Genomic DNA, 143,796 nt, shown 5'->3' on the forward strand with positions numbered 1-143,796 from the left:
TTCTCCTCCTCCTCTTTCTCCTCCTCCTCTTCCTCTTTCTCCTCCTCCTCACAATAGGAAGAGGAAGAAGAAGGAAAACGAGAGAAAGGAAGAAAAGAAAATTGGATGATTCATTTTAAAATTGATTATTATTTATTTTACATATATGAATACACTGTCACTGTCTTCAGACACACCAGAAGAGGGCATCAGATCTTATTAGAGATGGTTGAAAGCCACCATGTGGTTGCTGAGAATTGAACTCGGGGCCTCTGGAAGAACAGCCTGTGCTCTTAACCATCTCTCCATCTCTCCAGCCCCAGTGATTCATTCTTAGAAATATAAAAAGCTCGAGAGATGACTCAGTGGTTAAGAGCACTGATTGCTCTTCCAGAGGTCCTGAGTTCAAGTCTCAGCTCACATATTGGCTTGCAGCCATCCGTAACTCCAATTCCATAGGATTTGATGCCCTCTTTTGGCCTCTGAGGGCACTACACCACACGGTGTATAGCCCATTCAAACAAAACACTGACATATAAAATAAATAAATCTAAAATATTTTAAAATTATTTTATTTCTATGTGCTTTCTGAACATCTACATATATGCCATATGCACAATAACAGTATATTAAACAGTATATTTAAATTAATGCATACATATTTAATGTTTGAATAATATATTCTATATAATATATATGTAGGCATAAAAGGGATGGGTAAACATTAGTCTATCTAGACTAAAATCGCCTTCAGAGATAGGGTATCTGAATATTCTTCTTTGACTGCTGATTCAAACAAAGCCGCAAAATGGGAATTTTGAGACAATTGCAATCGTTTAACTATAACTTGGTTGGTAGGTCATAAGAGGAATTTTATTAACATTGATTAACAAAAGAAAACAACCCCCCCCCAACATTTCGTACCTTGCAGGGGTAGCCCCTGAAGCCGGCATGGACAAAGTAAATATGATATCTGGGGTGGCTTTAAGAATACCCAGACGCAAGTTAGAGAAAGGGGCATACTAAGAAGCATGAAGAGGGTGTGGGGGGTGGAGGTGGGGTTAGAATTTTAGCATAGGCTTCTTGCTACTTTTGTGAATAATGTTTTTATAATAAAATCCTTACTGGTATTAACTTCGTTAACGACATTGTAAATAGGATGATCTGAAACGTACCCTGTAACTGCATGTTAACAATGGGAGTCAGTCCAGCTTGGCTGCCGAAATATTAGCACTGCACTGCCCTCTAGTGTTGGGCAGAGTTTACAGCAGCACTCCTTCATTAAAATAAGTCTTCCTCCCACCCAGTCTTCCTCCCACCCAGTCTTCCTCCCACCCAGTCCGACGCCTGCTTCAACGGTCCAGCAAGCTGGCTAGTTTTAAATTTAAATGGAGAGTTCTAAAAGGCTATTGACAGACAGATAAGAGTGCTTCCGTCCTTGCGTCCTTGCGGGAATCCCGCTTGGTCGCTTCCTCCTTTGCAGTCCGAGATCTCTCTCTCCTTACTTGCTCTCTTCAATAGTAATCTGCATAAAAGTGATAATAATAATAAAAAAAAAAAGACCCCAAAGTAGTGGCAGATTTCTAAGAGCTCAAATGTTTGAAGGGAAAACAGTATCAAGTGTAGGAACTGCCTGTGTTTTGGTAATACACTTTTGTAATTAGTCAGTTAGAGTCACTACTCAATGTTAGCTGGATCTAGGGAGAAGAATTGTGTCCGCTCAAAAGCGCGGCCTCCAGTGATTCAGAGCAGAGGTATCCTTGAACGGCAATATCAGAACCACAGAAAATTTTTATTTATTTATATTTATCATTTGTTTGTTTTTGCGATTCTGGGCATGGAACACAGGGCCTCACGTGTGCTAAGCTGGTATTTTACCTCAGAGCTACATACAGTCTCAGCCCTGACTCCTTAGAGTGAAGAGGGCAAAAGGATATAAAAAGACCCTTCCTCCAAAGTCAGTCAAGGGGATTTATGTAAAACAATGGCAGAGGAACTTAAGCTTTCTTTCCAGACTTCTAGTTGGCCAACTAGCTCTAAATTCAATTTCCCGTCAACCAATCTCAATTTCCCTCAACCAAATTGCTTTTGTTTTCTGGAGACTAACTCTCGAACTTGCTGTATTATATAACCAAGGACGACCTTGACTTCTTCTGATCTTTCAGCTTCCAGAAGTGTTGTTTTGCCTGCAAGGACATTGCATTCTCTACGCTGCAAAGAATACTCTGATATATTTACTGAGCATCTACTAAGTGCCAGGTACCAGTGTGGTTGGTGGCCACACAGTAGTGGCCTGATCCAGCCCTATCTTCTTGGAGTTTCGTGAGAGGCACTCCCCACCACACAAGCTTCTGCTCACGGTGAGCTGTGGACACCCAGCCTCTCGCTCTTTTCCACCTTCTCTTCTACAAGGAAAACAATCTCACCTCAGAGTTAACAGGGATTCTTAACCTCAAGGCCATTCATTCCACAGCCCTTCCTCTTGCTTGTCTACCTCACAATCCCCAGATACTTCTCAATGGGAAGAACGAGCCAAACTACATGGGGGGATTGGATAGGTGTTTCCATCTCTATTGGAGATAAGCTGTGAAGTTGTCCCTGCTGCCTGCTGGCATAGACTTGACAGTTTATCATTGGTTTGATTTGATGAGAAACATGATTGTACAATGTGGAACCAGCTTTTCTCCGGGTTATAGTTTGCTCCAGTGAACGTTAGTTAGATTCTGAAATATCCCTCACAGCCTCATGCCTCTGGAACCGTTTTGGGAAGCTGTGGGACTTTCAGGAGGTGTGACCCATCCCGCTGGATGAGATCACTAGGGACTGGCCTTTGAACGTTGTAGCCCAGACTGGTTCTGGCCTTAGTCGCCGCATCCTGGTCTGCTGTGATGTGATCAGCCATTGCTGCACACTTCAGTCACCACGGTCTGAGCCACACTTTTGTACCGTCCCGGGATGGCAGACTGGAAACCCTTAGCGCCAGGAGCAGGTGGCTTCTGTCAGGAATTATGGTGAACATGATGCAAGCAGCTAAGTCAGAGGTGAGCACTGGCGTGAGTACTGCAGGGAGCTTTGTGTATGTTACCTCGGCTAATTCCTGCCGCAGCTTTGAGGATTCATTCACTTTATAGGCTTAGAAGTTAAAAACAAAAAACAAAAAACAAAAAACAAAAAAAAAACCAAAAAACAAAAAACACTTCACTATGCTCCTGTGCCTAAAAGCTTGGAATAACCAAGATGTCATTCACAGACCACATGAAGCTCAAGAAGAAGGAAGACCAAAATGTGGATGCTTCAGACCTTTTTAGAAGGGGGAACAAAATACTCACGGGAGGAAATACAGGGAAAAGGGGTGGAACAGGGACTGAAGGAAAGGCTATCTAGAGGCTGCCCCACCTGGGGATCCATCCCATATGCAGCCACCAAACCCAGTCACTATTGCTGATACCAAGAAGTGCTTGCTGACAGGAGCCTAATATGGTTGTCTCCTGAGAGGCTTTGCCAGAGCCTTATTGATACAGATGAGGATGCTTGCAGTTAACCATTGGACTGAGCACAGGAATCCCAATGGCAGGGAAAGGACTGAAGGGGCTGCAGGGGTTTGCAACCCCATAGGAAGAACAACAATATCGACCAACCAGACTCCCTAGAGCTCCCAGGGACTAAACCACCAGCCTAAGAGTACACATGGGGGGATCCATGGCTCCAGCTCTCTATATAGCAGAGGATGGCATTGTCTGTCATCAATAGGAGAGGCCCTTGGTCCTGTAAAGGCTCGTTTCCCCAGTGTAAGGGAATGACAGGGTGTTGAGGTGGGAGTGGGTGGGTAGGAGGGGGAGCAACATCATAGAGGCAGATGGAGGGGGAATGGGAGAGGGGGGAACTGGAAAAGGGGATAACATTTGAAATGTAAATACATAAAATATCCAATTAAAAAAGAAAATTTATTTTTTTACATTAAAAAAAACAAATTTCATTGTGCTAACACAGCCAGCAGGTGGCAGAATTCCATCTCCTTGTCTGTAAGCTGCGTGGGTCAGATCGGCATGACTCCCCTTCCGCTCTGTAGTGAGTCTTTCCAGCTGGGTTTCTGAGCCTAGGAGGTATTGAAGAATAGTGGAGCCTGGGACTCTTAACTAGGACATAATTTCAAGCACTCTCTGTGGATTATTCATTCAATCTTCACAGCCCCTGGGCAGGAAGAACTATTCACAGATGAGGAACCCAGGACATATGGGTGGTGACAGAAACTAGCACAAGTGAAACTGGGGCCCAGCTGTCTCCCTCCAAAGCCTCTGTGCCGACTGTCACCTGTGCTCAGGGTCTGGCCTGGGTGTTGGCATGTTCTTGGCTTCTTATCCAAAGAACTGAAAGGAAGGGCTCAGAGAGACTTGCAAAAGCAGCAAGATATTTTTATCTTGGGTAAAGATCAGAAACTGTCAAAATTGATAGAGCACCAAGTGTGTGAATATATTCAGGGCCCCAACCATTGTTTTTATTGTTTTGCTTCACGGGGGTGGGGGTGGTTGATGCTGGTCCCTAAGGTTTGTGGTTTGGGTGGCTCTCTATTTGATGGTAAATAGAGATTCTCCCAGAAAAAAGTGACTAAAGGGCACACTTGCCTTATTGTGTATGCATCCAAAGCTAGTTTAGGCCTGATTGAACCTTCTATTCTTCATGGAATGAACTGGGAATATATGTGAACAGAAACTGCTTAAACCTTGTTCCTAGAGGTGAATAAATGTTTGTGTTGTTCATAGATGAGAAAAGGCTCCCCCTCACCCCCAATCTCCTATTTGTAGGTGAGGGCTTGAGGGAGTCCTGTGGTTGCTAGGCGACTTGTTTGGATGGGATGTATACATAGAGTCTATGGGTCGGGGTATAACCTACCAATGCATTATTAGAAGAAGGGGATGGGCTGCGTAACCTGAACCTAATAGAGTCCCAGCCTACACCTCCTCCTGTGCTTGCCTGTCTCAACCATCACACACTTCCCCTAAGGAGTCTAATACGTGAGGGTGTAAGAATTTCAAATAAAAAATTAGCAAAGTAGCATAAAGTTTTAAATATCTGTTACAAGCGGGTTCAACAGAAAATGTGTTTCCACCTGTCTTTCTATCCTTTGGTATTTAACAGTACCACCAGGCACGCAGAGAAAGCTGCTGAGTGAATGTACGCATGCGTCAGAGGGCCATCCCTTTGCTTTCTGAATCCTCCCACATTGTTTATTTACTTACGAACTACCCTGCTCAGACTGAAAGTATTAGACACTAAACTCGCACGCATAATTGTTCCATAGGTTAACAACCCAGAGAACCACAAGCTTCCTTATAAATAGAGATTGGAAGGCATTTTGGACCACCTGGGTATCTGAGTGAGCGAGCATTTTAGCCTTTCTCTGGCGCCCTCTGCTGCTTGATATCTGCAATTACTCCAGAGCAGCTGAGGCTGGACTGAATGTGTTTGCTGGGTACCCGCAGGTGCATGGGAGCTTAAACAGAGCACGCCCTGGAGACCTGGCTTTCCTGCCTGAATTCCAGCTACTCAGTGTCATGTCAGAACTGTGATGGCTTCCGTAGCCGTTTTCCCTGATCTTTCCCTCATTTGTCTCAATTTCCTTCTGTTCCTTCCTGTACAACCTGTAAAATGAATTTTGTCTACTGTGTGTTTCTAAAAAGACTCTTCTCTCTTCCTCTCCCTCTCCTCCTTCCCCTCTCCCTCTCCCTCTCTTTCCTTCCCCCCCCTCGGTTCCTTTCTCCCTCTTCTAAATCGTCTTCAAATGCTACAAGTGTTAAATCAGCAATATATAAAGTTCTAAGTTCTAAACAGTACTGTGTACTATGCATTCTTTTTACATTTTTTTTTAAGTGGAAGACCTGAAGCCCAGTTTTCTTCCAGTCACCATGCACCCTCCTTAAGCAGAAGACTGTTTCTTTCAGGCTACTACAGGAACTAGATCCCTAAGACTTCCCCTCCCATGGTGAAATTCTTTCGAAACTGAGTAGCAAACTCCTTTCAGCAGCTTTAAATGCAGCTGCTCCTGGGCTGGAGAGATGACTCAGTGGTAAAGAATACACGAAACTCTCCAAGCAGCAGAGCATATCAGACAGCTCACAACCGCCTGTAACCAGCTCTGTGGAATCTGATGCCCTCTTTTGTCTTCTTCCAGGCATCCAAAAACACAGAGCCTACACAGAAAGAGACACAAACACTTTGGAAACAGGAGACAAATAAGAACAAATGCTTACCGATCCTGAGCTAGTCAGTCATGGGCAAGCCCAGGCAGCTTTATTTTCTAAAGAGATGCCCTGAAGTACGCAGAGCAGAAACCCCTACTGTGTGCTCCAGCTTCCAAGTGCAATAAGATCATTACTAATGGCCGTTCTCTGCTGCTGATGAACAGCAGAGTGGGTGCTTTATGGACCCCTCTCACGATGATCCAGTGGAAGCTCCGAGGCTCTGAGATCACCGTCCTCATTCAACTCCACTGATGGGAAAAAACCAACATTGGAAAGGCTATGGATCGTCTCCTGGGTGAGATCTTAGTCACACGGTCAGCTTGAAAGTGACCCTGGGAAAGGCAGACTCAAAATGGGCATCTGCCTGTGCCACACTGGAGAGCTCTGGCTGAAAGGACGATGGGCAGTCGTTTGGCCTCTAACCACTAAGGATGATACCAAGTAGGTGACGTCTGAAGCGGTGCACCCGCCCTGGGAGAGCGATGAGGACACATCCACCGCGAGACTAATGTGAAATGTTCAAATCCTTGTTTATGACAGAAAGAAATGGAAGCAGACCTAATCTGTTTACAAGCGGGATGTGGGCGAATCCAATCTTCTGGAAGAGTGGAACACAACCGCTGTATTCGTTTCTCCTCTCCGTTTACTCCCAAAGGGCATAAAAGATGGGCAGGTATGATTTTGCTAAAGTCCAACCTGGTGAGACTAAAGAGTTTATTGGGGCAAGGGGTGCAGAACTTGGGTGTAGAGTTACTTGCAGGAGTATGGGTGACTCCCAGTGGCAGCATCACCACAGAGATGCACCCTCTCATGGGAGGTGGCTTCATGAAGTTACATGGTGGAATCCCTCTTGAGACTAACCTTTTACTCTGCATGTAGTCTAGAATCTAAAGATCCCTTGTAGCTGTGGTCAGGGAAGGGAAGGGAGGTCACATGACTTTTAAAACATCTATTGGGGATTGTTCATTTCCTCGTTAATCTTATCTTTACCCTAAACCTGGCTACCACTGTGTAGCTGTGTTCTAGTTGCCATGGCTACCAGGGAAAAGTCCAGGATGTCGGGAGGAGACTGCACCATAGAACAACTACTCAGAAAGAAACATTCAAAGTTGATTGACCCACATGTCACAGGACACAGCTCCAGGGCCACAAAAATGAACTCAAGTTGGAAAAACATGAGTCTAAGGCACACCTTTAAATATATATATATATTATTTTTATGACATTTATTTATTTATTGGAAGGAGTAGGCATGTAGTGGCAAGATATGAAGGTCAGAGGACAAGTTGTTCTCTCCTTCAGCCATGAGGGGCTTCCGCTTTTGCATGTGGAACCCTCTCGCCCTACATGGTTTTTTTCTGCTGTTGTGTTTTGACACCAGGTTTCTCTATGGAAGTCTGGCTGTCCTGGAGCTTACTCTAAAGACCAGGCTGGCCTCAAACTCACAGAAATCTCCTGCCTCTGTCTTCTGTGTGCTGGGACTAAAAGCCTGTGCCACCATTCTAGTCTATATGTTTTTCTTTAAAGACGCATTTATTTATTTTCTGTATTGCTGTCTTCAGACACACCAGAAGAGGTCATCAGATCCCATTACAGATGGTTGTGAGCCACCATGTGGTTGCTGGGACTTGAACTCAGGACCTCTGGAAGAGCAGCCTATGCTCTTAACCATCTCTCCATCTCTCCAGCCCCCTGTGTGTATGTTTTTAATGAAGGGAATGTCCCTGTGAAATGAATAAGGCTCGTGGAATTTATTATACAGCCCTATAAACAGCGATGGATATTAAACACACAAACTAGGTGTCTTAGTCAGGGTTTCTATTCCTGCATAAACATCATGACCAAGAAGCAAGTTGGAAAGGAAAGGGTTTATTCATCTTACATTTCCATGTTGCTGTTCATCACCAAAGGAAGTCAGGACTCGAACTGAAGCAGGTCAGGAAGCAGAAGCTGATGCATAGGTCATAGAGGAATGTTACTTATTGGCTTGCTTCCCCTGGCTTGTTCAGCTTGCTCTCTTATAGAACCCAAGACCACCAGCCCAGGGACCACACCACCCACAATGGGTTGGGTCCTCACCCCTTGATCACTAGTTGAGAAAATGCCTTACAGCTGGGTCTCATGGAGGTATTTCCTCAACTGAGGCTCCTTTCGCTGTGATAACTCCAACTTGTGTCAAGTTGACACACAAAACCGGCTAGTACACTATGTAAAACAAACAAAGCAAAACCTCCAAACCCTAAGACACAGGAGTAGGTGCCCTGTGATTCTTGAGCAAGCAAAACTATCAGACTGGAAAGTTCTGGCCTCCCGGTAGAAGAACAAACACATATTCTAGAGCTTGAACTGGGCCGTGTTCCTAGCCTTGCTATACAATGTTCTAGAACCATGATTTGAACTCTTAACTACCTAAGCATTTTGTTTTAAGTATATTGTATCACAGTTCTGAAAAGGGAAGGCCTTGCTACGGTCAGTAATCTCTAGAAGAGATTGAATACATGGGTCCCCCACGTGAGCTGACAAGATCTCAGGGTAGCTTTTCATATGACAGTCTCTGAGAAGGTGCAAGGCAGAGAGCCTCTGCATTCTGACAGCCTGGCACTATGACAGCCTAGTGGGGAAGGACAACAGTGTTCTTGGTTGCCTCCTTTTTAAACTGCAAGCTGCAGCGTCCATCTGACTGGAGTGAGTCAGAAAAGGACTTCATAGGCACAATAAACAGGAAGCCCTCAGTACAGCCTCTGCAAACAGGCAGCAGTCAAGGCAGGCAAACCTGGGCAGGGGCTCACAGGATGTGATCCGTCATCCTGAGCTCCTCGTCCTTGCCTAACTGAGTTCCCCCCCCTAGTCTTCAATGCATCTTTGTATTGCTCCCCAAAATGGAAAGACCTGTGAGGAAGTATTTGAATGCCATACTTAGGCCAGATTTTCATATATCAGCACCCAAACAGGAAAAAGGAGCAACATACGTTTCATTTGACTTCTAGATTGAGCGACCGAGCATCATGCTGGCATGCTCGCAGCCCAATACATCTTTGCTCAGGATCACCAGGCTCTTGAGGCTGGGAGAGGCTGAGTTAGACCATGCAAACCCACTCATAGGAGAGAGCTGAATCCTGCAAGGTGCCCTCTGACCTCCATATACCCATCATGACGCCTGTACACACACACACACACACACACACACACACACACACACACACACACACAAACAAATTAATTAATTAATCAATGCAGTTTTAAAAATACCTCAGAATATATATGAGAGATGGCTCAGCAGTTAAGAGCACGGACTACTCTTCCAGAGGTCCTGAGTTCAATTCCTAGCAACCACATGGTGGCTCACAACCATCTGTAATGGGATCTGATGCCCTCTTCTGGTGCGGCTGAAGACAGTGACAGTGTACTCATATAAGTAAAATAAATAAATCTTTTTTTTTTTTAAAACCATGTCAGAGTCATATCATTCGTTCTAATCTCTTTGCATCCAAAATCCAGGGCAGGCCCAGTGTGGATTGCTGTGTCCTAACCGTTGATCCTGTTGTGTATTGAACATCAAATCACAGGATCAGGTTTGGAAACTCTTCCTGTCCCAACCAACCAGAAGGGGTCCAGGATCTGGGCAGGGAGATCAACCTGAAAACTAGTGGCTTGAGAGAATAGGATATGTGTCCTTAAAAGAGGCAAGAAATAGTTTAGTTCTTCATAGTGTTTAAATGGAGCGAGGATTTTAAAAAATGTTTACTGACAATTTCATATGTTTATTTATATATATTTATATATTGATCTTCCTCACCCGGGCACCACCCTTTCCCACGTCTGTTTAGAGAGTTTCCAAGGAGGATGATCCTCCTACCTCTACCTGACGGTATTGCATGCTTGTGTCACCACATCCAACTTCACCCACGACTGGGTGTGAAACCTAGGTTCCCTGTATGCCAGGCAAGCACTTGATTAACTGAGCTACAGGCTGTGTCCCCAGCCTGAGAAGGAGTTCATTTTTAACGTGGGGGTGAGATGATGCCTTCCAGTATGTGACGGAAATTACACTTCGGGGACTGAGGGTCAAGTCTGGGTTGCCTTTTAGCTAAAACTTGAAGGCTCTGGCCCCCAGAGAGGAAGAGCGCAGTTGCAAGGCAGGCTATGAGAAGAAAGGTCTCCACGCCCTGGCCCCCGCTGCAGCTCAGCCCCAGGGAGTGGTTCGAGCCTTGGATGCAGCCCCCGCGCAGGGGCGGGGCCCGCGCTCCGTTCCAGCCCTCAGTGGGGCGGGGCCGCGAGCACACTGTCACCCGGAAGACGCCGGCGGGTAGGCTCCGGCTGGACCTCGTGGGGTCTCCTTGGCAGGAGGGGAGAGGACAGGGGTTGCAGGTGGAGCAATGCTCAGTTCCACCGTGCTGGGCGCTGTGGTAGCCGCGCTGGTGGCTTCAATGCTACTGTTGCAGCGTGGGGACGAGGGGTCCGGGGCTGCCCCCAGGTAACCCCGGGTAGGGAATGGAGCCGGGACCTGCAGCCCTGCCCAAGCGGGCTGGGTTACCAGGGTCAGCGAGGCTGGGTGGTGTAGACACCTGGGCGCATCCAGCCGGGTACCTGTGAGGTGCCCGGATTGGCCACCGTCACTGGCTGTGTGACTCAGCACTTCCCCAGGGTTGGTACTGTGTAGAGTAAGTCTCTTCTGCCCAACAGTTAACAACCCTTGTCCCCCAGGGTAAAGAGTGTCCCCTAGCACTCTGAGAGAGGTACCGGTGGGTGTTGTTTCCCCAGCATGGCGGACAAGGAAACACTGCTGAAGCTTCGGGAAGACTTCAAGATGCAGAATAAATCCGTCTTTATTTTGGGCGCCAGCGGTGAAACCGGAAAAGTACTTTTAAAAGAAATCCTGGGACAGAACCTATTTTCCAAAGTAACGCTCATTGGTCGGAGGAAGCTCACATTTGAGGAGGAAGCTTATAACAATGTGGTGGGTATTTGAGCTGGGGCTAAAAGGGAATGTAGCCGCAATCATTTTGCTGAGGGGAAGGTGTCCATATCCAAAGGCTGACAGTTGCCATGTGGTGGTGGAGATGGAAAATGATCAAAATTGGGCACGATTGATCTAGAAGAGCCCTTCCATCAAGCCCTGGGTTGTGCCTGGCTTGCAGGCCTGCCTTTTATAGGATAGCATCCTGCAATGCTGTCTGGTGTTCAGAACTTAGACTGGAATGGGGGTATGGTAGTCAGGGAAAGGTGCTGTTTAGTTACTAGAGCGCAGCGCTTGAACATTTTGCCTACCTGTGTGCTTCACGTTGTCAGAGTGGGAAAGTGTGACAAGGACTTTTCTCCCAAATTTCTCCCAAGCAGGAATCCTCCTCGCTTGACACCCAAGGCTTGTGTGTTTGTAAACACATAGTGCCTTATTTGTAAGTCAACAGCAAATGGTAATGTCAGACTTCCATCTGGTAATAATGCCCAAGTATCTTAAGTTGGAGAGTTGTGGACATTCTGTTCTCAGTAAACAAGAGTTACCTATCAACCGCAGCAAATTAAAGAGTGTAGTGTGCTGTTGGGACCTCAAGGCAGTCAGTCTCCCATGGGCCCTACATGTTTTTGCCTGGTGTGCACACTTGCAAATGCAGGTGGTTGATTTCCTGGTTGTTTTGTTTTACAAATGCCTGGTGCATCAGAACTGGCTGATTAAAATAGACATCTCTGCTTGGGCAAAGGTGGGTGCCGGGCGAACTCCATGGTCTAGTTTCCTGAACCCTGGGGAGATTCCTGGCAAGTGGAGTCTAAGATTGCAATTTTCTCTGAGAGCAGGTGGTACACCTCTTAACCAGGCCATACTTAATTCAATTTAATTTTTCTTTAGTATCATATATACCATGCCAGGAAAATCCTTCAGAAGGAACTGAAGGTAGTGACAATCCAAGATTTCATGTGAACTCCAGTGTGACATAATAGTGTGCCTTTGATGGCACTCCTAGACTCTTAGATATAGGTGGCTTAGGTTCGAGACAGTGTTTCTTTAACCAGGGAAGGCTGGCCTTAAACTCAGGTCCCCCGCCTCTGTTTCTGCAATTGGCTCCTTTCTTAGCTTGCCAATTTCAGTGGAGATTAGAAATGCCACAGAGAGGGGTTGGGGATTTAGCTCAGTGGTAGAGCACTTGCCTAGCAAGCGCAAGGTCCTGGGTTCAGTCCCCAGCTCCGAAAAAACAAAACAAAAGAAAAAAAAAAAAAAAGAAATGCCACAGAGGAGAACGAAAGGCGCTAGGGATGCAGCTCGGTTGATAGAGTGCACGCCTAGCACGGTTAAGGCCCCTGGTTCAGTCCCTCGAACTCTGCGATTGGATATGGTGGAGCACACCTGCAATTTTAGCACTTGGGAGGTAGAGGCAGGAGGATGAAACTCAAGGTCAGCCTTAGGTACGTGGGAAGATTGAGGCCAGTTTGGCCTTGAGAGAGAGAGAGGAAGAAAAGGAGGGAGGGAGCAGGAGAGGGAGGAGAGGGAAGAGAGGGAGAGATACCGAGGACGGAGCTGTACAGCTGCAGAGGCTGACTCACAGGTATTGGCAAGAGTCCTAAGAAAATGCCTTTGTCTCAGGTTCCTTCTGGATCATTCTAATGAAGGTAGTCCATGAACTGAATTGAAGAGTAGCCCCTAGACATTACAACTGAACAAAACCAAGACATACACATGATCAGCGATTAGCCACAGGTTGGAAGAGATGGCTCCCGGAGTTAAGAGCACAGGCCGCTTTTACCCACATAGTGGCTCACAGCCATCTGTTAGTTCCAGTTCCAGAGAATCTAACGCCCTCCTCCGGGCCCCTCTGACAGTGTATACATGTGGTACACAAACGTGGATGGAGGCAGACAAAGTGCCCATACACACAAACTTTAAAAAAAAGAAAACAAGGGGCTGGGGATTTAGCTCAGTGGTAGAGCGCTTACCTAGGAAGCGCAAGGCCCTGGGTTCGGTCCCCAGCTCCAAAGGAAAAAAAAAAAAAAAAAAAAAAAAAAAAAACAATAAACGCTCTGCCACAGTTGTACATCTGTGGGCACCAGGCCTAAGATCCGAAGCTGGATCTTCTTTGAGATTCTAATTACCGTTTTGTTTCCACATCCTACCCAAATAGTTTCCTTCCTGGTAAAGCACAGAATGGTATACTTTGTTTTCCCAAAGGTAAGGTACACATGACCTTGGTATTTGAAATTCGACTTGCCCTACTGCAGTTACGTGTTCTGTGGACGTACATGCGAATCATTGATTATCAGTTCTGATGGAGTTATTTTCATTGCCTGGTAACCAACCCAGGGCCTCACGCGTGTCTTGGAAGCACTTGGCCTGAGTGGCCATCCACACTCAACTCCACATTACTGTGTTTTGTAGGAAAAGGGGAATTTGGAAAATCTGATATCACGAGCTTAGAGGTTCCGGCAATCATTTGCCATCTCTTCTTTACATCTCAAAGGGTTTTGCCTCTTTTTGGAAGTGTATGAAGTTACATGCCATTGTGCCCTTCCTTGTCTAGAATCAAGAGGTGGTGGATTTCGAAAAGCTGGATGAGTACGCCCCTGCCTTTCAAGGTCACGATGTTGGATTCTGCTGCCTGGGCACCACCAGGAGAAAAGCTGGAGCGGTGAGCAGGAAATTAACCCTATTCTTTACTGGCCAGGACTCGAGGATATCTCCCTTCCTTCCTTTCAAAGACTGGCTTTATTTCTTTTATGTGAGTGTGTATAGGGGATGGGGGCTGTGCCCACAGACTTCAGAAGAGTTACAGGTGTTGGTGAGCTACCCGGCAGGGGGACTGGGACTGTGGGTCCTCTGCGGAAGCACTCTAAGATCCCAACTGCCGCGCCATCTTGACAGCCTCAAGGATCCTTTTCTTGCTTACTCTTTTTTTTTCTTGGGGGCACGCTGCAGTGCTTAAATGTAAAGATGTGCTTAAGAGTCCATCTGCTGTCCCGTCTGTATTATACATGGGGTATTTCCGATAGGGTCATCATCTCTACGTAATAGCCTCTGAGTTAAGGCTGAATGCCAGATGCATGACAGATACTTAGGTGATGAGCCGATGGCAGACGTTATAATCATCACAACGTCCCCTGACTAAGGGAGGCAGCCAATAGTCTCTGGGCAAACGCAGTTGGCTCAGGCTGTGGGCGGCGAGCTTTATATTTCTCTCCACGATAAATGTTTTAGGTTTGAAGCATTTTCTCTCTTATTTGCTCCAATCTGCTTTCCAGCTATCCTTTAAACTTGGAAGCTAGATCGTCAGAACCCAGAGGCACGATTCAGTCAGCCCCCGTGATGACTTAGCCACCAGCAGTGATTCAGCCCAGGCATGACTCAGCCCTCGCTGACGCAAAACTGCTTTAATACACATTTTTATTTTCTCTTTAATGGTGTACGAAATTGAGTCAGCCCCTATCCAGAAGCTGTAGTTTACTGCATAGTTAAAAGTCATTGTTTATAGTATAGATCCTGGGCAAATGTTTTATACATCCTTTTTCAGTTTAGATCTTGAATATGGTTTGTTCATCCAGCAGGATTTGCTTGCTTGAGTCCGTATATCTATTAAATATGTGGGACATTGATTTCGCTGTAATGATTGTATTAGCTGCTTTTTTTCATCACCGTGACAAAGTACCTGGCAAAGCAACTTAAGGAAGGTGAGGCTCACAGTCCGAGGGCTCACCAGCATGGTGGGCAAGACCTGGTGGTGGGAACATGATGGTCATCATAGCTTTAGTCTGGGAACAGAAAGATGATGCCAGGGCCCAGTTCACTTTCTTCCTTCTGTTCTCACGGAACAGTTCGTGGAATAGTGCCATCTGCATTGAGGGTGGGATTCCCACCTCAAATTAACCCAATCTAGAAATGCCCTACAGACGTGCCCAGATCGAGTTGACAGCATTAACCTCTACAGTGACTCAGTGACTTATACCAGTTGTTGTTGTTGTTGTTTTCGAGATTCCATTTTTATCTTTCAAAGTGTGTGTGTGTGTGGTGTGTGTAGTGTGTGTGTGTGTGTGTGTGTGGTGTGTGTAGTGTGTACGTGTGTGTTTTACAGGTGCTTATGGAGGCCAGAGGTATGGAGCTTCCTGGAACTGGAGTTAGAGGCAGTTGTGAGCCTCCTGGTGTGGGTGTTGGGAATTGAACTCAGGCCCTCTGAAAACCCAGACTGAGAACCTGCCCTTAGTTGCTGAGCCATTTCTCCAAGCCCCACTTACAGTAGCTGTTATGAACCAGTAGACGCTGTGGCTGTGAACTGTGGGTTTCGACCAGCAGAATATCAGCTCGGTTGTGTCTCTCTAGGCCTCTTGGTGATACAGAAAGCAATTCTACAAATGTCTCTAGCAAAGGTGGACATTTGTGTCCTGGGCAGTTTTACACATCCAACCTGGAAGCTCAGGGGTAGGAACTAGATAGATTACAGGGAAGTTTGCTTCCTGAATGCATTTCTTCCTCTAGAAGGGATCATATTCCTGCTCAGCTGGTGTGGTCCTTTCTATCCTGTCAGTCATAATAAGCGCCTCCTCCTAAAGCAGCCTTCAGCCTTAGGCTCAAGCCTGGGTTTGGCGATGACTCAGCAAAGTGAACTGCTGCACTGAGCAGAGGGCGAGGCAAACATCCTACACTATTGGGGGAAAAGTTAAATGTCGCGCTAAAGCTGTAGCTCTAATCAGAGGAAGATAGTTTAATCAAGGTGGCTCCCACAGGCCACTCAGTCCTTAAAATCAGCTTGAAAAGATAAAGATAATTAATGAGTACAAAAGGGCAAAGAGCAGCCAGGTGACTAGTCTCAGAAATGAGTTAGTAGGTAAAGGATCAAAAGGATGCTGGCAGGGTAGTAAGTTGTTTCTACCTCTAGAAAGGTGTGTGTTCGTGTGTGTGTGTGTGTGCAAGCACGCATGCTCAGATTCATGTGTTAGGGTGCACATGTGGAGGTCAAGGGACAACTTTTAGGAATCTCTCCCACCTTGTCTACCACACTTCAAGCTAGCTGGCCTCCAAGTTTCCAGGATATTCTCCTGTTTCTGCATACTATCTTACCTTAGTAATACACGGCATAGAACTTCATCTGTTTTGTTTCATTTTTCCTGTAGGTTCCAGGTGTCAGACTCAGATTACCAGGTCTTTTAAGGCCTGGTGTGGTGGTATGTACCTGTATTCCCAGCACCTGAAGGACTGAAGAGTCCAAGGCTACGTAGTAAGCGTGAGACCAGCCTGGAGTTTGTGAGACCCTGTCTCCAAAGCAAAGGACAGAGACCTTTAAGAAAAAAAAAAAGCTAATTTAGACTCAGAGTTATAACACTGTTTGGAGGTTGCAGTAACTTAAATGGCTAGGAATCATGGTTCAGAGGGGCTTGTGGCTTTCTGAGCGCTGCTGGGATTCTGGGTCACTGGACCTCTTTGGAGAAGGACTAGCCAAGTGGCTAATCAGATGGACACTGCGAGGCCGCTGGCAGGCCTCATCTCTTTCAGGAGCTGTTTGTTACAGGGATACTTTTTGCCTCAACAATTTTGGTCAGAGTGTTGGTCAGAGAAGTGTTGTTCAGATCCTATGAGAAGATGGCTAAGTCCTTCTGTGAGCCTTTGTGGAATAGTCTCCCAAGATGCTCCTAGCGAACTCGCATTGGGTAAACAACAGCCTGTGTGGCCTCTCAGCTTTGCAGATTAGAAGTCTAAGGCCAGGGTGTCATTGGGTGGCTCCTCGATGGAAGTGTTCTCTTCTGGGCTCTCCCCCTGTCTTCTGATAGTTGTCTTTATAAGACCTTTGTGCGTGTGTCTGTGTCCATGTTGTCCTGTGTGATGAGGACAGGAGTTGTTGACATCATATGAGGGGGAATTGACTCAGCCCAGCCTCGTCATTACAAATTGACTCTGCAATGAGTCTTTCTCCAAGTGAGACTGCGTGCTCAGGTATCAGGGTTAGGATCTAGAATATTCTTAAACCTATGGATTTCCACTAGCACCGACGCTAGGCAGACGTCTTAGCTTTCTGCAGCTGTTTGGAAACCAGTTTCTTCATCAATGGCTGCTTAGATGCTGCCCTCCTTCCACACTCACAGGGCACAGCTGTGTAGCCGGAGCAGTGGCTTTCTGACTTGGCTCTAAATCCAGACGTGCTAGATGAGCGTCTCTGGGGTTAGAAGCGTGTTGCCTGTTTTGCAGGTTCCTTGGGAGATCTGGTACAGCTGGTCTTGCTCCCCTGTTGGACTTGCTACTGGGGGCCATGGAGCTATATTCTTCTGCTTTTCTAAGAGCTGTAGTTCTAATAATCTTGCTTGGTCAAGTGAAGGCTGGGGTACCCTTGGGAAGCAAACGTACCTTTAAGAGCAAAAGTCAAAGACGCTGCTGGGAATAATGCAGGTCCCTCGTGTACAGTATGAGAAGGATTTGGGTATCAGGTTTGGGCAGTTTCATCCCTACCACCACCACCCATGTGTCTCCCCTATTAGCAGTAGACTCTAGCAGTCCAGATTGTCATATTCTTGATCCTGTTAAAGTGATTGATGCAGCCATTGCAACATTTACTAGGCATCTGTAGACGCTCATGGCTTCTGATCCTGATAATATACTCTGATAATCCAGCTTGGGCGTTGAGTGCCACCTACCATCAATTTTTGTATGGCCTGTGGATGACAGATGGGTCTTAAGTGGCTGACTTAAATGTTATGCTGCATGAAAATGCAGTAAGTTCTAATTTTAGTTTCCAAGGATAAAGCCCGTTTAGAACACAGTCAGGTTCATTGAATCTCATGTCATCCATAGCATTCTGTGCAGTAATGGCAGATGGGAGTTAGCAGAGCCCTCACAGCCAGCGTATTTGTTCCTGTTCCTTTCCAGAATAAGATGCCCAGACCTGTTGGGAGCACCACTGCTATATTTGATGTTCAGGCGGAGGCTTGTGAAATGGTGAAGTCCTTGATGGTGCCAAGGACTCAGATCACAGGTCCTCTGGGCAAACAGGTAGCTGTGTAGCCTAGAGTATGCAGGTTAGTGTCAGCTGAGCACCCCTCCTGTCTAGCACACAACTCCCTTCCGCCTGCAGTGACTGAAATGAGTGATGGGCTCAGGAATTCCCAGTGGCTGTTTGGCTCGAGTTTCTGTGCTTTTCCTCTAAGAAAGAGCTGTCTCTCGTTTCTGTACATCAGATAGGGAGAGGCCATCCAGGGCATGCGCACGGGGTTTTGGATGATACAGTTCTCCATTGGCATCTGTTTTTCACTCCGATTTAGGGTGGAACTGAGAAGAGGTGAAGGAGCAAAAACCCTAAACAGAATCACAGCTGAGACCGTTTACACAGTGATAGGCCTTCCTCCTCAGGAAGGGCCTGGAGACTGTACTAGAATGTTCTCTGACACTATCCGTTCTTAGATATCTTGTATCAGTTACCTTTCTATTGTTTCAGTAAAACATTGTGGCTGAGACAATTCATGGAAGGGACTATTTGGGCTTATGGTTGTAAAGGGTTAGAGTCCATGATGGCACAGCAGAGGCAGCAGGTGGCAGGCTTGGAGGCTGGAGCAGCAAGCTGAGGACTCAGGTTTGGAACCACAAGCAGGAAACAGCCCACTGGAAACTGTGAAAGACTTTGAAACCTCAAACCCTGCTTCCGGTGACAGACTTTTTCCAAAAGGGTCACATCCCAAACAGGGCCACCAATTTGAGACCAAGTATTCAAATGCTTGAAACTGTGGGGGACGTTTCTCACTCAAACCACCCCACTTCTTGACATGAGTTGTTCTCGGCCTGGAATCCTCACATTTGGGTAGTAGAGGCAGGAAGATCAGTACCTCAACATCATTGTTGGCTACATAAGTGAGTGTGAGGCCAGCCTGAGCTACGTGAGATCCTATCTCAAAGCAAGAAGAAAATGACAAAGATGGGTTGTTCTAGAGTCACAGAATTGTAGTGTTGTTAATTAGTTTTTCAGATATTGGTAAAAAAAGACTAGAAGATGCATTTTTGTTTGTTTGTTTGTTTGCTTGCTTGTTTTTGTTTTTCTGAGACAAGGTTTCTCTATGTAGCCCTGGCTGTCCTGGAACTCTCTGTAGACCAGGCTGGCCTCGATCTCACAGAGATTCACCTCTTCTGCTTCCCAAGTGCCAGGATTAAAGGGGTGCATTAGCATGGCCAGTGAAGATGCATTTTTTTTTTATTTTGTATTTTACTAAGACTCAAGAGTATCTGGGCAGTTTGTCTATGCTCATGGCGTGGTCCTTGAGCCCATCTCTGCCTATGTGTATGCATTTTTGTTTGTTTGTTTTGAGTAGATCCTGGGAAAGAAATTTACGGTGGAAACTTAATTCCTTATTCTGGAAAGTATCTCCATCTTGGAGTAGGACCATTGGCTGTGGGATTTGAAGACTCACTAGCATAATGGAATTAATATTCTCTGAGGAGAGGCCTGAATTCTCTCTGTGTGTGGTTAGACAGTGAGGTAGTTTTTCCGCAAAACTGTCTTTAGGGTACAGAGTACCTTCTGAAGTTTGTTTTTTTTTTTTTTCTACTGCTTTTAATTTGAGCAGTAGAGAGTAATATTAAATAAAGCTATGTATAATATTAAAGCCATGTATAATCAACCCTTCTGCATACAGCTAGAATCTTCCTTATGCCACCCTCCCCCACCCTAGCACACATCGGTGTCCCCAAGCATTCCGAGAGACTTCATGTCAGCTTGTTTTCTGAGTCCCTGGAAGCTGTTGACCCTTTCGCTTTAGCATCTCATTCAGCAGCTAAAAGGCCATGCTGTCAGTGTGAAGGAAGTGAAATTTAAAATTTAGTGTGCTTGGAAAAGTGCGTTTTTATAATGAGCTTGAGGGCTCAGAGGATTTGTGAGGTCGGTTGGGATTAACAGCCATTGATTGCTAATAAAACAATATTTAGCTTTGTCTGGAGAACAGCCCTGGAGAAAGGTGTGGGCACCTTGTCACCAGAGCCCATTGAGTCGGGATGATGGGCTGGGGGCCGGGGTCCACACGTTGGCGTGGGTGCTGGTCCTTCAAGGAGCTGTTGTCAGTTGCTAGCTGGGCTGGTGAAAGGAAGGACGCCAGAGCCTGCTGGCTGGGGTGGTATTGATATGCCTTCGCCCACTAATCAGCTTGAAAGAGTCCCATGGTATTTATGTCACTTTAATTCCCATCAAACAATTGGGGGCGACAGCACTCTATTAAGGGGAGGTTGATCCAGAACTAAAGCCAAATAAATTAGGGTCTCAGTTTAATCAAATTATCCCTCTCCTGGCCCTGGATTAAGCGAGAGAGATAGCGTCGGTCTGGAGGCTTGTGATTGGCTGAGCCTCTCTTATTTTTAAAGAAACTGCTGGAAAAAGAAAAAGGCATTGGAACACAGACAGCTAAAATAATCCAAGCATTGTGCTAAGGCAAGACAAAATTTATGTTACTAGCCAAATATGCATTGTGAATAATAAAGCAGTTATTAAAGTTGGTTTTAATTAGAGTAAGGGAAAGAAATAAATATGAGACCCAGGGAGGCTCTCTCTCAGTTTGGCATTTTTCCTGTCTACTCTCAGCATATCTAAAATGTCCATTTTGAGAAATCAAGAAATCAACTTTCTCACTCTTTTTTCCCCTATGTGTTAAAATTTAGTTTGCTTCACTTTTTTTTTTTTTTTTTTTTTTTTTAGTTTGTTTATTGTGTTTGGAGACATGGTCCCTGCTCTTAGCCCTGGCTGGTCTGGAACCTGCTATGAAAACCAAGCTGGCCTGAAACTTGCCATGATCTTGCCTCTGCTGTGACTACAGGCGTGCACCACCTCACCTGAGGACCTGGGTTCAGTTCACTCTGGGGTGGGAAAGAATATCTTTCAGTGAGCCTCTGGGGCAACCCTGTCCTTCCCCATGACCCTGTGGGTCTGTTTTTGGTTCTGTTGGTCCGTTTTAATCCTAACTGGATTTACCTCTTTATTCAGTTGTTTTTGGATGAATATATCTTACATTCTGAATTCATATCACTGACTCTGTGATGTGACTTAAGAATGAAGATTCAGCACTGTCCTTACTGAACCTGGATGGGGCAGTGTGGGGAGAGGGCGTTTCCAACCTTGTCCTTGTAACTCAGGCTGTCTTCAGACCCACAGCAGCCCTCTTTAAACATTTAAAGTGTGTGTGTGTGTGTGTGTGTGTGTGTGTGTGTGTATGTGTGTGTGTGTGTGTGTGTGTTAGTGAGCACCCCAAGCACATGTAATGGAGGCCTGAGGACAGATCTGCAAAGGTGGCTCTCTCCTCCCACCTTCACACAGGTTTGAAGTTCGACAGGTTCAAGGTGGCAAGCATCCTCCCCCACTAAGTCATTTTGATAGGTCCCTTTCTAACGTTTTTTTTTTTTTGATTATATGCTTGCCAGCTTTTAAAAAAATTGAAAGTGCATTGCCATCTAAAATCCGAAGTATTTTGTAAAGGCTCCACATAAGCTGGATATCAAATTTCCCATTCTCATCCTGCTGGGTGTTCCTGTGTGGTACTTTGGAGAACCCAGCGTGGTGGATGCAGGGGGGAAAAAGAAAAAAGAAAAAGCAAAGTTGTAAAATTGTTAAAAGAAATGGGCTGGGGTTGGGGCTCCACGCGAAGGGTTTGCTTGTGGTGGATGAGGCCCCGAATTCAGTGATGAGCAGCAGCACAGTCGGCCAACTAATCAATCAGTAGATAAATAATAAATGCATAATAACGAAAGAAGAGGAGCACGTGTGACCCAGAGCAGGCCTGCCACCGAGCCAGTGCTGTTTCCTCGGCTCATGGTGGCTTTGCTTGGTGTCTGGGTTTCACTGCCATCCGTGTGGTGTCGCACGTGTGGTGTCGCATGTGTGGTGTCACTCGTGTGGTGTCACTCGTGTGGTGTCACTTGTGTGGTGTCACTCGTGTGGTGTCACTCGTGTGGTGTCACTTGTGTGATGTTGTGCCGTCCATCTTTGCTGTTGAAGCCCTTGGGTCCATCTGGAGAATCGCAGTTTGAGCCTTTCCCAGAGTATAAGCCTGGCTTTCGACTATGGCTTAAATGCACTTTATTTACAGCTCCATTTCCCCTAGGCCTCCCAGCCTGTAGCATTAGGAAATAACTCAGGTCCTTTTGCCCCCAGGATGGATTTGTCCGTGTCGACCGAGATTATGTGCTGAAGTCTGCAGAGCTGGCGAAAGCAGGAGGGTGCAAACATTTCAACTTGCTGTCCTCCAGGGGGGCTGATAAGTCCAGCAGTTTCTTATACTTACAAGTAAAGGTTTGTGAGTGTTCTGTTTTCCATCCATGGCCATGGGGAAATTGACAATGCTTGTAACTAGTATAATTTTTTAAAAAGCATTAAACACATTGTATTGTATATTTTTCAAAGCGGTGAGAACTGTTTTGGGAGAAACATTCTTAGAAGACAATTATGCTTTAAGAGACCACTTCTGGTGTCTTCGCCATGGATTATTCAGTAAAGTGGGTGGAGCAGAGGGAACCCTGGCGTCTCAGCTACGGAGACTTCCCCTCCATTTTTCTTGTGGCCAAGAGGGCAGAATATCTGTGCCTTTTGCCAGTACAATGCCTGATTATTTCTGACTTTAACTAGAAGTTTTCATTTGCTAATGTTGAAGTGGAGTTGCTGCTGCAGGAGGGCAGACCTGGTTTTGGGCTCCGTGTCTCAGGACACGGTCATCTGTCTTCAAGACGAGAGCAGTGCTTAGAGGTTACTGAGCCACAGACTTTTCAGTGTGGAATCCTTTCACAGAAGCACGCTTGCCTTTCCCCTAAATACCTCCAGCAGAAGGGGCTTTCATCCGGCCACCCAGGTTAAAGGCACTTGTTTAAAGTCCTCCCCTGGACTGGAGTGGACGCTTTGTAAACGCCCCTCGGCAGTTCCACACCATTCAGGGATCCTCATTGCCTTAACTACACTTTTTCCAGGCATGACATCCTGAATTCTTGGCCCCATATTTTATTGGTTCCTATGTCTACTGCCTTCATTGCCTTGGTCTCTCTACTGAGTGGACCTTGATAACTCCCCTGGCCTCTCTTGAATACATCCCTGGTGTGAAAATTCATGGCTTTCTGATTTAAAGCCTATTCTATTTATAATTTCACTTTCTGAGATCTGGGTGGAGGTTGCAAATGCTCAGAAGTGCTTGACACAGAGGGTCATCTATGATCCACTGGGTGGTGGCTCACCTCCTGACTGCTATGTTTTTCTGACCCATTGCACCTGCCTGTACACTCAAAAGGTCGCTGTAGGCCTGGAGCTCTGAGGAGGAACTGAAAAGGGTTGAACTGGTGCTTCATTTACCCTCTCTGGATCTCTTTTGACACTGATAAGTGAGGGGAGTACCCCGGAGTGTGGCCGACCTACCAGGGGCCATACCCTTAAAGAGGACTCATTGTCCCTTCCCGAGAAGTCATGGGCTGTATGTAGCCAACTCCAGGCTGGAATGTTGCCTGGCTTGGTCTTGTGCAGGCAGCTACAGCTGCTGAGTGCTGTCATGTCCGAAAGACACTGTTGCTCACTGAACCTCTGTCTCTCACAGTCTTCCTGCCTCCCTTCCCCTGCTGTGATCACTGAGCCTTGGAGGTTTGGGGGTGATGCTGATGTCCTGTTTGTGGCTGAGCATTCCATTGGCAGCTATGCTCTACACTTGGACCAATAGCAGCTCACCGTCATTGCTCCAGGATCAGATGGTCTCTTTGGTCAGGTCCGAACTTAAGGTTCAGGCTGCTGTCGGTTGGGTCTGACATGAGACTCGAAAGCTGCAGAGGCAGATTATCTTCAAGCCCAGTGATTCCCTGTCAGGGTTTATCTGAGTGCATTGGTCTCAGTCAGACACCGGTTTTATTTTATTTTAATTTTTTAAAAAAATTCTTTTTTTGAATCTTATCAGGGAGAAGTGGAAGCCAAGGTTGAAGAATTAAAGTTTGATCGATTGTCAGTGTTCCGGCCAGGGTAAGTTTTATGCTGCCAGGAGTAAGCAGGGAGGCTGACAGCTGAGAACATCTTGTTCGTCCACTTGTGAACAAGGTCAGCTAGTGGTGAATGGCTTCTCTGAAGGACCCAGCCACCAGCTTTGAAAAAAAGAATAGCGGGGTTGGGGATTTAGCTCAGTGGTAGAGCGCTTGAGGCCCTGGGTTCAGTTCCCAGCTCCGGGGGGGGGGGGGTGGGGGAGAAAGAAAGAGTAGCTTGGGGCTGCTTTAGAATCACCTGGAACTTCCTGGAAGTAGTTTCTACACGCATTTTTCCCCCTTACATGTTAAATTTTATTCACTTCACGGGTTTTGTCTCTTTGCACCAAATCAAACTTTCCAACCACCGCATGAGCCAAGTGTTTTTCTTGAAGTCTGGAGGTTGGAAGTCTGAGATAGCGGTGTCACTGGGGTTGGTGTCTGCCGAGGTGCCCCTCCTCACTAGACTGCCACCTTCTCCACATGGCCTCACATGGCCTCGCTTGTGCATGAACAGAAAGATATCTGATGTCCTTTCTCCTTGGAAGGACAGCAGCCCTATTCCATCCTCAACATCAATTAACTCTAATTACCGCCATAAGGGCCATCCCCAAATACAGGTACCTTGGGGGTTGGGCTTCAGTTGACAGATTTCGGGAACAGGCCTCAGTCTGAAGTATCCAATATGGTCCAAATATACATGCCCTCTCTTCCTCTACCTTTCTGTCTCCTAGAGTCCTGCTGTGTGACAGGCAAGAGTCTCGTCCAGGCGAATGGCTAGCTAGGAAATTCTTCGGCTCTTTGCCAGACTCTTGGGCCAGCGGGTACGCTGTGCCTGTGGTGACGGTGGTTAGAGCGATGCTGAACAACCTGGTGAGTCCCGGCAGTGGACAAATGGAACTTCTGGAAAATAAGGCCATCCTCCACCTGGGGAAAGACAGCGACGGACCCAAACTGTGACCATGCCGGAGGACGTTCGTGAAAACCTCAGTGCCTGTCACCAAATCAGTCATTTGGGGCTCTATAAAAAGTCTCTTTGTGGTCCTTGGTGGTATCCCTCTCCTCAGACATGCAGCTCCATCAGGAAATGGCAGTGCTCCACATCAGTTGTTGAGAGTCCCGTTGTTCATGTAAGTCACCCAGGAAGCTTCTGGGGAACAGGTTTATATCACATGCCTATACTTTGTAGATTGCAAACAGGGATCTCCGGAGGTGCGGTGCCTCTGGTTGTAAGACCAGCTTTGAAGCACTCCTACAGAGCCATCTGAGCAGAGGGGCCCTGGCACTCCAGGCAGGCGAGCGATGCTCAAGCTTGTTACCAGTCTGGTCTCCTAGTGGCACAGTGCTGATGGTGCATGTAGCTGAGTGAACACTGTGCCTTGACTCTGTGTCAACACAGAGGCTGTAAAACAAGCTTCTGTAATTCTCTGAGGAATAAAAATAAATGGAGAAACCCTGCGTGCTGTTTCAGTTGCCAAAAACTGTGGGGGTATTAGTGGGGACGGTACAGCGAAGGCCCCTGGGGATGGCATCACAGTCCCTAACAGTGCAGGTGTCTGTACAATTTTAGGTTGTATGTTCTCTAATAATTCCGCAGCAATCCTCTAAAGCCATACTGTTACCCTCATATCTTTATTTCTCATTTAAACTTCTATTAAATTTCTATTCTTATCCTTATATTGCAGATGGGGAGTCTGAGGCACACTAGTGCTAACTGCCTTGCCCAAGGCTCTATAGCTTAAAAGCTCTAAAGCTAGGAAGTGGCAGGGTCGGCATAAACCCCACTCAGCCTGATCCCATTGCTTGTATTTAGTACGTGTGCGTGTGTGTGTGTGTGTGTGTGTGTGTGTGTGTGTGTGTGTGTACACGCCCATGCGCGCCAGAGAGGCCAGAATTGGGCATCCAGATCCCCCTGACCTGGAGTTACAGACCGCCTATGTGTGTGCTAGAAACACATTGTTCAGGTCTTCTGGAAGAGCAGCAAATGTTCTTAACCACTGAGCCATCTACCCAGCTCCCTGCAGCTGCTTCTTTAACCACTCTGTTAAAGTACCCCATGTCCGTCTATTTCTAGAGGTTTCCAGTTAACTTAGGATATTGTGTATGCATAAAACTGAAATTCTCGTGTTTCTCTTTTGGTCCCAGGCTCCTTGCAATTGCAAACAGTGGTTAATCTAAAGCTCTCAGACACTAAACTGGGAAAGACTCTAAAATGGAGGAACCCTGTGGTGCACTTTTCTATTCTTTTTCTTTGGGGGAGTGTCTTGTCTTGGGTAGTCCAGGCTGGCCTCAAATTCAACAAGCAGTCCAAGATGACCTTGAACTTATGACTCTTCTTCCTCTGCTTCCAAGTGTTGGGATTATAGATTTGCCCCATTATGCCTGGTTTCTGTAGCGCTGTGATTGAACCCATGGCTTTATGCAGGCTAGGTAAGAAGTCTACCAGTGGAGCTATGTTACCAGCCTGAGGTGATCCACGTTAAACAGGTAGGAAAGGAAAACCGGGAGGGGAGGGGTCAGTGCCCAGAGGAGCACATTGTGCCAGTTCCATCACGGGACAGGTGCAACCTCTGTGCTGGAGCAACCAAGTCACTTGACTTCAATGACTGTCTATTGTCCTGATCGCACCTCAACTTCTGGTGGGTGCTGTTGAGTGAATACCATTCCCTGTGGTGTGACTTTATATTCTTGGAAGACAATGGACATTGCCAGTGTTAAGTCTTCCCAAGCAGACTGGGATCTTGACATGTGAGCTTTAAGGAGGCAGAGCTGGATGCATGCCTGTGATCCTAGCACTAGGGAGGCTGAGGCAGGAGGATCAAGGTCTTCCTGGACTGCATAGTAAAACCCCATCTCAAAAATAGAAGTTTTCTTCCTGCTGGTGGGGCTCTCTTGTGGCTGGGCTTGGAGGAGCCTGGATGTGTTTCCACCATAACAGTCTTGGGCTTTGAGAAGCTTTGGGGATACCCGTGAGAATACACTGAACCTTGTGGGCTCTGAAGGCGGCTAGAGTCAGTGGCCAGTTTTAAATTTCTCTCTACTGTTTCTGCGCATCAAACATTCAGGAGAGAGCAAGTCCACAGTCAGATCTCAATAACAGAGTAGAGTGAAAGTAAAAGGATCTATCTTCATGTTTAGGAGAGAAAAATAGCCCACGCCTAAGCCCTACACTGTCGGGGGATGTCAGCCTCACAGAGGGTTCTGGCCCACTCGCCCTCCAGACTGGCATTACTGTCACCGTTAACATTTGGGCACCACTATGATTCAGCAGGCTCCTTCAGCAGAAGAATGCGGTTGCTAGGGAAAGAAGTTTATGCAAGGAGAGTTGGATGGACCCAGATAAGAAAGGCTGTATATTCATTACTTTGTTCAGAGGTGCTTATCAAGATGGCAATAGACCAGTGAGCAGTCTGCTAGCCAAGGAGGGCCAGCAGACTTCTGGCAATGTCCTGGGATGTCAGGGAGCTTCAGAAGGTGACATGTGATAGACTCTGTTCTCTTCTGTGAGCCGGACTGTGGAATGTGGTACTTGGGAAAGGAGAAAAAGAAGAGAGGAAGAGGAGGGAGAGGAGATGAAGAAGGTAATAAATGGTAGCAGTAAAGAAGAAAGGTGGGGTGGGTGGCTGGGTGGGGAAAGGGGATACCATTTGAAATGTAAATAAAAAAATATCCGATTTAAAAAAAAAAAAAAAGACATGGGGCTGTGCCTGGAGCAACACAACCTGTTTTTAGAAGTGGTGATGTGACAGGGAAGAGGGGTGTCTTAGTTGGGGTTTTATTGCTGTGAAGAGACACTATGACCAAGACAACTTTTATAAAGGAAAACATGTAATTGGGGCTGGCTTACAGTTCCAGAGACTGAGTCTGTTATCTTGGTGGGAAGCATGGTAGTGTGCAGGCAGACATTGTGCTGGAGGAGCCGAGAGTTCTACATCTTGATCCGAAGGCAGTAGAAGGGGATTGGACTCTACGCTTCGTGGAGCTTGAGCATAGGAGACCTCAAAGCCTGCGCCCACAATGACACACCTCCTCTCACAAGGCCACACCTACTCCAACCTGGCCACGCCCCCTAATAGTGCCACTCTTCATGGGTCAAGCATTCAAACACATGGTTCTGTGGGAGTCATACTTATTCAAACCATCACAAGGGGTAGGAGGACTGCACAAGATGGATGGAGAGGACTGGAAGGGAAACTGTCTTCTGGACATACCAGGACCTCTGCACTCATAAAGCTTACAGCTGTGGATGTGTACACAAGATAAGCCAGTCGACATTCTAACATGGAGTGGCTGGGCATTCTTAAGCACCCATTCCTAACTGAGGAGCCGTGGGCAGTGGATGTTTCTTAGAGAGGGAGTTTTCTTTAAGGCTGTAGCCTCTGGTAGGTTGGCCATACTCCAGTGGTTGTCCCCACACCCAGAATATGTGGACCCCAGAAACTGGAATCCATGTTACTTTTCTAAAAGGCTACAAAGGTGAGGGTTAAAACCATGGGGGCAGATGGATGGATCTGAGAGGAATTAAGGGGAAGGGTGGGGAGAATATGATCAAAATACACTGTATGGGATTCTCAATAAAAATACTTCTTTAAATGGTGATGTGAGCAAAATCCTGTGGTGGGAGGGGAGAGGAGGAACTGCCCACTGAAGAGCTTCAATGATCAGTAGTACAATGGCTTGAGGATGTGCATGGTGGGAAGTTGAGCTGAGCTGTCAGGTATTATGCAGACCTAACTGGACATGCAGAGTCCAGTTTCAGCTGCAGCTTGGAGGCATTACCTACCCAGAATTACTGCTGCCCATCTGCCTGAGGGAACTCCACGGTTAGATACTAGGCATATTAGAGAGGAATGAGCCTGAGAAGCAGGAACCCTGGTATGCTCCCTAACCCACAGGCAGGGCAGAGGGCATCCTTTGTTGGCACGCATCACACACAGTCCACCTGTTTCCATGATATGGGCTCAAGCAAATGCCAAACTTTTCACAGACAGGCTACTGCAGTCACGAGCCTGTTTTATCAGTCAGGAAGCTAAGGCCGAGAGAATGCTCATGTTAGAATTCGGGACTGGAGAGATGGCTCAGAGGTTAAGAGCACTGACTGCTCATCCAGAGGTCCTGAGTTCAATTTCCAGCAACCACATGGTGGCTCACAACCACCTATGATCAGGTCTGGTGCCCTCTTCTGGCCTGTAGTTGTATACATGCAGGCAGAAAGCTGTATGATGTATACATAATAAATAAATAAATTTTAAAAAAGAGTTATTTTAGAATTCTAGCTATTCAGAAATGCGGTTCAAACTCAGGGGTGTTTGTAAAGACAAAAGTAGTTCTCATCACTTTAGCACTCTTAGTAGCGGTTGGGGCTTGGCCTCACGTGACGTCCGCATACAGGTTAACGGAGCTTCCTTATCTTCCCTGAGCCTCCAAGCCTGGCCTGTATTGGCCACCAGAGGGCGCTGCGACAAGTAGCGTTCAACCTTGCAAGCGCTGGCTGCCTCAGTTGCGCAAGCGTCGATGCTGGGAAGCGGTGCCCCGCCCCCTAAGCCCACGTGACCCGGAAGCGCTTCCCAGCCGGTTCACGGTCCGCGTGTTGGTTGCTTTGGGGCTACCGCGCGCCCGCGCTCGTTCCCAGCTCCGGTCCCGCGCTGTGCGGTCGCGCGCTTGGTCGGCGGCCATGTGTTCGCTGGCGGCGGGGAACGGTGGGTCCCTCGCGTGGGCTGCGGGGCAAGAGTGGGTGGGCGCGGGTCCCGGTGCTGACAGTGTGTGCTCTGCAGGACAAGGCGCGGAGCTGGGGCCGGAGCCCTTGGAGCTGTCGGACAGCGGAGACGACGCGGGCTGGGAGGACGAGGACGCGGACGCTGAGCCCGCACAGGGCCGGCAGCACACACCCTGCCTGTTCTGTGACAGGTTCGTGCCCGTGTGGGAAGCGCGCCGCAGCGCGAGCGAGCACGTGGCGGGCCTGAGGTTCCGGCCCTCGGGTGACGACTGATTGACAAGGGGCTGTTCCTGTGGTCCGGGGGGCGGAGCCGCGAACCGCACTGGGTTTGCCTCTGCAGCCCAGTCAACCCCACCCCTCATCCCTTCTCCCTCCAGATACTAAGCCAGGCCTGGCAAACCATCTTTCTGGAGGCTGAGGCAGGAAAATGGTCACGAATCCCAGGCCAGCCTGAGTCACCTAGCTAGACTCTTTCGAAAACACCCCCCAAAAGTCTGAACTCCACACCTTAGTCCTAAATTAGGGATGCAGTCCTTTGATTCCATGAAGACACTGTCTAGGTGGTTTTTATTCTGTTCCTTGGGTACCAGACTTTGAAAGCGCATGGTCTGGAAGAGCGCTTCCATTTCTGCCATCCTATAATATGACCAGTAATGTTCTCATGTAACATTCAATTGAGCTATTTAAACAGTCCTAGATCATTTCCCTGATTTAGGGAGGAATTGATGCCCTTTTGCACTTAGGGGAGATGAGGCAGCAAGAGCCACCAATTTGTTCAAGGTCACGAAGCTGCAGTTTATAGTCTTAGGACACACCTCTTTTCACTTGAAACCCTACATTTTAGATTGAAGTGACTTTGTTGAAAAAGGGGTGATTGACATCGATCAGCGCTGAGTCCCCGCCCCTTGTGTCGGTTGTATGGTGCTGACTGGTAGCATATTAGCATTCCTACGTGGCACCTCGTTGGAGGAATGACTGCCCACTCATATTTATTGCGCATCCGTGGTGCAGTGCCCTGTGATAGGCTGTGAAGAGGATCCAAATGACCTATCTTGACAAATGTTTGTTGAGAGTTGCCTGTGTGCTAGGCATACAGAAGAGAAGTGCAGAGTCTCTGCAGTTTATTTGTTCGTGTTCTTCAGTGTTGGAGGTTACGTACAAAAGAAGTGTTATTCTTCAAGTTGTAATGCAGGTGCTGTGGGACAACCAAGGTCACTTGAAATCTGGCACTTTGGCAGTGTGCCAGCTGCATAATTGTGTGCTTTGTGTCTAAAAACACTATGCTGGGTTCAGAGGGAGAAGAAGGAGGCTCGCTCAAGTAGGGGACTTTTGTGACTTTAGAGAAACCAAATATATCAGAGAGAGCTTTGTTACCCAGAAGGCTCGGGATAAATTTGGGATGTTCAGTGTGGTTTTATAAACCAGCTGCAGCAGTGTAATACAGGAGGGAGGGAGTACCTCAGCGGGCCCATACTGAGGCATCCCCCTGAGAAATCAGCCATAGGACAGGCTTAGTATAAAAGGGAATTTATCTGAGACATGGGGAAGGGAGAAGAGGCAGAGAAAGGGGGACAGAGGACAGAAGAGGGGAAAAGGACAGCTGGGGACACATGGGAGATGAGAGAGAGAGAGAGAGAGAGAGAGAGAGAGAGAGAGAGAGAGAGAGAGAGAGAGAGAAGGTGGTGACAGGAGTTGAGAGAGGGAGAGGAAAAGGGGAGGCTGTTGCTAGGTAACTGTTGGGCGGGGCCTGGAGGAAGTGCTAACATCCAGTATTTTGACCTCCTCTGAGACTGTCCCATGAGGCTATTGCTTGTCTCTTCAGGCTCTTCAGGTCTGCTGAGGAAACGTTTTCACACTGTAAGTTGGAGCATCAATTTAATATTGATGGTATGGTCCACAAACATGGTGAGTATCTCTTAGAGTAAAAACAAGTTTTCTTGTGAAATATAGATTCAAATTTTTAATTTTCCAGACCCTTTATTTTCTTTGCGTGTGTTTCCCTGAAGTTGACGTCAGGTGTCTCCCTCAGTTGTACTCCACCTCATGTATTGAGGCAGGGCCTCTCACTTGAACCTGGAGCTCGCTGACTCAGCTGGTCTAGGTAGCCAGCTTTTGAGAAAGATCCCTGGCTTCTGCCTCCCAAGCCTTGGCATTACAAGAGGCTACCACCTAGGCCTGGTGTTTTATATGGTGCTGAGAATCGAAATCACATCCTCATGGCTGTTGTGTGAGCACTCGGCCACAGGTCTGACAACCTGAGTTTGCTACCCAGAGCTCACACAGAGGTGGAAGAAGACAGCCAATATACAAAGCTATTCTTTGACCTCCACTTGTGTACTGTAGCATACCCTATGTACACACATCACACTCTCACTCCCCTACATACATTTTAATAATAAAAAAAATTTTCTAATGAAATACAAAGAAGCACTTTAAAACTTGTTACCTTGTGGTCAGTTCTCAGATTAAGTATTTAAAAGTATCAAAGTTGCAGTTTCTAATCCTTAATGCAAAAGTCCAAATAATAAGTGATACTTTAGAGGTCAGAGACACCTCATTGGAAGAGGAGTTAAAGATCAGTTAAAACATTGTATTAAAATCAGTGAATTATCTTTTTTCCCACAGGACTGGAATTTTATGGATACATTAAACTAATAAATTTTATTAGACTTAAGGTAAGTTGGAAACCTAATAATTTTATTTAGAAATTTTTAGAGTTCATAGAGACTGACTGTGCTGATTATTTAACAAATTTGACACTTTTTTTTTAAAGATTTATTTATTACATAGAAGTACACTGTAGCTGTCTTCAGACACACCAGAAGAGGGATCAGATCTCATTACAGATGGTCGTGAGCCACCATGTGGTTGCTGGGAATTGAACTCAGGGCCTCTGGAAGAGCATTCAGTGCTCTTAACCACTGAGCCATCTCTCTCTAGCCCTAATTTGACATTTTTCATATTGTGGAAATTGTGGGCATGAAGAAAGAAAGAAGGGGCTGGGGATTTAGCTCAGTGGTAGAGCGCTTACCTAGGAAGCGCAAGGCCCTGGGTTCGAAGCTCCCGGTGGAGGTGTCCCCTGTCGTGTTTAACTAAGTGGATCAGTACTGTGCACAAAGCAGTGTCAGATAAAAGGAAAACTATCAGTAAAATCAAATAATTTCTAGTCTGACTCTAAGTACTTTGGATGTTGGGCTTTTTAAAAAAAAGTTTTCACAGTTTATTCTTTTTTTTTAAAGATTTTATTTATTCATTTTATATATGATGAGTACATTGTCACTGTCTCCAGGCACACCAGAAGAGGGAATCAGATCTCTTTACAGATGGTTGTGAGCCACCATGTGGTTGCTGGGAATTGAACTCAGGACCTCTGGAAGAGCAGTTGGGTGCTCTTAACCGCTGAGCCATCTCTCCAGCCCAGTTTATTCTTTTTTTAAACGTCTATTTTATTTTATGTATATGAATGTTTTGCCTGCATGCTTAGTGCCTACAGAAGCCAAAAGAGGATGTCTGGATCCTCTGGACCTTGGGTTATAGATGGTTGTGAGCCACCATGTGGGTGCAAGGAATTGAACGCAGCTGCTCTGTAAGGGTAGCCAATGCTCTTAACCTCTCAGCCATTTCTCCGTCCTGCATTGTTTAATTTTTTTCAAATGTTTTATTCTTTGTCTTATTGAAATGAATGTTTGAACTGATGTCACTCTCCCAGCATTAGACAATGTAAGAATGACCATAGCCATTTAAAATGCCGGGTAAACACAGGTGCACCAGTCTTGTGCAGACTTGAGTTCTCTTTTGCTTAAGTTCCCCACTCTTTCTTTGGGAGCTTTGTCATTGCATACAGTGAATACAATGTGCTTTATCTTCATGCCCAGAATCCTACTGTTGAGTACATGAATTCCATATACAACCCTGTGCCTTGGGATAAAGATGAGTACCTGAAGCCAGTGTTGGAAGATGATCTTTTGCTTCAGTTTGGTAAGATGAACCTTCTCTAACTGCTTTAACTAGCCTCAGGCTGTTCGTTACAGCAAATGAAGTGTGCTGTGAAAATGGACCTTAGTCATTCCCCTTCAAGCAGTGATTTTGCTTTCCATTTTTATGTGGTTGATAAAACAGTAGATGATTCTGAAAGTAGCCAGTTTGTAAATTTTAAGATGGCTGCTGTTCTGGGAGGCCTGATGAAGCATTGCATCAGTTTGTTTCTTCCTGGCGTGTGCTTCCTGTGTGTGCCCACTTTGTTGTTGCAGTTACAGGATTGACTATTCCAGTACCACATGCTCGTCTTCAAGGAGACTGTATTCATATCCTTTCTCCTATAGCATCTTGTTAATAGTAATTGTTAATCGTTAAGTCTTTTTCTGTATTCAACTTATTGATTACATTGTATGATGGATATTGATTAAAGTTTATGATGGAAAACATGGGTCATAGCCAGTTCAGTTTTAGGCATCCACTACAGATCCATCCTCTATGGATAAGGGCTTCATCTCTAAAGACCCCAGCAGGCTGTCAGTTCTCACACAGAGATGAATCACAGGTCTGGGCGTGTAGCTGAGCCGATGAGAGCTTGCCTGCCATGAACTAGTTGTAGGTTTGACCCCAAAGTACTCCCAGCCTCAGAAAGTTTGCATTCTCGATGCCCATGGTCAGGTTATAGACTGACCCTCCAATTCCAGACACATAGACGGAGTAATATATATAGCACTGTAGCTTATTTCAGAATGTGGAAAGGAGCTACATACTGTCTCATAAATGAGTGGCAGGGTAAATTGTGGGCATCCGCATTGGAGCAGTAGATCCCTCTGAAGGGAACAGGCATCCCTGTGGACTCTGAAAGGATTGTCAGAACTCAGTGCTTTGTGCAGTAAGACCACACCTTCCAGGGGCTGGGACTGCTCCTCTTTCCCTTTCAGTTTGTAAGATTAACATCACTGAATGGCGATGCATATTAATGTTAAATTATGACTGATTCTTATTGTAGCAGAAATAAAGCCGTTTGCCCAATAGCTTGAATTTGGAAACAAAGTACAAAGTAAGGATTTGCACTAGTTTTGTGGTTGCCGTGACCAGATACCCAGAAGATGCAAATGAAGGGAGGAAAGACTTACTCTGCTTCTACACTGGCAGGGAAGGCATTGCGTAGGCAGCTGCTTACACTGGGTCTACGCAGAAAGCCTAGAGTGGATAGCAGGCGGGCTTAGGTAGGGTTGGAGAGGTGGCACAGAGGTTAAGCACACACTGCCAGTTCTGTTCCCAGCTTCCAGATGCAGCCCACAACCAATTGTAACTCCTGTTCCAAGGGCTGTGATTCCCTTCTGGCCTTTGTGTGTGTGTGTGTGTGTGTGTGTGTGTGTGTGCATGCAAACTAGCTGACACATACACATAAATACAAATAAATAAAACTTAAACGCTATTTTCGTCTCCCAGTAGCCCACTTCCTGCGCTGGGTTCTACTTTTTTAAAGGTTCTACAGCTTTCTGAACAGTGCACCAGCTGGAGATTGAGTGTTCAAACGTGAGATAGCTCTGTTGTCCGGGTGTGAATGGAGGTCAGTGATTGCACTGTGTGTTTGGTGAGGCTTGGGCTCCAGCCTCCCAGAGGAGCAGTGTGAATGGGTTAGCTTAGCTGTGTGTCCCAACCTTGAAGTTTCCATAAAGATCACTACAGAGCCTGAATGAGGGTAGTCACTGTCCCAGTGATGCATAGAGGAGGAAACAGCGTCAGCACTGTTTGTTGCTTTAGGTAATCTTAATGAAATCTCCTGCTGATTCTGGGATTTCATAAGACTCACTGGTTCCATCTCTGTTTGCAGAGTTGTTTATACACTAGAAATTAATGATGAAATTTTGAAAATCGAGATTTTTTTTTAAACCTAAGATTTTGGCTGTGTCGTAGGATCAATAATAGAATATTTGTGTCTTGCCTGGGATGGGAAGGTGTTGGATATATAGGAGTCCTTATCTGTACTCTCTCTTTAAGGATAGGCTTCTCTTCCATATTTGATGAAGGTGTGATTGAATGTGACCTTCTGGTTCAGGGTTATGAGCCTGTGAACAAAGACATTGAGAAATGGCTGTTGCAGTCAAGCAAATTAGCATCCAGCAATTTAGCCACCACCATTTTTATTGTGCTAAGAGCACATCACTCTGCTCTGCTGCGTTGGCACATTTCACACACACCAAGGCATTACCTGTTATCACGTGGTTGGTGAGACGTTCTGAATGTACTGGTCTGAAGTGAAAGCTTACAGCCCTAGCCTGTGGCAGCACAATTCTCAATTCTCTCTCTCTGTCAGGTCTGTGTTTTGTTCTTGTTTGCTTGTTTTACCCCCCACAACATTTTCATTGATTCTCTGGGAGTTCCACATCATATATAACATCCCATCCCAGTCCTATGCTGGTCCCCCACTTGTACCCTCTGTACTCTGACCTTTAAATTGTACTGAGTCATTCCCTTCCCACCTCTGTCAGAAGCCTTCCGTTATAGGGAGCATCCCATCATCCTTTTTAAGAGTCTCTTTGGTGGCTTCTTTTTTTTTTTTTTTCTTTTTTATGGCTAGCTTGACTGTGGAGGTAGGGGGAGAGGGGAAAGGAAGTGGGATTGTCACAGAAGCCTTCCATGTCCCTCTCAACTATGTGTTTAAAGTCATCAATATCATAGCAAAAATAGTCAAAGTAGCCTCTATGTTCTTCATAGTCAGTGGAGAATGGATCATGGGCTTCCACACAGTTACTGGCATTAGTACAGACCATGTACACGCACTACCACTCACCCACAGTAGGACCATGGTCCTACACAAAGCCCTTAGAGGCTTCTTGAACCCTGGACATCACCCTGGAATCAGGAAGGAGCTCAAGCCACTCATATCAGTATGGCCTCCAGTGGCAGCATGGCCTACTGACATCATCAACATGGTTTCAGGCTGCTGGACAAACTCAGGATATCTGCAAGGTCTTTGGTGCTAACTTGGACCGTGGACATCAACACAGACCCCAGCTACAGTAGGGCTTCAGACCCAGATATGACATCAACACAGACCCCAGCTACAGTAGGGCTTCAGACCCAGATATGACATCAACACAGACCCCAGCTACAGTAGGGCTTCAGACCCAGATATGACATCAACACAGACCCCAGCTACAGTAGGGCTTCAGACCCAGGCGTGGCCCCTTTTGGCAGCAAGGAACTGGACATAACCATGGCCTCAGGTGGCAGCGAAGGCTACTCACATCACTCTGCCCCCAGTGGCAGCACGGCCTGTGGATAATGTGTCTTCAGGCTGCAGCACAAAACATAACATCTACATGGCTCTTGGTGGTAATATGTACCACACACATCATCATGGCTCCCAGCAGGGCACAGCTGTGGGGTCTTAAGCCTGACTGGTTCACCCTGCTGCTGGCTCTTCTGCTACAGACCCACCCCCTGTAAGAGCTGTTTTAAATGCACATGTAAGTGAGATTTTTGCATTTGCCCCTTTAGTGTTGGCCTGTTGTCCTTCACACACTGCCCTCCAGGTTCACTCTTTTACCCAGCAGGATAACCTATGAGTCTAACTATATGACTTTGAATTGGTCATTTAGCTTTTTTGAAATTAATTTTCCCTGTGTCCAAAACAGGAGTAACTATTTGCACCTCAGGTTGTTTTGAACGTGAGATGTGGCGTACTGTGTACACACTTGAAAGCTTATGATAAACATTAGGGTTTTTTTGTTTTTTGGTTTGGTTTAGTTTATGCATACATGCATATGTTCCTTTTAGCTAGCTGATCAGAAGCAGACTATCATACTCCATGAGATCAAGTCAAAGAACTTGGACACCAAGTATGTAAAACGTGCTCTTAATACTTTTTCTTACTTGACCATGGTAGGCAGGCCCTTAGGCCTGTTTCTTTCCAACCTGTGTGTCCCCGCTGTGTTGCTGTGAGGTGGCCTGATAATAATGTCCGTTCACCCTTTAGATGTAGAAGATCTTTATGAGCCAGTGTCTGCTCCCTTCACATACCCCAATGGACTCAGCGAAAACACATCTGCTGTTGAGAAATTGAAGCTCATGGAGGCCCGGGCGCTGTCTGCTGAGGCGGCTCTGGCTCGGGCGCGTGAGGATCTGCAGAAGATGAAGTAAGTTCTTATCCAGCCAAACCCTGCTTTAGGTGGCGCATGGGATAGTTACTGCTAGGAACGCCTGGGGTGTCAGACACTCAGCATAGATGCTTACCTTAGGAGTATTGAAGACGTGCGGCATCCCGTGGCGTGCTGTAGAATTGCATTTTTCTGTACTTGTAGAAACCTCGTAATTGCTTTGCACACGTGGCTGTTCTTGTGTCCTTTTTAAAGTATTTACTGCCTTTCCATTTCCTTGTCTCTAGTTGGTTTCTTCACTTTAATTGTTCTAGCATTTCAGAAATGAAAGGATTGTTTTTTTTTAGGTTTTGGAAAAATATGTTGAAATGTTTTTTAAAAAACCAAAATGTGTTCGGTCCCCAGCTCCGAAAAAAAAGAACCAAAAAAAAAAAAAACAACAACAACAAAAAAAAAACAAAATGTGAATGTGGCAGGAGTGTAGACGTTAACCAAGGAACCAGATGGGGACAGTTTTTTCCCACTGACAGGCATTCTCCTGGAGTCCCTCATTCCCTGGAGTTCTCTGGGGAACTTGTGAGTTCAGATGTTAGTGTGGAGGTGGGCCCAGGCCTTCACATGTGCATCCTTAGCATGTGTGCCGCCCAGCTTCTGCCTGCAGGGTGTGTGAGCTGCTTGACAGTACCTGAGTTCCTGTTTGGTGGCTGGCCAGAGTGTCTGGTGCCAGGGAGAGCAGAGTCCATCCGGGTTCCTAGTTCCTAGCTTGACTTTCTGCCATTTTGTCTTCCTCCCTCTTGTGTACCTTGTAGATGACACCTGGGTGTGAGAACTGGAGTAGATAGGGCCTTCTTTCCCCCTATACCCTATATAACCCATTTCAAGAACATTCAAAGTTGAAATGGGCTCCATCAAGGACGTTTAGGACAGTAGGGGAAATACATTTGATAAAGTAGTGTATTGCTTCTGATCCAGCAGGGGGCGCTGTGGGGAGCTTCAGCTAGAGGGAAGGCTGTAAGATGCTGGGCACACTGCCCTTCTCCCCCTCCCCTTTATCACCCTCCAGCCTTGCCTTTTCTCATGGTCCAATAAATCTGTCTCAAGGGTGTATTTCAAATTGATTACAGACAATTTGCTCAGGACTTTGTGATGAACGTAGATGTCAGAACCTGCTCCTCCACGACTACCATTGCAGACCTGCAGGAGGACGAGGATGGCGTCTACTTCAGCTCCTATGGGCATTATGGGATACATGAAGAAATGCTAAAGGTTGGACAGAGTGCATATGCATCAAATCTACCAACGGGAGAACCCTACAGAATAGGCTTTTTCTTAATAGTCGTGTGTGTGTGCGTGCGTGTGTAGTTCCAAAATGAGAAGCTTACAGAGGTGTCAAAGCCCCATAAATCCTATGCACATCAGGATTCATTTTTCTTTTGAAGCCACTTTTTCCTTGAAATTGAGCACTGGAACAAACAACTGCTTGATGGCTCAGGTCTTCCCAGGAGCTCTCTGTTACACAGTAATTAAATGGCAGGCCTACTTTCTTTAATGGAAAAGAAACCAGCTTAGTTTTTAAAATAGTAATGCTGACTTGGTTTGCACAAGTAATGATGTTATAAAGTTTAGTTTAAAATAGTTCTTATAGTATTCGTGGCATGACTTATAACCGACAGAATCACTGATCATAAAGAAATGTTTCCTAGTGTGGTCAGACCTGATGCTTTTATCTCTTCAGTTTTAACAGTCATAGTGATCATGCCCATGTAAGATAGAAGTAGTTTCTGACTTTATCTACTGACTGTACATTTTATCAGATATTACTGATCACAATAGTAAGTTTTAACTCAGCAAAACTGACTATACCTGAGTAGCATAACATAAAATAAAGGTTGGATTGTAAAATTTACAAAAATTTTTAAATGTTTACCTCCAGGAATATTAGATGCTACCTTCTCTTTTCTTAAAATCGTTCAATAAAATTCCTTTTCTGAATCCTCCCTCCCAAGATTATTCTGTGTAAAGGAAGCCCAAGGACTGTAAAGCAATGTCATGGCATTACTAATGCTATACCACAGTTGCTGTCCCCTGGGTGATGCTGGCATAGCATTACAGACAATAAATCATATAAGTGAGGAAATCTGTGTAGGAAATGGGCTTGCTTCCTATTTGTGGGAAAGGAGTGTTGGTCTAAGCCCGGTTGGTGGTTGTTTAAGTCTCTGTCAGTTTAGTCACCTTGCCTAGGTGGTGCACTTTGAGGTATTTTGTGTGGATGAAAACTGTAGTGTGCAGCTTCTCTGCCTGAGGCTGGGCTGCGGTGGTTTTGTTTTGAAGGATAGAGCTGAGATCCTCCTCTCTGATGTACACACAGCTCCTGTATCATAGCTCTAATTCGTTACTTTGTGTTTGATCTGTATGAAAGATAGCTTCCAAGGTTTATTCTGTATTTTCACGTTAGTCTTTTGTTAGAGTAAATCTTTGGAACTCTGTTGTTTTGAGGCCTTCCTTTGTTGTTGTTTTGTTTATTTTGAGAAAGGTTCTCATGTAGCATAGGCTAACCTCACAGTCCCTATGTAGCCAAGGATGACCTTGAACTCATGACCTTTCAGCCCTCACTGCCTGGATTGTAGGATCTTAGGCATGTGCTGCCACCCTGGCTTGGAAATGGTTTTTAAGGCGATCTCTTTAGTAGCTTTCCTGTTCATGATTGTGGGGTTTTTTCTAGCAAAACATGAGTTATTCAGCCTAGGCTCTGCTAGATACAGATGTATATGACGAGAGGCACTGGGAAGAGCGTAGCTCAGCTGGGTAGCATTGTGTGCTATTAGGACTGCAGTTGGAGAGGCAGGGTGATGGGTGAGAGCATTCTGAGCTGCTGCACCCGTGACTCATGCCCACTCTGAGTTCTCTTGTTGCAGCAGAAAATGTACAAAATGGTGTTCACTTAAAGGGACATTTTGCTTATAATTTTTTTATTCTTGAGAACTTTGTATATGTATACAACGAAAACATAATCCTACCCACCACCTTTTTCCCCTAATTTGCCCCACTCCCAGTACTAATTGGAAATTGGACTTAGTGACCACCCCCTAATACTCCCCCAACCCCCACCCACACAGACATACATATATATATATCCCTGGCCAAAAAAAAAAAAAGGAAATGAATTTTGGAGGAGAAGACCTTAGAGGAATTTTTGTTGTAGGTTTCCTGTTTATTTTATGGGAAAATGAGAAGACAGGTCACTGTGGCATACATTGTTCAGGGAAAGGTAAAAGGTCATACAGGCTCTGGACAGGGCTCAGCACAGATGCGGTTATGTGTCTGAGGTACTCTCCCTTATTTGTCTGGATCCATAAAAGTGAGGCCCATAGGTAACAGAAGGGTGACTATTTTATCTCTGTGTGAAAACCAAAGCTAGAATTTCTCTCTTGGTGGCACCTGTTTTTACTATATGCAGTTTTCCTTACTGGCTGCAGAGCCCTCCCCCACCTCATCTGCAGGTTGTGCATGTCTGACCTAAGGGTGCACCAGCCAGCAGGAATGTGAGGATGCTGCGGGCCTGCATGCTCATAGTTCACGAGAGACTCACTCCAGAGCATGGACTCTGGTAGTGTGTGCTGTGGGGCTCACAGGATTTCCTTCTAGACCTACGTGCTTCTGGGCATAGTTTCCAACTGCAGACATTTCTAGAAACAAACAGTACTGTAAACGAGATGCTGATATAACTTTCTTAGAACTTCCTTGGCGTGGATTCACGATCCCTGTGCACCTCACCTTTTCTTTTCTCTGTTTGTTTGTTTGTTTGTTTGTTTGTTTATTGTTCTTTATTTTCTTGTAGCTTCAGTGCCGGGAGCCAGGCTCGGCTTAAAGGGCACCTTCACTTAGCATTTACCATCTCTTGAGTCTATCGGTGACCAGTGTGGAAAGAAAAGGACACACACATTTCAAACTAATGGCTAGATCCTTCATTCACGGATACTTTTTAATAAAAGGGTTTCTGTGTTGTTGCTATTTATGTTCTTTATTGTTTTCTTTTAGAGGGAAAAAAAAGTCAGTAGCTCAGATTTCCAGGCAGAATATAGCTGTGGAAGCTAGCAGTGTGTGATACAGTAGGATAAGTTCATAGAAGAATTCATTTGCTCAAACTGTCCCTGTAAACATGGTGGTCTGCTCTCTCTGCCCTAGGACAAAGTGCGCACAGAAAGCTACAGAGATTTCATATACCAAAATCCACACATCTTCAAAGATAAGGTGAGTGAATGGTCACTGAATCGTCCCTGGACAGTTGACTCAGGTTTTGATTCCCAGAGCCTTAGATGAACTGCTGTGTGGTGCTTCATCCTGATAACCCAGATGCTAATGGGGCTGCCATTCAGGCACCTTTCATAAAGCTGAAAGTCGTTCATCACCGGATGGAGCTGTTGCCTATCCAGTTAGTCTAAACTACAGTTTTTGACTTATTGCGATTGTGTGTTTGGAATGTATCAGATAAACCCCATGGCAGAGCACACTTCTAATTATTATTCTGTGTTGAATAATTAAAAATATGTAATGTTGGCTAGAGTAAAATATAAAAGCTAGAATTTTTTTCTGTACTGTTTAGTCCCTTGTGACTATATCTCTTTATGGGACATCTTGTTTTTTGCTTTAATACTGTCTAATTTATTTAAAATTTTATTATATTTTACTTATTTAATCTTTCTTCCTTTAAATTCGTTTATTGTGTATGGCAGGGTGGGCATATGCATACCACAGTGTGTCGGTCTGAGGATGGTTCTATCTTTACCTTAGAGATTCCAGATTGTCAGACTTGGCAGCAAGTGCCTTTGTCTACTGAGCCATGCCACTAGTCCTGTTGTGTGTGGGTGAACACACACACACACACACACACACACACACACACACACACACACACACAGAGGCATGTGCGTGACATGGAGCATGGATGGAGTTCAGGGACAACTTGTGAGAGTTTGTTCTCTCCTTCCACTACATGGTTCCCAGGGATCAGACCCAAGCTTGGTGGCAGGCACCTTTACTGGTAAACCATCTTGACAGTCGTGTTCTTTATTTAACTACCTTTTAAATAAAGGTGCTTTGCTTGTAAACATATGCTTTGCTTGTGTTTGTGTGTATCTGTTTTGCTTTCTCTTCATGCACATATGAGCTCATGCACATCTGAGTATGTTTCTTTGTGTGTGTACGTGTGCTGTGTGTTTGTGGAATAGTCCTTCCTCACAAGTTCTCACATTCTCTTTTCCCCGCTCTGTCCTTTCTTTCCTTTTCTACATTGCTGTGGTTACTCAAAGCGTGATGTTTTTCTTTTTCTTTTTTCTCTTCTTTTTTCCGGAGCTGGGGACTGAACCCAGGGCCTTGCGCTTGCTAGGCAAGTGCTCTGCCACTGAGCTAAATCCCCAGCCCCTTATTTTTCTTTATTAGACATGAGCCTGCTAATTTAGTTATGAGTTCTGCCATCTGAATACCTTTGCCTAGAATTGTTCTTCCTTCAAGGCTCTACACTGAGAATGTGTAGATATTTCTAGTTCTCACTACATCTTAAGCTCCTGTAAGACATTTCCTGGGCTTTCTGTCTTGGAGGAGGAGAGAATGGAGACCTTCACTGTGAGAACCACTTTTGTGGCTCACTTGCAGACTCCTTCAGGTCCTTTCTGAATGACATTGCTATTGTCAGAGCACCCTCAGGTCTCAGGCATCTTCTCATTTCTTTGTTGAATGTCCTAGGGATTGAAGAGGTGAGCTAGAGGTTTTTCTCTCAGTGTACTCTGGACTAGACTGTTATCCTGTAGTAAGGAAATCCCAGAAAGGTTTAAATACTTGTTACAGAGGATTTTAGTCTTTAGAAATAAGTATTTGTAATTAGGAAGAGCTCTTACTAAGTTGGTGGACCTGCTCACAGCAGGGCTTGCTTCTAGTTTCTTTGTTGCAGTGCTGTGTTTTGTGTATGTGTATGGGCTGGGAGATGGCTCAGTGATAGAGCACTTACCACAGAAAGCTGGGGTTTACATTCCCAGCATCCATATGGCAGCCCACCTGTGATCCAGGAGCATCTGAGGCGCAGATGGGTTCCCTGTGCTAGTTAGACAAGCCGGATCACCAGGCTCTGTGCTCAGTGGTGGAGAGCGAGAGTGACAACCAAGCGTCAATCTCTGGCCTGTATGTACAAACATACATAAACATAAATACACCTCTGAACACACACGTGCATGCTCGTATGCACGCGCATGCACATACACACATGCACACACAATCAAACATTCCATGTTTGTATTATCAACAAACCATGGCAAACTATGTGAAGTCAGTTGATGGCGTTCTATCCTGCCACTGAGAGAGCCTACCTAGGAAAGGATGGCAAGCTATGGTGAGCTGCTTATGTTGCTGCTTTGCCAGAGGCGGTAGCCATTAACTTTACCAGTATGATGAATTTTGTTTGACATTTGTGGTTTCTCAAAAGTCATCGTAATTAAAATATTAGGGTCTTAAAGCATACTTTTTTTGTAACTGAGAATATCAGTCTGCAGTTTCTATCTCCTTGCACTGTGGCTGTGGCTGTAGAAGATGCAGTGCTATGCATTTAAGTGCATTTGGTAATGCATAGGTCATTGTGTCACACCATGGAACTAGGGGCTGTCTGCTCAACTGTGCTTTGTTTTACGGTTACTTTAAACAGGGAGGCTAATTGATGTCTTCAAAACACAGAACTAAAAACCCCAGGCTTTGAGTTCTAGTCCAGTGCTTGCAGGTCTTGTTCTCCATACTGAGCAAGCATGTGTCAGTGCTGGAGAGAGGTAGTTAGGGTAGGACTTGTTACAGTGTGGCCGCCTACACATGTACATGTGGTTTTCGATACCTGTAACTATTTATGGGTCATTGTTTTAAAAGTCCACAAAACATAGTGTGTTTTATGACTTTCCTCTTTTATGTGCTAAGTAGACTTCATGCTATGTCATACATACTTCATAGTGCATAGTAAGTAGAGATGTATCTTTCACATTATTGTTATGGGATTAGGGCGTGGCCTAGTAGTTACACATGCAAGCACGAGTGAGTTTGGATCTCCAGAACCCACACGAAGTAGCAAGTCTGTAACCCAAGAGCCCCTCTGGCAAAAGGGAGGCAGAGCCAACAGACTCCGAGAAGCTCCCTGAGGCACACAGTAGTGTCTAGCAAAGAGATGCTCCAAACAAGGGCCACATGCCTGCTGTGGAACACACATCTTCACAAACACACAAGTACAGTCATGTTCATGTTTTTTAAAAGGTGGCTGTAATTAAAAATGGTCTTTTTCTTCCTTCCTGCTCCCTCCCTAGCTTGTTTCCTTTCTTAATATTGTTTCAGTTCTCAAAATTCCTGTGGAGGCCATATGGTAGCTCAATTAATTTAACTTTGGGTGACACTTAATCATCCTCTCACATACTCATAATTAATTTGTTTGAAGTCCACTGAGGAAATCCCCAGTCAGGTGCCGCCTTTATGCTGCTGACTTCTATCTACAGCTAAGGTTTGCTTGTTCACTTTGTTTGTTGTTTGTTAGAAAAGAGGAAATCAACTTATGTTATCATTTTATAGAATACCATCAATTTATTTTGTTATTCTCACCACTTTTTCTGAGTCTGTGGAGTTTTGCCGGCCTTGATCACTCAGTTATCAGCTAGATGTAATTAACTACTAAAGTTCAATGGAGAGTATAATGAGGCTCTGGAAGCACATTGACCTGTGCTAGAAGCCAGTTGTATGATTCAACTGTAGGGTTCTGGACATGTTTCTTCCTCTCTTTGGAATTTACTTTCCTCATTTGAAAAATGAGGATTAAATAAAGTGTGTGTGTGTGTGTGTGTGAGAGAGAGAGAGAGAGAGAGAGAGAGACAGAGAGAGACAGAGACAGAGACAGAGAGACAGACAGAGACAGACAGAGACAGAGAGACAGAGAGACAGAGAGACAGAGAGACAGAGACAGAAAAACCTGTGCTCTACGTCTCTGTCTGCACAGGCCCCAAGGCCAAGAGGGCATCGAGTATCTTCTTGTATCACCACTCCTCACCCCACCCCCACCTCCCCACCCCAATTTCCCTGAGGCAGAGTCTTTCTCTGAACCTGGATCTCCCAGTTTATTGGCTAGGATGGAAGCCAGCAAGCCCCAGAAACCCTGCTGTCCCCTCTCAGAGCTGTGGTTGCAGGCATGCCCGCACACTGGGCCTGCCAGGATCTGAACGCTAGTCCTCATGACTGCACAGCAAGCACAGAGACCACTGCACTGTGTCTCTCCAGCCTGCAAGCAGAGTCTTAATTGAACTGTGCTGTGTATAGCTTAAATCTTTTTGTGCATTTACTTTTACAGAAATTATTCCTTCATTAACATTTCTCCCCTTTTCCAGTGTCATTAAGTAACAAATGACAAAAGTTGAGTAGTAGTCAGTATAGTCAAAATGTTATGGCCGATCACACCATTTATCTTCAGAATTGTGTTCATTTTACAAAGCTGACTACCCATTGGTGACTCCCCATTTCCCCCTCCCTTCAGCTTCTGAAGGTCACTATTTTTCCTTTTGTTGTGACTATATAAGTTGAATCATAAGCTGTCTTGTCTCACCTAACACAGTGGCTCCAAAGACTTCTCACTGGAGCATGTCTTAGAATTATTCCCTTTTTAAGACTGGGTAAACTGATTGCATCTATATATACCCTGTTCTCCATTCATGGGTCTGTAGATGCTCAGTTTATGTCCACGCTTTATCTGTTGGGGATACTGTTGCTGTTAACATAGATGTTGAGATGCCCTTTCAGAACCCGCCCTCCTTGTTTGGAGATGTGTCCAGAGGTGGAATTGCCACATCCTGTGACAATTCCTTTTTAGTCCTTGAAGAGATGCCACATAGGTTTGTTTCTTTGTTTGTTTGGGTTTTTTTTTTTTGGGGGTGGTTTGTTTTGTTTAAAGTGGGTTTTCTCTCGTCCATTTCCAGCCATGCACAAGGGCTCCACTTCTGAGTGCTAACTCTGGTATGTGTTTTCTGTCCTGTAGCAATTCTAATGGGTCTGAGAGGTTTTTATAGTTCAGATGGCCATTTCTCCAGTGACTGGCAGTGTGGACTATCTTTCCCTGATACATTTTAGTTGTTCATATATCCAGTATAAGAACATCTATACATTGTTTTAATATTTATACTAGAATATTATTTCATGTAATATGTATGTGTGTGAGAATATAACTTATTTTTTATTCATGCTGAGTGTGGTGGCAGGTATGCCTATATACAATCCTAGCACTCAGTAGGCTACAACATTAACTTACTAATTTCTTTCTTTCTTTCTGTCTTTCTTTCTACCTTTCTTTCTCTCTCTCTCTCTCTCTCTCTCTCTCTCTCCCTCCCTCCCTCCCTCCCTCCTTCCCTCTTCCTCCTTCTTTTTCCCTCCCTCCTCTCCCTCCTCCCTCCCTTCCTTACTCTCTCTTTCTCTTCCTTCTCCTCCTCCTTTTCCTCCTCTTGCTCCTTTTCTTTTTGGTGGTACTGGTGTTGGTTTTTGAGAGGGTTTCTTTGTGTAGCCCTGGATGTCTTGAAACTTGCTTTATAGACCAGGCAAGCCTCAAATTCCCCCTGCCTCTGCCTCTGCCTCTGCCTCTGCCTCTGCCTCTGCCTCTGCCTCTGCCTCTGCCTCTGCCTCTGCCTCTGCCTCTGCCTCTGCCTCTGCCTCTGCCTCTGCCTCTGCCTCTGCCTCTGCCTCTGCCTCTGCCTCTGCCTCTGCCTCTGCCTCTGCCTCTGCCTCTGCCTCTGCCTCTGCCTCTGCCTCTCTGCCTCTCTGCCTCTCTGCCTCTCTGCCTCTCTGCCTCTCTGCCTCTCTCTGCCTCTCTCTGCCTCTCTCTGCCTCTCTGCCTCTCTCTGCCTCTCTCTGCCTCTCTGCCTCTCTGCCTCTCTGCCTCTGCCTCTGCCTCTGCCTCTGCCTGTCTTCCATTTGCTTCAATTAAAGCCTGTGCCACTACACCCAACTTTGTGGCAGGAATTTTCAAGTTCAGTGGCCTTCATGAAAAGTTCCAGGACAATCTGGCAAGCTACCTAGCAAGACCCTGTGTCAGAAAACCAAAAGTTAGGTGCTCATCTGGTCTGGGTTTGATCCGTGTGTGGCAGAAATTTTAAAAAGTGGACTCTGGGTCATAATGGGTATTCTCCAGTGGTATTGGTGCCAGTCTGTCCTTCCATCAGCAGCTGAAGCAGTGTGTGATCAAACTTCTCAGTCTCTTTCCAAGCTTTTATTTTTATTTCTCATTTTATGAATTGTAATGAGTTTTGGACAATGAAGTGGGTTTAGTCCCCACCACAAAAATGAGATTCTCTGGGAGCTTTTGCCACACTATACATTTGTACTTTTTGTGTTTTACTGCTTTCTTTCTGTTTTGGTTTATTATATTTTATGTGGAACTTGACAGAATTTGTTTGTAATGATATTATTGATTGTACATTAAAAGGAAATTCTTAGAGACTACTGATTTTGCCTTATGGGAGGAAGGAGTGGGGAGGGTCATTGGGCCCTCACTGAGATTTCAGCCATCCCTTCCTGTATCTTTTTGACATTTGTATGGTAATTCTGTTCTAATCGCACTGGCCTTGTGGTCTGGGGAGGTGCTAGAGCATATAGAGTAAAGAAGCTTAACTAACTGAAGGGTGGGGGGTGGGGGGAGGACTTACCATACTCTGTAAGCAAGCACCATAAACTCACTGCTCCCCAAGCTGGACTTTTGAACTTTGGTTTGTTGCTGGTGTCCTCAAGAAGGGGATTAAATATAATTGTGTTCCTCAGGGAAGTTCTCCCACAACAGCTGAGTCATGTTGTAAATAATCTTTAACTTCTAAAGAATTTGTTTTGTTTCTATTATGAGATATTGTAGCCAGGGCAGTGCTGTGTGCACATTCTCCTCCTGAACTATATCTCTGGACCCCAGAACTCTGATACAATGTGGATACATTGGAAAGAAGAGAGAATGGGAACAGAAAGAATGGAAAACAATACTGTTATATAGTTCACATATAAATAAACACAGAGGATGCTATTGGTACACATCCTAAGTGTGTGTTCCATAGTCTTACCTCAGAGGAAATTGCTAGGTAGTGGTGAGTGGACTAGCCCTGTGGAGTTCAGCTTGGTTGTGTCCTCAGAGCTTTGTATAGCACAGTACTATACTGCACAGTCTCAGTTCTCTAATCGTATGAGTCAGAGCGATTCTCCAACCTATTTACAATTTAAAAGAGTATATCCCCTTCCCCCTGCTCTAATATTTATCCCATTTTTTTATTATGTTACTGCCTGGCATTTTATATTCTTTTATTCATTTATTGTTCATTTCTCCAAAGAGTTTGTGTTAACTATTAAGTCAAAGACTAGGAGAGCAAGGCATGGTTGTACGTTCCTATAATCCCAGTGCTTATAAAACTGTGTGTTTAACATACATGGCATGGTTGTATGTTCCTATAATCCCAGTGCTTATAAAACTGGGTGTTTAATATACATGGCATGGTTGTATGTTCCTATAATCCCAGTGCTTATAAAAACCAGGTGTTTAATATACAAGGGCTCTGGAATGGTGCATATTTGGACAAATTTATAGCATTTGTGAGGTGTTACTGTCAATGAAAGAGCACACAGGTTACCTCCTGGCATTTCTCAGGTTAGCATAGAAGGCATTGTTAGCTGTCACTATGATATTCTTAACTGAAGTGTTTGGTAGATTCTTCTCCCAAATGACGTCCCACTCCTTCCCTCTGGTCACCTCCTCTCATACGCCACATTCCCCTTTGCCTTTGTAACTGTTTTTAAATTGTATTGGGTCTACTTTAATTCCTTTTGCTCAAACTCAAAAGGTATGTTTCTGTCCAAATTCAGATTTATTGAGCCTCAGTTAGACTCTAGCAATAAGTGGAGTAAAGTATCTTTATGCTGGCCATAGAGTTGTTTGCTTTGTGAAAAGTGTCTCTTAATTTAGCGTTGTTGGCCTAATTGCAGAATACTGTGGCCAACTACAATGCTATTAATTTTAAATAACCCATAACATGCTGTTTTTTACACATAGAAATTACAATATTTAATCAACAAAGTTAAACTTTTATTAGAAGTTGCTCCTATCTCAAATATTCCCACATGACTGCAGTTTGAAATAGGGGCTTTTCCAACAGTAGCCACTTTATCTTTTTTTTTTTTTTCTTTTTTTCGGAGCTGGGGACCGAACCCAGGGCCTTGCGCTTCCTAGGCAAGCGCTCTACCACTGAGCTAAATCCCCAGTTTTGTCACTTTATCTTTCAGGTTGTTCTGGATGTTGGCTGTGGAACTGGAATTCTCTCCATGTTTGCTGCCAAAGCTGGGGCAAAGAAGGTGATTGCAGTTGACCAGTCTGAAATCCTCTACCAGGCTATGGATATCATAAGGTAGGTGCACATTTAAGGCTCAATTTATAATTAATTTTGAACTTGAAAGTTTATATATTTCCTAACTTTTAGCAACTATCTAATAAAAAATAGTCAAGATATTTGTCTTTTTGTAAAAATATACCAGCATAATACAATCTTAAGTTGTGTTGGGCTGGTTGTGCTGGAGTCGTGTGCTGAGTCATCCTGACAGTTGTCCTGGAATTGTTCTTATGCTATTTTGACCCAGAGCATGCTGATTATAGTATAAGACCAGGAGCCGTTATAGAATGGTATTAACACAACACTCCTCAGAGGAGATCTGTCAGGAGTGCCTTCTTTGGCAAATAACAAAGACTAAAGCCTATGTTTTTATTTTCTGACATCAGCCTTCTTCCTTTATGCTAATTCTGGAATGGTTAGAAGCAAATTGAAGTCAGGCTATAAAGGTTTTTATTTCCCATTTGTATGGTGCACAGTTAAACCTCATTGCCGTTCTAGGGTTCCTTAGCAGGCATCTCGCAAACAAACATGAGAGCCACATGAGAGTGAAAAACTGTTCTAAAAAAATTAACAAAAACTCATTGTTAGTAGTAAGATTATGGAAAGGCATTTTTGCCAGAAGTTCCCTGGCAAAACAACTGGTGTGAAAGACCTGCTCCTGAAGAAGAGACCTTGTCCCTTCTCCTCTGATCTACACCCTTCTACCACAGTGTTCTGCACCAACTCCAGCATAGTAACAAACCAAGGTGACCCTCAGTCATGACCTCTGAAACAGCTCTCGTGCAGAACTGAAACCTGAACATATACATAAAAATTAGAGCAGGAGCCATGCTCAGCAGGTGAGCTAGCCATTAGCTTGATCTTACAGAACTGGACTACCCATGCTTTCAGTTGAATTTTGTATTTTATTGAAACAATGGAAAAGTTTGTTCCAGTTCCCAAGGGTTTAAGAAGCATGCTTGCCCGTTATCAAGTTCACATCCATTGTATCTGAACTTCAAAACTCAAAGGTATAGTGTTAAAGCTTAGAAAAATGGTTTAAATTTTTTTTTGCTTTTTTTAAAATTTAGGTATATGATTGTTAGCGTGTGTGTGTGTGTGTGTGTGTGTGTGTGTGTGTGTGCGTGCATGTGTGTAAGCCAGATTAAGGCTTTGAAGCCTCTGGAACTGTACTTAGGGATAGTTGCGAGCCACCACGTGGATGCTAGGAACTGAACCTATGTCCTCTGAAGAGCAGCCAGTTCTCTTACCTGCGGAGCCATCATTCCTACCCTAATTTTTGTGCATATGTTCAGGTTTCAGTTCTGTGATGAGCTCTGTTCTGCAGGAGAGTTTAATTCAGTTCAGTATTTCAGCGGTTGTGGCTCAGGGTCTCCTAGATTTGTGTTATTGTGCTGGTGTTGAAGCAGATACTGTGGAGGAAACCTCCCTTGATGGCATGGGTCAGGGGAGACCAGAGGGCAAGCTCTCTTCTTCAAAGTGTGACCTGTTTCTTCCAGTTAGTGCATGTTTCTTAGTCCCGTGTTTTCATGACATCATGATGTAGATTTACCCATTGATGAATGCTGTGCCTTCATTACCCAAGCACTTTCCCAGAGCCAGCTGGCAACACAGCCACTGCACCACAGCAGAAAGTCTCTTTTCCTTCATGACCATCTCGACACTTGCCCTGTCACTCATGTAGAGTGGCAGTGATGTCTCGAGGAACAGGCAGTGGAGTTTAGAATGTGGTGACCCTGTGCATGCTCCTCTTCTCAATGAGAGGAGAGGTAGGGGGACATCCAAGGCAATGAAGTAACTCCCACCACAGTTCTTAGCGCTGTGGCAGGCCACTGCTCCTAGTTGCTTGTTGAATGAAAAACCTCGTCACTGTGTAGGTTTTTTTCTGATGGAAATTATCAGAGGCAATATTTGTATGACAGTACTGATGCTTGTGAAGCCTTGTCTCACTGTGCTAGGTGGCCTTGCTTAAGTTACATAGAGGAAATTGTTTGCTACTCCTTATTAGTGCTGTAATTATTAGAGAGGAAACCAGGCGTGTTTTCCAAAACTTGTACTTTTGGTTTTTTTTGAGACTCTCAGCTGTGTAGCCTACTCCTCTTTCAGCCATACATGACGTGTGGATCACACGCCCAGTTGCAGGAGTTCTGTCTATGTTCTTGTCTATCACAGCCTTGTCTTGTTATTTATTCCGTTCATTTTAACATAATCTAATATACCAAATTGGTAAATGGGTTATCAATCAATCATGAATTTGAATGTTAGTAGTTCAAATTATTTAATAACAGCTTACTAACAGTGCTCAAACTGGGTCTTCCACTTAACAATAAATTGCTAACATTCCTTTATTCTTTCTGTTGAGTTTAGAATGAGGAATATTTTAGTTATTTAATTTAAATTGTGTTAAATCTAAAATAGTCCATTCAACCAGCTATTCTGAGGCTGCTGATAGAAAAAAATATACTTAGAGTTTCAGGAGTGTTGTTGATGGCAAGAAAACTAAAACGTGCAAGAGAGTTCTTTTTCCTGTTGTTATATTTTTAACTACACAGAGAGTAATCATTCAGAAACATAAACTTAGCTGAGGATAGAAAGCTATTCAGCTGCCAGACAGTTATGTACTGCGTTGACTCTCAGATCTCTGCTGGATGTATTTTGCCATTTTGTCTCATCATTCAGACTTTGACATAGCTGGAGAGTTGTCATGAGAGAGATGATCTATTTCACATTCAGAACTGCTTCTGTCTAGCATATTAACAAGATAAGAAAAACCTAGTGAGGCAGGATAGCCCAGCCAGCACTCAAGCCCCTGCCTAGCATATGTGAGGCCTGGCTTTGACCCCAGCACCACAAACAGAATAAAAACAAAAACCAAGGGCTATTTTGACCTGCTGTCACGTTCATATAAGTGCCTTCTAGACTAAGACAAGAGCTCTCTCATCTTTTATCCCTAACACCTGCAAAGCAGATCGATGATGGACTGTTAGCAAAGTCTTTGAACTGATAAAAGCTTCCTGAAATGCCAGCTCCCCCTGGTTTGGCAGGGACACAAGTGGCTCCTGTGAATGCCTGCCTGGTGAGTGAGTAGATTAATGAATTTTCAACACCTAGCAGCACATCACATACTCAGTCAGTTACGTTGTCCTCCTTGGGGGCCTGAGACCCTTATCTGCATGAATCTGATGATTCTTTTCACCACTGTCTTTACTGTAGCAGAGGTTAGTTACCTTATTGTTCCACAGCCACATGCAAATGGATGCACTGAGTGGGTTGCTCATGCCCTGCTCTGAGCTACATATCTCCCCCGGACCCTTTTATCTACCATATAGTATTTGTTTTTAATTGATTATGTGTCTATGGCTAAGGAAACTAGTTGGGGAGTGTCTGAGGTCTGGGGTGGAGAAGGAGTCCTAGTCAGGGAATCATTCTTGCAGTCCTGCTTCAGCCTCTTTGGCACTCCCACCCTGTGCACCTCTGTGCTCCCCTCTGGAGCTTGTGTTGCTGTGTGCTGTGCACTTGAATGCATGAACCGGCCTGCTGATCTGATTCGCTCTTTATTCTCTCCCACCAAATTACCAGAATTTTTGGTCTGATACCTATTATAATATCTCTGCTTTTGTATTACAGTTTTAATTTATTATCATTCAGTATGCTTGGATAACAAAAGATGATCAAATGTGTGGTTTGGACACTGAATTGAAATCCCAAGAGGGCTTTACCTATTACAGTATTCTCACACTGTCACTTTCAGCTTTTGTTGGCATACCGGTATTCTTTTCTGTGATTTCTAGGATACTTGTCACCACTTTTAAAAGTCACTCATTTGATTGTGAATTCCTACTATGTTCTGTGCTCTCTACCTGTGTATTTTCTCATGTTTCTTAAAATGTGAACTGTGTCTGTTTATCTCAGTCACTGGGCAAACTGAATTGCAAACTTAATTGTGTACTATTTATTCTAAAGGTACACAAATGGTTCTTTGTTGTCATTTAGGAAAATCTGACTCCATTAACCGCACCTTTCAGCTCCCTGTAAGAGCTCTTTGATATAGTTCTTTATCAAATCAGTGTGTTTTCTCCCTAAAACACTGGAAGTTGAATGAATATGGGGGTTTCTACCAGAGCCAGCTCCGTCATGGAGATCCCGTTGTACCCTGTGCTGCTCACTGTCCTCCTCTCCTCTGATTGTCTTCCTGAGGGCACTGGTGTATACAGCTCTTGCCTCCCCTCCTCTAGTGTCTTAATACAATAGATGAGACTGCTGCTTTGAAGACAGGAAATAAGCAGAGAGGGTTTTGCTGTAGCATGATTTCTACACTAAAACAAACTGGTAATTCAGTGCTTATTGGGTTAGTTGCGAGAGCTGCTTATAGGGCTTACTACAGGGAAATATTTGCACAGATTGAAGCTTTGGTAGCTGGGCAGCAGATTTGGCTAAAGAGATTGATTCATTTAGAATGCTTTTAGGCTAAAGTAAGACTGGGGCACACTTGGGTATCTAGGTTCGTCTGTAGGTCTTCCTCGAATAGGGAGTTAGCTGGTGCTGAAAAATGTGTGGAGCAGACCAAACCCATGTTCCTGGGAACGATGGGCCTGTCTCTTCTGTGTATTTTTGGATCATGTTCTCCTCTCTATGTCCATAACCGAGCAAGCGATTGCTGATGTTAGCAGCAAATCATAAATGGTCCAAGCAGACAGCTGTTCTCAGAGCAGGCCTTGTCTCCACACAGCCTTTCCAAGATGTGTCTGTGTGGGGAGGTGGGTCCTGCTCCCTTAAGAAGCATAAAGTATTTATGGCTGCTAAGGCCTTAGCATTTTAGAAACTAGCGAGCAGCTATAGTAATTTCTAAGGATTCCCTTGAAAAACTCAAAACTAAGCAAATTCTCCTCTTTCTATTTTTGTATCAAATACTGCATAGATATAAACATACAGAAGCATAAGCGAGCAATAGAATGCATAAGTATTCATAATCATGGAGGAAAAATAACATACAGTGGTAACCATCACCAGGAAGAGAGCCTAACCATCACCTGCTCTTCAGAAGCCATCTCATCCTCAGCCCTTCCCCAGTTAGACAGGCTGCCATGACTGCTCAACTCCACACATACGTCTATGCGATATAAACCTACGAGCAGAGTGAGAGTCAGCAGGAGAGAGCACCTGCTGACGTCCTAAGCGTTCGCTTGGCTGGCTTCCAACGTGGTTATGCTGGTCTGCGTTGGCTCAGTCACACATAACAATTCTCATTTGAAGAATCTGCAGGGTTATAAGTACACCTTTGTAGGGGCCCATGTAATCCCCTTGCTCCCTTTCTTTCCCAAAACTGCTTAAACCCTCTTGGTGAGCTAGTTATTGCTTTGTGTGTCCTTTCTTTCCTTCCATAGATTTTTATTTTTTTAAAGATAGCCATGACATTATAGTCTGAATTTCACTGTAGGAGAACCTCCAGAAAACCTAACTTATAGATGGGAAGCCCTCTTATCCTCCACCTACCTACGTAGGCCTGCGTTTTGTAAGAAGCCAGTCAAGTATGAATCTGTAGACTAAAGATTTCATAAAGGGTGAGAGAAAAGTCTACTAGAAATTCAAGGCCCTGTCTTAAGAGAGGGGGAGGGAGGGAATGGAGAGAGGGGCGGGGGAAGGAGAGGAAGAGAAAGAAGGAGAGAGGAGAGGGACATAGACTTTCTGAAAATGAGTAATCAGCCTTTCATGTGTTATGGCCACCCAAGTATAAGTGTTTCCAAAAAAAATTGTACTTTAAAATGAATAGTTTGGTGTAACAATAATACCTTGATGATGTTAGGGCATCTCTTTTTTATGCAGGAAAAACTCCCATGTAATTAAAATGGATGTTCTCTAATTGAGAACTTGGTTTAATTAGATAGCAACTTAATCTTCAGCCTGCTTCCCAAAATGGTCATTTTAATTCTGTCATCTTAAGTCACAGAAAAGGGGGGTTGAAAACACATGTTAGTCATTAAGCATATATATAGGGCAAGGTTATAATAAGTTTTCTTTTCCTTCTGTTGGTTTTATTTTCTGTTTGGTTGGTTGATTTTGTTTAGTGTTTTTAATCCAAACCCCTCTTGAACTTGTAGCAATCCTCCTGTCTCAGCCTCTTGAGTGCTATGATAGCAAACATGTATCACCATACTGTGTCTAAAAATAGTTTATGACTGGTCTAGATCCTCAGCCTCTCTGCACCATAGTGCCTTTTCTGTCCTGTGCCATGTTTGAGATGTGTCTCTGGTGGTGTTCACAAGTGTGTAGTGAGCAGGCCAGGTGCTAGTGTAGCGTCTCCCCACAATTACACTAGCCCAGGGAGATTATCGAGTTTGGTGAGTGTATGCAGCCACCCAAGAAGGTCTTGGTGCTGTGGCCCTGGCTTTTAACTCCCTGACTGCTGTAGCTTTGAATTCTGGGGAAATCCTGCCTCTGTTGTCATTGCTGCTCTGTTTTCCCTCTCTCTCTCTCTTTTTTTTTTAAAGATGTAGCTACATAAAGGCATATATTCTTCATAAATGCAGATTTCTTTTCAGTCTGAAGTCTTTGTTGTTAATTTACTGTTACTGCCTTGTTAATCAGAGATGTTTTGGGGCACTCATCAGCCAACCAACACAACAGGAAAAGGGACTTTAAAAAGGCACTTTGTTCAACAAACAGCATGACTATTCTGGAAAAAAATACGGCATGTAACCAGCTTTCAGGGATTGTTTAACAAACTAGCACATAGGGTCAGCAAGGACTTTCTGAATAGAATTTCAGTGGCATGGGAACTAGTCACTGATGTCAGCAGATGGGATTGCATAGCAAACTATCAGCAGAGCACACAGAATGGAAGACCAGCTTTGCTAGCTATGTGTCAGTCACATAGGGGCTAACGCCTAGAATTTACCAAAAAAAAATGCAAAAACTAAACACCAAAGAGTAAAACTGTCAGACAACAAATGGGCTAATGAAATAGAGTTCTCAAAAGAAGAAACACAACTGGCCAATGATTACTTTAAAAAGTGTTCAACATCTCCCCAGGCATCAGAGAAATGCAAATTAAAAAATTAAAACTACTCTTCTCTCACTTCACCTTAGCCAGACTAGCTGCCCTCAAGAAATCTGACAACAAATATTGGAGAGGATGCGGAGAAAGATAAGCCCTTACTCATTGCTGGTGGGGGTGCAGATTAGTACAAATATTAAGAAAGTCAGGTTGGAGGGGCTCAAAAACCTAAAGGTAGAGCTACTGTCTAACCAGCCGTACATCCCAGGCACTTGCCTACTGCAGAGGTGTTTGCACTCCCGTGTTCGTTACTGCTCTGATGCCCACCAGCAGATGAAGAGAGAATGAAATGTGGTATATGTGCAAAGTAGAATATGACTCATCTATACAGAAAAAGAAAATTTACAGGAAAATGGATAGAAAGCGTAATATTAAACGAGGTGATACAAACTCAGACAAAAGTCCTCCTGTTTTCTCATTGTAGACTCTAGCCTATAATGTATAGTGTTTATATGTATATGTGGATATAGTATAGCTTAGAAAGGAGACCAAGAGAGCTTTATGTTAGGTGGTGAGGAAAGAGAATGCAGGTAAGAGAACATGAATTGTGGAAAAGGACATTAAGCTAACCCCAGCCCCAGTATCAACCCCATCATAGTTTTTTTCTTCCTTTCTGTGGTGTAAGTACATAAAATTTAATTGATAGTGAATGTGTGAAACCCTGAGTGAAGCCCTCTGGCTTCTGAATGGCCTTTCTAACCGCAGAAGTTCCCTGAGACGTAGAGTTTGCGAGCGGGTAGTGTTGGAGCGGCTACACTAATCCAGCTGTGCAGTGTCTCATTTGTGAGTTAAGTAAAATATGATGATATTTCTTTAAACAGTTTGTAAAACACTTAACAGGCTAATCTAATTCATTATAACTTTCAGGCTAAATAAACTTGAAGATACCATTGTACTAATTAAAGGAAAGATCGAAGAAGTGAGTCTTCCTGTGGAAAAGGTGGATGTTATTATATCAGAGTGGATGGTAAGTAAAGTAAAAAGAGAACTTTTAAATGAACATGGTAGGAGTTTTTACACATATATTTGATAATGACTATGGCAGCAGCTGTGTGGTGGCTGGTTTCACATGGTGCTGGCTTTGTGGCCTCTGCAGTTGTTGCAGACCTGTTGTTCTGTTGGGTAGCTTTGTAGGGATAACTGAGGACTGACCAGGATGTGCTGGGGCTGGGCTGTCCAAGTGTCTCCATCCTGCCCACTGTTCTCTCCTGTGTTATGTAGCCTCATAGAGTGTGTTAAAGCCTTGGTCAGGGCAGAATACCTAACTATATGATTAGCTAACTGGTGGTAATTACCAGTGGATAGGGATTATTGATACATATTGATACAAATGGATGAAATCTGAAAAGTTGCAGATTTCCTGTGTGGGAAATTAAAGGCTTTTTTTGGGTTCTTTTTTTCAGAGCTGGGGATCGAACCCAGGGCCTTGTGCTTCCTAGGCAAGCGCTCTACCACTGAGCTAAATCCCCAACCCCAAATTGAAGGCTTTTTAAAAGGTCTGTTTGCCCCCCCCCCCTCTCTCTCTCTCTCTCCCTCTCTTCCTCTCCTGGCTTGACACGATAAAAAAAAAAAAAAAAAAAAAAAAAAAAGGTCTGTTTGATATTATTACATGATAGTATATTGTCATGTGATACTTTTTATCAAAACAATTTCAAAATGGCTTAAGTTATAAATTTTCTGTAGTTTTTTTTTTTTTTTTTTTTAATGGGCATAGTGACAATACAGCAAAATAGTAACTTTGGGGGCTTTTGAAGTGTTAGGATTTAATAGTGTCCAGTCTGGAGGGAGTGTCACATGGGTGTGGCCATATGCTTGTGGTCTAGCGTGTCATTCCAGGAGGCAGGCCCTGCAGCCCTCTGGTCTCCCTTGGGCTGTTGGAGGTTGAGCTTTGTGTTCAGCTGGGGACGCCCCTGCAGCGGGCACTGTGAGGACGGGTGCTTTTCTCTCGTCTCCTCTGCCGTAAGGGATGGAAACTCATATATGCATTATCACTGCGCAATTTTTGAGTAATAATGCAAATGATTGTTAAGCACACCCATTTATTTACACGCACTTTGCTTATCGCTGTGTTTCCTGAAGTAATCTCACGTGGCTTGCTGTGGTCAGGGTAAGGTCAGACAAGACCTATACCTGCTGCTGGTCTCTTTCATTTCCTACTTCTCTGTGGCTTCACTTGTGGGAGTGCTTTGCCTTGGCTGTCGGCTCCTTAGAGACACATGAGTCTGTTCCCACACACCCTTTTCTCCATTTTATTTTATTCTGTTTTTATAAATTGTTATTGCAATTATATCATTACATCATTGTGCCCTTGTTGGGATACCATTGTATCCCAGTTGTGTATGCCTGTGTGTGGGTGTGTATGGTTGTGCGTGTGAGTGTGTGCTAGATACATACGTGTGCTCAGTCTACATAATGTTCCTCGTGTGTTGTTTTCAGACCTGAAACATGGTTAGCTTTTGTGCTTTAGTCGAACCTTCTGTCACAGCCATCACAGCTTCTGTTGTTATGAAACCTTGTTTCTCCAGAGGATGAGCCACGGTTCACACAGTACTGGCAGATCCCATCACATGTCTCAGTGTAAATAAGTGATGGTGGCCTCTCCTCACAGGAGAGCTTGTCCTGACAGAAATTCATTGGCCCCGACACAGTTGTGTTTGTGATTTCCTGTGTAAGTGAGAAGGCAGATGACGTATGGCAGGTTGAGGGCGTTGCTGTGAGTTGGCCTGAATGCTTAGCCCCTTTCTTTACCTCTGGAGCATGATGGAGCTTCTCAGTACCTTGGTTTCCTGCTCTGTAAAATGAGGAAACAGCAGTACTCACTTCGTGGGCTTCAGCGACGATCAGATGAGCTGCTGCTTGCAGACGTCTCAAGATGGCTCTGGAAACAGCTGTTCGGTTTCGGACAGTAACACAGTGAGTGAATGAGTCCCTAGACTGGGTTGTGAAGCATGGGATGGCTGAGTAACTGCCCAGATGGCTCTACTGGACAGCAGGCCCTGCAGATACTGTGCCAGGATTCATCCTGTTCTTCCTTTCAGACATGACATTCGAGTCATCCCATGTTGTCTGCTATTACCAACCCCTTTCAGTTCTGGAGAGCAGCTGTGATCTTGGTGTCCTGGATGATGAGGACAGTGGTACCTGCACCCTGCTTTCCTCTTCGTGGCTGATATGCTGTCTTGTAGATGTTGTGGGATTTTAGTGTTTGTTTCTTAACCACTGTTCACTGTTTAGCAAATCTATATTTCAGAATGTCAGTGCCAGCTGCCCTTTGACAGTAGCCTCTCCGTGCTTCACTTTTCAGTCATCTCTTAAATATGAGCACACTCACAAGTTCTCCTTCATGTGCCCTTCAGTCCTGTATCCCTGATTCAATGTCTGTGAACATCTGCTTCTTTCCTTAGCTGCTGGGCAGTTTCTTGGGTCATACTTTTTCAGTGTCTTGGGAAGAACTGGTTCCAGTCTGAGTTCTTTCCATGCAGATAACGGTTTTCATGTAAGTAGCTCATCAATATGTATTTGAATCTGTCCAGTTTCCCTGGAGGCCATATTCTTTTGGGCTGCAGTTGTCTGATCATCTTAGGCCCTGTCTTTGACACATCTGCCCTGTCATAACCTCTGCTTCAGGACCCCAAGTGCTAAGTGTCTGGTCTCTTGGTAAGGTTTTTTTTTTGTTTCGTTTTGTTTCCATTTCTAGTCCTTGCTCTGGGTTACATTTTTCTCCAAGTCCTTCCTGATTGTTGCTGCCTTTGTCTTATATGGTGATTGCTAATTCTTCACTTGATTCGTTTCCCTAGTTTTCAAGCCTTTTCAGCATCTCATCTTGTTGCCTTACCTTCTGTCTTTGAACTCCATTCCTGTTTCATGATAAGTAATGTTCATGTGCCCATAAGTCGTGCTCCTTACCAGGCTGGAATCTATGTCTTTTTGCACCTTATTCTCTCTCATTTACTGTGTAAAATGATGGGACGGAACTGCCATGCAATGTTGTGTAGCTGTTGTGCCTTGCTTTGTTTTATTTTTGTTTTTCTACCTCTGCATATGTATGTACTCTGCCAACTGCTCTGATGAGTGGGTGACTTCCTGACCATCTTTTCCTTCCTGGATCATCTCTCCAAGAAACAGTGTGACGGTGGTGTCTTTCTAAGTCAGAGGCACTAAGGCTCATCTCCCTTTCCTTCCCTAAAGGTCTTTGAAGTTTTGAATTCCATTCAAGAATTTGAAAGATTTATCTAAGATGAACATTCACAGACTGTTGAGTCATGTACAGATAGGTAACATGGCTATTAAGGGCCTGATACTTCCAAAGCTAATTTGGCTCTGGACCTGCAGCATTCCTACTTCCCACATCCTTGGAGTTCCGTCAGTCTGCCTTTGTAGGTACAGTTTCTTGGGAACTTTCACTCACACAGTGGAACAAAGCCTCTTGTCAACTTGAAGCACAGGAAGCACACAAGGAATTTACCTTATTGACTCTGGCAGGATTATAGATTACTGGCTTTGGCTCAGATCTTCGAGCCACATCAAGCATTAAATTGGGGCTTTGCATTTCCCTGAGGCTGATTTGTGCTTGAAAGTCCTTCGAAGTGGGTGGAGTGGGGAGGAAGTGTTTGACCACAGGGTACCAAGCTGTTTGGGTGGGCTCCTAAATTCACTGCATGTCTGGCCTTGTTTTTTGGAGTCCTCACTAAAGTGCACCCCAAGCTTCTTTACCAGGTTTAGCAAATGCCCTTAGGACTGATTCTTATTGATGCATCTAACAAGATGGCCTTTTCCTATTGTATATTTGTTGTATTTAGAAAATTGAGGTCTTGTTCTTTTAACTCTCCAACCATACTGCTAGTTAACATTTTCTCTAGCCTTAAAATGATGTGTGTGTGTTTATGGTACTATAACAAAAGTACTAGAGGCTAAGTAATTTATAGATAGAGAAAATAAAATTTTATAAAAATTTTATAAAATTTCACAGTTTCAAGGTGGAAGGCCAAGGTCAAGGACATGTCTGGTCAGGTTCTGGTGTCTGCTGCCAAGAATAGTACCTTGTTGCTGTGTGTGCTCTAGAGGGACAGACACTGTCTTCACATAGATAAGAATAGAAGAGGGCAAGCCCACCACCTCAAGTGTGATAGGCTTCCTTCTCACGGCTCAGTTACTTTGTAAAAATCTCCAGTTCCATGTTTTTGAGAAGAGGTCTTCCAGACTGGCCTCACACTGGCAGAGTATAGCCCTGGCTGGCCCTGAACTCAGGAGCTCACTGTGCACCTGCGTTAGCCATGTGCTGGGATTGTACGCATGCTCTGTCACGTCTGGCTTTCCTTCCAGCTCCTGCAGTCAATTAATGTTTAGTTAGCATACAAAATAAATGGCTTTCTTATAACATTTCCACATATTTAAGTCATGGTATGTTGCTTATAATCCCACAGTGGCCTGCCTTCCTGCTGGTCCCTTTCCTCCTCTATGTGGCTTCCCTTCTGCCTCATGTCATTCATATAACAAGTAAATGTGTGTGTGTAAATCAGGTTGACTTCATGTAAGAGAAAGCACGGAACTTGTCCTTCCTGTTACCCTTACTCTCCCTTCTGTAGGCTCCTCCCCCTTCTGTAGTTCTATTGATTTTTCTTGTCCTATGTATGAATTTTTAAATACAAAGTTTGCATATGAGAGAAAAATTTATTTGCCTTTCTTATCTTACTTCATAGCAGTACATTGTTGGTTTATCTTTAATATATGAATTTGGAGAGACACATTGGATCCTAGCACACTCTGCTAGGTCTCTCTAATATGATTGTCTTTATTAAAGGTGCTGACTTATACTTTGGTTTTTCTCTAAGTGTGGGATTAATCATTCCCCTGAATTTGCTGTGTGAACTCTTGCTTTAGATTTACGTCACGGCCTTAAGCCTGAGAGCCGAGTCTAGGGTAAAGGTGCATGTGTTCTGAGATCTTGAGATGAGATGCTTTTTTTTTTTTTTTTTTCTTCTCAACAGCCTTTATTGCAGGACCACTTCATTGTTGACACAGGGACCGATGTGATGCTTTTTTATAGTTTCCTAAATACCACCGGTGTAAGGGGAAGGGTATTGTACTGATCAGGTCAGAGTGCCATCTAGTGGGAGGAAGGTTTTTAAGCTTTAGAGGGTTCCAAACTGAGAAGCCCCAAGAAGAGGAGGGGCGCCTTGCTCTCCAGACTCCCTGGCACTAGAGAGTAAGTGCTGTGTGGTCAGGGGTCAGCAGGAGGGCCTTGGTATTGCATGACAGTGGCCAGCACATACAAGGTTCCTAGCAGGAGTAGCCATGTTCATTCTCCCTTACACAAAGGTAGTAACCACTTAAAGGAATAGGAAACAGTAGCTCTTCTGACAAATGCTTATTTCACATGGGTATAATTTCACCATCTTTTGATTACTGCTAATATAAAAATATTAAAAACTTACCCTTCATCTTTCCCCTGTTATTCAGGACCTGTCCCATCTTCCACCAGAATCTGTGATGCCCTGTGAAGTGTGTGCATCTCAAGCCCATGGAATGCTCATTCTATAAACTTCCATTCTGAGGCAGAGTAGAGAGCAGGGCACCGTGCACACCAGACCTGCAGTTGTGCTCAGCGCAGTGCTCTGCACTCTCTTCTATTCCTTTTTCAAATATACATCTCTTTAAACCCACATGCTTGATTCTACTGACTGCTGTAGCTACAGCCTTTAAATGTATTCCTTTCAAACTGCTCCTCTGTGGCTTCTGCTGTGATTGATCCTGGTTTCTGTTGTGATCATGACTTCTGCTGTGATTGTGGCTTCTGCAGCAGTGTTGAATTTCAACTGTCAGCAAAGGCTCTGAGGCCTGTGGGCACCTGTTGTTGATTCTCATTTTCTTTGTGATAAAGGAACAGACTCTATTGTCTTCCTTCAGACTTGTTCACGCCTGCTTCATGATTGTGTATCTGCCGTGTGGACTGTCCTCTGGTTTAGGGTGCATGTGTTCCTTGTCCTTAAATGGAGCGTGATGCGCCACTTGAATAACATTGATTTCAGCCTTACATTTATGTTCAAGTCAACCATGGAGGCTTCTTACTCTGTAGGTCGTTTCCAGTGTTGTGCAGTTATCATGTGCACATTCATCAGAGTGGCTCTGTGCTCTCATAAAAGGTAGCTTCTCCCATGATGAAGTGTGCTTGGTTCATGGTCATAGTTTTGGTTCTTTAGTCTTACTGGACTCTTTCAATGTTTATATTAGAATGCCATATGTATTTCTGCCATTTCCCATTTATTTTTGTTTTTGTGATACTGATGGTTGAACCGAGGGTCTTGTTCACACTGGGCAAGTCCTTGACCTCTGAACCACATCCCCAGTCCTTCCCTTTAAACTGTTTCTATATTTAAGTGGGTTTCTTATGTAGAAAATACAGATGATTCCTAAAATAAGATATACCCCAGCTTATGACTTGTCAACTTTATGTTTAAAATCCTTCTGGTGTTTGCATAGCAGGGGCATAGCTATGGATATGGTTTAGTTTTTTGGGTTTTTTTATATCTATTTTATGCTAATGGGTGTTTTGCCTCAGGTATGTATGTGCAACACGTACATGTCTGTATGTATGTGCAACATGTATGTGTATATGTGCAACATGCACGTGTCTGTATGGATGTGCAACATATATGGGTCTTTGTGTAACATGTACATGTCTGGTGCCAACGGAAGCCAGAAAAAATGTCAGATCCAATGCAGCTGAAGTTACAGGAGGTTATGAGCCTCCACTTGGGTTGTAGGAATTTAACTCAGGTTTTCTGCACAAGCAACCAGTGAGGTTAAACACCAAGCCATCTCTCCAGTCTTCGAACGTTAGTGTTTTTTGAGGCCCTTCTCATTTCCACAGTAGCTACACTAGATCCTACTCCCACCACTTGAGTAAGTATACTCCATATCTCTTTCTGTGCCTTTTTATGAGGTCTGAGTTTTGATGTTAAATTCCTTTCCCCCTTACACTCGGTGTTGAATCCACTCTTGGGCCTTTTGCCGGGCAGTTTGATGACACCAACTGTGTAGTGTTGAATGTGCTCTGAATTCAGTAGATGTGTTAGGTCCCATGGCTGTGTTATGGGTTAGATCCTGTAGGCTTGTTACTTGTTGAAAGCAATCTTTTATTTTTTTTTCCTCTAAATCACTTCAGATGACTCTCATCAGTCTTTCTCCAGTGTAACTGCTTATTTTAAACTCTCTCATAACTTGGTTTTGCTTAGGGGTGTTTTAGTCATTTGGTTATTTGAAATTAGGAAAGATGCTTGTATCTATCTGCCTTTTTAAAATCACTTATGAACCTGTACCGGGAAGACATCATGAACATGTTAGGAGTCAGCTTCCTGTTTTCAGGAATGTGAGTCTGCAACCATGGTTTAATTTTTGTGTGTTCTTTGTGGCTCTTAAGTTTTGAAGGGCAAACACAGTATTTAATTTTATGAAGTGAATGTCAGTTTTGAAGGCAGACCGCACCGTGAGCGTCATAGGAGGCAATACCAGGTGTAATCCTTCCAGATGGTGCCCACAGGTGAGGCAGCAGCCTGTGAAATTGTACTCTGAATTGCCATGCAGATGAGTGGGGCGTTAGGAGCCAAGCTTTCTGCTATCAGTAGTAAACGACTTGGTTCAGAACCAGGGACAGTTCCCAGGAAGTTACAGGCTGATAGTCACCTGAGAAGCCTTTAGTAGAGTGAAGTTCAGCAAACTGGGAAGTTAAGAGGAAGGATGGTTGCTGTTAACAGTTCACACACCGTCTTCACCCGCTCACTTTCAATGTGTTAATTTTCTTGGTGCCATCTACCTATTAGTTCTACAGATAACCTGCATGTCTCATAATCATCCATGCCACTGTTTCTGAGCTTACCAAGATGCCACTGTAATAATTTTAATTCTGACCCCATTTAATGTGTTCTCTGGGAAGAATACTTCCGTCCTGCAGTACCCATGTCATCTTAATATAAATGTGTAATCACCCAGTCAGGCAAATCAAATAGAAATTCAGACCTTGGCCTCTGTCATCAAACCAGGTTCACATTCTGCTTCAGTTCATTCACTGTCGATGTGACTGGGGTGTGTGTGTGTGTGTGTGTGTGTGTGTGTGTGTGTGTGTGTGAACTGTTTCCATTTCTAAGTGTTGGTTTCTTCTTTAGGTGATGGCGGTGGCAAGTGTATTTTGTGAGATAGTTAAGTGAGCATTATAAAGCACAGGCAACACCATTACTAGCACTTTTGGTTTTAAAAAAGAAACTGTCACTTTAGATAACCTTATTTTATTTTGTGCCAGAACATTTTAAAAGCAAGCTTCCTTTATTTTATCAGTGTGTATATATATGCGTACATGCTGTTCTTATTCAGAACCTCTTGCTTCAGACAGTGTGGACCATGTGCTGTGGAGCTGACATTGCAGGGCCATTTATGATTGACTGAGAAAAAATGGTCAAGGAATAGATGCAGATGGAGGACAAAGAAGGGAGCATACATAGTGGCATCAGAGAAATCTACTTTAATGGTTAACAATTTAGAAATTACATAAGTACCAGGAAAACCAGTAACCAGTGAAATTGTCAAGCTCTGAGTCTTCAGTAGCATGACAGAGCTTCCAACTGAGACATGTATATCTGTTGTTTAAGAGAATGTTTTCCCATTGGCTGGCTGCCTCCCCGATGTTGTGTTTGTTTGTGTTTTGGTGTGCGTGTGTGTGTGTGTGTGTGTGTGTGTGTGTGTGTGTGTGTGTGTGTGTTGTGTATGTGTGTGTGTTTGTGATGGTGATGGTGATGTCTCATTATGTAGTCCTGGCAGCCTTGGAGCTCACTATGTCCACCAGAGATCCCCCTAAGTGCTGGGATTAAAGGTACATCTCATCACACTCAGCCAATTCCCCTGTTCTTTCATTTAGGGCGTACCAACAATGTTGGCAATAGAAGCTCATATGGGAACAGACTCTTGCATTAGAACGGAAAACTGATTATAGAGAGAGCCATGGAGAGAGAAGGTGAAGTGGAGATGGGAAGAGGTGGTTTGTAGCTCTTTGCTTCTGTCCATGCAGCACTGGTGAAAGCCCTTACCACCGCCTCTGTGAAAGATATGTTGGTCTCCATGGCTGCCAGGTGCTCTACGCCTAGGCCTGTGTATGGACCACTGGCTTCTTTGCTTTTGGAAGTCTCTATTAACCACTGAGTAGAACGGGATCCTGCGTGTATGGAGGGTATTTGTGCATAAGTAGTTGCATCCCTTGATTACTCTAGAAGAGACTCTCCAGAGTTGGAAGTTGAACTGAGTCTGATAGTTTGAGCAAATTATTTTTATTGTGCTTAAAATTGTATTTCTTGGTTATAATTATAAAGATGTTTTGGGAAATTTTATGTTTCTGCCTAGTTTGGTTGAATAATTCAAGAAATATGTATTATGAGGGTATTGGCTAGTTTGTCAACTTGACAGTAGTTAGGGTCCTTTTAAAAGAAGGCACCTGACTTGAGAAAACAACCCCACCAGATTGGCCTGCGGGCAAGCCTGTGTGGCATTCTCTTTTCTTTTCTGCACACTGGTGTTTTGACTGCATGTATGTATGTATGAGGGTGTCAGATCCCCTGGGACTGGAGTTACAGACAGGTACGAGCTGCCACGTGGGTGCTGCAGATTGAATCCAGGACCTCTAGAAGAGCCATCTCTTCAGCAAGACTTTTTTTTAATTGATGATTGATTTGGGAGGCCCAGCCCATTGTAAATAGTGTACCATAGGCAGGTGGTCTGGAGTTGTGTAAGAAAGCAGGTTTTATGTATGAGTGCTTTGTCTCCATGTATGTCTGTATACCACATGCGTTACTGGTGCCAGAAGAGGGCATTGGATTCCCTGAAACTGGAGTTAGTGATGGTGATGAGCCATCATGTCATGGCTGAGAACTGAGTTCAGTCCTCTGGAATATCAGCCAGTGCTTTTAGCCAGTGAGCCATCTCTCCAGGACTTCAATTCATTCTCTCTCTCTCTCTCTCTCTCTCTCTCTCTCTCTCTCTCTCTTTCTTTCTTTCTTCCCTTCCTTCCTTCCTTTCCTTCCTTCCTTTCTTTCCTTCTTTTTCCTTCCTTCCTTTATTTATTTCCTTCTTTCCTTCTTTTTCCTTCCTTCCTTTATTTATTTCCTTCTTTCCTTCCTTCCTTCCTTTCTTTCCTTCTTTTTTTTTTCCCTTTTCTTTTTTTTGGAGCTGGGGACCGTTCGAACCCAGGGCCTTGCGCTTGCTAGGCAAGCGCTCTACCAGTGAGCTAAATCCCCAATCCCCCTTCCTTCCTTTCTTTCTTTCCTTCTTTCTTCTTTCTTTCTATTTTTTTACTTTATTTTATTTTGAATTTTGGTTTTTCAAGACATGAGTTCTTTGTGTAGCCCTGGCTGTCCTAGAACTCTTAACTGTTGACCAGGTTGGCCTTGAATTTAGAGATTGGCCTTTCTCTGCTTTCCAAGTGCTGGGATTAAAGGTGTGCACCACCCATGCCCAACTTTAGGCAATCTTTTTAAATCTTGGGTAAACAGATGTCTCACTTTTAAGAATTCCTTGACATAAATAATGATTCACTTTCGCCAATGCAAAGATGTCCATTTATAGTCATTCCTGTGCATAGATGTATATGAATGTATATGTATGTGTTGGTAGAATGTCATACATCCCATGTTCCCTGAACATGCAGAGCATAGTAACAGGTGCTACTGTTTAGGATTTAGCATACGACTGATATACCTGTTCAGAGTTTCCTTCTGAGCCTTTGTTTCTGTGGTGTAAGCACATCTGCAACTCAGCATGGCTGCCTGGACAGTCTCTTATCCATGGGTTAGTTTGTGTAGAGGAGGTTGTCCCAAGGCAGAGGCAGTCATCAGACCTGTTTCTGGGTTACTCACCTATGGGGATGGTTTTGGGTCTGCTGCCTTCTTTGTTCTATTTGTTTATGCGGTTAAAGAATTAAGTGTTTATTTCACCAGAAAATAATGTGTACATAAACAAGGGAGAAACAGCCTCTGTTGGAGGGCTGTTGTGAGGTGCAGCTGTGCTGAGGGATGTGGCCCTGGAGGGGAAGAGTAGTTGCAGCATGTGACTGACAGTACGCAGTGTGTGTACCAATAGAATATGGCGTGTTAGGACCCCAAGAGTGTCTCCTTTCCCTGGGAAGGACTCACTGGTGTTTCTTGAAATCTGGTTGCACTGGGATCCTGCTCCTTGAGCTGAACACGCCACCATTTCTTGAAGATGCTGGTGTCTGGCAAGTAGAAGACAAACTGTAGTGGGAAAGTGTAACACTTACTCAGAATATGGGCAGCCACCCTGTTGTATTGACTCCTAGTTTCCTTTGTGAACCTCTCTGAATGAATGAATGTTCATTCTGCTCCTTGATTTAAATTCACCTACTGAGTTCTGTGTGCACACCAATGAAAGCTCTCTAGATAGTGAATGCTTTGGGAAGTGGCACTTTGAGGTGGGCTGTCATGTGCACACCAGGATGTGTGGTTACATCTGTGTCTCTGCCCAGAGGATGCCAGCAGTGTTTCCACCCTCATCTCCACTGTGAGGCTGAGAGAGATAAAGTCTATCAGGACCAGTACTCCCAATTACCCGTGTAACATGCCAGGGAGCTGCAGGGCTGAGGAAGAAAGAGTATACTGAAAAGTGGGGTATAGGTGCAGATTCTATACTTGCCACCATGAAAACCAGCTGGGTCCTCTTCACACCTAAACCTGGCTTTCCAGTGCTTACCCTCCATAGAACTTCTATACATACAATGACAGAGTTACACAGCAAAAGAAGGTACCTGTTGAAAGGGCTATCAGCTGCTCCGATTGGTCTCTTGTGGCATTGCCCATTCCTGACGCTCATCTTTTCCTTTCTGTGCAGGGCTATTTTCTTCTTTTTGAGTCGATGTTGGATTCTGTCCTTTATGCAAAGAGCAAATACTTGGCAAAAGGGGGATCGGGTAAGTACGACTTTCAGTGTTAGTCTGATCTCAAGATGGTACAACCAAATGAGCCTTTGAACACTGAGACACTGTACATGGCTGAGTCTGAGTAGAGATAAAAGACGTTTCCATTGGAGGAGCCCTTGTCACTTAAGATATGGGGAGTCCACGGTCATAGTTTCTTAGGACATCTATTAAAAGTTTTTTGTTTGTTTTATAAAATCCTAAGGACTATGTTTTTAATAATAATGGGAAGTTTTTAGTATTCAAATTAAAATGAGTTAGAAGCATCTTTTTAGTTTTTAACCTTTTGTCATTTACTCTTGTTTTCCTTGCTTAATTTTAGCCAAAGGCCAATAGCATGTTTCATTTTGAGTTGGAGACTGTTTGCTTAAATGGCAAATTTTCCTTACCTCACTAACTGATGAGCGTCTCTACTCTGGGTTTTAGTTTAGTGTTAGAAAGGTTCTAAGTACCCTCACCTGTAATTTCACTGTAAGACCCCTATCAACTTGGAGCTTTTTTTCCATGTCTGTGCTTTTTTCCTTATCTTGTTCTGTTCCGTCCTGGTAAAGGGCTGCACTTCTGGCCTTGTGCTTAGAAGACTGCAGTCCTTATGAACAGGGATTGTTTATTTTGAGGAAATGCATGGCTTCTTGAACACAGAGTGAAAACCTGCTTATGTGTGGAATCGTAGTGCCTCCCCTCCATCTGCTTTTCCTGTTCCTCCTCACTTTCCCTCCCTTCTCTGCTCTCAGAGCTGACAACGGCTGCCCAGAGATGACTGACTACAGGGACCTATCAGACTATCCAGAGTGCTGGGCCTTGCTTCGGCCTCCTGCCCTTAGTACCCTTCAGTTGTATAGGCAGTTACTGTATGTTTAAAAGCCCTCAGGGCAAACCAGGAGAGTTAGGTCTGCCCTCCAGACAGTAGAACACTCCAATAGCCTCTGTGTCCCCTCTTTCTCAAGGTGCATTGTTATCATTCCCTGCATTTACCTTAAACCAGTTCTTGATCTCTGCTGTGAGCCTGGCTGGAGAGGATTTATTTACCCTGAAACAGTTGCTAGTCTGTGATTATTGTGATCTTTTCATGACTGAAGGAAATAATATCACTTGATGATTCTCTAGCGGCCATTGCCATCACTCTTGTTTAAATTATACGTAATCCTCACCACAGCCCCTTGAGATTTGGGGAACAGTCTAAAAAGGTGTCCAGGAAGACAATACCGTTAAGCAGCCAAGCCTGCACTTCTTTTTCTTTTTGGTTTTTAAGCTCAAATCTGTCTGACCTATTCAATATTCATGTTCTTTTCACTAAACCTTGTTTCCCTTATTAAAATGCGTTTAAAACATCTGACTCTTGCTGTGGGGTTCTAGGGCTGCCCCCCTCCACACCTCCCCAGTGGTGTCCATTGATCTCACTGAAGAACTGACAGCAGTTAATGCATTTAAATCGAGTGCTCAGTAAGATTCATTAGGCCCCCACAGCCACGGGACCATGGCAGCTGGAGGGGTAGAAGGGAGGTTAATGATTCTAGCTCAGTCCATCTTTTATATAACTGATTAACATTAGGATCATCTGAGGGTGCAGTGGGAAGACTTGGCATCCAGCTGCCCGAGCAGTGCTTTGGAATGCTATGTGTTAATATAATTAGGAGAAAGAAATAAAGTATGAGCAACGTGAAGTGAACCATCAGTGCTACCGGATGCTCATTGTATTGTAAAGTTTTACTCTTATGTTTTTCAGAAGGAATCCTTACCAAGCAATTGGTAATGCAAACATTTTAGAGAGAATGATTGCATTATGGAAGAGGGCATGGGTATTATAGGCTCACAGGAGCATAATGGGTCCATGACGTAAATCTAAGTTCATCTTTCTCCTCCTCTCTCCCACGAAGGAGATTTAAATCAGTGTAAAGAAATACTAAGTTCTTGGATAAAGAGAATTAGTGCCAGAAGTTGTCAGCTCACCCAAACTTACTGTAAAAAATGGTGAAATCCCAAACTACTAATTATTAAAGGTAGATGAGAATTTGTGTATTTTCCCTTTTTTTAATGTTAAAAATTTTACAGTAGAATTTTAAGTACTGATGTCTGCATGAATTTTAAGTACTAATGTTAAAAATTTTACAGTAGAATTTTAAGTACTGATGTCTGCATTGTCCTCAATTTTAGCTGATTTTGAAATTTATGTGGAAAAGTACACAAGAAATGGCAAGAATCCATTAAAGTAGCAAGGCCCTTGGGTGGCAGGGACAGGAGGAAGAGCCCTGCCATGTGTTAAGTGCGTCCTGAGGTCTGGGTAATAAAACCATTACTGGTTCCTGTGTGGGAGACTAGTTGAAGAAAATAGGAAATCTGGTATAGCCACAGATGTAACTAGAACATGTTATGATATAGGAAACCATTTTAAATAACAAATTAAAAAATAATTATTTAAAAATAAAACAAAGCTAAGTATGGTGGCTTACACTTTCAACCCCAGCACTTAGAAGTTGGAGGCAGGAAGATCAGGAGTTCAAGTCCAGCCTCAGCTATATCCACTGAGTTTGAACCTTGGCAATATAAGACCTTTCATTAAAGGAAGAAAGAAAGGGATAAAATGAAGTAAGGTTCAGCTAGGTTCAATGGTATATTTTTGCAGACCCAGCACTTAGCAGGCTGAGGTAAGAGGAATACTTAGGCCTTGAAGTTCAAGGCTAGCCAAGGCTACATACTAAAGCCTTTAAACAACCTTCCCCAGACAGTTTATTCTGGACAGGAAATTGAACATTGAAAGTTAACCAGTGAATCAGAGAGATTACAAACACATTAGACTTGAGAGAAGAGGAGTTTTCTAAGAACTTAAATTTGGAAGTCCTGAAAGAATGATTTACACAGTTGAGGTCATTTAGCAGACTGTACTCAAGCAGTCAATAAAACAGGGAATCCATCCAGCTCCCACTTCCGTTTAATTTCTAACTTATCAGTGGATGAGTGACAGTTCCCAGAAAAGCATGAAGACAAGCAAAGGTGCTGCCTCTGTTAAGTGGAGGGCACAGGGTCTTCCTCCTCCCTCTGGAAGTGCCAGTGCTTTCGCTGAGGCTTAAGAACTCACTTCAAGATCATAGCACCTTACGGTCCTCAGAGAAAAAGTGCGGGGTGAGAGGGGGAGGAAGGGTAGATCTGGATGTATCTTCCTCAAGTTCTCTCCACCTTACTTCATGAGGCAGGGTCTTTCACTGGACCTTTGGTCATGGCATTCACAAAGACTTGGAATTAGGATGGGATCTGATAAATAGAACAGGTAGAAAATAGTGAGCCTCTCTGCACTGAGCCCCGTGTTTACCTCTATCCTCGAAGTGCAGAGCTCTGTGGTGGTTTTCAGCTGCCTGCTGGTGGTAGAGAACATCCAATTCCTTTATTATTATTTTTTTTTCGGAGCTGGGGACCAAACCCAGGGCCTTGCGCTTGCTAGGCAAGCACTCTACCACTGAGCTAAATCCCCAACCCCTTTATTATTTTTTTTTTTAAACTAAGCTTATGGCCTACAGTTTCACTGAGCCTGGTGGTTATTTCTAAAAGGATTTCCTGTGTAAACAATCAGTCATCTGCAAAGAGTCTTAATACTACTGTACCTGGTTTCTTACCTGTAACCCTTTGATAAAAACAAGAAATGGACGGTCCTTTAGTACAAATGACTAAATGAGTAATTAGAACTTGACTAAGAATGAGGTGTGAGCCAGCTTTTGAAGATCATAGGTAAAATAGCTGCTAATTACAGCAGGGCAAAGCAAGTCAGTTCAGGTAAGGAAGCCCAGTCACCCACTGTGGGAAATCAAAACTGACATGCCGGGGAACAGGAGATTGAAATCATATTCTGTTAATAGCATGTAGAAGTAATTCTTATGGAATTGGCTCAAAATCAGCGATAGACTCTGAAATCATAGCAGAAGAGAACTGAGAAGCGGTTGCTAGCACCATCCTTCTCATTATCAGAAAGGAATTGTTTTTTGACTTGTCATTACATGGTCCAGGTCAGTAAAAGCAGGTCCCCTCCTACTAAAAATCCCACTGCAGTTTGGGTTCTTCAGGCTTTTATACAGTTTTGAGCAGGATGGCTAGCAGCCCGTGCCAGCTCCCTGCTTCTGATTTGCTTTACAGGGACAATCACGAGGGCCTTTTAAAATATGGATGCTCAGCCTTCATGGAAGAGGCCTTTGAACACAGTCCAGAGGCAGAGCCCTGCTTCTGAGAATTTATTTTTAGTGCTTCCCTTTATATCATTGAGGTGAGAAGACTTGTAAGAAACTGAGATCACCCCAGTCAATGGAAAAGGACTTGTTAAAGGGCAGGAAGTAATGTAACCAGAAAGGGGACTCTGTAGGACCTGTGGGCTGCAGAGTGGAGGCCACTACCTGTGGCTGACACATTACACTGTGTGGGCACCTGAAGATGACACTGTCACCTTTATTGTGAGCAGGCCCACATTTCTGCATTGCTCACTTCGTTTTTATGACAGTGCCCTTTCTGCTTTCCCTTCTAACAAGTGCTCATTTGCTTTATAAGGGTGGAACTCTTGTGTTTGAAGAGCAATGCAGTGGGCTGGCATATAGTGGGAAGTCTGTGGTGTCTGTGGGCAGACCTCAAGACTTGCTTAGCTGTCTGGCTATCTTAGCTAATGAGGACTGCTCCTCTTGACATTACGTTACCTCCCTACCTCAGTCCCCTTCTTTGTACAATGGAGATTATAATTATTGCCAAGCTGTAGAAAATCTCAAAGTCTTGATGAGGTTCTTGGTATGACGTGGTTTTTCAATGTGTATTAAGTCTCCTCCTGCGTTCTTGCTGACAACAAGATCAGCACTGGCCTGTGCCTTAAACAGTGGTTAAAGGGGTTTGAGCATGACACCTGTATCCAGCACATTGAGTGTCACACTGGCACGTAGATGGCAGTACACAAAGCCATGGAGGCTGATTCTGGGGCTTAACGTTTCTTGGACTATATACTATCTACTTGGTCTTTCCAACTTTTCACCACATTTGTTATTTTGGTGTATTTCTTTTCTTTTTTCTTTTTTCTAGAAATATCCTGATAATGTCATTTACTTTTTTCTGTACATAGTTCTTCAAAGTATATTCCAACCACCTATTAAGTCTACCTAAACTAATGGAGCTGGTCACTGTTTTTGAGGTAATATAGAGGAATAAGTCCAGTTCCCAAGTGAGTAATTTCTAAGTTATTCTTGCTCTATAAAATGGCAAGAGTTTACAATGATTTAACTCCTGTGTGCTCACGTTTTGTGGGAACTGGATTCTTGTACACCTCCTTTAGGGCCCGGAAGTTTGTAAGGCCTTCCCTAGGAATAAAGGAGTCCCCATCTTACTCTGCTCACCTCATGAGCTGTGCCTGTGACAGATGAATTCTGGGCAGTGAATCGAGAAGGACACAGATGTCAAAGCCGTGGATTTATAAATGGTCTGGTAACCGGCTGCTTTTGTCCAATCAGCACTTGGCCCATTTCACCTATAAGCAGGCATAATTATTCAATTATAGCATCTATCTGACAAAAAACCAAAAGTGACAAATGTGTGAGAACGTGAAGGTAGAGTTCATGGGGTTCTGGCCTGGCCCAAGGTTAGGCCGCTGTGCCGAGGTGGACGCTGAGCCCCACTGACCTAGCGTCGATTACAGATCTTTATAAATATTCATGTCTTTCTGAGAGATGAGAAAACCATTTTTAAGTTCAAAATAAACACACAGGATTTTTATACCTTTGAAATATAATTAGCTTAAAAATTGTGCTTCAGCACTTGAAACAACATTCTGCTCTTGGCTTTTTCTCTAATCGTAGGCTTGAAGTCCATTATAGTTTTCCTTATGAAGGTGCCATCTTTGTTCGCCATCGTGTCCCTAGCACACCACACAGCTTGAGGGAGTGGCAGACGACCAGGTTATATTTTCAGTGTGACAGGCCACATCCCTGCCCTCACTCTGGCTCTGGCACTGTAGCACACTGCAGCTGTAGGTGATGGGTAGACGCTAGGGCAGTGGTCATACAGTGAGTTTACAAACCCAGGCTGCAGACTGTGTTGATGCATGAGCTGTGGTTTGCCAAACCCAATGATAGCATTTAAAAAAAATCAAAACACAACGTAGTGAAGGTTTTTGATCTTGCTCTGAGACAGAGCCTCGTGAACTATACTAAGTCATGTGACTATCCACACCATGTATAATGAATGCTGCAATATGTTTAGTTCCAGTGACCTATAGAGCAGTGGTGCTCTAGTAGTGACAGTCAACAAGCCTGAAATCGCACCTCTTTTCTCTGGCAGGATCTCTGGGTCTGACCCACTGCCTGTCTTGTGAACAAGGCTCTATAGAACACAGTCATTCGGCTTTCATAATAACCACAGAAAGTGGTCACTTCAACAGAAAACCAAATGGCTTCCAAGACTTAAAGTGATGCTTCACCAAAGATGTTTGCTGACCTGACTGTGCCTTACTGCGTTCCTCAGGCCATAGTGTAAGAAACAGCAGCTTAGCACGAAGGCCTATAAAGGGTATGAGAAGCTAGCCAGATACCCATCACTGCCTCAATGTCCATTCTGTCTTCACTGTTTCACATGTGAAGGATGTGGCTCAGAACTGACTATAGCACCCTCAGTGGGTCTCTCTTTAGTCAGATTCTAGCAGCAAAGTAGGTTTTTTGAGGAATTTATGTTCTTCAGAATGGAGCTAGCCAGTGAGCTTGCCTTGGTAAAGGAAGAGGAGAGCAGGGCCCCGTGCAGCAGGCACAACTTGTGCAGAAGCCAAACTGTGAGGCAGCATTAGGCCTGTGTCCTGCTTTGATGTACATCCCATGCTGGCCTTTATTTTAAAGATAACTTAGAGCTGTTGTCTTTGGATAATACAGTTTCTAAGGGTGAGGTAGAGGGTGGTCTCTAAGTCTGAAGATAAGCTGGTGATATGGGAACATGTAACTGACTTTTTTTTTCTGGATTCATGAGCTATTTATAAGAAAAATTAATTTCCATGTAAGTCACAGGAAAGAGAAGCTCCGAGCTGTGTTTGTCATATATGTAAACTACATGTTTTTACTGTCCCACAGAATTTATCCCAGTTCTAAATCATTCCCCAGTGCCCCTTTAGTGCTACTTTAGCTGTCTTCTTCTCTGCTCAGCCCCCTTTGCTGTTTCTCTTGTGTCATAAACTCTGGTACTGGTGACACATCTGGTGCTGGGTCTCAGAGGCTTCTGCTGTGTTTGCATCTGCATTCTCATGGTCTTCAGTTCTGTGTCTCAGAGCCAGATAATTCCACCTCTTATGTTTCATCTTCTCATTGGCATTTTCACTGGTGTCCAGAGCAACGCTCTCATTCACCCGGGTCTGCCCATATTGATGCCCTGTAAAAGCTGACAATCTGTTCAACTGCTAAAGCCAGGCACTGTTCCCGATTCCTCCTCATCTCAGCTGGCCATTCCTGAGTGCCACCTCCCAGCTGTTTTTCAGTTCCATTTCCTCCCCATGCCATAGCCTGACCTGGTTTTCACCACCTAAATCATTACATTTCTGAATTTGTCTGTTTGCCTCCCCATCATTCTTCACATAGCATTTCAAATGGTTGTTCTAAAACCAGAATCTGATCATAGTGCTACCCTAAGTAAAATTCTCCCTGAGTTACCATTTTTAAACTAAAGTTCAGTTCACTCAGTGGTTTGCAGAGCCCTTTCAAGCCTTGCACCTCTGTTGTCTAGTTAGAATGCAAGTTCCAACCTGTAATGGTGACTGACACACTCTCTCACTCTGTTAGATGACTCTTTCTATCCTCACTCCTGAGCTGGTGTCCATTCTTACATGGTAGCCAGCTTCTCCTGTTAAAGCCTTGTCTGAATTTATTGGTTTTGGTAGGTGATCCATAGTGCCTTATACTTCTCTTTTGAGACCAGTCTGGGTGACATGAGAGCCCGTCTCAAAATAAATAGATAAGTACAAATTTCTTGAGAGTAGGAATTTGTATCCACAGTGTTTAATTTAGATTGGAAGATACTTAATGATCATTTTATATTAAAGTATAGTATGAGCTGCTCCTCTACCTGCCCATAAAACTCCAGGGTGATTTCCCCCTGTGGTGCTACATACTTTTCTGGATAGTTTTCTTTACTTTAGGGGAATATGTGAAATAGCAGTTTAGAGGGCTGTTTTAAGTTGTCATATTTTAGCTTTAATATTAGTATGTTTGTTTCAAGAGTGTTTGAGTAATTTTAATAGGAACCTATCGTTGGAATGTTGACTTTACCATCACAACTATAGGCACTGGGGTCGGTTGTCTCTGTCTCTGTCTTCATTGATCTCCCCCTGCTAAGTAGTCCATATAGATAGGTTTGATATTTATATTTAGCCATTTAAAACCATCCTTTCATTGAAACGAAGTTGCTCCATATATGGGCATTTTCTTTATTCTAGTCTACCCTGACATTTGCACCATCAGCCTTGTGGCCGTGAGTGACGTGAGCAAACACGCCGATAGAATTGCCTTCTGGGATGACGTCTATGGCTTCAACATGTCCTGCATGAAGAAAGCAGTTATACCAGAAGCTGTTGTGGAAGTTGTAGATCACAAGACTCTCATTTCAGACCCTTGTGATATCAAGGTAGGTGTGTGAGCATTCCCTCTGTGTCTGTGGGGTTTGATGCTAAGACTCCCTGCACAAGCCACTGTCTAATAGATGTGCAGAAAACCCTTATGCAAAATGAGGGAGTGTCTGCATGTGGCCTGCACACATTTTAAATTATCACTTACTTCACTTACATTTGTTACAAAGTGAGTGCTGTTCAAGTAGTAAACTGTACTGTTTACAGCATTTGAGAAGCTAGACCTCTGCACACGCTTGGTTCAGGTATAAAAAAATATAATGCTTTTAGTTCACAGTTGCCTTGATCCAAGGACATGGGTCACAGTAGATGTGAGTGGTGTGTGGTGATAATATGTAAGGTGATCTTGGGTCAAGCACAGAGCACTAGATTTTAAATTTGGAGGTCTTTAGTATGTCAGCAAAATGGCAGACAGATCAAAGCGTGATTTCATGGATATTATTGCTTATAGGAAATCCAAGTAGAAGACAGCCTTCTTACTGACTTTCCATGTGGGCCTCCTCTGGTTTTGGTTTACTCTAAAACAGGGTCAAACTTGCTTCTAGGCCATCATTGCTTAGAATCACTTCTTACTCCATTTATCAGCCTTCAAATCCAAGTCCAGGAGCTGGTTGACTCACTTATACATAGTCTAGCCTCCTGGGCCAGAAGCCTGCATCTTCAGTGCTGGCATCTGCTTCACTGCCGCCTGGCACCAAGCTGCCCTCTCACAGATCATCATTCTCATCCTATATTCCACTGTCAAGTTCTTACTTAGACTTCTTCCAGCCTCATTAGCTTAATTAGCACGAATTTACCTGAAACCACATGGCTGTGTTAAAATATCCTCATTAAGTTCTTCTGTGTTTATTTTTGTCATGTTAACCTATGGATTTATGGGACTGTCGATTTTACATAGGCTCACCATAGCTTGGTAACATAATGAAGTGTGTGAAGATTTCAGCTGTGGGTTAGGGCAGTGTCTCCTTCCTTTTGTAATATATAGCTGTTCTCTGCATAAAGGAGCCTCCTCAACAAGCAAGCCTGATTAACTGTGGAGCTGCTGGGTTCCCTGGTGCACTGTGGGCCTGCTTCACGCTCTGGTACTCTGGTAGGAAGAGGCCTGTGGAGCTGTTTGGATCAGAGCAGAGGGGAACAGTTGCTGTCACCTTGGCAGAGCAGGAGGAAATGGGGGAGGGAATGCTGGCTTTGCTTGATCCCTTAAACTACTGGAGTAGTTGAGACAGCTGGTTTAGGGCTGACTCTCAGCGTGTTTTGAGAATGCTGTGATAGCGAGCTTGCCTGTGCAGCCATGTTTATTCTCATTCTTCCTACACCTAACAGCCCTACACTATAACTGTCTTTAAAATGTTTCTCCAACTATCTGTCATAAAGAGGGTAGTGTCCCAGGCTGTCACTTGCCACCCCTTCCCAAAGTTACTTGGAGAACTTGAGCCAGGACAGGACACAAAGAAATACGCTGTTTCTGTCCAAGATGAACCCTCTGTTCTGCTGTTTGGTTTGAATTATTATGGCTTTTCCTTCTATCCAAAAACACCTTTAAATATTGAGAGATGAATTTTTCCTGACAGTCTTTCCCTTCACCAGCGTGTGTTTTCAAGTTACCATTTCCTCTAAGATTAATGTCATAACCAGAAGCACAGTAGATGTGAGTGGTGTGTGGTGATAATATGTAAGGTGATCTTGGGTCAAGCACAGAACACTAGATTTTAAATTTGGAGGTCTTTAGTGTGTCAGCAAAATGGCAGACAGATCAAAGCATTATTTCATGGATATTATTGCTTATAGGAAATCAAAGTAGAAGACAGCAACGTGATTTAGAGAAACATTAACTGTTACTCTTCCTTTAGCTTGGAAAGAATCCTCAGAATCATATATGATTAGAAGTTAGGGAATATTATGTTAGCCAGGCTTTGCTAGTCCTGTTTACTGATCTCTTTCTTTCTCCTTTCCAATGGGAAGCATATAGATTGCCACACCACATCTATCTCAGACTTGGAGTTTTCTTCAGACTTTACCCTGAGAACCACAAAGACAGCCATGTGCACGGTAAGCTGACCCTTCCCGCTTCCACAGATCCCACTGGCAATGCGGTTGATTGGCAGAGTAATGAATTAATTACCAGACTTGTGATAAATGGAAACAGCTATTGCCATTGACAGTCTGTCTTTGCCTTTGCTCTCACTGGACAGATCTGCTTAATAGATGAGTAGAATTCAGAAAAGTCACTGCAGCTGGTCTGCTGATGATGTCTGAAGTCTCCGTCCTCAGGAGGTGAAGGATGGCCGCAGTAGACGGCCCTGTCTCCTACAGTCTGTTTACTTAGGACACAGACGTGGGCAATCTTGGTTTTTTATTTTTCTTTCCTTTTTTGGTTATTATCTATCATACTCAACAGGGAACTTTCTATTTTATCTTCAAAAACAAAAATTATTACTGTATGCCTTCCAGTAGGTCTTTACACCTAATCTAGATGTAAATGATCAACATTTGATCCAAATACACGTTTGGCCCGGGATGTAGGTCTATTTGTTTATGGAGTCTCACCGTGTAGCCTAGTTCTGTCTCTGCAGGGACTGCATGCTTGTGTGGAGGAGGCCAGGCCATGTGAGCCCAAGCTGTAGGGAATCATGAGACATTTCAACAGAGAGGCAGGTACTCCTATGGTGCTAATGCCTCCAAGAATGTCTCATCACAGAATTTATGATAACATGCATCTTCCTGTGATGACAGGAGTGTGACAGCCCTTGAGCACATGTGCATGGGACATTCTGACACTCAGTTGTCATGATCATTTAGATTGGCTTGGCCTAGGATGCTGCATTGTACTGATGAGGACAGGAAACTGCTGTCACGTTTTACATGCACAAAGTGCTCTACCTTTTCCCTGACCCCTAACAAGCCTTGTTCCTCAGTGGGATTGTCCAACTCACCGAAAGAGCATGAGGGGGCTTTAACACATAGAAGTGCAGGCGTGTGGGAGCCATGCTCCAACTGCATCTGAAGCAGGTGAAGTGAGTTACACTCTAGACATAGTGAGCAGCAGTCCAGCAGCCGCTGAACGGACTGATGAACAGAGAGTCTGTGTGCGCTCAGACCGAGACACAGCTAGGTTTAGCAAGTAAGTAGGCCATGCATCTCTCCTGTGCAGCAAATACTAAGGAAATCCTGGACTGGGGTCATGAATTTGATGGTAAAGGGTTCAATTCTCAGGACTCACATAGAAGTAAAAGGTGGGATTGATTTCTCAAGTTGCTTGCACTCATATAATAATAAGAAAATCCTTTTAAAAAAATAGATCTTTGAGATTTTAAACCCTTGGAGAGGATTGAGATGTTTGGATAGGCATCTGCATTTCCAACGAACCTGTTCCTTCATAACGTGCTTACGTGATCAGTAGCCTGCCGTGAGTAGGACATTCCTACCTAATACCTAAATGAGCTTTGTCGTTTACAGCCTGGCTCACCCTTTGTGTCTGCAAACCCCTCTGTAGTGTGGAGCTATTGTACAAACGCAGTCTCTGAGACATCCCCTGTGCTCATGAAGAATAAGCCAGTGCAGACATATTTCAGAGGGTGGGTATCTGATTAGAATTGCCCTGTTTCTATTTGGGCAGTGCTGGTGATGGGCAGAGCCAGTGAGCTGGTCACAGGCAGACCTGGTGATGGGCAGAGCCGGTGACAGGCAATGCCGGTGACCAGTGATGGTGGAGGGGGAGGGCTAAGGAGCAGCCTGGGGAGTGAGCAGGAGTTTGTTTCTTGTTTTTAAGTAGAGGGAGCAAAGTCTTTGGATTTTTCATTCTGAAACTAGAATACATAGTGACAAGAGAGACAGTTTCTAAGAAGTCAATCATGTTTAAATATATGCACAACCATTTGTCTCCTAATGAGATCCCAAATTTGTGGCCTAATTAAAAAACTAGAGAAAATTGGATTTTTCAAAATAACAAGGATACCCCTTGGATTTAATTTCCATAGCACGTGTGCTTCAGGCTGATAGGGCTCAAGGTGGTTAGAACCTTCCATGAGCAGACACCTTTTCTTTGCACAACCCCCTCTCTTGTTCACATATGCACACAGAATGAACATTTCTAAGCAATTTTAATTTACTAGAGTTTGTTGAGTATAAAACTAAAACAAATAGTTTCATCTTGTGAATTCTAGTTGTTTGCTGTCTGTTTTTATTCTCTCTATATGGTGTGGGGCGTGAGGGGTGGGGGTTCGGGCACTGGTGTCTTCCTCAGTCACCTGCCTTCATGGTACCTTGAGAAAAGTATCTCATTAAAGCAGACGCTCAACTTCCAAGCTAGGCTGAGGCCAAGAGAGATCCACCTACCTCTACCTCCCAGCCTACTGTAAAGGTACCCAGCAGTGCCCAGGTCTCTTCATAATGCTAGGGCCTCAGCTCGGGTCTTTGCTTGCACATGAAGTGCTGAGTCCTGCTGAGCATCTCCCCAGCCTCATCCGTGTCTTCCAGTTTGCCTTTAACGTCACTGTGTACCTATACCCGTGCGCTTTCTTACTGTGCCAGGCCAGTTTACAATGCAGTTTCTGTAAACTCCTCACCAGTATAGAGCATCTCAGCTGGGCATGGTGCATGTGCCTCTAATCTCAGCACTTAGGAGACTGGGGCAGGAGTATTACAGCAAGATCGAGCCTTGCCTAAACTGGTATGAGATCTGCCTCAAACAAAACCAGTTTTTTTAAAGCACCAGTTTTATTTTTTCTCTTTAATATTCATATTTTATATATATATATGAATGAATGCTCGCTCTGCCTTTGTGCACACCAAAAGAGGACATCAGGTCCTATAACTGATGGTTGTGAGCCACCATGTGGTTGTTAGGACTTGGACTCAGGACCTCTAGAATTGCAGTGCAGTGCTCTTCACTGGTGACGCTGCTCTTAACATCTCTTCAGTCCCTCTTTCACCATGTTTGCGGTCATTTTTAAGTACTATATTTACTGCCACTCTAAGTCAACCCTGACTATGTTTCTCTTGCTTTTCTTCTAATTATGAGTTTCCCAATTCTATTTCATACTTAATACAATTAACAAACTAGAAGAGGAGCTCAGTGGTTAAGAGTGCTTACTTCTATTGCAGAGGCCCTGAGTTCCCTCCCAGCACTTACATAGCAGCTCAGTTATCTGTAACTCCAGCTCCAAGAGATCCAACACCTTCTTCTGACATCTTTGAGCACCCACTCACACCTGACATACTCACATATGTGCAAATACCATACACAGACACACACACACACAAATAAAAACAAAATTTAAGTAAAAAAAGTATGGTAATTACTATACAGTAGAATAAGGCCAGGCTGACAATTTGCTGCCCTGACAGTCTGTGGAAGGGATGCCAAGCCTGAGTATGCAGGGTATGTCACTAGGCTGAGGTTACAGCCAGAGAAATGTCTTCACCAGCACTGGACTGTTGAAGAGTTGGTAGGCAGGGCAAGTGGGGAGCTTCAAAGTGCTCCCTGAAGACTGAGTGCTACTTGACTTCCCTGTTTCTCCTTCTTGCTCACTCACTGTTTTCTTGAGTCAGGGTCTTACTAAGAGATGGCTTTGAGCTTACAGTGGTCCTGTGTTACCTCTCAAGTACCAGAGTACAGGAGTGTGTGACCATACCCAGCAGCCCTGTCCTGGCAAAGTTTGCAGTGGGCTAGTTAATGAACCCGCTACTTATAAATAGGCTCTGAAAGACCTAATCAAAGTTCTGTTACTAACATCTGTCTTGGAAGAGCTTGTGAGACATGGAGAATGGAATGAAGCTCTTTCCTTGTGGCAGTGAATTGTGACAACACATGGTTTGGGCCCTGGGGTCTGAGTACTGCTAGAACCACAGAATTGCATCCTGTACCTGAGGACACAGGCTCTACCTTTGTGCTTTTCCAGATTTCCCAAGAGACCCAGGTGTCGGTCCCCGGCATTTGTCCTCAGCTCAGAAGGCAATGTTGGTCTGTTTCTATGTGATATAGAAACATACCGCTCTGGAGATGGTTTAGACTTAGCATAAAGGGTCTTTCTAGTTTTTCATTAGTTGTTTATTAGTTTTTTCCATTAGTTATTTCAGACGTATACAATAAGCCCTTCATATGTAAATTCATTTTCTGAAGAGGTTGCCCTTTTAAAACATGCTTAGTGTTTATTAAATGTCCAAAGAAAAGCATTCTTGTTTTCTACTCAGTTGGTTTCTTACTCCAAGATCCAGAGTTAGTTCAAGGTCATTGTTACTGGACTTAACCTCTGCTTCCCGTAAGTGACTTGTTCCTTTTCCTCTCTTAGTAGCAGTGCTGAGGGGATCACAGCTGTAGCCTCAGAGGCTGGGCCCAGCAGGCGGGTGAGGCTGCCTAGAGGAAGTGTTGCACTGGATTCTTTTCAGCTGTGATCTTAAAAAAAAAGGTGATTGGTCGGTATGGCTAGGCAGAGCGTCTGACAGAAATCTACCTCCATATCTAGAATTTTAATTTACTGGTTAGAAGAAATCAGTGTACGTGAAGCAGGATAAGCAGAACCTTATCCTGCCCAGTTTAGTTCTCCATGATGTGCCTATTAAGTAGCTTGAAGCTATTTTAAGAGTACAAGTTTTGACCTTGGTACTGGGTCAAGACAAACCTTCAAGCTGTTCAGCCTTTTAAAGCAGATAACACTGCCATGAGAATAACCTCTAAAATGCTTACCATCAAACCTCAGGGATTCCATAGTCAGTACTTTATTTTGTTTTATTTTTTAATCAAGCTTTACATTTTTCTAATGACTTAAGGAAGGAGCCCATTTCTTTGCAATTGTTCTTCAAATCTTCTTTCAGGGCTTTTGACAAGTCTGATGGTGGTAACCAGCCAATTCCAAACTTATTCCCCGGTAATAAATCAGCACTTGGCACTCCATGGCATAGGATGACCTAAGTTTGACCTTGCAAAGCTAATCAGCGAAACAAACTAATTATTAAAACACATCTGTGCTGCTTAGAAATGGTCAGATTTGTCTTAAACTTGCGTCACAGATCTCAGCGAGACAGCTGGCAGATGTTGTAATAGGCTGCTTTAACGAAGGTTTATGTTGTGGGGGAGAGTGGTTCTCACGAACTCCTTTGCTGCAGTTAGGTCTCCTTGTCAGGATGACCATGCCAGCTATCTGGACTTGAGCCTAGACTAGTGTCCTGTCATCTGTTCCCAAGCATCATTCTGAGGTACTGACCTGTGCTAAAGAGCTGGAGACATCAGGTATGTTGTGAGCCGAACAGATAGTTCTGTGTTCACAGCCATTACTGATAGTCAGATATGGAATTTACATCATGAATATTAGATAACACCAAAGAATTCCTGACAATTTGGTAGCTCGTGGTAAGGGCACTGTCATTACCTCCATGTCCTGTTTAGAGAGGCATGCTGTGAGGCCCTTGCTTCAAAATAGTTAAGCACAAAAATGGAAAAGGGTCTGTCTAGAAGTAACTTGCCAAATACCGGTTGATGTTGGGTGCTTGTTGCCAGAAGGTTCTATAATGGTATTTGCATTTGAAAATGTATATAGCAGAGTGCTCTCAAGTGTCTCACTGTGCTGTGCTGGGTAGCATTCTGAGAAGCATGGATGACAAGGCGAGGAAAAGCTATTCGCGGTTTCACTTGTTTTATGATGTTTATCTGCTTTCACAAAACACTGCAGAACCACTGTAAAAGTCGACTTTCTCCTTCACCATGAGGTTTCTGACTCAGGTCATCAGTCTTGACCAAAAACACCTTTACCGACCGAGCTAGCTCACCATATAGAAAGGCCTATTTCTATAAACTCATCAACCTCTACAGCTGTAAAACAACAGAAATGCATTCCTATGCATGTAAGAATATTTATTGTAGCCTTCTTGCCTCAAACTAGACAATCCAAGCACTTAACAGAACTTAGGGTAATTACATGTAATGAAAACACAGCAATGAGGAAAATAGGAGTGGCCAAAACACACATGAGTCTCATTAGAGTAAAGGTCACTTCAGAACAGGTGGAACCCTGAGGAGAAAGTTTCATTCTGTAAATTTTGGGCTAAATTAACTTGACTTTTTTACACCAGGGGATTTGGTGGAAGGGAAATGGGAGAGAAGTTCCCTGTCAGGGAGTAGGTATATTTCATCAGTGTACATCATATGCATGTATGGAAATAGCTTCTGCTCAACCCCATTAATGTGTGACAAAAATGTGATAATTATTTTTATTCACTTTACATCCTGATCACTGTCCCCCCTTCTGGTCTGCCCCTCCCACAATCCCTCTCCCCATCCCCCTTTTCCTTCTCTGAGAGAGTGGAGGTCCCCCTTGTATTTCCCCGCACCCTGGCATATCAAGTCTCTGCAGGACTAGGTGCTTCTTTTCCCACGGACACCAGACAAGACAGCCATGGTAGGGGAATGGATTCCATAAGAGCTTTAAGGATAGTTTCTGCCCCAGCTGTTCAGGACCCACATAAAGACCAGGCTGCACATCTGCTATATATGTGCAGGGGGCCTAGCTCCACCCCGTGTATGCTCTTTGGTCGGTGGTTCAGTCTTTGACAGCCCCAAGGTTCCAGGTTAGTTGGCTCTGTTGGTCTTCCTATGGAGTTCCAATCCCCTTCAGGGCCCTCAGTCCTTCTCCCAACTCTTCCCTAAGAGTCCCCAAGCTCCCTCCAATGTTTGGCAATAGATCCCTGCATCTGTCTGAGTCAGCCGCTGAGTGGAGCCTCTCAGAGGATGCCATATGAGGCTCCTGTCTGCCAGCATAACAATATCAATAATAGTGTCAGGGATTGGTGCTTGCTCATGGCATGGGTCTGCAGTTGGGTCAGTTATTGGATGGCCTCAGTCTCTGCTCCATAGCGAGCCACTGAATTTCTTGTAGGCAGGATACATTTTGGGTCCAAAGTTTTGTGGGTGGGTTGATGTTCCTATGACTCTCCTGGGGTTCCTGACTAGCTGAAGTGGTTTCTTCAGGTTCCATACCCACCCTACCCTGCTGTGAATCTCAGCTAAGGTTATTCCCCTTGATTATTGGTAGCCTCCCCTATGCCAGGTATCTGATATGTCCTCCAGATGACCCCCACCAGCTGCACATTTCCTTTCATTCTCATGGCCATCTAGTCATCTCCCCTGTCTATCCCCACACCTGATCCTGAAACGCTCCCCCTCCCATTCCCCTCCCTATTCCCCTCTCCCACACAGTTCTCTCCCTCCATCTGCCTCCTAAGACTATTTTATTCCCATTTTCTAAGTGAGATTCAGGCAATCCTTGCTTAGGCCTTCCTTCTAGTTCAGCTTTGGGTCTGTGGAGTGTAGTGTGGGTCTCCTGTATTTTATGGCTAATGCCCACTTATAAGTGAGTACATGCCATGCATGTCCTTTGGGACTGGGTTACCTCACTCAGGATGATATTTTCAAGTTCCATCCATCTGCCTGAAATTTCATGATGTCTTTGTTTTTAGTAGCTGAATAGGATTCCATTGTGTAGATGCACACATTTTCTTTATCCATTCTTCAGTTGAGGAGCCCTTGGTTGTTTCCAGTTTCTGGCTCTTAGGAACCAAGCTGCTGTGAACCTAGGTGAGCAAGTGTCCCTGTGGGGGGGGTGGGGCATCTTTTGGGTGTGTGCCCAGGAGTGCTATAGCTGGGTCTTGAGGGAGAGCTGTTTCCAGTTTTCTGAGGAACCACCAAGTCTGTCTCCAAGGTTCGCACTCCCAGTTCCCCTCGCTCCACATCCTCGCCAGCTGAGCTGTCCCTTCAGAGTTTGATCTTAGCCATTCTGGCAAGTGCAATATGGAATCTCAGAGTTCTTTTGGTTTGAATTTCTCCAATGACTAAGTATTTTGAACATTTCTTTAAGTGTTTCTTGGTAATTTCTATTCCTCTGTTGAGAATTCTGTTTAGCCCTGTACCCCATTTTTCAGTTGGGTTATTTGGGTTGTTAATGTCTAACTTCTTGAGTTCTTTGCAAAATTTGGATATTAGCTCCCCGTCAGATGTGGGGTTGGTGAAGATCTTTTCACAGTCTGTAGGCTGCTGTTTTGTCTTATTGACAGTGTCCTTTTCCTTACAAAAAGCTTTTCAGTTTCACGAGGTCCCATTTATCCATCATTGGTCTTAGTGCCTGAGCCATGGAGTGCTGTTCGGGACGCTGTCTCCTGTGCAGTGAGTTTGAGGCTCTTCCCCACTTCCTCTTCTGTCAGTTCAGTGTTGAGGTCCTTGATCCACTTGGACGCGAGTTTTGTGCAGGTTGATGGATACAGATCTATTTGCATTCTTCTACACATAGACATCTAGATAGACTAAAACCAACTTTTGAAGATGCTTTCTTTTTTACCATTGCATGGTTTTGGCTTTATTGTCAAAAATCAAGTTTCCTTATGTGCGTGGGTTTATTTCAAGGTCTTCAGTTCTATTCCATTGACGAACCTGTCTGTTCCTGTACCAATGCCATGCAGTTTTATTACTATCGCTATGTGTGCAGTACAGCTCCAGGTCATGGAAGGTGATGCCTCCGTCCGTGTATTGTTCAGGACTGTTTTACCTATTCTGTTTGTTTGTTCTTTCCATATGAAGTGAGAATTTTTCTGTCAAGGTCTGTAAAAAATTGTGTTGGAATTTTGATGGAAATTGTACTAAATCTGTAAATTGCTTTTAGTAAGATGGTCATTTTCACTTTGTTAATCCTATATACAGATCCATGAGCATGGGAGATCTTTTCATCTTCTGATATCTTCTTCAGTTTCTTTTTTCGAAACTTGAAGTTCTTGTCATACAGATCTTTCACTTATTTGGTTGGAGTTACACCAAGATACTTTATATTATTTGTGGCTATTGGAAACGGTACTATTTCCCTAATTTCTTTCTCTGCCCATTTATCATTTAATTAAAGTAGGGCTACTGGGCTGGTTTTTTTGTTTGTTTTTTAGTTAGTTTTGTATCCAGCCACTTTGCTGAAGGTGTTTATCAGCTGTAGCAGTTTTCTGGTAGAATTTTCAGGGTTGCTTATATATACTATCATATGATCTGCAAAAAGGGATATTTTGACTTTTTCCTTTCCAATTTGTATCTACTTGATCTCCTTTAGTCAGCTTATTATATCCTAGATTTCCTGGATGTTTTGTGTCGGGAATCTTTTAGGTTTAACCTTTTCTTTGACTATGCATCAATCTTGTCTATGGTATCTTCTACCCCGAGAGTCTCTTCCATCTCCTGGATTCTGTTGGTTATGCTTGCGTCTGTTGTTCCTGTTCTCTTCCCTAGGTTTCCTTCTCCAGGATTCCCTCTGTTTGTATTTTCTTTATTGCTTCTATTTTCACTTTTAGGTCTTGAACAGTTGTATTTATTTCCTTCACCTGTTTAATTGTAGTTTCCTGTATTTTTCTAAGGAAGTTGTTTCCTCTTTCATGACTTCTACCTGTTTGATTGTATTTTCTTGTATTTCTTTAGGGGATTTATTTATTTCCTCGTTAAAGGCCTCCATCATCTTTATAAGATTGGATTTAAGGTCATTTTCTTGTGCTTTGGTTGTGTTAACTTGCTATAGAAGGGTAGCTGTGCCCTCTTTTTTGCTGATTGAGTTCTTTTGAGGGCCTTTAGCCAAATAGATGGATTTAGTCCCTGGATGTTCCTGCTGTAGTATTGGGAGGGGCTAATCTAGATGATCCTGGTGTGGCAGGCCTCTGATGGCTATCCTTGGGCTGTATAGTTTCAGATCAGCAGGTTTGATGAAGGTGGGCTGAGAGGTAGCAGGAGAATGGAAGTCCTTTGGGATAGCAGGCTGCTCAGGGAAGCTGGGGATGCCCTAGAGGTTTCAGTGGGCAGGGAAGATGAGTGTGGGAAGAGACTCTAGCCTGTATGCTTCCCTCAGCAGGTCTGATGAAGGTAACAGGATAGTGTAGAGGTGGTGGGATAATGGAGGTTGTAGAAGATCAGGCCACTCAGGGCAGCTGGGTATGCCCCAGAGAACGCAGCAGGCAAAGAAATAATGTGTTAATTTTTAGGAAAGAATTCTAGCCTAGCTTGAACATGTAGACCATTGTATTTATAGAGGTGGAGAACCTTCAAGATCCTCTGCTGCATTGTGCTTTCCTCTTACTGAAATAAGAAGTGTTTTAAGATGCTCTGTCAGCCAGAGGATGTAGTCAGAGTACTTGGAAAAGAGCTCTAGTGGAATATGGAGCTGAAGGGACCAGAGTGGATGCAGACAGCTGGTGGGTAGGCTAGCCCATTAGCATAGCCAAGAAATGTGACCATGATTGACATGGGCAGTTTAGAAAGGAGGTGGTGGGAAACTGAACATATCCAAAAAGTAACTAGAGATGAAACAAGGGGATGACATCAGTAATGGAGATGAAGGAAAGGCAGCATAAAGCCACAGAGCCAGAAGGCACAAAGTCACAGACGGCTTCCCCTGGTGAAGCTTGAAGGACCACAGCACTGAGACAGAAACAGGAGAACAGATTGAGAAGCAGGGATCTGAGGCTTGGCTGCTGATATGTGCCTTTTGACCTGTGTAAGGGGAGTGCTGTCCTGTGCCCTACCAAGTGGGGCTTGTTTTGTTTGTTTTGTTTTGCTTTGTTTTGTTTTGTTTTGTTTTGTTTTGTAGGAGAGGTTTATTTTGGGGGGAAGGGGTGACAGAGACAAAAGGGGAGAAACAGAAGAAGAATGGCTGGTTTTGAGGCTCTGAGTTTCTTGTTGGCAAGTCTGTTTAGGCAGCATCGTGTGCAAATATAATGCAACTGCTGAACATCCAAGTAAGCAGGGTCCCCAGGAATAGGAGCTTCCGAGTGTGGATGGTTTCTCTGCCCCAAACAAGCCTGGCCAGTGGCCATTTCTCCATCCCTTATCCCTCACATGCTTCTGTATCAGAGCACCTTTCTTGTCTTCATAGGATCCAGGCGAGCGGTGCTTGACCCCAGCTCTCCAGCACGGCACATTGTTAAGTCCCTCACTTCATCTGCTGGCCCACTCTTCAAGCCACTCAGTTCATCTCTGCTTTTACGTTTTCTCCTGGAAACTGTGATAAGCAATCTTAATTTTTAAAAGGTCAGGTGTCTTTCCTACATCATGTTAACTCTGCCATGTGTTCTCTTGGACTAGAATAGCCCACAGCATTTGAATCACTGTTGATACATCATCCGAGAGAATGCAGAGTCCACAAGACCCTGGAGCTGACAGTGACTTGTCTATGGAATTGGGGTAGAGTTCTGAGGGTCACATTTGCAGACTGAAGAACTGTACTGTGAGAGGCATCACAGCGTCATTTGCTCTGAAACAGCCTGTGTGTTGAAAGCGGCTCCTTTGACTGTAGGTGGGACAGGGTCATACTGGGACTCAGTAGTGTCAAAGTATTCATACGGGCTCAAACTCAGTGTAAGGGTGGAATAGTTATTAAATAGTCAATAGTAGCAGGCTCCACCTTAATATGTCAGCAGGCCCCTGCCCTGCCTCTTCCCTCAGGCCACCTGTGAGCAATGCTGGATTATGATGGTGAGTGTGTTTAATCAGGTGTTTTCCTCGTGGATAGAGGCCCTTATCCCCAGAGTGATGATATGGGAAAATAATCTTACCCATTCAGACCTTCTCAATAGAAACCATTGTGAATATCGGCCCTCAAGTATGTCAATGCTGTAGCGTGTTGATGTTTTCAGATGTCTCATACGAATGTGGGTATTGACAATAGCATCAGACATCATGGAAAATGAGTCAAGAATTGAAAACTGAATTTCTGTTGCAGGAACCAGATAAATCACGGTGTGGTTTATAATGTTTACAGAAGTGAGTCAGTCCATCTTTCTATTGTCACAAAGGAGCTGTAGTGATGCTGTGTCTCTGAGCAGACCTTAAGCTTTTACCCATTTTTGGCCCATTTTCTCTGAGCTTTTCATTTCAGAGGTGGAAGTGATGCCACTAAGCTCCTTCCAAGGCCCTGTTTGACAGAACACATGCACACACGTTCCGCTGTGCCAGGCACACGGACAGAGCTCCGTCTGTCATCCAGTTGTTCCCTTACACTCTGCTGCTGGGCTACATTTGCTGGTCTTCCACAGGCCCTCGCTATGTTGCCCACGCTAGCCGCAGTTCACTAAGAAGACTAGTTAGTTTCCAACCCATGATTCTCCTGCCTCAACCCTCTGAGTGCTTAGCTTATGATTCTGTGCCATCTCATGCAGCTCATACTATGTTTTCAGAGAAAGAATTTTTGATGTTTATTTCATTTTTAACACATTAATTTGCTTATAGGGATTTAGGCCTTTTTGACCTCATAGATAGCATTTAAATAGTCCATCTGGATTAAATAGTTATAAGTAATTTGCCCTTAAGTACCTCAAGAGACTAGTCTTCACAGGCAAAGGCATGTAAAGAAAATCCTAAACCCAGAATGGTGGGGAGGCAAAGACTGGTGGATTTCTGTGGGTTCAAGGCCAGCCTGGTCTACATAATAAGACACTCTCTAAAAGGAGATTAAGGTGGGGAGGGAAGGAAAAGAAAGTAAGTCTGTGCCTGTCGTCTGTCTGAATATCTTTGGAACTTGATCATCTGCCCCAGGAGGTTTAGTGGATTCTGTTGAAGACCTGCAACAGTCCATATCCACGTCATTTCTATAATGCTTTGGGTGTTGGATATGATGGTGACACTCATCCAGAGCCTGGCTGTGTAGTCCAGGCTGGCCTGCAAACTGGCCTCATGCAAACCTTGTCTCGGCCTCCTGGACAGGAACCATAGGCCAGTGCCACGATTCTGCTTCGTAAGTTATGTTGTTGGAAACAAAATATTCCTTACCACTGATGATATTTTATTCCATTTGAGAAGCTAGACATAGAATGTGGACTCTCGCATGAATAGTGTTTGGACAACATTGAAGACCAACATGAAAAATGTAACAGTCACAAGAAACTGATGATGTAGAAGGAACAGGAGATAGGGGCCTAGAGTAGCAGTGAACTGCAAGAATAAACCCAAGCACAAGCAAGGCAGTTTCCATTCAAACAGTGTGTGCTGAATACCTGCACTCTATCCTGGGTCTTGTGCTACAAGGGAAAACATAGCCTCTGTCCCCAAGATGTTCTTCAGAAGATGACACAGCATTGTGTTCTATAATGCAAATTGATAATGAGGTTCATGAGAAAATGTGCCACTCGTGGCTGGCACATCCATGCTAGTTGTCCTTATGTAAGTAATTCTGCAAGCACGATATTTGCTGTGGTGACTCTGCACTGATTCTTTGGTCTAGACATTGGAGATTATTTCTGTGAGTTAGTTTGCATACACATCAGTTTAAAGATAGAAAGTTATATGAAACACAAAGCTGTTTTTTTCCCTTCCTGCATGCTAGGAGGACCTGAGCATGCCTCTGTTTACCAGTGACAGCTAGGCTACAGTTAATGAGCCAAAGTGAAGCCACCATGGCCCCTGAGCATGCCAGGCTTGGCACATCGTCATGTCCTAACTGCACAGTTATTCAGCATTTCCCAGTGGTAGTTTTAGGCAGCTCAGGGGACAGCTGAGCACAGGAGGAGTCTCTGCTGTCCCTGTAGCTGAACAAACAGCACGCTGAGCATGGCTAGTGCTCATGCAGGGAACAGGACAGTCAGTCAGTGTGGATCATGGTCTACATCGTGGTGAGAGAAGGCCGTGCAGGCGGAGACAATAACCGATGAGGAGTTAGTGTAGAGATGGGGATACAAGTAGAAGCCTCAAGTGGGGAAAAGCAATGCAAGGAAGAATCTGTCTCTTGTGCAGGGACTAGAAACAGAAGACCCTCTTTCTGAGAACAGCACAAAAGGGGGAGTCTGAACTACTGTATGCTGGAAGATTTTATATATGCATTAGTAGCTTTGCGCAGTGGCAGTATCGTAGCCAATGAGGTTTATCCGAGGCGCGATTATTGCTATATATGCATTAGTGTTTCACTGGACTATTCAAGACTCAATAAAAAGTCCACAGGGGGACGGGGCGTGTGACTCGATTGGTAGAGTGCCTACCTAGCACACGGGGGCCAGGTTCCATCCCCACTGCATAAACCAGGCTGTCATCCTGGCACTGGGGTGGTGGAGAGAGAAGACTCAGAAGTGCAGAGTCGTCCGTGACTACATAGTGAGTCTGAGGACAGTCTACAGTAGCCTGTCACATAGAGTGGGAAGAAAACAAGGGCGATGGGGAGAGGGAAGGAAGACCCAAAGGAGTCGGACTCGGCTGTGTCTGCCCTGCAGGCACTGACGCTCGAAAGCCGCTGAGCAGCTTCCTGCTGCCCTTGCGTGGCCTCAGACAGGAACCCGAGCAAAGAGTAGGGGTGCTCGTCTTCCGAAGGTTTTGCGATGGGAATCCTGAAAGACTGGCATCAGAGCAGAGACCAGAGACTGGTTTGTCACGACTGCAGCCAGCTTCATGCCCCTGAATGATTCAGGAGACCTGGATCCCCTCTACAACAACACAGAGTCGCTAGCTCCCAGGGCATATCTGAAATGAATTTAAAAAAACTTTCTCGAAGATTATTCTTATATACCTCAAAATATCTCTACTGACAATTTTTTAAAAAGTCAGTGTACTGGCAATTTTTTAAAAATTCCGTGTATAGAACATAATCTAAAGAAATCTGATTTTAAAACATAGAAGACAATATGGACCAAGAACCAGGAGGGGATAAAGTCAGCTCTAGCTGCCGCAGGTACTAGTTTGTCCAAATAAACTTGGGCGTGTTCAGGAGAAAAGGGTTTGAAACATATTTAAAAAATAAGGTACCCGGGGTTGGGGATTTAGCTCAGTGGTAGAGAGCTTTGCCTAGCAAGCGCAAGGGCCTGGGTTCGGTCCCCAGCTCCGAAAAAAAGAAAAAAGAAAAAAAAAAAATAAGGTACCCAATGTGGAAAAGAAGCAGCATTCTAAAGCTTGGTAGAGTACAAGTTAGCAGCAGATCTGCATACAGCAGTGTTAAAAGGATCTGTGAGCTGGGCTTTATGCCAAAAGAAAATAACTCAAGAGATACAAGGACAAGACGTGTCCTTGCTGCCATTCCTATTGCTGTGATGAAATAACCCTGGAAACACCCAAGGGAAGAAGGGTTATTGTATCTCACAGTTGATGGTACACAACTGGGCACAGTTGATGGTACACAGTGCAGCTCTCAAACCAACTACAGTTGTGAAATTCATTTTCAAATTAAGAAACAGAAAGCAGCTGGGTGTGGAGGTATATACCTTTAATCCTAGCAACCCGGAAGCAGAGACAGATGGGTCTCTAAGTTAGAGGCCAAGCTGTTCCACATAGTGAATTCCAGGTCAGCCACAGCTACAAATGATCATTAACACACAGGAAGAATGAGTAACAAACTGAGATAAATGCAGGAAATGATGGAGAAAGCCAGGGATGGTAACCTGAGGACCAGGAGTTCGTGGCTGTCCTTGGCTGCATAGTTCAAGGCTATCCTGAGCTACAGGGGATTCTGTCTCAAAGAATGAAGAAATGGTGCAGTGCAGATAAAACCTGCAGGCAGTGATGGGGATGACGGAAGCAGTAGGAATGCCTACCCAGTGTGTACCCAGCAGCCTCCAATATTAGTGTAAACAACTTGCTACATTACTGAGAAACCTCACAGCTTTCAGAGGGTCTGCTGGCTGAGGAAATCCTTGCACCAGTTCCTCATCTGAAGTCTTCCCATCTAAGGTTTCAGTCAACATAGGAGTAACAGAAAATGAGTACAGCACAGGAGCCATTCTGAGGAGCCATGTCACATGCATTTTATAATAGCAGCACAGACAAGCTCAGGGAACAGTAGCCAGACACAAAAGACCAAATGATTTATGGTCCTCTTTCTGTGAATGTGTGTGCTGGAGAAGCTAGCCTGCGCTTGGGAAGTAGGGCAGTGGTTTCTTTTGGCGCAGGGATGCCTAGGGCTGGCTTCATGTGCAAGAGCATCTACTAGGATGCTGACATTTTCATTTATTATTTGAGACAGTCTCATTTGTCGTTCTAGCTGCTTTGGCACCTACTAAATGGAACAGGCGGCCCTGTAACTTACAGAGACCCTCCTGCCTCTGCTTCCGAGGTGCTAGGGTTAACGGCATGTGCCAGCACACCTGGCTGTCTCCTGCCTGGTTCTTAATTGAATTTGAATTTCACAGCTGCAGTTGACTTGAAAGTTCCCTACACTGTGCACTCCAGTTCATTTTTCTGCAGGAACATACTACATTAAGATACTTCAAAATTAGGCATGGATGACATAATCCCAGACGTGTAAGATCGAGGTAGCAGGATCGGTTAGTGACTTTAAGGCCAGTCTGTGTTGTCTGAGATCCTGTTTCCAAAGAACCAAATAGTAATAGTGTTTTAAAAGTAAATGATTCTAAAGGTAAAAATAGCTATATAGAACAATAGCTTTTGTTTAGAGGCCAAAGAATGTACATTAGGTGTGTTTAGGTAGCAGCTTACAGGTATTCGTGTTTAGGTGAGCCTTTGGACCTAGCTACTCAGGAGACTGAAGCCAGAGCACCGGAGCCCACATAGCCAGATTTTTTTTTTTTCCCAAAAGGCAACTCTAGACTCTGAAGAGATGATTCAATTTGTTCCTAAAATCAGAAGGGTATGGTCTAAGCCTGGAAAGGCCTTCTAGCCATTGTCTGGGATAAGTTGGCATTGTAGCGAGTTTTCGCACAAAGGTCTCCATTGTAGCGAGTTTTCGCACAAAGGTCTCCTTAGGCTTTTTGTGTGTTTGCTGTCTTCCATGTGGTTAAGTCCATTTCTAAACACCACTCGGTCTGGCACTGCCCCTTGGGAGTTGCACAGCACTTAGCATGCATTGTTCCCTAGAGGGACCGCAACAGCAAACAGAGATGCAAATCCACTCTTGGGATAAAATAGAAATTAATTGAAGAAGAAAGAGTCTATAATTTAAGGCATAGTTAGCTTGGGGAGGAAGCTGTAACTCTCACATTTGCTGCTTTTTGTGCCAGTCCTCGCAGCTCTTGTCTGCTCAGCCGCCGTGTCACCCGGTTTGTGTTTTTGTGTGTTTGTGTATTACAATATAAGCTCTAGCACCTCCCCTCTGCATTATCTGCCGCTTGCTTCAGACCCTTCATCTGTTGGCGTTTAAATTCAGTGTTGAAATTTTGAAAGAAATACTCCACAGCAGATGAATTGTGCTTTTGCTGCAGAGATGCTGCCGCATGGATTACAAGCTCTGTTTCTCTATGCTTGAATAAACTCCATCAAAAGCACATTATCGCCCACGTCTGTGGCCAGCTGCCTAATTGTATCTGCTGTACCCACACGCTGGTGGGACATGATACCGGAGAGGAACAGAAATGATGAATTACCCCCTGCAGGTGATAGCGATCATGATGATTTTTAATTCCCTTCTTCCTCATACAGTCTAGACTGACTTCATTTCATTGGCTCCTGTCTTCTTCCTTCCTCACATGGGTGTCCCTTTGTGAAAAGACCCACCGCACTGACACACATGAAGAAGTCATTTGTTTAATTCTGTCATTATTCCTCAAATGTATGAGTGTAAAACAAACTGTTTCCTTTTATGCATATAAAGTAAACAAGCAAAAATATGGCTTAAAACGTGTTGGGTTTTTTTTTTTTTTAAATGATGCTGTTTATAACTGCTTTGCCTTATTCTCTTATTCTGTGACACCCGCAAGAGAAGGTCCCTCTGAAATAGTGTTCTGGTGCTCGGGAATGTTCTGCACTATAAGGCCACACACTGACTTTACGTTCCCACATGCCTCAAATGTCAGACTCAAGATTCTGGTAATGTCAAGAGTGGTCACCTGTCCTAGAAATCATTGTAGGCCAATCGTTCCTCTCATGATGTCTTCTGTCATCATTTCCTTCTCACTTTCCACTATGGTGGTTATTGGTGACTGCCCATTCTCCCTCTTAGCCTCAGAGACTTATAGCTTAAGCTTATCAGCTTTTTCTGACTGATATTGCACAGTGGCAGGGGGCATGATTTAATTATGACCCTGACTTTGTAGATTAGTCAGCTACCTTTGATACTTGATTTTCATGACGCTTCCTCCCAAGCAGCCCCCAGTGCTGCTGCTAACAAAATATCTATGTGCCTGCCTGATCTACCAATGTGCTTTCGAAGCTCGCTCCAGTCATTTACTGCTATTACCTAAAAGTCATGTTTCCAACTCTTTGTGGTGGTGGTGGATTCTTGTGTTTGAGTGACGTCCACGGGAAGAACATGGTTCTTTGAAATTAGCACCTGGAGCCAGGTGTACTGATGCCAGGTGTACTGATGCCAGGTGTACTGATGCCAGGTGTACTGATGCATGCCTTTAATTCCAGCACTTAGAGGGTAGAAGCTGGACGGTCTCTGAGTTTGAGGCTAACCTGGTCTGTAGAGTGTTCCAGACAGCCAGGGCTATACAGAGAAACCCTATCTGAGAGAGAAGGGAAGGAGGGATTAGCACTTGAGGACCTAAGACATCCTGCCATGGTGACAGCAACAGGATGGTGGAACTGTAATTGAAAAGCAATTTCTAGACAATAATTTTATTCTCAAACCAGCTGACATTTGATTGAAAGCAACAATCTGCCCAAATGGCTCTGCAGAAATACAAGGTCCAGCCATAGACCAGCTGGCTTCCCTAACTGCATTTCAGGTTGAGTTTTTCCTTTCTATCTCTAGAATCATATCTCTAGTAATCCCCGTCAGCCTGAAATCCTGGACGGTACCCAAACCAAGGTATCCCAAGTACTGTCTGCACGTCCATGCATGTCTCCAGTAAAGTAAATACATCCAAAGCATAATTAAAGGGCAACAGCAATGGCAGGGACTATGAGAACACTACAGGAAGTTACTTTAAGTTTGCTTATTTCTAGAATGTTTTATTTACTACTTTTAGATTACAGTTGACCTTGAGTAACTGAAATTAAAATAAACACATAAATAAATAAAACATGATAAGGACAGATTGCTAAATAGCCAATGAGAAGAGAGACTAAGGACATTCTAGATCTTGCTGTATTTAAGAACAAAATACAGTCCCAGCTCTTGGATTGAGTCATGAGGAGCATATGTTCAGGGCCAACCTGCACTACATAATGAGACCCTGTCTCAAACCGGAGCCCAGAAACTCCCCCTTTAGCTTTCCACAGCCAGTGTGTTCTGTATTTTCAGTCCTGGGAAAGCTCACTAAAGAGCAGGCTGTCTGCAGACACTGTTCGTCTTTTCCTAAGTCCTCCCATGTCTTTGTGGTCTCAGTCTCCACTGCTACTGAGAAGACACACTGATTGAGGGAGCAGAGAAAGATGCAGTTTCCAGAAAACAAGCAGGTCAAAGGCTTCCAAATGCTGGGTACCAAAACAACATCCATACTTCTTCCTTCTTGGTTCTGTTTCCCAAACTTACCAGTATTTCCCTCACTGTTCATGGTGGGGTAGGAAGATTACCAGTATTTCCCTCACTGTTCATGGTGGGGTAGGAAGATTAGCTTTATCTTTGATTTTTTTTTTTTAAGTTAAATTCATAGACAGCTGGAGTTGCGGAGAGTTCTAAGGTATGCTGTACTTTCAGATCCCTCTTTAGACAAGCATTCTGACATCGATGCAGCTGTCATTGCATCACTGCAGCAGGTGATTGATTGACAGTCTGCTTTTATAAAAAGCAGAGTTAGAGAAATGGTTTTCTTTGTGATTTCTTTTTTTTTTTTTTTGAACGCACCTTTGATATGAATAAGTCCTTGTCAGCTATACTTTCTTCTCCTTCTTTCTGCTCTCTCTTCATTGGAAAATGTAATTGTGGTGGTGTTAACTGGGGCAGAGGTGACTCTTTCAGGTCAGTCCATTGTTTTCTACATAGGAAACTGTCTTTGACTGGTCTAGCCTTTGGGGAGAGCTGAAGCACAAAGGTAGTGGTTGAAGTATAGGTCTGTGTAACGTTACAGGTAAAAGGAATAATATTCACATTTACCTATTTCCTATAACTGATGCTTCTTTTAGAAATGTCAATACAGACAAATAGAGCAAACATGAATAGCACAAAGTTGTCACCTGCCACCCCGGGTGAGCATCTTCACAGGTGCATTGTGGTCACACATTGGGTGTGCCTGCCACCTAGTCGTATGTTCTGATTGTTTCTCCAGTCAATAGTCACCTAACAAAAACATTTCTCTGCCCACACACTGAACATCAATCTGAGTTTTCCACCAATCTTCCCATTGTAGACACTACCTAGATGTCTTGTGATTTAATTTCTGAACTACTGTATTTGGCTTAGTGCGGATCCCACATGTTAAGGTCTCAGTCTGAATAGCCCCACATTTCAAAGATCATTCTCCTGTGACTTTGACGCTAGACTGCAGCTCTACCATCCTCAGCAGTTTGGTTTTCCCAGTCTTGTGTTAGACACAGAGAGAGAGGGGGTGGAAAGGCCACAGCCCCCGAGCTGCCTTTGTCACACAGGTAGTGTGAGTCGTTCTCCCAGTACATGGACGTATCCACCAGCCTCCTACTTAGGGGTTTTTAATGCAGATTCTGTTGTTGATTAATCTTAAACTACCAGTACTGAACTCAGCCCCTGGCCCTCTCTCCCTTCCCAGGAGAAGATTGTACCTGGTCATTTTCCTTCTTTTCTAAATAAACCAGCTTTAAAAACAAACAAACAAACAGGGGTTGGGGATTTAGCTCAGTGGTAGAGCGCTTGCCTAGGAAGCGCAAGGCCCTGGGTTCGGTCCCCAGCTCCGAAGGAGAAAAAAAAAAAAAACAAAAAAAAAAAAAAAAAAAACAAAACCAAACAAACAACAAAAACCATTTAATTTTTTTTATCAGCTTTTAAATCTCTATCTCTTTTGATGAATCCTTAATGTACAAAGGACAATGACTTAGTCAGTTATCCTAACTATGTAAGGCTAGCTGTGTTTAAGAGTCAGGGTGTTGTGGTAAATATTAAAAAGCACTTAACCTTTATCCAGTGCTAGCACTGGCACCCATGGGGCCACATGGCACTGTGGGGTATTCTTATCAGCGGCTCCATGCTGCCCCCAAGTACTCTCTGACCGAGGCAGCCCAGGGGCCATTCCAGTGTGGCACCTTGCCACTCTGGTCCCCGGAGTAAGTTCCAGCACCCATGGGGCCATAGGAACTAACCATAATTTATCTCTGATTAGTATCTCTCCCAGCGGCTCTCTGCTAGTCTCGAACTTTCTGGTTCCAGCTAGCCAGTAAAATCAGGGCTCTAGAAGTCCAGCACGGCCTGTCTTTTTGAAGCTTCCTGCCATGGATTCTGCTCTCACTCCCCAAAACCAGCCCCTGGTAGTTAAGGTATAAACTACCAACTACCCAGTGAAATCAGGACTCAGTGAACTGTAATTTATCAGTCAGATTTATATGTTAAATTCTCAATTCACAATACATCCACACAATAAACTCACAACCAATTGCTAAAGATAGAAACTGCCCACCTAGATAAGATAAATTGACCTATAGAAATCCATCCCTTAAGAAATATAACAACTTGTGTCTATGCAGGGATGCATGGCGAGGATTGTTTACATCTGGCTCCATGGAAGTGCCATGTGGCCCCACGGGTGCTGGCACTAGAGAGAGAGTGCAAGACACACACACACACACACACACACACACACACACACACACACACCCCGCAGAGCCATGTGGCCCTAAGGGTACCAGCGATAGCTTGGGACAAAAGGTTAGGCATTTTTTAATATTTACGACAACAGGGAACTAAAAATGTTTGAGAAGTATATAAAATGGAACTGGGTGAGAATTCTAGAAATCCTAGCCACCCTCTTAAGCAGACTGCAGTCTGCTAGGACAGAGTGTGATCAGCATGGTGAGTGGTGGACTCAAGTTATATCTGCTCATCGCCACCCAGCCGATCTTTATCGGATTCTGTGGACCAGTCACCAGGATCTAGTAGTGAACAAGGCAAGTGTCCAGGAATACATTTATTAAAGCAGTTAGCTATATTCATGAAGGAACCATAGGTATTTGAGACACAGGGATTTGTTATAGAAGCTCCTTGTTGCCTCATGGTTCTCTAGGCTAGTCTGTGTCTAAGAACCTCTGCTCTGTGATTCTGTTTGGCAGAAGTATCAGCAGCATTTCCGTCCCTTCTTAGTGTCTAAAATATAATGAACTTGAAGGTCAAGTATTGGATTTGCTTTGGACTCAGTGTGAATTAGCCCTCAAAGATCAATAAAATTCCACATTCTTTACAAAAGCAACAGAGCACACAAATTGGCCTGGTGGTGATTGTTTTCAATAATCAATGTCTTGTTTTTAGCACTTTGTAAGTTTAATTTAATGCCAGTTTTAAAAACAGATTAAGTCCACCTAATCCATTATGAAGGAAAATAGAATAGTAGCATTTAAGTTTTAAAGAAGCAGAGGTGGAATTTGGCTGCAGAGATGTCCTGGTGGTTAATAGCATGTGCTGGTCTTGCCAAGGTTTGGTTCCCAGCAGTTACACATAGCAGCTCACAACACCCTGTAACTCCAGCTGAGGGGATCTGTGCCCTCTTCTGGTTCCCATAGACATCAGGCACAGCTACTGAAATGACTGAGGTAAGGCCATCCTGGTCTGACTCCATTTGGTGTTTGCTTAGGCAGTTCTCAGCCCTCTACCTCCTGCCCCCTACAGTCACGTCTGCCTTGGCAGCACATTTGAGGTTTTCATGGCCTTGAGTGTGGTCCAGATGTATTAACCAAAAAAGTTGGCAAAGTCTGTCTAAAACTACTATCCTGTGCAGAAATGAATGCCTCAGTTACTCTTACCCTCACTGAACGTTGATGTATCTGGGTGGGTTTGCCTTTAGAAATGCTGTATTCCTGAGTTTAGGCGCCATGAGACTTTTCAAAGGCTCAAGCCCACCTTGGCCTGACCATCAATAAAAAAGACTGAAAACTTTCAAATGGCTTAATCAGCATGGTTGTCAATAATTATCTCATGTAAATCATTACCATATGGTCCCCATACATACATGCAATCCTACATACATATAAAACAAGCAAATCTTTTTTCAAAGGTGAAATATATATTTATCCAAATCTGTTAAGTTTTTTTCTAGAGACTTTCTTGTGTTGTCCCAGTAAGTCTTAGAGTTAATTTTAATGTTTTTCTTCATATATAAAAGGATATTTTCATAACATGGTTTTATTTGAGTAATGTGATTTGTGTTCATTATAGTTTTAAAAAATAGTTAACATTTTAAAATTGTACCTAATAATCCCATCACAAAACTATTGTAATTTGCTTTAAAGTTGGGTGAACTAGATGAGAAAAAGTTTCATGACAGAGCAATTCTACTGTAAACCAAACCAAACCGTAGATCAGGTTTCTGTGAGTCACAGTGTGGTCTGGATTCTGACTGCTGCTTCTGGCCTTTCCCAGCTTGCCCTCCCTGCAGCTGTGTAAAGTCTGAAGCAAGCTGGAGGGTGCAAGATGGCTGCCCTGCTGTCTGCCAGCATTTCATGCTGGCCAGGCCTCTGTTCCTAGCCTCTCACCTTGTACAGTCTGGCATGAGCATTTCTCTGATAAGAAGCCATTTATCGATTGTTTGATTAGCCTTATTACACTGTTCTATGGGGAAAAGCCAATTATATCTTTTATTTTACTTACAACATCTTTTTCTGGAAAACTAGTGACAAGTAAGTTTGTGCAGTGTCTGCTCTGAGATAGTTTCTAGTTTTTCAAGTCTTAGACGACTAAGTAGTTAATGACTACATCAAGTAATTACTGTAATGATCAATTATACTGCTTTTTTTACATTGCAGGCAGTTGCTGGGTACTTTGATATATATTTTGAGAAGAACTGTCACAACAGGGTAAGTATCATGAGTTATTCATAAGGATTAATTATACAGAGTCCTGTGTTTGATTTGTGCCCCAAGGTGTTTGGTCAGAAGCATTTTGCTGTTGTAAGCAATTGCGGCTTGTATTTGATGTAGTAGATTAATGTACCATGACATTAAGAATCATATACGTCATCAGATCCTTCTGAACTTCACCAATGCAGGTTGTATTCTCTACTGGCCCCCAGAGCACCAAAACACACTGGAAACAGACAATATTTCTTCTGGAAAAGCCTTTTCCCGTTAAAGCAGGTAAGAAAGCAGGCACAGGCAAAACATTGCCTTCATTCTGGGGAAACGGTGGTCACTCACGTGTCTGCTTACTTAGAACATAGCAGATGCTGAGGTTAGAGGTCTCAGAGCTACCCCCTGCATGTGTGTAAAGTATCCTAGTATTCGATTCCAGACATACCTTAAGCGCTAGAAAGATAGCTCAGCTCAGCTGTCAGTAGCACTTGCTACTCTTTAAGTGAACCCAATTTTATATTCTGGCATCCATATCTGGTGGCTCACAACTATCTTTTTTTTTTTTTCTTTTCCCTTTTCTTTTTTTCGGAGCTGGGGACCGAACCCAAGGCCTTGCACTTGCTAGGCAAGCGCTCTACCACTGAGCTAAATCCCCAACCCCTCACAACTATCTTTAATTCCAACACCAACATTCTCTTCTGACCTTTGCAGACACCCTAAGGTCTAATTTTTACTTTTTAAAATAGAGTATTTATATACCTTAAAACTAATTCATAAAAATAAGATTTATTTTATTTTATGTGTATGTGATATTTTGTCTGGATATATGTATGTGGGCTACATATGTACATATGCCAGTGGAGATAGGAAGAGGCCGTTGGAGCCCCTGGAAGTGCAGTTACAGATATGTGTGCTGGGACCAGGGCCTCTGCAAGAACATCAAGTGCACTTAGCTGCCGAGCTGTCTTTTCAGCCTCCAGGAAATGTCTCCCTAGTTGATAACTAGTCAGTGATGACATGCATAACTAAGAGAAAATGGTTATTTCCTTAGTGACTAACCCACTGCTGCAGTTAATGTGTGAGACTCACTCAGGAGGTACTGTACTTAAGGCAACTTCATATGGAGGAAAGGAAAGGAAACGTCTATGCGGAAGCCAATGGTCGTCTCTGTGTGCTGTGGCTTCTTTTCCACTTATTTTTATGTAACTACTCACACCTTTAAACCTCACATAAATGTGGGGTATTGGAGGAATCTTTTTTTTAAAACATTTAGGCATCTGATCTCATTACAGATGGTTGTGAGCCACCATGTAGTTCCTGGGATTTGAACTCAGGACCTTTGGAAGAGCAGTCAGTGCTCTTAACCACTGAGTCATCTCTCTAACCCTGGAGGAATCTTTTATACACTCAGTTTCTCTTGTGTGTGTGTGTGTGTGTGTGTGTGTGTGTGTGTGTGTGTGTGTGTGTGTGTGTGTTTTAATGTTTATATGCACATTACATACCTGACACACGTTTTGTTTTGAGACAAGGTCTCACTCTGCAACTCAGGCTGGCCTCAAGCTCAGAGTAGTCCTCCTGTCTCAGCTCTCTGCATGCTGGCTGCTCTAGCTCTTCCTGCACACAGCTGCCATACTTACTGCCCTTTTCTCTGCCATCATTCAGCTTGTTTTTCTGTGACCATGTGCTGAGGGACTGTTGAGAACACATCCAGGAAAGGTGGGGGAGGGGCATCCAGACTTGAATGTCCAACAGGAGGGTGAGTTCTGTTGTGTAGATGGGAAGTGGCTTCTCAGAGATACTTAATGCTACTTTTAAAACTGAGGAATCTGTGTCCCAGTGTCAGGATTTGATGAAGCGAGTGGCGGCTGCATATTACTATTATGCTAATGCTAAACTCTGTCTCCTTCCACTTCTTGGCTTTGCTTTCACTGTTGCTGCATAATGGGGTGCAGATGAGGCTGTTAGGGGAAAGCTGTGCGCCCTGCCGCACCTCTCACTCAGGTTTCAGTGTGATCTGTGGGAATGAGACTTTAATGGTGTCATTTTCTCTGAAGAAAGCTGACGCGTAGCACTGCTGAACCGAGACTAACACAGACCAGGCCCTGGAAGCAGCTTAGCGGTCATGTGTGGAGCTCATGTTAGCCCTGCATGGGAACTTGAAGGTATATTGTTGTAGCCAGTTTGCCATCCTAGCACAGGACTTTATCAGTGGGCCTGCCCATCATATCATTTACACTCGATGGATGGAGAAGACAGCCTTTAGGCTTGCTCCTTCAAATTCTCTCTTCTAATTGCAATGCAACACTTGATAACTGGTAAGAGTTTGAAATTCTGCTTCCTCTTCCAGTAATCCCTAAGCTGACTGCCCCATGCTTTACCTCTGGGCTTTTCCTAGTGTCATGAAGCAGGGATGCGATGCTAAGGCTGTCTTATAGCCCCACCAACTTAACCCTTTCTTGTCCCCTGCTGTGGTAATAAATAGAAGGTAGAACTTCGTAGTAGGGTAGAGGTCTAAAGAGGACAAGCAGATGAAACAAGAACTACATTCTGCATAGAAGGCTATGGGAGAGCATGTAGGATGGGTGTACAAGGGCAGACAGACAGACCAGCGCACTGCAGTTTACCATGGCCATAGATGTTCTCAGAGGTCATAGACTTCTGTCAGTCAGAGTGCTGCCTATATGAGCAGTATTCAGTACGGACTCAAGAAGGACCATCCCTTTGTGGTGGGAATGTGATATCCAAGCATGCAGCTAACACAGCTTCGAAATGAGACTCACATGGAACTGAACTGCAGGAAGCACCGTGAGGGGATGATGAAACGTGACACTAAGTCCTCAATAGCTGCTGTTTGTTCATACGCCAAATGCAGAAAAAGATGAACTTATAAAGACCCAGAAATGACAGGATTAACAGAGATGCACATTGAGATAGGTCTGTTTTCTTTGAGAAGACACCTCACTGTGGAGGTGGAGACAGAGATGTCTTAGTGGAAGGCTGTGGGATTAGTAGCAGGACTGGTCATTAAACTTGACGGTCAATGAAAGTGCTCTAAAGGTGAGCTGGGTATTGGCAAATGCCTAAGGCAGATATAGATAGATAGATAGATAGATAGATAGATAGATAGATAGATAGATAGATAGATAGATAGATAGAAGTCTGATAGATGTAGGTGAATGATAAATGCCAACACAAGGGGAAGCCCATTTAGCAAACGTTGAGCTTCTCACTATGTAGGGAAGTTCTAAGTGCTCTGTCTTCAGTGTATAGCAGGAGTCCCGGGGAGAAGCACTGAGAAGTAGGGCAGAAAATAGTTAGGACATAATTGCGAAGTCTTTTACACTTGATAATAACCAGAACACACAGACTAAAGACTATTAAAACCTAAGATAAACACAAACATAAAACAAATAGCATGATCAACAGATTAAAAACGTTCATAAGCCAGATTCCAAGCATAGAGAGGATGAAGAAAGAAAAGCCTCAGGTTCACATCAGAAAGCTATCAAGTCGGCTTAGTGGGGACAGGCGCTTGCTGCCAAGCTTGACAGTCTAAATTCAGTCCCTGGGTCCCACGTGGTAGAAAGGGAGAATCAACTCACAGTTCTTGATCTGCACATGTGCACAAACACAGGTGAGCACCACACATAGTGATAGACATGTGTGCCTGCATACACACATTAGATACATACATACATACATACATACATACATACATACATACATACATAGGTGCATAGGTACATAGGTGGGTGATGGATGGATGGATGGAGTTTTAAAAAGAAAAAAAAATGTGCGAGACCTGTACATTTAGAACTACAGGTCAGTATTGAGAGAAATTAAATCCTAAATGATGGAGAGGTGCGCTGTGTGGTTGGTGCTTTCTCTGCACTATACACAAAGACTTAGCACACTCAGTGGACTGTAGATGCAACCAGGTTTTTTGTTTTTTTTGTTTTGTTTTTTGTTTTTTGCTTTTTTTTTTTCGGAGCTGAGGACCAAACCCAGGGCCTTGCACTTGCTAGGCAAACGCTCTACCACTGAGCTAAATCCCCAACAACCAGTTTTTTAACAGAAGCTTCTGTCGCATTTTATTTGTTTGTGTATATTGGTGCACACATAGCCCAGTGCTCATGTCGAAGTCAAAGGATCTGGGGAGTTGTTCTCTCAGTCCACAATGTTGACCCCAGGGTTGGTGGCAATGCTTTTCCCTCCTGCACCATAGCCAGTCAGTCGTAGAGATGTAAATGTAAAAGTCTTAAATGGTAAACCACGATCAACAGATCATCTTTTGAGACTTGTGGAGTGGCAGACTTATGAAAGGGAATGTTAGCAAGATTGAACTGTATATGCCATCAAAATTTTAAACTCCTCGTTGGTCTGTTTCGTCCAGATAAAATTCAGATTTCCTCCCAAAACCATTTGTTAAGAAATCATATCCTTCCTTTCCAGCACCACCCTTTCAAGACCCCCAGATTAACTTATGCTCCAGCTACATTTTCTGGTTCTAGGGCCTTGTGATACTTGAGGAACAAACCCAGAGCCTTTGGAAATGCTCTACCATGAGCTATGTCTCGGCAGCTCTTAGGTTGATCATTTCTTAGCTCACTGTCCTATCTTCTTAAGAACTCTCTTGGATTTATCTCAGATACTCTTCTACATATACAGCTCTTGTGGCTTCTCTGTGTGAGTTCCACTTCAGCTCTGCTCACTTTTGAGTCTTACTGGGTGTCCTCAGTTAATGACTCCCTATTCTGTTCTCCGGGTCAACCTGTGCACAGATCTGCTGCCACATCTCCTCACACTGTGTTGAGTTCTCATGGCACGTCTGTGTCCCTGTATGCTGTACTGTACTGTCCTTAGCCTCTTGTTTTTATATGTCAGTGTTTGTCATATCAGTATTTCTGTGCTGAGGGAGTATAGTAAGAGAAGAATTCTTCAGTCCCTTAGGGTGGAGGGTAGCACCATGTCAAGGTGCTTGACTCAGGGCTGCGTGGCCATTTTGCCAGCTCCAGTGTGCTTGGGATTCTTACTGCGTTGCTAGAGTTGAGCAGGTTGTTTGGATTTTATCTTGTGTGGCTGAAAATAATTTCTCTGTGTGTGATTTTATGTTCGATACATGGCATGGTTTTTAGGTAAAGTTAGAGCCAAGAGTCTATTTAGGAAAATTTAAAATATATGAATTTTGGTATCCATGATATAACATGCAAGATTTTTGTTTGATTGAAGCAGGGACTCAAGTGCCCTCCAATCTGCCTTGAACTCAGAGACTACCTGAGGATGACTTTGAATTTCTGACCTTTTGTCTCCTCCTGATTGCTGAGATTACAAGTGTACACCATCATACCATCAAGTAATGTGTTGTAAGCATAGCCATGTAGTTATTCTGCCTAGACTGTTTCTGTGTGCATATGTCTGTGTGTCTGTGCTTATATCTTCAACAATGGCCAGTGATGTTGGCAAACTAGATTTATTCCATGTGAGGATAGGCTGAATCTTAGAAAGCAGGAAGATGACTGGACCTGGTGGTTTACAGTAGGGAGGGAGGGGCAGGTAGATCTCTGAGTTCAAAGCCAGCCTGGTCTACATAGAGAGGTCCAGGCTAGTCAGGACTAGACAGAGAGACCCTGCATCCAATTTTAAAAGAAAGGAAGAAAGAAAGAAAGAAAGAAAGAAAGAAAGAAAGAAAGAAAGAAAGAAAGAAAGAAAGAAAGAAAGAAAGAAAGAGAAAGAAGAGAGAAATAAAGAAAGAGAGAAAGAAAGAAAGAAAGAAAGAAGAGAGAAAAGAAAGAGACAGAGACAGAGAAGGAGGAAGGGAGGGAGGGAGAGAGGAAAGGAAAGGAAGGAAGGAAGGAAAAGAAAAGAGAAAGGAAGAAAAGGAAGGGGAAAAAAGGGAAAGAAAAATGTGACTAAAGAATTTCTCCAACTTGGGCTGTAGAGATGGCTCAGTGGTCAAGAGCACTGACTACTCTTGCAAAGGTGCTCAGTTCAATTCCCAGCAACCACATAGTGGTTCACAACCATCTGTAATGAGATCTGATGCCCTCCTCTGGTGTGTCTGAAGACAGCTACAGTATACTCACATAAAATAAATAAATCTTAAAAAAATAAAAAAATTTCTCTCCAACTAAGAAGTATGAAATAAGAATTCATCCAGAATCCGTTTAACTAAGGAACAAACATCCACTAGGTTTTTGTTTGTTTTATTTACAAACTAGTTCTAAAAATAATTACAAATAGCTTGGTGGGAAGCCTGCCTCCCAGATGGAGGGTTTAGTTGGAGAAGACTTCCTTTCAATGTGTAGTGTTTCTTCACTCTGAAAATAGTGCACAGTTTTGTTAACACAGCTTACACAACAATTGTGTGTTAAGAACCCCGATCTGTTTCATGTTTAAAAAATATGCTTGTGATCAGGCTGTTTCTTCATACACACAGTGAGCTTGCTCAGGCTCTTACACACGCACACGCACACACACACACACACACACACTCAGTGAGCTTGCTGTGCAGTCCTAGCAGCGTCAGTCATATATCTGCCTGACACTGACTAATTACTCTTATCTTGCCCACGGTGCCAGCCACTGCTCTGGCACTTTAGTTAGGCTTGGACAGTTGAGGGGCTCAGCGGTATGAATTATGTGTTTACCACTGTGACCCTTCACACTATTTAATTAACTTCAGTATGTGCATTTTGCACCCTAATCTTTGAAATTACTGCTATGGAAGAGAGATCTTTTGTTTTATCTTCAAACATGAGAGCAGCAGCCATGTCTGCTGCTTATCTAAGGCACTTCATGTTTAATGTTCCTACCAGTGTTGTGAGTTCTTGTTATTATTTGAAACTGTTTGTTTCAAATAAAGCCAGTTATTCTAACAATTCTGTTGGGTGCATAATTTTATCTGTACCTTTTTTTAATTGGCTTTATGTCTTTGAGACAGTCTCAATCTCTATGGTCCAGTATCTCCTGCCTAAGCCTTCTGAGTGCTGGGATTATGGCTGGGTCACAGCAGCGCTCTGAGCCTGTATATGTCATTGCATTTGTCTGGTTAGTAATGGCATTTCATCTCTTACTGGAATTTGTATCTTGTGAGACTTTAGGTCTTTGAGACAGTCTCACTATGCATCCCTGCCTGGCTGGATCAGACTGGCCTTGAACTTGCCATCCTCCTGCCCCTGCCTTTGCCCCTTAAGTTCTTAACAAGAGGCAGGTGCTACCACAGTCTGCCCATTTGCTTGGTTTTTAGGTGAGTAATTTGTTGTAAGAATTGTTTGTGTAAATGGAAACAAGTTCTTTGTCAGATTGCTAATATCTTCATCCCAGTTCCTGCCTTGTCTTTCCAAATAGAAAATTTTAATGAATTTTAGCATGTCAGTTCCTGATAGCATGTGCTTTGCGTACCAATCTTAAAACTTGAGCTGATTCTGACAAGGATATTGTGTTTCTTCTGGAACATTCACTCTCCACACTTAGGTCTGTAATCTAGTTTGCGTTCTTTTAAGAGTTAGTAATTCATCTTTCAGTTGTTCCATCTCCATTTCTTGACAGAACTGTCCATTTCCCATTTAATTACCTTGACTCCTTTGTCAAAAATTAATGGGCCATATGCATACAGGCGTCTTTCCCAGCACACACTTTGTTCTTTTGATCTATGTGTCTGTCCTTAAGCCAGGAGACAGCGTCTTTATAAAATGTTGGTCCTCTTACTTGTTCAGATTCTCTTTACAGATAAATCTTAAAGGCATCTGCGTTTCTGCTCTCAAATTCTACTGGGTGTGGGCAGGCTGCATTGAGTCTGTAGATCCATCCGTGGGGAGAATGCGGTCCACACAGTGCTGAGTCCATCCCCGAGCACCTCCTCATTCATTTTGATCTGTAGCAGTGTTTCATTGTTTTACATAAATACATAGTATAAGTTCCATTTTCTATCTACCACGTACCAAAACAAGCCTTTTTACCATGAAGTGGTGTTACCTTCTCAGTTTCAGAATCAATAAATGATAAATTGTTTTATTGGTATTAAAAACAGTTTAAAACTACAAAAGTAGTTTTTTTAGTTGGTAGAGTGTCTGTCCTGCAAGCTTGAGGACCAGAGTTCAAATCCCCAGTACCTAAGTGAGAAGCCAGCTGTGATAGCGCGTATACTCATAATTCCAAAGAGGCAGAGACAGCCTGGTCCTGGCCACTCACTGGCCAGCCAATCTAGCCCATTGTACCGAGGAGCTCCAGGTATAATGGGGAACTCCCCAACTCAGAGAAATAATAAAGATGCACCGGAAGGGATGGGGCATTCATTCTTTTATTCCCAACATAGGGTGGGGTGGGGGGCAGAAGCAGGTGGATCTCTATGGCCTCCAGGCCACCTAAAGCTACGTAGTGAGGCCTTGTCTCAGAGAACAAACGTAAAGTTAAGTGGGCCTGGCCACTGATGGCTTCTGGGAGAAGGACAGTTAGTTTGCTTTCTTACTTCTAGTAAATAGGCCATACTCCATATAAGGCCACACACACACATCTAAAGATAAATAAGCCACACAAATTGGACATGGTGGTTTTTTGTTTTGTTTTTGTTGTTGTTGTTGTTGTTGTTGTTTGTTTTGTTTTGTTTTGTTTTGTGTTTTTTTAGAAAAGGAAGACTAAGAAAAAGAAAGGCTGGACATTGTAGAGCAATGCCTTTAGTCCCAGTGCTCAGAAAGCAAAACAAGTGGATCTCTTTGAGTTCAAGGCCAACCCAGTTTTCATAATGAGTTCTAGGAGCCTGTCTCAAAAATAACAATAGCAACATCAGAAGGTCACACAGTTGGGTGTGAAGGGAAGGGAGAAGGGATCTGAGAGGAGCTGGGGGAATTGGGGTAAATATGATTAAAACATATTGTATGACACTCCTAAAGAACTAAGAAAAGGGGTTGGGGGTTTAGCTCAGTGGTAGAGCACTTGCCTAGCAAGCGCAAGGCCCTGGGTTTGGTCCCCAGCTCCGAAAAAAAAAAGAAAAAGAAAAAGAAAAAAAAACTAAGAAAAATTTAAATAAAAACAATTTAAATGGGGAGCAGTCGAGGAAGACACCCAACATTGACCTCTGGTCTCCTTACACACAAGTACGTTTTCAAGAGGTACATATAAACCAACAGCATTATTATACATTTTAAATTACAAATTCTCTTAGATTTAGTGAGGATAGTAATGCCTTTATTTCTTCCTAGGTTAATGTCACAACAGATAATTTACTATAATTATGCAGTTGTGTAATTTAGATACAAACACTATTACAGAAAGATGTGACTGGGTAGTGGAACTGAGGGTTTCCTGTCCACATTAGTATAGCATAGCATAGTATAGCATATAGTATAGTATAGTATAGTATAGCACAGCATAGCATAGCATAGCATAGCCATAGCAACTGCTCTGAGATAGATGTGAGGTATTGCTCTACAGCAGAGGAGCACAGCCTTGAGAAGCAAATGACCTCATTTATTAATGCTGGTTCTTGGGTCTGGGTAGGCGCTCAGTGGGAAAGCACTGGCCTAGCAGTGCAAAGCTGTAGGGTTAGTCTCAGCACCAGAAAAACACAACAGCAAAAACCTGTTGTCCCACTGACTAGAGTGTGGCCCTGGAGACAGGACTGACCTCTCTGAACGTCGTCTGAAAAGGAGGGCCAGTGTGCTTCCTTCACAGCTGTTTTGTAGCTGTTAAGGGAAAGAGAACCTGTGAACACCTTCCAATAGCCTAGTGCAAAGCACAAGCGAAGTGGATATTCCCATCAGTTATGTACCAGTGATCATCCCATGCTGGGCGGAGTGTCTGGAACCAGGAGGAGGACTAGGAGTCATGGTAATTCCTGTCGTTTTGAGCCTGCCAACTTACGTCATTTTCTTAATGTATAGAGAAAAGACCGCTGTGCTGGCTCATACCTTCGAGGCCAGCCTCAGCTGCATAGTGAGTTCCAGGTTGGCCCTGGGCTATAGAGTGAGACCCTGTCTCCAATCATAACAATCACAACATAGAGGAATGTAGTAGGCGTCAGAGCCACAGGCACACATTAACGTACACATCCACATGTAAGTCTCTCTTAGGTTTGCACAATGGGTTGAGCCCTGGCCACACTGTTTCTTCCTTTGGTCTGAGTCTTGCCGAACTGCGAAGACACATGGAATACATGAGTAATGAAACCATCATACCCCAACAAGTGCTCTGTTTATTTTTATCTTATATTGGAGTGGGGGAGTAGATGGTACACGGCTTTCGTTTTTAATGAGCATATATTCAGTGTTCAGACAGTTACACAGAGAGAGAGAGAGACAGAGACAGAGACAGAGAGAAAGAGACAGAGGGAGAGACAGAGAGACACTCTTCCCTACATCCTACATCCTGGGTCAGTCCACGTTGTGAGGCTGTGCATGGGGCTGTGGTGTGATCTTATCAAAGCAGGGGTGCTGAGGCTGTCACTGTCACCTTACTTTGCTGCTTCGATAACTCCACAGAGATTGCACACTAAACAGGCATGTAGACATTTCTTCTGGTCTTCAGGAAAGCCCATCTCTGCCCTGCTGCAGGTGTCAGTGGACAGACCTGTTGGGTATTCACGGTGCACCTCTGAGGGTCTTCTTGTTTACAGTGGCAGGACACTGAAGGCCAGCAGCCATGTCCTGTGCCCCTGTGATCACAGAGAAAGAGAACCACTGGGTATGTGTTCCACTAGCCTGTTTTCATCAAATGCTGTGCCTTTCTTTGTAGGTGAAGCCTTAAAAGGAAAGATCACAGTTCACAAGAACAAGAAGGATCCTCGTTCCCTCATTGTGACCCTGACCTTGAACAGTTCAACCCAGACTTACAGTCTCCAGTGACAGTCATGGTCTCCAGCCGCCACAAAGTCTGAAGCACACCCAACTGTCTGTTAAAGCGGGATAAGGCAATCAGCAGGAGGGGCAGGCTCCACGGGGCTGTAGCATGGCTGCTCCTGGTCCTGCAGCTACTGGGTAGTAAGCCCAAATAAAGCAGAGAGCTCAGTGGAGGCCTGTGCCCTCCTTCCTCCTACTGCTTCTGCTCCTAGAGATCCTAGTCACAGAAGCCTGCTTGGCCAGATTAGCTGAAGAGACTTCCTCTCCTGCTAGACTGAGAGTCATTTGAATTGGCTTACTTTTGGAACAGTAATAGTCCTGGTTTTTAAATTATATATATGTTTCTTACTATAAATTTTGTTTTTAATAATGAGCAACACAAAGCAGTGTTTTACTGTAGATTTCCTTTCTAGAGGAACAGTTTTTAGTTACACTCTTTGCTGCAATATCAGGATATCTTAAGACTAGGGAGCCAGTGGATGGGACACAGCAGCGTCTCTCACACATTCTGTTTGCAGGGGCTGTGCTGCGGTCCTCTCCACCCACCTGCAGCTCAGCTGTACCCCTCAGTGTTCTCCAGCCATAGCCTAGCAATGTGGGGAAGTCTAACTTCAGTGCACAGCCTAGGTGTGACAGACTACTCTTCAGGCTGGGATAGAGGTATCTAAAATGCTGCCTTTACAGACCAGGTTTGTGCCAAGGCCATGTATCCATCTGCTAGTACTGTAAAATCATGATATTCAGGTTGAAAAAATGAAAAATATCCAATAAAATGTGTAACTATTGAAATAGTAAAAGTTTCTTCATTACATTGAGTGTTTTCATGAAGTTGTGGCATTAACAAGTCAAGAAAATTGTGGCTTCAGCAGGCCAGTCGTTTTTGCCCAAACTGGACATCAGTAGGAGATCAGGCTAGCTCTGAGGTAGGTAGGTTCCCATTCAGCTGCAGATCTCAATGTGGGCGTAGTCTTTCCTAGCCCTTCAGGGAGATGCAGGCTTATGTTAATAGCGTTCAGGTCAGTGCCTCAGTAAGTGGACGGAGGTGACAGTGTTGGCTCCTTCCAACACAAGAGTGGAATGATGATGACAGCAGCAAAGAACTGTACTCAGTGGAGGCGGATAACCCACCAGATTCGTATTTTGTTTTACAGTATTGGAATTCAACCCTGAGCCTCACACATGATAGGAAAACAGCACTGAGCTATGCCCCAGCCCCCCTCCCTTTTTCCTTTCAGTGAACAAACGTTCTCTACTATTTAAAAAAGTATTTCTCAAGTATTATCCCCCTTGACAAGCATGGTGGTGCCCCCCTTTCATCCCAGCACTCGGGAGGCAGAGGCAGGCGGATCCCGGTGATTTGAGGCCAACCTGTTACATAGTGAGACATTGGCTTCAGGCTGGGGTTCTTGTGGCAAAAGATAGGGAAGGGGAAAGGGATTTTATCAGGGGGCAGCATGAGGAGTTTGTGGTAATTGTCCCTTAGGGTGAAAGACTCAGGGTCTCAAGTGACGTTATGTGTATAAGATTAGTCTCAGGGCCCATCTTCCTGCCGGAAGAAGTGTAACAGAACTGCTCAGAGCTTTGAGCCAGAGAAATAGAGACATGTCAGTCATCCAGCACCATCATGGAGCCCAGCCTAAGTCATTTGTAAAGGCTGAACGTATAGCTCACAGATTTCATCTGTACTTGCTGTCCTCTTGGAAGGAGACCAGTGTGGTGAGAAGCAGGGTCAAGGAGCAGTGCATACTCAGCGCAGCCTGTTTGGATTCCCAGGCTTTCGGCTGTAAACTCTTCATCTGAACTGCATAGTGGCTCTTGCTTCCCCATGTCGGAGTTTGGTGATTACTCACAGAGCTAACAGTACTGCCCAGCCCCCATCTACAGAAGGCTCCCAGTGCCTTGCCTGCTGCAGAGTTTGTCCTGGGCTTCCAGGTTTCTGAGAGTAACAGGTTAACTTAATGCTAGGATTCAGGGACCATGTTTTCTCAGTTGAGACTGAGGTAAAATCTGGGTGAAGTAAATTGAGGTAAGGTTTATAATCTGTGTAGAAAAGCTACTTAGGAAAGGAATAAATGTATTTTTAGTGGCAGCCATGAGAGAACAGCTCCCTCCTAGGACTCATGACTGGTCACGGCAGAGAAGGCAGGCACAGCAGGACAGAGGTTACAAGGACTTTACTTTTTAAAATCGAAAACATCAAGCGAATGAAGCAACTGGAGGTCCATCTGTGCAGACGGAGGGTTGACTAGAAGGTAATTTTTAAATTTGTCTACTTTAACCATGGCTAAACATTTACTGCCCTGCTTAAAGGGATTTAGGAAACTGCAACTTTGTAGCTGATTATTTTAGTGTAGAAAGTTCCAGGAGAAACACAGCAGACACCCTGGTAGACAAGAGTCAAGCATAGTAACACACACCTGTGATCCTAATGATCAAAACCTGAGGCAGGAAGATTACAAGCTTAAGGCCAGCCTGGGCCGTGCAGTAGTACAGCTTGGCACATCCCCAAGGCTGGTGTTGATCTTTGGTACCAGCTGGTAGTGTTATTTTGTGAAACTGGTTCTGGAAATAGGACTCTGAAGCCAGGGCCTTGCAGAGATCTTGTCCAGGGTCCCTTCCTTGGGAGCAGGTCCTTGCAGAGGCTCCCTGAAAGCACCTGGGGCCTAAAGACTATCTGTGGAACCTTTGAAACCATGAACCAAAAAGCAGTTCTCAGGCCAAGCTTGGTGGTACAGGCCCTTGATTGCAGCAGGCAGATCCATGAGTCACAAGCCAGCCTGTTCACCATAGTAAGTTCAAGGCCAGCCAAGAGAGTGACCCTGTGTCAGGAGAGCAAAACAACAGCAAACATAATTCTTCCCTTGTTTTGATAAGGACAATGAGAAAAGTTACCACAGGTAGCAAAACCATCTCAACAAACCTAACAAATGGGTCAACAGAAGTATCAAAGGCTGGGGGTGTCACAGTTGTCCCATGATCTACAAAGTGGCCCAGCTAATGTATGACTTCAGAGCCTTTAGGAAATTTTGGGGGCTGGGGATTTAGCTCAGTGGTAGAGCGCTTACCTAGGAAGCGCAAGGCCCTGGGTTCGGTCCCCAGCTCCGGAAAAAAAAAGAACCAAAAAAAAAGGAAATTTTGGAGTCTCGCTGACCTCCAAAGCTCAGGGAACTGCAGGTCAGCACTGCTGCCATTCGCTGCGCAGCCCATCCTGCTCTGCATTTACTGATGCCTCAGACATTGAGGCAGGATATTTAGTGCGCCCTTGCCCACCCGTCAGCACGGCCATTGTTGGCTTGAAAGCTTGTCTGGTTTTTAACCTCGCCATGATTTCTGAGTGTCTCCTTGCTTAAAGTGAAACTCTCCAAGGAGAATGATAAATAAGCGGTTTCAGAATATCTTTACAATTCATTTGACCTTCCTAATGCATTTTTCATATATTGTTCTGAGCTTCTTGGCTGATAGGAAGCAATTCATATTCCTTGTAGCTGAATAATAAATAAAAAATGCTCTGTCGCTGAATTCGTGTGATCATTGAAAGTTAACAGGAGAGAAGAGAAGAAGGCGACTAAGGTGCGGTGTGTTCTCCGCATGGAATATGCAGTTCAGTAAAAAAGGGCATCGTGGGGACCTTGCCGTGGGAATGTTAAACCACAGGGTTAACCTAGGATGAGCCCAGCTTATCTGTTTAGTCATTAAGATTTTTATTTATCCACTGTAAGTGTATGGATGTTTTCCTGACTGTATGTCTATGTACCTCTTGCATGCCTGGTACCTAAGGGACCAGAAAGAGAGCATCAGATTCCCTGAAAATGAAAAAGATATGAGTGTTTGTGGTCCACCATGTTTGTGCTAGGAATAAAACCTGGTTCTTTGGAAGACTTCTGAACTGTTGGGCCAGCCTTCCAGCCCCTAGCCCAAATTTTTAAAAGGCTACTTATGCCACAATATTAAAAAAATAATAAAACAATCACTTGTTCAAGTGTTTGAATCATGTGGTATTCTTTATTAGCCTCACTTTCTGTGGGATGACATAAATTTGATCATTTTTTTTTTAATTTTCAAAATAAGCTAAGAAGCTGTTGTATGAACTTTTCCTGGGGCAGAAGAAAAACATTAAGCCACTCCAGCTCGGGGTCCAACAGCAGACCCAAAAGAAAGTTCACCACATCAAGATTGGAGAAAGTGAGTTTAATTGGGGCTACCTACAGGAGCATAGGCAGCTTGAAAGTGGCTACTCCACCCAACAAAATCCCCCTCAGCAACCAGTAACCACTTGAGTATCCTGGGGGACAGGGGAGCCCACGGTGCTCTGTCTGTTAATGGATCAGGATGTGCAAGTGATCACTGAAGCTGAGAGCGTTCATGGGGGCAGAATTCCAAAGTAGACTACTCTTGGAGAAGTCTTCCATAGTGTTGATTGTCGAAGGGAACACACACACACCAGTCACACATCAGCTGGAATGTGGAGGCCAAAAACTCACCCAGGAAGGTAATCGTTTCTGCAAGTATAGTAAACGCACCCCTGATGATACCCCCAAACCATGCAGAACAAAGCTATTGCTGGCAGAGAGGGTGATTTGCCTTTTATGCTGTTCGAATGGTAGGGAAGTCATAGGGAAGTCACGGGTTTCCAAATTAAGGCACATGTGTGACCTCTATAATTACGTTAAGCATTGGCATTTTTTTTTATTACACATATTTTGCTTTGTGTAGTTGGGGACGGGGAGACACATGCCACAGCACACATGTAGAGATCACAGGACAACTACTGCATGGTCTTAATATGTATTCTGAGCTGGGCATGGTGACACATGCCTGTAAATCTAGGACTCGGGAGGATCTTGTTGAGTTCAAAGCCAGCCTGCTGCAGAGTTCCAGACCAACCAGCACTCCCCATTTGTGACCTTGTCCCAAAAGAAAACAACACATACATTTTGCATGATATCAACACAGTGCCTTTGCCACATGTTGCAATACAGTATTCTGTGCCGTAGATTGTGGATCCATCCATCTTTTTTAATGCATCATTTTTACTTAAGAGAATGACTCACAAACCATGACAAGTTAATGCCGGAGGAAGGGTTTCTACTAAAGAGTGGTAAGGCTCAAGAAGCTGAAACTAGAATCCTGGAAAACAAGCTCCCTCTTGTGAGCTCCAGGCTTCCCAGTTCTTGTCCTGGACAGGAAGCCACAGCTGCACTGAGTGCCAGAGTGCAATGTCCAGAAGATGCTGTTAGCACTCAGGTTTCCCCGGCGGCCAGCTGAAGGCTGAGGTGCCAGTCTTCCCATGGCTCCATTAGCTGTCTCGTGTTACCTTACCAATCTTTCCTTTTCCTTCTTCTCCAATAGGACAAGAGCCTCAGGAAGGTGGGGGATTGTCCATTTTGAGATTAGTGGTAATACTGAGATGGTTTTAATAATGGATAATAAAATATATACCAGGGTTGGGGATTTAGCTCAGTGGTAGAGCGCTTGCCTAGCAAGCGCAAGGCCCTGGGTTCGGTCCCCAGCTCTGAAAAAAAAAAAAAAAGAAAAAAAATATATATATCAGCTCTGGAAGGTCTACATAGCTCAGTGAGCTACTAACACACACACACACACACACACACACACACACACACACACACGTTACACCTGCCCATTCAAAGGGCACAATAACCCCCTGAGGTTTCCTGTTGTAAGCCACACATTCGTTGGTGTAGGTTAAGATTCCACATTGCAACTGACCTATAAGAAATTATCGTGTGTTAGGTTTTGATGAGGCCATTTTTCATAGACTTCAACCAGAACAGCTTGCCTTAGATGACTGAATACAGGGCTAGGAGCCCTGAGCTGTGTTCTGAGACTTGTAACAAAGAGAGACACTGCTGCTCTTGCTGGATGTGGGGTTTGAAAAATAAAGCTATTTTCATAACCGCTGTTTCTCTTACTGTCTATGTGCTTATTGTTTTAATTAGTAAAGCACAAATTTTCCTACAGACAAAAACCCTGCGCACCACAAGGGACCAAGCTTGTGCGTCAAGCTGGAGGGTCCTGCAGTCTCCATATCATATATAATATGGAGCTGGCTGGTTCTTTCAAAATGTAGGTGATGTAGATTTTAGAACTGGCAAAGTGGGTGTCATAGTAAACTAGTTGCCCAGACACAAAACTTCCCTTAAAAGATTTGATTATTCCTATATTGAATGTCTAATAAGCTGACCATGCTGCCCCGTGCCTGTGATCCAAGCACTCAGCAGGCCGAAGGGGGACCGATGGAGCAGTGGAAGTCGGCCTGTGCTCTATAGCAAGGCCCTGGTTCCAAAGTGTAGGAGTTCATTCACTTATGAGTTAGGTAAATAAAACGGTGAAATCCTGAATGACTCAGCAAACTCTCGGCATGCTGTAGAGACAGTTCTAACAATTAAAACTACTTTAAGCTCTGAGCCTGTAGTAGGAAATGGTGGTTGTTCTCTTCCTTGTCTATGTTAAGGTTTTCAGAAGAACAAAGGCTCCTTAGGCTGGGGAGTGTGTTAAACATGGGCGCTGAGGTCTTCATTAGCATGCATCTCCATGTAGCCCTGCTGGGATCCCTAATAGGATTCTTCCCACGAACCTTTGCTTTTTGGGCTTCTCTGCAGTTCTGTAGGCTGTGGCTTAATGATCCTGCCTTTTCCTTAAATGGACAAAGGTGCAGCGGAGGCAATTTAAAATGTCGCTGGTCCGTCCATGTTTAGTAAAATCAAAAGGGCGAGACCATTCTCTCTCTCTCTCTCTCTCTCTCTCTCTCTCTCTCTCTCTCTCTCTGTCTCTGTCTCTGTCTCTCTCTCTCCCTCCCTCCTTCCCTCCCTCCCTCTTTCCCCCCTCCTTCTTTCCCTCCTCTCCCTTCCCCCTCCCCCTTTCCCTCTCCTCCCCCTCTCCCTGTCTCTCTCTCTCTTCCTCTCAAGATTTATTTTATATATGTGAGTACACTGTCACTGTCTTCAGACACACCAGAAGAGAGCATCAGATCCCATTACAGATGGTTGTGAGCCACCAACACCAGGTGGTTGCTGAGAATTAAACTCAGGATCTCCGGAAGAGCACTCAGTGCTCTTAACACTAAGCCATCTCTCCAGCCCTTTTTTGGTGGTTTATTTTGAGAGAGGGTCTCACTCTGAAGAACAGGCTAGACTTGCAGTGATCCTCCTGCTTCGGCCTCCCAAGTGCTACGATTATAAGCTACTATTCCTGCCTCAGCCTCTGGAGTATAGGGTTACAGATGTGAGCCACTGTACCCCACTAAGTGAATCTATGCATGATCATGTTTTTGCAAGTTAGACCCACCCTGTGTACAGTGTAGGGAATAAAAGCAATGCCTTTCAAACTGAGCCACAGCTAGCCAGACCTGACCTACCTGCTGGCGGAGCTATGCTGGATGGACAAGTGGAGCTGATCCGACACATGCTCCTGATGTCCCCCCTGAGCTAAAGCATTCCTCCCAGCCACACAAGAAAGGTTGAGAAGTTGCCATTTTCTTTCCAGAACCTGCCAGCAGGGGAACTGGTTACTGACGTGTGTGTGCATTTAAATTAAAGTTCCTTAAATAGAACACATTTAGCTGTCCCATGGCTATAGAGGACTTCCTTGTAGCATCAGGAATGACAGAGCTCTTGAGGCCAGTCTCTTACCTCTGCGTCAGCATCATCAGGAGCAGGATTTGTCACCCTTCACAGAAGACTGGCCTGGGTTTCAACCTGCCCCAACCACCTCTCAGCCCTGGCGCTCCCCAGTCCAGTGAAGGGCATGAAACCCTCAATGCTTTCCTTCTGCTGACCTAGCCACCTTGTAGCAGAGGTGAGGCTACGGCATGTAGAACTCCAGAGGAGTTGGGGGAGGAGACACCAGATACATCGTATCTCTGTGAAAGTTGGATTTTATTAGGAAAAACAAGGGCGAGTCAGAGGGTAAGAATGAAGAAAAGTCATTCATGAGAAGTACAAAAGGAAGTGTTGGGCTGAAATACAAGAGACCCGTCTCAAAAATTTCACTAGTCATTCAAGGCATCTAACAAACACCGACGAGTGTTTAACCTGTCAGGATGAGCAGAGATGATGGTAAGTCTTCCAGTGTTGGCAGAAGTGTGAGGAATCAATCCAGCGTGGCCTCGCACAGTTACTGCAGCTCTGTCGCCTTGGAGCAGTTCGACAGGATGTGTCACTGTTTGAAATGCATATGCTGTTTGATGAGGATGGTTGACTTGGGAAATACCCCGAGAAGGTGATCAGTCAAATTATCTAAGGTGTGTGTCCAAAGAGCTTCAGATTTGCTGATAATAAGGACACTTTGGGATAGAACCCAGTAGTAGAGTCAAAATTAATCTGAATAATAAATTCTTTTTTTAGTTTGCATTTTTAATTAATTATTTTTACACTCCAGGTTTTATTCCCCTCCCAGTCTACTCCCCCCAATTGTTCCACATCCCATACCTCCTCCCCATCCCCAGTCTTCATAAGGATGTCCCCACCCCACCCACCCACCCAATAATAAATTCTTAAAACAAAAATCCCAACTAATGGGGTTGGGGTTTTAGCTCAGTGGTAGAGCGCTTGCCTAGCAAGCACAAGGCCCTGGGTTCGGTCCCCAGCTCCAAAAAAAAGAAAAGAAAAGAAAAAATCCCAACTAATTGTCCATGTGGTAGAATGAGCTGTCAGTCTCAGTATTTGAAATGGAGTTTTACTGTGTTGCTAAGGCTCTTCTCGAACTCCTCAGCTACAGGATCCTTCATCTCACCCTCTAGAGTAGCTGGAGCCCCAGAGGTACCTAGCTCATGGCTTGGTCTCAGTACCTCGTCCCAGTCTACTCACATGTGTTTCTTATAGGCAGAGTCGGCTTCTGCATCCCTTGACTTAACATGTGACGTCCTTTAGCCTATTGTGGCAGTCTGGCCAGTAGGTAACCTACATCCCTTTGAAAAGGTGGGGCAGGAGTTGTCAGACCCTCACTGAGATCCAGGCACCCCCTTCACCTGCCTCCCTCCCACAGCTGCGTTGGGCCATGGCGCTGCTAGAGTGTTTAGGTGGTGGGAGGGTCTATTGGTGCAGCCTTCAGGCGCCATCAGCAGTGCCGGAGTAGGCTGGTAGTACACCTGCCCGGATCAGGCCTTCTGTGCTCCAGGAAGTAAGCCGTGACCCCAGTGGTTGGTTCATTGACTGGGCTTGGTTATTTTGCTCTGTCTTTAGTACCCCCTTCTATCTGAAGTGAAAGTGTGTCTGCTCACATTGTCCCAGGAAATGTCACATGCTAGAAATGATGTTAGACAGACATGACGCAAGCCATCAGAAACCCTGACTGCTTTTTTCAGTCCTACAGTATTTCCTGTAAGAAAGGCATATCCGTGGGGCTTCCTTGGTCCCAGGAAGGATGAGCTACCCAGGCAAGACTCAAGCTTGCCACATTATTGTCAAGCAGCTATAAGCTGAGCACATGCCCAGATGGGGCTATCCCAGCTCAACCGAACCCCACCCAACGTATAGGCATGGTACGGGTAGTATACGTACAGTCTGAGTTTGCTCAGAGGTTTGCACAGTTAACTGACGAGCTTTGGAGCAATCGGTTATGCAGCAGTAGTTCACGGTGCCATCCGCCAGCTGAAAATACCTGATACCATAGTAAGCAACTGCTTACGTGGTCAAAATGACTTCAGAACACAAGCTGGGTAGAATTACACATAGCAGCGCGGGCACTCAGGCATAGGGACAGGTAAACCGCTGCAGGTACTTAGCAAAATGAGAACCAGAGGAAAATTTGTGCTGTAGTCTTGGGTCTCATTTGGGTTTCAGTTTTCAAAGAGTGCAGATCTGTCTCATTCCCATGTACTACAAAAGCAGAGTGGCCTGTCTGGAAGAAAGGGCTGTTCGGCTGGAGACTAGAGGAGCCCAGAGGACAGGCGCCGGAAGTGCAGGTCTAGTGTGGAAAGAGGTTGACAGTGTTGGGGGCAGGGACGAGTGCTTGCTGAGGGAGCTCTGGGCCCTCCCAGCAAAGATACTATACCGTGATTTTAAACTCTTTTTGAAGGGGAGGAAATCCCCGAGGTTCAGAGGGTACAATTTGCTGTGATGTACGAATGACTTCCAAAGGCATCTTCTTGCCAGTGCGCATGTCCGTTCCCATTGCGTAGCTTTGAGCGGAGGCACGTGGGGCTGACAGGAAGCACCAGACTTGGGGTTATGGTATCTGAACTCCTACAGGAGGGACTGTGGATGAAGGTCGAGCGGAGAGCATCATAGCACGAGATCGCAGAGTCAGCCAGAAAGGGAGATCACGTACGTGATCGGTTCGTGATCGGTTCAGGAGCTGAGTCATTGTGTCCCAGCTGCTAGATATTCTAACCGGCTTTGTCCTGCCAGGAAAGCAAATAGCAACCTGCTTCACTGTCTCGAGAGTCCCTTCAGTACCTGGTGTCATCAGTCAGTGACTGCTAGCATTTAGTGCACATGGGATCACTGTGAAAATCAAATGCTAGTCCGTATTAAGAACTGAAACCTGGGTTTTGGTTGGGGAAGTTGAGGGGAGGCTGTAATCTTAAATCACACACCCTACAGCCCACCCTTGAGAGCATTAAGGGGTCAGCAGGAGAGACACACTCAAGGAACATTCTACAGGACAGTGACAGGCTGGTGCCTAGAGTTTGTGTAACTGAAAAGTTCAGAAGGTAACCAGTGTTTCAAACCAGGAAAAACGCTGAGGAGGGTGATGAAGACTACTTTGTCAGGAATTCATCAGAAATGTGTTGATAAATCAGAGGCGCAAAAATCTGCTTCTCGCCGGTGTTTTCCAGGCTGCTCGCAGAAACCTCCCAGGCTTTGTGTGAAATGCTTTATGCCTGGTTCAGTGTTAATGGCGCATGTGCAGCCTTCCTATCTGTATTCAAGAAATAAAAAATGAAAAAAAAAAAAAAAAACCAGAAGCGCTCGCTGCAGTCTAGGCCTGGCGCTGTGGTTAGCTTTTGTGCAAGCCAATGTCAGAGCAGCGGCAGCAATGTGAATAGAGTCAGGTCGAGCATCCTAGACTCCAGGGAACAGAGCCTGCCGAGACACTAGGCCTGGAGACTCCTGTAATTTCTGCCATAGGAGTGTTGCTTCTCGTGGGTTGGGAAAAGTGAAAGCTGCCAGACATCACTTGCTAGTATACTTTTTCATAAATTTAAAATAAACCTTTCAGGTGCTAGAGAGATGGCACAGCAATTAATATCATTCGGCTGCCCTTGCAGAAGAACTGGTTTGTTACCTGGCACCCACATGGTGGTTCACAAGCATCCATAACTCCAGTTCCAGGGGATCTGAGGCCCTCTTCTAACCTCTGAGGGCACCAAGCACCCACAAGGTACGGACACATATATGCAAGCAAAAAACACAGAAGTAAAATGAACCAATACATTTTTACTAAAAACTTGCTTTTTATTTACTTGGCTTTAAGTTTCAGTATACACACACACACACACACACTCATAGGGGCCTCATACACTGTGGCACAGGTGACTTCACAGAGCCCATTTTGTTCTCCCACCGTTACATGAGTGCTGGAGATTGAACTCAGGTCTCCAGGCTTGTACAGCACTTTTGCCCACTCAGCCATCTTGCTATTCCAAGCTATTCAGGGTTTTCTTGACATGCTCAAAATATAGTAATATAGTTCTGGCCAGTCTAGAACTTCCTACATAAACCAGACTGAATTTTAATTTGCCATGGCCTTCCTACTTCTTCCTCTACCAAAAAAATTATATATACATGTTAATATTTTATGCACACACACACATATATACATACACACACACACACACACACACACACACACACTGTAGGATGGCATCAGTCATTCCATTTTCCACTCCCAGATGTACCTAACAGAATTTTCTGTCAGTTAAAAGTTCTACCGTATTCTTTTTAATTCTTCTGCATATTATTGTCTAGTAGACTAACAAGGTTCATTTATAGAAAAAGGCTCTCTCCTCCTTTGTGGGGCCAGGGAACCATGGTACCCAGAGCAAGAGAGGGGTCATCCTGACATCCGCAGGAGTAGGATCCAACTGGGTAACCAGGTTAAACTACCCCTCCCCTTATAAGGTCATGTCCAACAGGAACTGGAATTTCTCCTTATGCAAATGAGGCACCCCAGGACCCTGGCCCCAGCCAATGATGTATTCTCCAGCAGGTAGCCCCTACTCACCCCTCAAGGATTTAAATAGTCTTGGTTACCCCTGTTAATGAGCTGTCTCACTGAAGCTGCCTCCTGAAAGCCTGTTCACTGGTGCCTGAGGCCTCTTCCACTCCCTGCCATTGCTGCTTCCCTTCTCCTCTCAGGATCTACCAGTCATGATTGCAGCCAATCACACCACTATGGGGTGGCGTGGGGAAGCAGAGCCTGAGTGACCCTCTTTCTCAGTTTACCTCGAATGATGATGAATGCAGGTTTATAGATAAAGAGTGCCTCTTGTGTCCATGCCCCATCCAAGTGCCCCTAGATCCCACACAAATCAACACACGAGTGACAACCAGTCCATCACGGACAGCTAGCTTTTGAGTGCAGGTATCCTCACACCTTCCATTTCCTGTTCCAGATCATCTCTAACTCCTAAGAACCTATCAGAGGTATAGGGCAGTGACACCCTAAGGACCATAGTTGACCGATGGGAAACTTGGCCATTGGCTTCCCCAGTATTGAAAGACCCCTGGAGCAGGGAGACCCTCACTCAAGTCTCGGGATGACACGACCTCCCAAGAACTCACATAAGACCGTCCTTGCTGTAATTTACATGAGGTTTATTGATAGGAACCAGTGCACTGGGGTTGAGACTTGTATCCCACGCAAGGGCAGAGGAGTTCAACCCCAAGTAGCTGGGAGAAGAGGTATTTAAAGGAAGAAATCACAACCCAAGGAGGTAGGGAGGGCGTCATTGGAAAATGTCGAGAATACCAGTGAAAAATCACAAGGAGAAGCTTCCTGCTTATCAAGATTGTTTAACTTTATGACGAGCCAGTTCCTGGGAGAAGCTTCCTATTTCTGAAGATGGTTCTTTAAGATTCTAATCTAACTTTATGGTCAGTTAGTTCCTGAGAGAGGGTTGCCGAACCAGCTGGTGTAATTGCAGTTCCAGGCCCTGACCAGTTTCTTTCTTCTGCTCTAAACTTTTGTCTAGGGAGGCAACCTTTAAACGTCTACCTTTCATTATTACTTGGGATCCTTGGGCCAGCTCACCAGCCACATCAGCCTTTATGCTTGTTACCCTCTGTGTACTTTGCTTGGGCACATTCCTAGTTGCCACTGTCATTCCAGATCCTTCCACAGCCCACATTTCTCCCTCCCAACTCTGTGGGATCCTAGAGCACCCAGAAGAGCCACACTAGGGAATAGAGGATATTGTCCCAGCTCATGCCCTTTTAGTCTTGAAGCAGGCTGTTCATGCTCCTAAAGACTCATACAGCCCCCATGAAACCACCCCACCAACACCCGAAGGCTCAGACACAAGTCTGTGGAACTAAGGCTATGGAGTAGAGCAGACATCTCTGTGACAGCCAAATGACACTTTTCATTAGTATGATGGCCAACTCAATTCAAATGCCACACACATCTGAATCCATCCTAGACTCCAGTAGCTGAGTCCCCTAATAGTATGGATGATAAAAAGTCCCATGACAGTTATACAACCCATGTCTCTTCAAAAAGAATAAATTCCAATGGCCTGAACTGGCAATTTTCAGTCATTCTTCAGAACCGAACCCTACAACTCTTGAGGACCACCCCCAGGCAGATTGGGAGCCCTTTTGATATTCTGAGGATGCCTGTGTAGGACAAGAACTCCTTCCCTCCTGTGCCGTAACTGTTCACAGTACTGGCATTCCCATGAGACCAGTTGAATGTTGAGAACAAGCTGCTTGTCTTGTCTTTAAATTCCCAACTCATAGCCTGGCTTGTCTAGGCAATCAGAAGATGTCTCTAAAGGGAATAAATGAAGGAATTAAACATTGCAATCTTCCCTGAATTGGAACCGTCCGTGCTGGATGGATTCATATCCAACTGTGAATGGCACCTTGAGACACAGACTGATCTCACTCAAAGGAGGATCTGAGCCAGGTATGGAAGGGAAGAGAGAGAGAGAGAGGGGCTACCAGACGCTAGGGATGTGTGGGAACTAGTTTACTTCTCGCTGCTACGATAAAACACTCTGACCCAAAGCAATTCAGGGAGGGGAAGGGTTGGTTGGCCTACAGGTATCTTTCACAAAGGACAGGCACTCAAGCAGAAAACCAAAGCAGAGACCATAGAGGAAGGCTGCATTCTGGCTTGCTTCCAGGGCTTGTTCAGCTTGCTTTCTTGTACCACTCAGGCCTACTTACCTAGGGACAGTACCACCCACAGTGGACTGGGCCCTGCATACTCAATCACTAATTAAGAAAATGCCCCACGGGTTTGCCTACAGACTAGTCTAAAGGAGGCATTTATTAATCCTGGCTCCCTCTTCCAATGTGACTCTACTTTGTGTCTAGTTAACAAAAATCTAACCAGCACAGGGAGAAACCCAGAATGTGTCCTAAATGACAAAAGTAACAAGGTCTGGACATTAGGACTATGCACACAAAATAATGAGGTACTCAAAATCTCTAGAAGATAGGACTTTACATGTCTTCTACAAAGGGTAAATTTATACGTGAATAAGTTGAAGTGATATGCTAACTGCATATAGCCAAACATCCCAGCACACCCCATAGGTTCCTATCAGTATGAAAATGTGAATAAGTTTCAGTCGGACATTCCCACTGAAAGACCCCCGGAGCAGGGAGACCCTCACTCAAGTCTCGGGATGGCACGATCCCCCAAGAACTCACGTTAAACCGTCCTTGCTATAATCACACAAGGTTTATTGATAGGAACCAGTGCACTGGGGTCGAGACTCATATCCCACGCAGGGGTAGAGGAGTTCAACCCCAAGTAGCTAGGAGAAGGGGTATTTAAAGGAAGAAGCCACAACCCAAGGGGGTAGGGATGGCGTCATTGGAAAATGTCGAGAATACCAGTGAAAAATCACAAGGAGAAGCTTCCTGTTTATCAAGACTGTTCTTTAAGATTTTAATCTAACTTTATGGTCAGCTAGTTCCTGGGAGAAAGTTGCTGAACCAGCTGGTGTAATTATCAGTTCTGTGGTCAGTCAAGTTCCTGGAACAGAGTCACTGAACTGGCTGACCTACATTTTTGGCTCTACTCTGTTTGCTAGGAGGTCTGAATTTTTCCTGGTCCTTCACCACCTGAACAGACACTTCATAAAGACAATCTGGTTCACCTCTGTGTCTCCCCTAGAGTAGTGGTTCTCAGCTGTGCCCTTTAATACAGTCCCTCATATTGTGGTAATCCACAACCATAAAATTATTTTGATGCTACTTCATAATTTTAATTCTGCTACTGTTATGGGTCAGAATATAAATATCTGTGTTTTTTCAGTAATCATTTGATCCCCCAAAGGGGTCGTAACCCACAGGTTGAGAACCACCGCTCTAGAGCATCACTGGGGCAGTAGCTCTTCATCAGTGTCCAGGGAATAAGTGAATGGGATACATGTGTATGCCATGCGTCTCCTCCATGCAGACACTAACTGGCTTGATTTCTCTCCATGACATGGAGCAGATCTCCAGCTCTCCTCCCTGTCTGACCCTCCTGGGTCCCCTGCAGTGGTTGACCCCTGCAGATGCCCTGCCAATGCATGTAGAAGCCTTTTGTTCCTAACAAAGGAATGCCCTGGCCCTGTAGTGACACACCTGGGCGATGGGATGGTCCGATGGTCCATTCGTTCCTGTCTTTTGTTCTCAGTCTTTGTTCCTGGGATTTAGGCTGGTCTTCCAGGATTTCTCCCCAGTAAATTTGGGGCACGTGTTCCGTCTTTTGTTCCTGAAGCCTTAAGCCGGGTTTCCCCACTGTGCTTCCTGGAATTTCCCACCCGGCTAACTTGGGGTATATATTTGGTGAATAAAGCTACAAAATTGGCATTCTCTCTTAACACGAATGACCCGAATATGTGTGTTTTTTAATCCCACAGGCTTACACCTGGTTCTCAGTGCCCTGTCGGTGCAGGCATCAACACCTCCCAATAGAGGAAAGTTTGTCTTGTTGCAAACCTTAAATCTCCACAGAAGCACACCAGAGGTGGGTAAGTGGCCTCCCAGAGTGACAGGCAGGTGAGATGTGACCACTGAATGGAGACTGCCAGGCAGAACAAAGAGGGATTTTTCTCTTGATCGATCGCATTTGTAAAAGGTGGTCTATGAACCCCCAAGAAGGATGAAAGGCAAAATCCACTGCAAATCCTACAACCTTGAACTTCGGCTGCTCACAGGCATGTCTGTGCACACACAAAGGTGTGCCTGTGCTTGGTTACATTCAGCTGCAGGGGATGGTAACCACGGCAGAGCCTGCTTCTCTCTGTAAGAGCCAGGTGGCAAGCTCACTGTGTCAGTCACCCGTGCTCACTCTATCTGACACGCTGTTAGCTGTGACCACACCCCATGATCCTCAGGACAGCATCTATGTGTTCTTGGAAACAGAGGAGAGAGCAAAATGAAAATGAGGGGAAAGCATGGTGATCTCCAGGAAGGTGTTTCTACTGATGCTTTGTTGACCTAAACTGGTGTCATGGTCATATCCAGCTGCAAGAGACTTGGGAAATGTCCTTGTTCTGGTGACTCTGTGACCAGACAAAGCCTCTGTTGTCTGGAAAGAAGGAGCAAATGGCTAGCTAGGAGCAGCAGAAGCCTCCGTCACGTTGTTAATGTAATATTGTGTAATGGAGGCATAGATAACATGGCAAAAGGATGGAGACAGGAGCTCTAGAAGTGTCTGAGGTAGGATTCTGCCTAGCACTTGCTCATTGATGGCCTTGTCTAGAAACCAAGCTCAGAACAGAGCAAGGTGCCTCCTAGGATTCCTGCAGGGATCAGTGAGCTGACCTGTATGAAGGGGTCAGGACGATGCCTAACAGGAAGTGTGAGAGTGAGCTGGGGCATTTGTAGCTCTCCTCTCTTTTGTATGGTGTGTGTGTGTGTGTGTGTGTGTGTGTGTGTGTGTGTATGTATGTATGTACACATACATATGTCATACATGCTTATACATATATATCATACATATGCATACATATGCTATACATTTATAATCCTTTGTTTATTTTATTTTTTATTAACTTGAGTATTTCTTATTTACATTTCGAATGTTATTCCCTTTCCTGGTTTCCGGGCAAACATCCCCTAATCCCTCCCCCTTCCCTTCTTTATGGGTGTTCCCCTCCCCACCCTTCCCCCATTGCCGCCCTCCCCCCAACAATCACGTTCACTGGGGGTTCAGTCTTAGCAGGACCCAGGGCTTCCCCTTCCACTGGTGCTCTTACTAGGATATTCATTGCAACCTATGAGGTTGGAGCCCAGGGTCAGTCCATGTATAGTCTTTAGGTAGTGGCTTAGTCCCTGGAAGCTCTAGTTGCTTGGCATTGTTGTTCATAAGGGGTCTCGAGCCGCTTCAAGCTCTTCCAGTTCTTTCTCTGATTCCTTCAACGGGGGTCCTATTCTCAGTTCAGTGGTTTGCTGCTGGCATTCGCCTCTGTATTTGCTGTATTCTGGCTGTGTCTCTCAGGAGAGATCTACATCTGGCTCCTGTCAGCCTGCACTTCTTTGCTTCATCCATCTTGTCTAATTGGGTGGCTGTATATGTATGGGCCACATGTGGGGCAGGCTCTGAATGGGTGTTCCTTCTGTCTCTGTTTTAATCTTTGCTTCTCTATTCCCTGCCAAGGGTATTCTTGTTCCCCCTTTTAAAGAAGGAGTGAAGCATTCACATTTTGATCATCTGTCTTGAGTTTCATGTGTTCTATGCATCTAGGGAATTCAAGCATTTGGGCTAATAGCCACTTATCAATGAGTGCACACCATGTGTGTTTTTCTGTGATTGGGTTACCTCACTCAGGATGACATTTTCCAGTTCCAACCATTTGCCTATGAATTTCATAAAGGCATTGTTTTGATAGATGAGTAATATCCCATTGTGCAGATGTACCATATTTTCTGTATCCATTCCTCTGTTGAAGGGCATCTGGGTTCTTTCCAGCTTCTGGCTATTATAAATAAGGCTGTGATGAACATAGTGGAGCACGTGTCTTTTTTATATGTTGGGGCACCTTGTGGGTATATGCCCAAGAGAGGTATAGCTGGATCCTCAGGTAGTTCAATGTCCAATTTTCTGAGGAACCTCCAGACTGATTTCCAGAATGGTTTTACCAGTCTGCAATCCCACCAACAATGGAGGAGTGTTCCTCTTTCTCCACATCCTCGCCAGCATTTGTTGTCACCTGAGTTTTTGATCTTAGCCATTCTCACTGGCGTGAGGTGAAATCTCAGGGTTGTTTTGATTTGCATTTCCCTTATGACTAAAGATGTTGAACATTTCTTTAAGTGTTTCTGAGCCATTCCGCATTCCTCAGCTGTGAATTCTTTGTTTAGTTCTGAACCCCATTTTTTAATAGGGTTATTTGTCTCCCTGCGGTCTAACTTCTTGAGTTCTTTGTATATTTTGGATATAAGGCCTCTATCTGTTGTAGGATTGGTAAAGATCTTTTCCCAATCTGTTGGTTGCCGATTTGTCCTAACCACAGTGTCCTTTGCCTTACAGAAGCTTTGCAGTTTTATGAGATCCCATTTATCGATTCTTGATCTTAGAGCATAAGCCATTGGTGTTTTGTTCAGGAAATTTTTTCCAGTGCCCATGTGTTCGAGATGCTGCCCTAGTTTTTCTTCTATTAGTTTGAGTGTATCTAGTTTGATGTGGAGGTCCTTGATCCACTTGAACTTAAGCTTTGTACAGAGTGATAAGCATGGATCGATTTGCATTCTTCTACATGTTGACCTCCAGTTGAACCAGCACCATTTGCTGAAAATGCTATCTTTTTTCCATTGGATGGTTTTGGCTCCCTTGTCAAAAATCAAGTGACCATAGGTGTGTGGGTTCATTTCTGGGTCTTCAATTCTATTCCATTGGTCTATCTGTCTGTCTCTGTACCAATACCATGCAGTTTTTATCACTATTGCTCTGTAATACTGCTTGAGTTCAGGGATAGTGATTCCCCCTGAAGTCCTTTTATTGTTGAGGATAGTTTTAGCTATCCTGGGTTTTTTGTTATTCCAGATGAATTTGAAAATTGTTCTGTCTAACTCTTTGAAGAATTGGATTGGTATTTTGATGGGGATTGCATTGAATCTGTAGATTGCTTTTGGTAAAATGGCCATTTTTACTATATTAATCCTGCCAATCCATGAGCATGGGAGATCTTTCCATCTTCTGAGGTCTTCTTCAATTTCTTTCTTCAGTGTCTTGAAGTTCTTATTATACAGATCTTTTACTTGCTTGGTTAAAGTCACACCGAGGTACTTTATATTGTTTGGGTCTATTATGAAGGGTGTCGTTTCCCTAATTTCTTTCTCGGCTTGTTTCTCTTTTGTATAGAGGAAGGCTACTGATTAATTTGAGTTTATTTTATACCCAGCCACTTTGCTGAAGTTGTTTATCAGCTTTAGTAGTTCTCTGGTGGAACTTTTGGGATCACTTAAATATACTATCATGTCATCTGCAAATAGTGATATTTTGACTTCTTCTTTACCAATCTGTATCCCCTTGATCTCCTTTTGTTTTCTGATTGCTCTGGCTAGAAGTTCAAGAACTATATTGAATAAGTAGGGAGAGAATGGGCAGCCTTGTTTAGTCCCTGATTTTAGTGGGATTGCTTCAAGTTTCTCTCCATTTAGTTTAATGTTAGCAACTGGTTTGCTGTATATGGCTTTTACTATGTTTAGGTATGGGCCTTGAATTCCTATTCTTTCCAGGACTTTTATCATGAAGGGGTGTTGAATTTTGTCAAATGTTTTCTCAGCATCTAATGAAATGATCATGTGGTTTTGTTCTTTCAGTTTGTTTATATAATGGATCACGTTGATGGTTTTCCCTATATTAAACCATCCCTGCATGCCTGGGATGAAGCCTACTTGATCATGGTGGATGATTGTTTTGATGTGCTCTTGGATTCGGTTTGCCAGAATTTTATTGAGTATTTTTGCGTCAATATTCATAAGGGAAATTGGTCTGAAGTTCTCTTTCTTTGTTGGGTCTTTGTGTGGTTTAGGTATAAGAGTAATTGTGGCTTCATAGAAGGAGTTCGGTAGTGATCCATCTGTTTCAATTTTGTGGAATAGTTTGGATAATATTGGTATGAGGTCTTCTATGAAGGTCTGATAGAATTCTGCACTAAACCTGTCTGGACCTGGGCTCTTTTTGGTTGGGAGACCTTTAATGACTGCTTCTATTTCCTTAGGAGTTATGGGGTTGTTTAACTGGTTTATCTGTTCCTGATTTAACTTCGGTACCTGGTATCTATCTAGGAAGTTGTCCATTTCCTGCAGATTTTCAAGTCTTGTTGAATATAGGCTTTTGTAGTAAGATCTGATGATTTTTTGAATTTCCTCTGAATCTGTAGTTATGTCTCCCTTTTCATTTCTGATTTTGTTAATTTGGAAACACTCTCTGTGTCCTCTCATTAGTCTGGCTAAGGGTTTATTTATCTTGTTGATTTTCTCAAAGAACCAACTTTTGGTTCTGTTGATTCTTTCTATTGTCCTTTTTGTTTCTACTTGGCTGATTTCAGCTCTGAGTTTGATTATTTCCTGCCTTCTACTCCACCTGGGTGTATTTGCTTCTTTTTGTTCTAGAGCTTTTAGGTGTGCTGTCAAGCTGCTGACATATGCTCTTTCCTGTTTCTTTCTGCAGGCACTCAGCGCTATGAGTTTTCCTCTTAGCACAGCTTTCATTGTGTCCCATAAGTTTGGGTATGTTGTATCTTCATTTTCATTAAATTCTAAAAAGTTTTTAATTTCTTTCTTTATTTCTTCCTTGACTAGGTTATCATTGAGTAGAGCATTGTTCAATTTCCACGTATATGTGGGCATTCTTCCCTTATTGAAGACCAGCTTTAGGCCGTGGTGGTCTGATAGCACGCATGGGATTATTTCTATCTTTCTGTACCTGTTGAGGCCCGTTTTTTGACCAATTATATGGTCAATTTTGGAGAAAGTACCATGAGGAGCTGAGAAGAAGGTATATCCTTTTGCTTTAGGATAGAATGTTCTATAAATATCTGTTAAGTCCATTTGGTTCATGACTTCTCTTAGTCTGTCTACGTCTCTGTTTAATTTCTGTTTCCATGATCTGTCCATTGATGAGAGTGGGGTGTTGAAATCTCCCACTGTTATTGTGTGAGGTGCAATGTGTGTTTTGAGCTTTAGTAAGGTTTCTTTTACGTATGTAGGTGCCTTTGTATTTGGGGCATAGATATTTAGGATTGAGAGTTCATCTTGGTGGATTTTTCCTTTGATGAATATGAAGTGTCCTTCCTTATCTTTTTTGATGACTTTTAGTTGAAAATTGATTTTATTTGATATTAGAATGGCTACTCCAGCTTGCTTCTTCTGACCATTTGCTTGGAAAGTTGTTTTCCAGCTTTTCACTCTGAGATAGTGTCTGTCTTTGTCTCTGAGGTGTGTTTCCTGTAGGCAGCAGAATGCAGGGTCCTCGTTGCGCATCCAGTTTGTTAATCTATGTCTTTTTATTGGGGAGTTGAGGCCATTGGTGTTGAGAGATATTAAGGAATAGTGATTATGGGTCTTCCTGGTTGCTGCCGCTGCAGAGAGCCCGGGGGAGCACCCCACGAGCGAACCTGAGCCTCGGGACCACAGGTAAGACCAAATTTTCTGCTGCAAGAAAGCTGCCTGGTGAGCTTGGGACACAGGAAAGCAGAATTTCTCTAGGACCGGGCACGTTCTGTGTTTACCGGAAGTCCCACACCCGCGGATCCCGGCCCGCAGCAGCTCTCTGCTCCCAGACCCGGTGAGAGAGAGACCCAACCGCCTGGTCAGGTGGGCACTCCTGAGGCTGCAGAGCGGAAGAGACCACCAACACTGCTCACCCCTGCCCACATCCCTGGCCCAAGAGGAAACTGTATAAGGCCTCTGGGCTCCCGTGGGGAAGGGCCCAGGAGCGGCAGGACCCCTGTGCCTGAGACACCGCCGGAACCTGAAAGAAACAGACTGGATAAACAGTTCTCTGCACCCAAATCCCGTGGGAGGGAGAGCTAAACCTTCAGAGAGGCAGACAAGCCTGGGAAACCAGAAGTGACTGCTCCCTGCACACACATCTCGGACGCCAGAGGAAAAAGCCAAACCATCTGGAACCCTGGTGCACTGAAGCTCCCGGAAGGGGCGGCACAGGTCTTCCTGGTTGCTGCCGCTGCAGAGAGCCCGTGAGCAGCACCCCACGAGCGAACCTGAGCCTCGGGACCACAGGTAAGACCAAATTTTCTGCTGCAAGAAAGCTGCCTGGTGAACTCAAGACACAGGCCCACAGGAACAGCTGAAGACCTGTAGAGAGGAAAAACTACACGCCAGAAAGCAGAACACTCTGTCCCCATAACTGACTGAAAGAGAGGAAAACAGGTCTATAGCACTCCTGTCACACAGGCTTATAGGACAGTCTAGCCACTGTCAGAAATAGCAGAACAAAGTAACACTAGAGATAATCTGATGGCGAGAGGCAAGCGCAGGAACCCAAGCAACAGAAACCAAGACTACATGCCATCATCGGAGCCCAATTCTCCCACCAAAACAAACATGGAATATCCAAACACACCAGAAAAGCAAGATCTAGTTACAAAATCATATTTGATCATGATGCTGGAGGACTTCAAGAAAGACATGAACACACTTAGGGAAGCACAGGAAAACATTAATAAACAAGTAAAAGCCTACAGAGAGGAATCGCAAAAATCCCTGAAAGAATTCCAGGAAAACACAATCAAACAGTTGAAGGAATTAAAAATGGAAATAGAAGCAATCAAGAAAGAACACATGGAAACAACCCTGGATATAGAAAACCAAAAGAAGAGACAAGGAGCTGTAGATACAAGCCTCACCAACAGAATTCAAGAGATGGAAGAGAGAATCTCAGGAGCAGAAGATTCCATAGAAATCATTGACTCAACTGTCAAAGATAATGTAAAGTGGAAAAAGCTACTGGTCCAAAACATACAGGAAATCCAGGACTCAATGAGAAGATCAAACCTAAGGATAATAGGTATAGAAGAGAGTGAAGACTCCCAGCTCAAAGGACCAGTAAATATCTTCAACAAAATCATAGAAGAAAACTTCCCTAACCTAAAAAAAGAGATACCCATAGACATACAAGAAGCCTACAGAACTCCAAATAGATTGGACCAGAAAAGAAACACCTCCCGTCACATAATTGTCAAAACACCAAACGCACAAAATAAAGAAAGAATATTAAAAGCTGTAAGGGAAAAAGGTCAAGTAACATATAAAGGGAGACCTATCAGAATCACACCAGACTTCTCGCCAGAAACTATGAAGGCCAGAAGATCCTGGACTGATGTCATACAGACCCTAAGAGAACACAAATGCCAGCCCAGGTTACTGTATCCAGCAAAACTCTCAATTAACATTGATGGAGAAACCAAGATATTCCATGACAAAACCAAATTTACACAATATCTTTCTACAAATCCAGCACTACAAAGGATAATAAATGGTAAAGCCCAACATAAGGAGGCAAGCTATACCCTAGAAGAAGCAAGAAACTAATCGTCTTGGCAACAAAACAAAGAGAATGAAAGCACACAAACATAATCTCACATCCAAATATGAATATAAAGGGAAGCAATAATCACTATTCCTTAATATCTCTCAATATCAATGGCCTCAACTCCCCAATAAAAAGACATAGATTAACAAACTGGATACGCAATGAGGACCCTGCATTCTGCTGCCTACAGGAAACACACCTCAGAGACAAAGACAGACACTACCTCAGAGTGAAAGGCTGGAAAACAACTTTCCAAGCAAATGGTCAGAAGAAGCAAGCTGGAGTAGCCATTCTAATATCAAATAAAATCAATTTCCAACTAAAAGTCATCAAAAAAGATAAGGAAGGGTTGGGGATTTAGCTCAGTGGTAGAGCACTTGCCTAGCAAGCGCAAGGCCCTGGGTTCGGTCCCCAGCTCCAGGAAAAAACAAAAACAAAAAACAAAAAACAAAAAAAAAAAAAAAAGATAAGGAAGGACACTTCATATTCATCAAAGGAAAAATCCACCAAGATGAACTCTCAATCCTAAATATCTATGCCCCAAATACAAGGGCACCTACATACGTAAAAGAAACCTTACTAAAGCTCAAAACACACATTGCACCTCACACAATAATACTGGGAGATTTCAACACCCCACTCTCATCAATGGACAGATCATGGAAACAGAAATTAAACAGTGATGTCGACAGACTAAGAGAAGTCATGAGCCAAATGGACTTAACGGATATTTATAGAACATTCTATCCTAAAGCAAAAGGATATACCTTCTTCTCAGCTCCTCATGGTACTTTCTCCAAAATTGACAATATAATTGGTCAAAAAACGGGCCTCAACAGGTACAGAAAGATAGAGATAATCCCATGCATGCTATCGGACCACCACGGCCTAAAACTGGTCTTCAATAACAATAAGTGAAGAATGCCCACATATACGTGGAAATTGAACAATGCTCTACTCAATGATAACCTGGTCAAGAAGAAATAAAGAAAGAAATTAAAAACTTTTTAGAATTTAATGAAAATGAAGATACAACATACCCAAACTTATGGGACACAATGAAAGCTGTGCTAAGAGGAAAACTCATAGCGCTGAGTGCCTGCAGAAAGAAACAGGAAAGAGCATATGTCAGCAGCTTGACAGCACACCTAAAAGCTCTAGAACAAAAAGAAGCAAATACACCCAGGAGGAGTAGAAGGCAGGAAATAATCAAACTCAGAGCTGAAATCAACCAAGTAGAAACAAAAAGGACCATAGAAAGAATCAACAGAACCAAAAGTTGGTTCTTTGAGAAAATCAACAAGATAGATAAACCCTTAGCCAGACTAACGAGAGGACACAGAGAGTGCGTCCAAATTAACAAAATTAGAAATGAAAAGGGAGACATAACTACAGATTCAGAGGAAATTCAAAAAATCATCAGATCTTACTATAAAAACCTATATTCCACAAAATTTGAAAATCTTCAGGAAATGGACAATTTCCTAGACAGATACCAGGTATCGAAGTTAAATCAGGAACAGATAAACCAGTTAAACAACCCCATAACTCCTAAGGAAATAGAAGCAGTCATTAAAGGTCTTCCAACCAAAAAGAGCCCAGGTCCAGATGGGTTTAGTGCAGAATTCTATCAAACCTTCATAGAAGACCTCATACCAATATTATCCAAACTATTCCACAAAATTGAAACAGATGGAGCACTACCGAATTCCTTCTACGAAGCCACAATTACTCTTATACCTAAACCACACAATGACACAACAAAGAAAGAGAACTTCAGACCAATTTCCCTTATGAATATCGACATAAAAATACTCAATAAAATTCTGGCAAACCGAATTCAAGAGCACATCAAAACAATCATCCACCATGATCAAGTAGGCTTCATCCCAGGCATGCAGGGATGGTTTAATATACGGAAAACCATCAACGTGATCCATCATATAAACAAACTGAAAGAACAAAACCACATGATCATTTCATTAGATGCTGAGAAAGCATTTGACAAAATTCAACACCCCTTCATGATAAAAGTCCTGGAAAGAATAGGAATTCAAGGCCCATACCTAAACATAGTAAAAGCCATATACAGCAAACCAGTTGCTAACATTAAACTAAATGGAGAGAAACTCGAAGCAATCCCACTAAAATCAGGGACTAGACAAGGCTGCCCACTCTCTCCCTACTTATTCAATATAGTTCTTGAAGTTCTAGCCAGAGCAATCAGACAACAAAAGGAGATCAAGGGGATACAGATCGGAAAAGAAGAAGTCAAAATATCACTATTTGCAGATGACATGATAGTATATTTAAGTGATCCCAAAAGTTCCACCAGAGAACTACTAAAGCTGATAAACAACTTCAGCAAAGTGGCTGGGTATAAAATTAACTCAAATAAATCAGTTGCCTTCCTCTATACAAAAGAGAAACAAGCCGAGAAAGAAATTAGGGAAACGACACCCTTCATAATAGACCCAAATAATATAAAGTACCTCGGTGTGACTTTAACCAAGCAAGTAAAAGATCTGTACAATAAAAACTTCAAGACACTGAGGAAAGAAATTGAAGAAGACCTCAGAAGATGGAAAGATCTCCCATGCTCATGGATTGGCAGGATTAATATAGTAAAAATGGCCATTTTACCAAAAGCAATCTACAGATTCAATGCAATCCCCATCAAAATACCAATCCAATTCTTCAAAGAGTTAGACAGAACAATTTGCAAATTCATCTGGAATAACAAAAAACCCAGGATAGCTAAAGCTATCCTCAACAATAATAGGACTTCAGGGGGAATCACTATCCCTGAACTCAAGCAGTATTACAGAGCAATAGTGATAAAAACTGCATGGTATTGGTACAGAGACAGACAGATAGACCAATGGAATAGAATTGAAGACCCAGAAATGAACCCACACACCTATGGTCACTTGATTTTTGACAAAGGAGCCAAAACCATCCAATGGAAAAAAGATAGCATTTTCAGCAAATGGTGCTGGTTCAACTGGAGGGCAACATGTAGAAGAATGCAGATCGATCCATGCTTATCACCCTGTACAAAGCTTAAGTCCAAGTGGATCAAGGACCTCCACATCAAACCAGACACACTCAAACTAATAGAAGAAAAACTAGGGAAGCATCTGGAACACATGGGCACTGGAAAAAATTTCCTGAACAAAACACCAATGGCTTATGCTCTAAGATCAAGAATCGACAAATGGGATCTCATAAAACTGCAAAGCTTCTGTAAGGCAAAGGACACGGTGGTTAGGACAAAACGGCAACCAACAGATTGGGAAAAGATCTTTACCAATCCTACAACAGATAGAGGCCTTATATCCAAAATATACAAAGAACTCAAGAAGTTAGACCGCAGGGAAACAAATAACCCTATTAAAAAATGGGGTTCAGAGCTAAACAAAGAATTCACAGCTGAGGAATGCCGAATGGCTGAGAAACACCTAAAGAAATGTTCAACATCTTTAGTCATAAGGGAAATGCAAATCAAAACAACCCTGAGATTTCACCTCACACCAGTGAGAATGGCTAAGATCAAAAACTCAGGTGACAGCAGATGCTGGCGAGGATGTGGAGAAAGAGGAACACTCCTCCATTGTTGGTGGGATTGCAGACTGGTAAAACCATTCTGGAAATCAGTCTGGAGGTTCCTCAGAAAATTGGACATTGAACTGCCTGAGGATCCAGCTATACCTCTCTTGGGCATATACCCAAAAGATGCCTCAACATATAAAAGAGACACGTGCTCCACTATGTTCATCGCAGCCTTATTTATAATAGCCAGAAAATGGAAAGAACCGAGATGCCCTTCAACAGAGGAATGGATACAGAAAATGTGGTACATCTACACAATGGAATATTACTCAGCTATCAAAAACAACGAGTCTATGAAATTCGTAGGCAAATGGTTGGAACTGGAAAATATCATCCTGAGTGAGCTAACCCAATCACAGAAAGACATACATGGTATGCACTCATTGATAAGTGGCTATTAGCCCAAATGCTTGAATTACCCTAGATCCCTAGAACAAACGAAACTCAAGACGGATGATCAAAATGTGAATGCTTCACTCCTTCTTTAAATGAGGAAAAAGAATACCCTTGGCTGGGAAGGGAGAGGCAAAGATTAAAACAGAGACTGAAGGAACACCCATTCAGAGCCTGCCCCACAGGTGGCCCATACATATACAGCCACCCAATTGGACAAGATGGATGAAGCAAAGAAGTGCAGTCCGACAGGAGCCGGATGTAGATCGCTCCTGAGAGACACAGCCAGAATACAGCAAATACAGAGGCGAATGCCAGCAGCAAACCACTGAGCTGAGAATAGGTCCCCCGTTGAAGGAATCAGAGAAAGAACTGGAAGAGCTTGAAGGGGCTCGAGACCCCAAAAGTACAACAATGTCAAGCAACCAGAGCTTCCAGGGACTAAGCCACTACCTAAAGACTATATATGGACTGACCCTGGACTCTGACCCCATAGGTAGCAATGAATATC

At 44.1% G+C, this 143,796-nt stretch overlaps 2 protein-coding genes and 1 pseudogene across 6 annotated transcripts; all 3 read left to right on the top strand.

Moving 5' to 3' along the window:
• Positions 1-10,198: 10,198 nt before the first annotated feature.
• On the top strand, positions 10,199-25,585 carry Htatip2 (HIV-1 Tat interactive protein 2). Of its 4 annotated transcripts, none has more exons than XM_006229250.5 (6): positions 10,199-10,524; positions 10,980-11,175; positions 13,727-13,834; positions 22,304-22,441; positions 24,075-24,136; positions 24,867-25,585. In XM_006229250.5, exons 2-6 carry the CDS (start codon positions 10,981-10,983, stop codon positions 25,090-25,092), a joined length of 729 nt encoding a protein of 242 aa, XP_006229312.1. In that variant the 5' UTR covers positions 10,199-10,524; position 10,980; the 3' UTR covers positions 25,093-25,585. The 4 variants fall into 4 exon arrangements, with proteins under 4 accessions (XP_006229312.1, XP_006229313.1, XP_006229311.1 ...); XM_006229251.4 differs by having other exon boundaries at positions 10,471-10,524; positions 10,923-11,175; XM_006229249.5 differs by having other exon boundaries at positions 10,508-10,692.
• Positions 25,586-29,673: 4,088 nt separating this feature from the next.
• Positions 29,674-119,578, top strand: Prmt3 (protein arginine methyltransferase 3). 2 transcript variants are annotated; one of them, NM_053557.2, is made up of 16 exons: positions 29,699-29,831; positions 29,907-30,039; positions 31,671-31,753; positions 32,474-32,523; positions 33,724-33,826; positions 37,812-37,971; positions 39,057-39,198; positions 42,118-42,183; positions 50,239-50,360; positions 58,264-58,363; positions 70,279-70,357; positions 78,789-78,976; positions 80,940-81,026; positions 104,716-104,766; positions 104,958-105,045; positions 115,489-119,578. In NM_053557.2, the coding sequence occupies exons 1-16, from the start codon at positions 29,807-29,809 to the stop codon at positions 115,596-115,598; spliced, it is 1,587 nt and encodes a 528-aa protein (NP_446009.1). In that variant the 5' UTR covers positions 29,699-29,806; the 3' UTR covers positions 115,599-119,578. The 2 variants fall into 2 exon arrangements, with proteins under 2 accessions (XP_038949056.1, NP_446009.1); XM_039093128.2 differs by lacking the exon at positions 80,940-81,026 and having other exon boundaries at positions 29,674-29,831; positions 115,489-118,725.
• Positions 94,802-94,864, top strand: LOC120100115 (U4 spliceosomal RNA; annotated as a pseudogene).
• Positions 119,579-143,796: the final 24,218 nt, after the last annotated feature.

Source organism: Rattus norvegicus, chromosome 1 (genome assembly GCF_036323735.1).
Source record: "Rattus norvegicus strain BN/NHsdMcwi chromosome 1, GRCr8, whole genome shotgun sequence".
NCBI classification, from domain to species: domain Eukaryota; kingdom Metazoa; phylum Chordata; class Mammalia; order Rodentia; family Muridae; genus Rattus; species Rattus norvegicus.

What these genes read in the sequence shown, in the direction of transcription:
- Htatip2 (XM_006229249.5), top strand. Translation starts at nt 10,595, where the DNA reads ATGCTCAGTTCCACCGTGCTGGGCGCTGTGGTAGCCGCGCTGGTGGCT. An exon ending in AGGAAGCTTATAACAATGTG is followed by an intron (nt 11,176 to 13,726) that starts GTGGGTATTTGA and finishes TTCCTTGTCTAG; the next exon opens with AATCAAGAGGTGGTGGATTT. An exon ending in CCAGGAGAAAAGCTGGAGCG is followed by an intron (nt 13,835 to 22,303) that starts GTGAGCAGGAAA and finishes TTTTGCCCCCAG; the next exon opens with GATGGATTTGTCCGTGTCGA.
- Prmt3 (NM_053557.2), top strand. Translation starts at nt 29,807, where the DNA reads ATGTGTTCGCTGGCGGCGGGGAACG. An exon ending in CAGGCTATGGATATCATAAG is followed by an intron (nt 50,361 to 58,263) that starts GTAGGTGCACAT and finishes TATAACTTTCAG; the next exon opens with GCTAAATAAACTTGAAGATA. An exon ending in CTTGGCAAAAGGGGGATCGG is followed by an intron (nt 70,358 to 78,788) that starts GTAAGTACGACT and finishes TCTTTATTCTAG; the next exon opens with TCTACCCTGACATTTGCACC.